We start from the raw sequence: 144,179 nt of genomic DNA on the forward strand, positions 1-144,179 counted from the left end.
ATTTTTGAGAACTACTCTATGTGAATATTCACCATGCCTTTCATTAAATGTCATTAAATGTATATCAATATAATTATAAGTTATTTGAATTTTAAAATTATGTGTTTGTATTTAGTTTCTTGATCACCCTCTTTCAGATCACAACTTATAAAATGGCATTAGCTAACTCATAAGCCAGCCTTCAACAGTGTGTGAACCAAGAACTTCAGATGTTCAAGCTGGATTTAGAAAAGGCAGAAGAACCAGAGATCAAATTGTCAACATCCATTGGATCATAGAAAAAGCATAGGAATTCCAGAAAAACATCTACTTGTGTTCCTAGACTATGCTAAAACCTTTGACTGTGTGGATCACAGCATACAGTGGAAATTTTAAAGAGATGGGAATACCAGACCACCTTACCTGCCTCCTGAGAAATCTGTATGCAGGTCAAGAGCCAACAGTTAGAACCAGATGTGAAACAACAGACTGGTTCCAAATTGGGAAGGGGTACATCAAGGTTGTATATGGTCACCCTGCTTATTTAACTTACATGCACAGTACATCATATGAAATGCTGGGCTGGATGAAGAACAAGCTAGAATCAAGATTGCCAGAAGAAATATCAATAACCTCAGATATGCAGATGATACCACCCTTATGGCAGAAAACAAAGAGGAACTAAAGAGCCTCTTGATGAAAGTGAAAGAGGAGAGTGAAAAATATGGCTTAAAACTTAACATTCAAAAAACAAAGTTCTAATGAGGTGGATGAAACTGGAGCCTATTATACAGAGTGAAGTAAGCCAGAAGGAAAAACACCAATACAGTATAATAACGCATATATATGGAATTTAGAAAGATGGTAACAATAACCCTGTGTACGAGACAGCAAAAGAGACACTGATGTATAGAACAGTCTTATTGACTCTATGGGAGAGGGAGAGGGTGGGAAGATTTGGGAGAGTGGCATTGAAACATGTAAAATATCATGTATGAAACGAGATTCCAGTCCAGGTTCGATGCACGATACTGGATGCTTGGGGCTAGTGCACTGGGACGACCCAGAGGGATGGTATGGGGAGGGAGGAGGGAGGAGGGTTCAGGATGGGGAACACGTGTATACCTGTGGCGGATTCATTTTGATATTTGGCAAAACTAATACAATTATGTAAAGTTTAAAAATAAAATAAAATTAAAAAAAACAAACAAACAAAAAAACAAAGATCATGGCATCCAGTCCCATCTCTTCATGGCAAATATATGGGGAAACAATGGAAACTATGAGAGGCTTTATTTTCTTGAGCTCCAAAATCACTACAGATGGTGACTGCAGCTCTGAAATTAAAAGACGCTTGCTCCTTGGAAGAAAAGTTATGACCAACCTAGACAGTCTCTGCTATTAAAAAGCAATGACATTGCTTTGCTGACAAAGGTCTGTCTAGTCAAAGCTATGATTTTTCCAGTAATCATGTATGGATGTGAGAGTTGGACCATAAAGAAAACTGAGTGCTGAAGAATTGATGCTTTTTAATTGTGGTGTTGGAGAAGATTCTTGAGAGTCCCTTGGACTGCAAGGAGATCCAACCAGTCAATCCTATAGGAAATCGGTCCTGAATATTCATTGGAACAACTGATGCTGAAGCTCCAATACTTTGGCCACCTGATGCAAAGAGCTGACTCATTGGAAAAGACCCCGATGCTGGGAAAGATTGAAGGCAGGAGAAGAAGGGGATGACAGAGGACAAGATGGCTGGATGGCATCACTGAGCTCCAGGAGATGGTGAAGAACATGAAAGCCTGACATGCTGCAGTCCATGGGGTCGCAAAGAGTGGGAGACGACTGAGCGACTGAACAACAACTTATAACAGATCCCCAATAAACATATTTTTGAAATATTTATGGTGTCAAAGAAGTTGACATCTTCAAAAAATTACAGCAAGTATACATTTCATGGGTCCCAAAATGGACACAAAAATTAAATATAATGACCTCATAGCAAGAATTATTGTAATAATATTGATAATCATTGATATTATAGCAATACCAATGAATACTTAAGATTATCTGCTTTGTAAAAGCACAGCTATAAATGTAATCAATTTTCTCAACAAATGTAAGAGATAACTTTTTCTTTCATCCATTTTTCTAGGTGAGGAAGACCGCAGCACACGGAGGTTAAATATCTTGCCCACAGTCACGTAGCTAGTAAGAAGAGATCCAGAATTTGAAGCTAGGAAGTGTTGTGATTTTTTTCAGAATCTGTGATTTTTTTTTTCCCCATGATGTTAAAATGCTAGACTTCATAAGCCAATCAACCATTATGGAGTACATAATGAGAATCTTTCCAGTCATTTTAAGATATAAATCTTTCATTTAAATTGCTAAATTATCAAGGGCAAAAATAATTCTGTCAGGAGAGAAGAAATAAGAGAATAGAAAATGTAACATTCCATATTATTTACAACAAAGTATATCTTAGTTGCATTTACTGGGTGAAAAAGCATACCAATATTAAAAATGAGTTAGAGATATAAAATTTTGCAAATCAGTTAATATTTTCTTAGAGATTATTGTTTTAAAAGTAAGTATTATAATATTAAGAAGATTTGATGTTGACTTCACATTTTCCGATTTTAACATTTTAATTTACTGTAAGCAATATGCTTACAGGGGACATACTACATGCAGAGCACTGTTAAGTATGCTTTACAAATGTGAACTTAGTTCTAAAGGATCTTTTTGAAAATCAGCTTACTGATGAAAAACTGAGATAAAATGACTTGCCTCATGTCATGGCTAGCAAGTTTAGAGGCAGGATTCAAAATCTTGGAAGGCTTTCTTAGTGTCCATACTTTATCTTCCATGTTCTTTAAATAAGGATCTTGTATATAATAACAAATAAATCATAAAAAATAAAAATATTGAGTTCCTGTTTCCAGGAACAGTGAAAATTCTATCATATCTTTCTTAAATAAATAGTGCCATGCTTCTTTATTGAATAGAATTTTATAGCATTTATATTCTATTTTTGAAGGCCTCATTTTACTCATTTTTTTGTTTTTTCCTATGTTGTATGAATATAGCAAGTGATTTGGATGCAAAGAGCTTATTTTGAGACATAAAATAATTCCAGTAACCAATTTTCTAACAATTCTCCTTAATCTGCCTCAGCTAATAAATATTTTAAAATATAAGAAATACAGTGCTTTTGATATAGATTTTGGAGACAGGCTGGAATATTTGCTATGCCAGTGTGTACCACAGTAAAAACAAAATGAAATGAACAAGTAAACAAACAGAATCTCTTCGATATGATGTGAAAACAGCCAAGGAAGACTGTTCGCTTTGGTTAAATCAATGCAGTGTGAAGTCTGTGTAAATTTGTTGTAAGCATTATGACAGATGGGAGAGAACTCATTTAAATTTCAAAAACTCTTGCCTTGCAAAGGAATTTTCTTAGGATAATTTGTATTCATATCTAAAAGCAGGAGCCTCAAGACTAAGCATTGCGATTGCCTTTTATAATACAGGTTACGGGAGCTCCTTTTCTTTATTTTTCTGAATCATCCTCTTCTTTGAACTATTATTCAGGAGACGGTGTTGCTTTTTGTCCTTTGTGGGATTTCTTCATTGGGCTGACGATAAAAAGTTGCCAATTCCTTTCATGCTCATTATCACGTTCATTGTTCTCCTTGTGTGTGCTTAGTCACTCAGTCATGTCTGACTCTTTGTGACTCCATGACTATAGCCCGCCAGGCTCCTCTGTCCATGGGGATTCTCCAGGCAAGAACCCTGGAGTGGGTTGCCATGCCCTCCTCCAGGGGATCTTCCCAACCCAGAGACTGAACCCAGGTCTCCCGTATTACAGGTGGATTCTCTACTGACTTGGATGCTTTTTGGATGATGTCCTGTCCTGTAGAGAGCTGCTAACTCTGTCAGATCTATTCAGGTATCTGAATTGTATAACAATGTTCTAATCTTGGACTGCAAGGAGATCCAACCAGTCCATTCTAAAGGAGATCAGTCCTGGGTGTTCATTGGAAGGACTGATGCTAAAGCTGAAACTCCAGTACTTTGGCCACCTGATGCTAAGAGTTGACTCATTGGAAAAGACTCTGTTGCTGGGAGAGATTGGGGGCAGGAGGAGAAGGGGACGACAGAGGATGAGATGGCTGGATGGCATCACCTACTTGATGGACATGAGTTTGAGTGAACTCCAGGAGTTGGTGATGGACAGGGAGGCCTGGCGTGCTGTGAGTCACGGGGTCTCAAAGAGTCGGACACGACTGAGCAACTGAACTGAATTGAACGATTGTTTTCATCATAGATGTGGTAAATTAGACCAGATGTAATGACAGAGACCCGAATTCAGTCCCTAGGTCAGGAAAATCCCCTGGAGGAGGAAATGGCAACCCACTCCAGTATTCTTGCCTGGAGAATTCCATGGACACAGGAGGCTGGCGGGCTATAGGCCATAGGGTTGCAAAGAGTCGGACACAACTGGGAGACTAACACACATGGTAAATTGAAGAGTTTACCTTTAAGTCACCAAGGCTTGAGTACATATTTTTAAATAGGTCATTGCTACAGATCACAAAGCCTGTCTTCTATTTGTGTTACATATCCCTAGAGGGGAGTGTGAGCACCAAGGGACAACCATGTAAAGAAGCAAGAGGGTAGCCATGTGCAAGTCAAGAAGAGAAGCTTCAGGAAAAACCAGACCTTCTGACACCCTGAGCTTGGGCTTCAGCCTCCAGAACTGTAAAAACTAAATTTCTGTTGTTTGAGCCACCCAGTCCATTCAGTGTGGTGTTTTAATATGGCAGCTCTAACAAACAGTCCTGAATCAGTTTTCTACTGCCTCACTAACACATTAACACAAATCCAGTGGCTTTAAAAGAATGCAAATGCATTTTTTTTTTTTACAGTTCTCTAGTTTCCACAGATCTTACTGTTCTAATTGTAAGTTGTCAATGAGCTGCCTTACTTTCTCAACAGTTTAAGGGAAAAATCTATGTTCTTGCCTTTCGCAGCCTCTAGAGGACACTCACAGAGTTTAGCCTATGGCCTTTTTTCCTTCATCATCAAAACCAGAAACTGTATCTCTTTGGCCTTTCTTCCATCATCACTTCCTCTGACCTTCTTCTGCCTCCCTCCTCTACTTTTGTGGATCCTGGTTATTACCTTGGACCCACTCAGATAAATCCAGAACAATCTCCTTATTTTGTCAGCTGATGATCAACCTTAAATCCATGTGCAGACTCAATTCTCCTTTGCCTTGAAACATAACATTCTTCTGGGAATTAGGATGTGGATAGCTTTCTGGGGGAGAGGATTTTCTGCCGACCGTAGTCTTATCACCGGGCCTTGTTTATTCTTAAAAAGTAGGGTTCTGGGTTTTTTTTTTGTTTTTTTACTATCACTGTTCTGGAAATGGGTATGACATTGAAACCTCCACAATAGTGAGGGTTAGGTTATTGCCTAGCAGACCCAGACATTTTCTGCTTATATAGGTCAAGTAGCCCTTTAAGAGGCTACTCAACATTCCCAGGTCATAAGTATTTACTTCATTTCTAGACATTTAGCATGAAGAACTAACTCTTTCCTTTCACAAATATCCTGCTGGGCTACCCATTTGTCACACCTTATCAGGAGCCTTCCCTGGTGGCTCAGGTGATAAAGTGTCTGCCTACAATGCAGAAGACCCAGGTTCGATCCCTGGGTCAGGAAGATGCTCTGGAGAAGGAAAAAGCAACCCACTCCAGTACTTTTGCCTGGAAAATCCCATGGATGGAGGAGCGTGGTGGGCTACAGTCCATGGGGTCGCAAAGAGTCAGACATGACTGAGCAACTTCACTTCACATCAGAAGCCAGAGATCAAGAGAGTTATGTGTTCCATAACTCTCAGTCCAAAAAGTAGAAGGGTAGAGAAAGTGGCGGAGAAGGCAATGGCACCCCACTCCAGTACTCTTGCCTGGAAAATCCCATGGACGGAGGAGCCTGGTAGGCTGTAGTCCATGGGGTCGCTAAGAGTCGGACACGACTGAGCAACTTCACTTTCACTTCTCACTTTCATGCATTGGAGAAGGAAATGGCAACCCACTCCAGTGTTCTTGCCTGGAGAATCCCAGGGACAGGGAAGCCTGGTGGGCTACCGTCTATGGGGTCGCACAGAGTCGGACACGACTGAAGCGACTTAGCAGCAGCAGCAGCAGAGAAAGTGGAGAGTGAATCTGGAGTAGTAAATAAGAAAATTTTAAGCTCACCAACTCTCACCATCAAATCCATCATCAATGCCCACTAAATTCGCCTTTTAATATCTCCCTACTTCTCCCCTTTACCACTGACACCCTCCAAGTCAGATGGTTTCATCAATTTTCCCTGACACCACTGTAATAATTTCCTAACCAGTCAACTTGTGGTCAACCACACTTCCCCACCTCCACATGACAGTCAACTTTTAAAATTGAAATATGTCTCATTCATCCCATTTCCAAAGCACTCATGTCTTTCTGCTGCTCTGAAGATAAACTCCTCAATCCGTGGCTTCCTACCTACAGCTCAGCTTTAGCTGAAACCTTGCTTCCCACATCTGAAATTTTTACCGTAGCCACATTGGCCTCACTCTGGTCGTTGATGTTCTCGTGTTCCTGTCTTTTTTCAGGCATTTGGATGCATTGTTTTCTCCACCCCCTCTGTTCTTTCTCCCTTTTCAGCAATTCAGTTTCCATTCCCTCTTTGGATGGTAAGTGTTCCTTTCTGAGTTGTCAGATTATGTAGACATCCACTATTGTTTTTTGCCTCCCTACACTCTTTACTGTCTTTTCTGTGTCCCTCGGAAGGTTCCAGGAACTACATTGCTCAGAATCACCTTTCCCGTGTGATTCTTGGTGAGAGTTGGCTAAGGAGTAGTGCTTTCAAGAGAGTTGGAAGTCAAAAGAGGGAGCTCTTTATTCTCTGAAATCGAATGCAGGGAGATCAAACAGCAAAGACAGAGCTTGGCTTTGATGCCTTTTGGAAACTATCAGTAGCTTCTGAAGACGTTATGGGAGAGAACGGAGATGTGTAGATGAGTAATTATGTGTGTTCATGGAAGCTAAGGGTCCAAGTGGAAAGAACATCATAGAATATAGGTTCTAGAACATACTCTGTCACTGACCAAGTGACCCTAGATAAATTTTTTGAAGAGTTTTTATTCTCTCATTTTCAAAGAGGTTTTTTTTTTCTTCTTAGCCATGAGTAGGAAAAACTACGGCACATGTGAAGTTGCTATAATGTGAGTGATACTCAGTTTACCTCAGTTCCCTTAGCTGTGGTAGAAGGGTCCATTCTGCTTTTGAGCCCCTAGGCTGACATCTCGTAATGATTCCAGGAGATTTCTGGATAAGAATTTGTTTAATGAGGTAATTGCCTAGTGGTCCAGTAGTTATGACTCTATGGTGTCACTGCTTAGGGTCTAGGTTTGATACCTGGTCTGGAACTGAATTCCTGCTTTATGAAGTTTGTTCAGGCTTACATAAATTGACGTTTTTACCACTTTAAAGCTTATTTAAACTAGATGAGTCTGTCACTCTAGTTTTGAAACCAAACTTCCCTAAACTCAGGGCATTCATGTTTTAAAAATATTACTTAAAAATGAGCTCACATTCATTTTTTTCTTAACTGGCGTTTTGTGTCTCCTTAATAAGACAGGAGTCATGAGGAAGGGGTGATTTGCTAATATTGCTTGAGGGTAACTGGTCACTAGGATTTTGTGCATACTTTATCCTCCGCACCCCCACTATCTACCACCTCCCTAACTATCCAAGGAATCCATGACTTTTAGGGCCTGGCACACACTTCGTTGATTTGTCGCATGTCTTTTGTTGAAAACTGGAGTTGGTCAAGACAGGTTTAGGAACTGAGGTAAATGGGCATATGGGTATGAAATTTTATGATTCCCTGGCTAGGAGTTGGGCTGTGTTTAATACTTGCTGGAGCTAAGCTGTCAGAGGCTAAAATTTCTTCCAGTGTCCTTGTTTTTTGTCTCCTCTAGTTTTGGGATTTCCCTACAAACTTCCCTGAAAAAAGAGAACTTTTCAGGGCCGGTCAGCTGTGAAAGTAAAAAAGTGACAGTGTTAGTCACTCAGTCGTGTCCGACTCTGTGAGACTCCATGTACTGTAGCCCACCAGGCTCCTCTGTCCTTGGGATTTCCCAGGCAAGGATACTGGGCTGCGTTGTTGTCATTCCCTTCTCGCTGGAAGCCACCAGGGAAGCCCTTTGCCCTGGAGAAGAAGCCTTTATTATGGAAAATGCTTGGGGGCATTCTAAAATGGTTTCTTTCCCCTCCCTCTGCCACAGGCACCAGGTGGTTTTTCTTGGCTCTTCCCTATGAGAACCTGGTGGGGTTCCTGAGCATAAAGCCCCCAAAGACTGCAGCCCCAGGAGTTTCACTCTCACATTGGCCCTCCCTCAGCTCTCCAGCCATTCGTTCAAATTACCATTTACAGGTTCTTGCCAGTTTCTGATTCTAGCGGCTTCTGCTCCAGGGAAGCTAAACCCAGCTGTGAGTTCTTTCGGTTCCCTCTCTAAAGTTTGTCCTGAGACCTCAAGGCTCTGCTGTCTGCAGGAAATGTCATTGATTTTCAGTTTATTCAGGTTATTTTTTTCTTATTGTAGGGACATCTGAGCTCTTTAGATATCTGCCCTTTCTTTTAAAAACTGTATGGTTTTTAAAACAGTATTGTAGAAGTGCATTGTGTCTCCAAGGGAAATAAGTATTTTAGTCCCTTTATCTCACTGAGTGTTGATATTTTATTATAATTATATGTTAAAACATAGAAACATAATTTTAGACCTAAATTCCATAGGTCTATAGGTCTATGGTTCTTAACCAATTTTTGGTTACAAATATATTTTATAGATATAATGCATTTGTAAATTACATTAAACCCTACAAAAATACTAAAACTTTAATCAGCTGTATCACTTTAGGATCATGTGATTGAACCAGAACAGTTTTGATAGGCTTCACAGAAGGAAGATATAGTTGGTTCTGATGCCGTACTTGTCTGTTTATGTATTTTAACTTCAATAATACTTCTGCAGAAAAGTTCTGTTCAATATAGACTTATATAAAATGATACAGTTACCATAAAAATTCTTCCTTTTTCCTATTGATGATCATCAAACAAAAGCTCTATTAGCATGTAATTTTTCAATATTGATTTTGATGAGGTTCTTTTGATAATTATTTAAGGCATTATATTCACATGGAGAGATGTGTCCAATGTAATGTTATTAAAACTTTTAATTATTAAAAGAATAAGTAGATAGTAAACATTACTATCTAATTATTATTTTGAGTCAAGAATAGGAAAAATGTTATCTTTGTGCAAATTTATCACATAAATATATGGTATCGTGTACCTTATAACTAATGACCTGTTACAGTATTAGACATTCAAATGTATCACTTTATGAATATAAAGTATGTCTTCCTTTGAATTCAGCTTGCATTCCTCTAACACAAAGAACTCTATGGGACTCAAGTAAGTTTTTTCAACCCATTTATTTAATTTTGAAACTTTATTTGAATATTAGGCATAATGTTATAATAGTCTTTGTGCTAGACATATATTCCATAAGCAACAAAAATGAAGTCAAAGAATCGCATGGCAGTAACTGATGAGAAGGCAGCTATTCTGATGATCTGGACTTTGTCCGTGTTTGTAGTTTGTTTTCAAAATAACATTTGTCATGAAGGTGACTGATAATGCATACACTGATCTCAGACTGAGATAAATGTATATTTTTGCTGAGTTTTGAAATCAGGTTAATTGGGTGTGACTACCAGCTCTGATGACTTTATATCTCTATGATCTTGACAAGTTTACTCAATGTCTAAGTTTCAGTGTCTTAACCAGGAAAATGACCTGACAAGGTTGCTGTGAATTCAAATGACTCAGTGGATGTAAAGATCCATTCCCTCCCCTCTTTTCTTTCAGTGAACCATTAGTTTGACCTAAACATTTTCTCCATGTTCCCTGGTAAGGTATCTTACATATACTGCTAAGTCACTTCAGTCGTGTCCGACACTGTGACCCTACAGACGGCAGCCCACCAGGCTCCCTCGTCCCTGTGATTCTCCAGGCGAGAACACTGGAGAGGGTTGCCATTTCCTTCTCCAATGCATGAAAGTGAAAAGTGAAAGTAAAATCGCTCAGTCGTATCCAATTCTTAGCGACCCCATGGACGCCATCTTACATATATTAAGCCCTAATAGATAATATCATGGAATATAATATATTATGTGATACCCTGTACACACTTGCAGAGATTTTTTTGTTTTAAATGAATGACTAGATTGACTGAAGAATGTGGAAATATCAAATAGAAAAGTGGTTACTATTGCTAAAGTAGAGATGTATACCAAACAATATTAATAGAGACATCCTAGAAATATAGCCCACTTTAAAATAAATGAATCTTATTAGGAAAAATTTTAGAAAGTTGGTGTCTTAGATTGTTTTTTACTGAGTCTGACTTCTCTGATCACATAGTACTGACAGGGGTATCCAAATTTAGCAATAGACTAAGGAATTCTTAAACTCTAGACTTTTTTTAAAGACCTCAAAAGGACCATAGTCTATAATAAGATGTATATAGAAGCAGTCCCTTCATGGGTCACAGCCTTGTGAATAAGGGGCTTACTCAATGAATCTATGAGCCATGTCACACAGGGCTGGACACTCAAGGCAAGTCTGGCTTTGTCTCTTGTGGGGCCACTTCTCCTTTCTCCTTGGTCCTGATGTGGACAGGGTTTGTTTGTTTCAAGTAGGGATAGGCTGACAAGATTGCCCTTCACCCCTCGGAGACACTCTGTCCCGATCCCTTACGTAGGAGTCTCATCTCACATTCTGGCACTCATCTCACAAGCTAGCAAAATAATGCTCGAAATTCTCCAAGTTAGGCTTCAGCAGTACGTGAACTGAGAACTTCCAGGTGTTCAAGCTGGATTTAGGAAAGACAGAGGAACCAGATATCAAATTGCCAACATCCATTGGATCATAGAAAAAGCAAGAGAATTCCAGAAGAACATCGGCATTATTGACTGTGCTAAGACCTTTGACTGTGTGGCTCACAACAGGGTGGAAAATTCTAGAAGAATTCTGTGTGGAAAATTCTTGAAGAGATGAAAATACCAGACCATCTTACCTACTTCCTGAGAAATCTGTATGTAGGTCAAGAAGCAACAGTCAGAACCAAACATGGAACAACAGACTAGTTCAAAATTGGGAAAGGAGTACATCAAGGCTGTGCATTGTCACCTTGCTTATTTAACTTAAATGTAGAGTACATTGTGCAAAATGCTGGACTGGATGAAGCACAAGCTGGAATCAAGAAAAATTATCAATAACCTCAGATATGCAGATGACACCACCCTTATGGCAGAAAGTGAAGAGGAACTAATGAGCCTCTTGATGAAAATGAAAGAGGAGAGTGAAAAAGTTGGCTTAAAACTCAACATTCAAAAAAAGTTCATGGCATCTGGTCCTATTACTTCATGGCAAATAGATGGAGAAATAAAGGAAACAGTGACAGAATTTATTTTCTTGGGCTCCAAAATCACTGTGGATGGTGACTTCAGCCATGAAATTAAAAGATGTTTGCTCCTTGAAGAAAAGCTATGACCAACCTAGACAGCAAGGTCCATCTAGTCAAAGCTATGGTTTTTCCAGTAGTCATGTATGGATGTGAGAGTCGGACCATAAAGAAACCTGAACACCAAAGAATTGATGGTTTTAGACTGTGGTGTTGGAGAAGACTCTTGAGAGTCCCTTTGATTGCAAGGAGATCAAATCAGTTGATCCTAAAGGAAGTCAGTCCTGAATATTCATTGGAAGGACTGATGCTGAAGCTAAAGCTCCAATACTTTGGCCACCTGATGTGAAGAACGGACTCATTGGAAAAGACCCAGATGCTGGGAAAGATTGAGGGCAGGAGGAGAACAGGATGAGAAGAGATGAGATAGTTGGATGGCATCACCGACTTGATGGACATGAGTTTGAGTAAGCTCCTGGAGTTGGTGATGGACAAGGAAGCCTGGTGTCATGCAGTCAATGGGGTCTCAAAGAGTTGGACATGACTAAGCGACTGAACTGACACAGGGCTACTTAAGATGATGGGTCCTGGTGAAGAGTCCTAACAAAACACGGTCCACAGAAGGACATGGCAACCCACTCCAGTATTCCCTAGAGAACCCAATGGATGAACAGTGTGAAAAGACACAAAGATATGACTACAGAAGATGAAGCACCCCGGTTAGAAGGTGTCCAATATGCTGCTGGGTAAGAGTGGAGGGCAATTATTGATAGCTTCAGATAGAATGAAGCAGCTTGGCCAAAGGAGAAATGACACTCAATTGTGAATGTTTCTAGTGGTGAAAGTAAAATCCCATGCTGTCAAGAACAGTATTGTATAAGAACCTGGAGTGTTAGGTCTTTGAATCAAGATAAATTTGATGTGGTCAAGCATGAGATGTCAATATTGAGCATTGGCATCGTAGGAATCAGTGAACTAAAATGGATGGAATGGATTAATTTAACTCAGATTACCATTATATCTACTACTGTGGACAAGAATTCCTTAGAAGAAATGGAGTAGTCCTCATAGTCTACAAGAGAGTCCAAAATTCAGTACTTGGGTGCAATCTCAAAAATGACAAAATGATTTTGGTTCATTTCCAAGGCAAACCATTCAACATACAGTAATCCAAGTCAATGCCCCAACCACTAATACCAAAGAAACTGAAGTTTACTGGTTCTTTGAAGATCTACAAGACCTTCTAGAACTAACACCAAGAAAAAATGTTCTTTTTCTCATAGAGATTAGAATGCAAAAGCAGGAAGTCAAGAGATACCTAGAATAACAGGCAAATTTGGCCTTTGAATACAAAATGAAACAGGGCAAAGGCTAACAGAGTTTTGTCAAGAGAACACACTGGTCATAGCAAACAGCCTTTTCCAGTGACACAAGAAATGACTCCATATATGGGCATCACCAAATGGTCAATACCAAAATCAGATTTATTATGTTCTTTGCAGCCAATTATGGATAAGCTCTATACAGTAAGCAGAAACAAGACCTGAAACTAACTGTGGCTCAGATAATCAGCTCCTTATTGCAAAATTCAGACTTGAAGAAAGTGGGAAAAACCACTAGGCTAGTCAGGTATGACATAAATCAAATCCCCTATGATTATACAGTGAAGGTGATGAATAGCTTTAAGAATTAGACCTGGTAGACAGAGTGCCTGAACAGAAGTTTGTAATATTGTGTAGGAGGCAGTGACCAAAACCATCCCAGGGAAAAGAAACGCAAGAAGACAAAGCTGTTGTCTGAGAAAGCTTTATAAATAGCTGAGGAAAGAAGAGAAGTGAAAAGCAAGAGAGAAAGAGAAAAATAAACCCAACTGAATGCTGAGTTCCAGAAAAATAGCAAGGAGAGATAAGTAGGCCTTCTTAAATGAACAATGCAAAGAAATAGAGGAAAACAATAGAATGAGAAAGACTTGGGAGCTCTTTAAAAAAAATTGGAGATACCAAGAGCATATTTCATGCAAAGAAGGACATGATGAAGGAGAGAAACAGTAAGGACCTAACAGAAAAAGAAGAGATTAAGAATAGGTAGCAAGAATACACAGAAGAAATAAGCAAAAAGTCTTAATGACCTGGATAACCACAATGGTGTTGTCACTAACCAGAGCCAGACATCCTGGAGTGTAAAGTCAAGTGGACCTTAGGAAGCATTACTATGAACAAAGCTGGTGAGAGTGATAGAATTCCAGCTGAGCTATTTCAAATCCTCAAAGATGATGCTGTTAAAGTACTGCTCTCAATATGCCAGCAACTTTGGAAACTCAGCAGTGGCCACAGGACTGGAAAAGATCAGTTTTCATTCTAATCCCAAAGAAGGGCAATGTCAAAGAATGTACAAACTACACTGCAGTTGTGCTCATTTCACATGCTAGCAAAGTTATGGTCAGAATCCTTCAAGCTAGGCTTCAGCAGTTTGTGAACTGAGAACTTCCAGACGTACAACCTGGATTTAGTAAAGGACAAAGAACCAGAGATCAAATTGCCAGCATCTGAAATTTATAGAGAGATTATAGAGAAAGCAAGAGAATTCTAGAAAAACATCTACTTCTGCTTCATTTACTGCACTAAACCTTTGGCTGTGTGGATCAGAACAAACTGTGATCTTAAAATTCTTAGAGATGGAAATACCAGACTACCTTACCTGTCTCCTAAGAAACCTGTATGCAGGGCAAGAAAGCAACAGTTAGAACTGGATATGGAACAACAGACTTGTTCAAAATTAGGAAAGGAGTATGTCAAGGCTGCATGTTGTCACCATGCATATTTAACATATTCTGTTTACATCATGTGAAATGCCAAGCTAGATGAATCACATGCTGGAATCAAGATTTCTGGGAGAAATATCAACAACTTCAGATACGCAGATAATACCACCCTTATGGCAGAAAGTGAAGAGGAACTAAAGAGCCTCTTGATGAGGATGAAAGAAGAGAGTGAAAAGGCTGACTTGAAACTCAGCATTCAAAAAACTAAGATCACGACATCCGGTCCTACTACTTCATGGAAGATAGAAAAGGAAAAGGTGGAAACATGACAGCTTTTATTTTCTTGGGCTCCAAAATCACTGTGGACAGTGACTGAAACCGTGAAATTAAAAGATGCTTGCTCCTTGGAAGGAAAGCTATGGCAAACTGAAACAACATACTAAAAACCAGAGACATCAGTTTGCCAACAAAGGTTTGTATAGTGAAAGCTATGGTTTTTCCAGTAGTCCTGTACAAACATGAGAGTTGGACCATAAAGAAAGCTGAGCACCAAAGAATTGATGCTTTCAAACTGTGGTGCTGGAGCAGACTCTTGAGAGTCATTGGACAGCAAGGAGATCCAACCAGTCCTTCCTAAAGGAAATCAACCCTGAATATTCGTTCTTCCTGATTGGAATATTCAGTTCTTCCTGATTGGAAGAACTAATGCTGAAGCTGAAACTCCAATACTTTGACTGAAACTCCAATATTTTCCAATGAGTTTGGAAAATACCCTGATGCTGGGAAAGATTGAAGACAAAAGGAGAAGGGGGTGGCAGAGGATGAGATGGTTAGATAGCATCACTGACTTAATGGGCATGAATTTGAGCAAACTCCAGGAGATAGTAGAGGAAAGAACAGCCTGGTTTGCTTCAGTCCATGGGATTGCAAAGAGTTGGACATGACTTAACGACTGGACAACAAAAACATGTAGAAGCAGATAAAAAGAAAATACAGTGAGTTCTGATGTTAGTATCCAGGTCTTCTCCTAGAATCTGGTGACCAAGTGTGGTCACAGAGTAGCCTTCATGTTGGTCTAGCCTGGGTTGACGTCTGCGATCCTATTCTTGGCTCAAGCTGCCTGGCCAGCATTTGTGCTTCCAGCTTCATTGCCTGTTACTATTGCTGTTACACTGCTACTTTCTTTTCTGCTTTCTTTTTTCAAGCACTGTGCACTATTCCTGGGTTCTCTCTACTAGGGGTTAGTGTTCTGTGGTGCCAGTGGGCATGGCAAGGACATTTGGACCATCTCTTGATAGAAAGTAGGATCCCTCCCTCTTTGAGCACCATGAAGTGCCCATGAAATATAAACTAAACACTTTTCCCCAAAAGATTCAAATCTAAAAATTAGCTCATTAGTATATTTTTTTACATGTCTTATTGGAACTGGAATGTGATTAAATAAATGAGATTAAAAAATATGTAAAACTCTGACAGGTATGGAAGATGAAAGTCATTCCTTTGTTCTGATCCCATGCCCGAGACCCCTTTCTTCTATTATACTTCTCAGGAAATAAATAACTTTTTAGATGCTCAAAGGGATCTACAGAAATTGCTAACATCACTATAGACAGAGCTGAAGTGAGCAGTAAGGGATTGCTGCTTTTACTTGGTGGGTATCCTTTCCTACTCTGCTTTGTGTTTGAAGCTAGAGATAAGGGATCTAGGGAAAAGGATTGAGAAAAACAAATCACTTAGACATAGAGTCTTCCCTCAAGGTTATACAGTATGAAAGATCATGAGTATTAGTGGAAGATATTGAGATTAATGGAAGATTAATAGGAATGAGAATATTATAGAAAGCAGACCTATCTTACAAAAAGGAAAAGATTAATCTTCCATATGTTATGCACGCTGTTACAATAACCCCAATTGTTTTTCATTTGACTTCTCTTTTTCTTCTGTAATGTCCTAGATGGAAAGAGGAATGAGTTATCTGACAAATTTAGATTCTGCAAACTTGTGCACTGAGAAGAGTACTATTGAAATACGCTGTTAAGAAAGATTTTCAACATACAAATGTGTCATTTCCTTTCTTCGTGTGCTGTGCTGAAATATTATGTGATAAAGGTTTTAGGTTTCAATTGTTACAAGAGGGAAGTAGATAAATCGGTGCTGCCGTCTTTAGGACATATGGTAAAAGTTTTACTTATGTTTTCTCCCAAATTGCTTCTGTTGAATATATGGGTCTACTCTGTATTTTTGTGTGTCTACATGTGTGTGTGTGTGTGATATGAGAGAGCTGTTCACATATGTGATCAGTAATTTTTGGTACAGTTTTTTATCCTATCACTAATAACTTGTTTTGATTGTTTCAATGATAAATAGAGATTTCTGCTAGGTTTTCTGTGGGTGAAAAAATGTATATATGTGCACAAGTATATATGAAATATATATATATATATATATATAATATATATTTTGTAAGTTGAACTAGCAAGAAATTTTGGGCATATAAATGTGCATGTTTTGTTGCAAATTATTGGCTTTACTCAGTGTGATTAAATATATTTTAGTCTAATCTTAGTTTTTACATAATACTTTTGACTTCAATCTAATACTTTTATTACCTCTGTTGCTCATATAACAAATATTGGTTGGGCATCTACTGTGTGAACTTTCTAGATGTAAGGAAGGGATATAAAAAATAAAAGTCTCTGTCTTCAGGAAAATCAAGATCTAAGGCAAATTGGCATAATATAATTTGAGCACCATAAAAGTGGTGTGCAAGTGCTATATGTAACTACTATGAGAATACAGGAGAGGCCTCTTCAAGAGGAGAAAGAAGAATCTTCGTGGAGCTGTTAGAATTTACATTCATCTCGAAGAATGGTTAAGAGTTACACAGCATAAAATGCAATTAGCATTCTCATTAGCCATGTGAAAATAGTGATAGAAAAGTCATAAAACTGAGATTATAAATGTTTTATACGGGAATTAGGAGCTGTTTTTCTGGTCGTACACTGCCTACCTTCAGGTCCCAACTTCCCCGTTCACTAGTTGTCTAACATTAACTGGATACTTAAATGTTTTAGGCCTTGGTTTCCCAGCTTGTAAAATTGAGAACATACCTCATGGTGCTGTTGTGAGGATGAAATAAGAAAACTTCATATTAAAAAAAAAAAAAGATGGTTTAAAATAATGGTGATTCATTTATCTGTGGTTGTCTATGTAGCAGACAATTTATAAAAATTATTTTTAATCCTCATAATAATTTTTAAATTCTTATTATAACCATATATGTCTGTGTGTATATAGATATATATCTGAAATATCATTTAGCTCTCACTAAAATCTAAGTGATTCTAAAATAAACATTGTTACTGAACAGTGGTGAATTTGGTTTAAAACATAAGTGACTCTCTGTAAATGTGTAAATCTTTTTAAAGAGAAGTCAGACAGTGGATACTAAGAAGTTTGAGATAGTATTCCTGTTATCTGATAGTTCATCATATAATGAATTAGCCTAAAGAAACATTTAGGCTAAAAAGAAGAAACCTAAGTTATGCAAATATTTCCAGCAGCAGCATCTGTATCAGTAAAACATTGCCCTTCAAAGAACAGGGAACATATCTTATTTTGAAGAATTATAAGAAAATGGCTGCATAAATAAGGTACATATAGTCAATGAATTATTATGTGGCCCATCATTTTAAACTTGAAAAAATAGTTTCAAGTATAGAGATACTGATATGAATTTAAGGGAAATACATAAAACCAGATGATAATGTACATTATAGTATCAATTTGTAATGTGGATACACTCAATTTTTTTCTTTATTGGGGTGATGAAATGATAGAAATTTTGTCCCAACTTGTCTTCAATAGTGTTACATTTTTATAATAAAAACAGGAATAAAGAAAAGTATGTTTCCAAACAGAATAATACTGAATTTCTTTCATTAAGGTTTTCCTGTTGTAGCTTCTATAAACTTTTCACCCTCTTCATGAAGAGCTGATACTGCAGAGAGCCGTTTCACTTCTCATGAGAACGTGATTTTAATAGATTACATACACTCAGAAGATTTCGCAGTTTTTTGTCAGTGCATTGACATTTGATAGGAAGCTGTAACATTATGTGAGGTTACTTTTTCTTTTAACTTTGGAAAAAGCAGTTTAAGGCTCATTTGTGTGAATTGTCCGCTGGCTTCTAACAAAGCCTCAGTGTATGTTTTCCAACATTCCTAAACAAACAGCACTGATAGAGTAAGGAACTGAAGGAAACCAGTAAGTCTAACAAATCCCTCGGAGGCAAAAGTGGGAACCTCGGGGGTGAGATTTTTTGTTTCAGTTTCCTGTTGACACAGGATTCAAAGAAAAACCTTTCATTTTCCAATAGATAGCAGTACAGGTTTTTACATTTCTGCATTTCACTAATGCAAACTTTCCTTGAAGCATTACTCCAGGTATAAAATCCAGTCATCTTGCAAACTATTTTGTCTTTCATTTATTTGTGGAATTTCTCCTAATGTTCTTATGTACATGATGAACACCTACTAAGTGACAGGAACTCTATTCATTGAACCAAAGAGATAAAAAACCCTGAATCACGACTCTAACTTGTGTAAGAAGAGACAAATAATAGACAAGATAAATAAGGGAAATGCATTTCATGTTGGATGGTGATAAGTTGGGGCTGGGGGGCAGATCAAGGCAAGAAGGAGAAGAGGAAGTGAAAGAGGTAGGTTGCCATTTCAGATCTGATGCTGGAGAAAAGTCTGTCTGAGTGAGTGAGATGGGAAGGTATTTATAGTATTTGAGCAGAGTGATACAGCCTGACTTACTTAAAAAAATTATTTATTTTAATTAGAGGTTAAATACTTTACAATATTGTAGTGGTTTTTGCCATACATTCATATGAATCAGGCATGGGTGTACATGTGTTCCCCATCCTGAACTCCCCTCCCACCTCCCTCCCCATCCCATCCCCCAGGGTCACCCCAGTGCACCAGCTCTAAGCGCCCTGCCTCATGCATTGAACCTGGACTGTCGATCTATTTCACATATGGTAATATACATGTTTCAATGCTATTCTCTCAAATCATCCCACCCTCACCTTCTACCACAGAGTCTGAAAGTCTATTCTTTACATCTGGTTCTCTTTTGCTATCTTGTATATAGGGTCATGATTACCATCTTTCTAAATTCCATATATATGCATTAATATACTGTATTGGTGTTTTTCTTTCTGACTTACTTCACTCTGTATAATAGGCTCCAGTTTCATCCACTTCATTAGAACTGATTCAAATGCATTCTTTTTAATGGCTGAGTAATATTCCATTGTGTATATGTACCACAGCTTTCTTATCCATTCGTCTGCCAATGGACATCTAGGTTGCTTCCATGTCCTAGTTATTGTAAACAGTGCTGGAATGAACATTGGGGTACACATGTCTCTTTAAATTCTGGTATCCTCAGTGTGTATGCCCAGCAGTGGGATTGCTGGGTCATATGGCAGTTCTATTTCCAGTTTTTTAAGGAATCTCCACACTGTTCTCCATAGTGGCTGAACTAGTTTCCATTCCCACCAACAGTGTAAGAGGGTTCCCTTTTCTCTATACCCTCTCCAGCATTTATTGTTTGTAGACTGTTTGATAGCAGCCATTCTGACTGGCATGAGATGATACCTCATTGTGGTTTTCATGTGCATTTTTCTGATAATGAGAGATGTTGAGTGTCTTTTCATGTGTTTGTTAGCATCTGTATGTCTTCTTTGGAGAAATGTCTGTTTAGTTCTTTGGCCCATTTTTTGATTAGTTTGTTTATTTTTCTGGAATTGAGCTGCATGAGCTGCTTGTATATTTTTGAGATTAATTCTTTGTCAGTTGCTTTGTTTGCTATTATTTTCTCCCATGCTGAAGGCTGTATTTTCACTTTGCTTGTAGTTTCCTTCACTGTGCAAAAACTTTTAAGTTTAATTAGGTCCCATTTGTTTATTTTTGCTTTTATTTCCATTACTCTGGGAGGTGGGTCATAGAGGATCCTGCTGTGATTTATGTCAGAGAGTGTTTTACTTATGTTTTCCCCTAGGAGTTTTATAGTTTCTGGTCTTACGTTTAGATCTTTAATCCATTTTGAGTTTATTTTTGTGTATGGTGTTAGAAAGTGTTCTAGTTTCATTCTTTTACAAGTGGTTGACCAGTTTTCCCAGTACCACTTGTTAAAGAGATTGTCTTTTCTCCATTGTATATTCTTGCCTCCTTTATCAGAGATAAGGTGTCCATGGGTGCATGGATTTATCTCTGGGCTTTCTATTTTGTTCCATTGATCTATATTTCTGTCTTTGTGCCAGGACCATACTGTCTTGATGACTGTACCTTTGTAGTATAGTCTGAAGTCAGGTTGATTCCTCCAGTTCCATTCTTCATTCTCAAGATTACTTTGGCTATTTGAGGTTTTTTTTTTTTTTATTGTATTTCTGTACAAATTGTAAAATTATTTGTTCTAGTTCTCTGAAAAATACTGTTGGTAGCTTGATAGGGATTGCATTGAATCTATAGATTGCTTTGGGTAGTATACTCATTTTCACTATATTGATTCTTCTGATCCATGAACATGGTATATTTCTCCATCTATATTTGTGTCATCTTTGATTTCTTTCATCAGTGTTTTATAGTTTTCTATAGTTTTCTTTTGTTTCTTTAGGTAGATTTATTCCTAAGTATTTTATTCTTTTCATTGCAATGGTGGATGGAATCATTTCCTTAATTTATCTTTCTGTTTTCTCATTGTTAGTGTATAGGATTGCAAGGGATTTCTGTGTGTTAATTTTATATCCTGCAACTTTACTATATTCATTGATTAGCTCTAGTAATTTTCTGGTGGAGTCTTTAGGGTTTTCTATGTAGAGGATCATGTCATCTGCAGACAATGAGAGTTTTACTTCTTCTTTTACAATCTGGATTCCTTTTATTTATTTTTCTCCTCCAAAACTATGTTGAATAGTAATGGTAAGAGTGGGCACCCTTGTCTTTTTCCTGACTTTAGGGGGAATGCTTTCAATTTTCCACCATTAAGGATGTTTGCTGTGAGTTTATCATATATGGCTTTTATTATGTTGAGGTATGTTCCTTCCATGCCTGCTTTCTGGAGGGTTTTTTTTTTTTTATCATAAATGGATGTTGAATTTTGTCAAAGGCTTTCTCTGCCTCTATTGAGATAATCATATGGTTTTTATTTTTCAATTTGTTAATGTGGTGTATCACATTGATTGATTTGCAAATATTGAAGAGTCCTTGCATCCCTGGGATAAAAGCCACTTGGTCATGATGTCAATCTGACTTACTTTTGAAGAGGACCATTCTAGAAGCTGTGTGGAAAGTAGAATGGAAAGATTAACATGAAGCTGAGAGACCTATGAAAAAGTGAAAGTGAAAGTCACTCAGTCGTGTCTGACTCTTTGCGACCCCATGGACTATACAGTCCATGGAATTCTCCAAGCCAGGATACTGGAATGGGTAGCCTTTCCCTTCTCCAGGGAATCTTCCCACCCAGGCATCAAACCCAGGTTTCCCACATTATAGGCAGATTCTTTACCAGTTGAGCCACCAGGGAAGCCCAAGAATACTGGATCTTCCCAACCTAGGAATTGAACTAGAGTCTCCTGTATTGCAGGTAGGATTCTTTACCAACTGAGCTATCAGGGAAGCCGGAGAGACCTATTGGGAGCTATTAAGGTAGCCCAGGATTGTAATAACAAACAGATGATATAAATGAGTGGCATGCCAACATCAGAAACCCTGGAAGAAGAAAAGTGCCATATTCTCCACTCAACAGACTTTAGTGTTCATCTCACTTTCAGCTCTCTGTACCTCTGTTGTCCCCATGTGGTCATTCAGTCTAACCCACTTGTAGGCATTTATTGGAGGCTTTTCTTTTTCAAAGATTTAAAATCTACCCAAAGAAACCATAGTTTGAAATCCAGTAATCTAAAAGATGTATATTATCATCTAAAGCCCATAAAAGATAGATCGAAGTGTAAAGGCCTAAAGAAAAACAAAACTGAACTTAGTCTCTGTAGTAGTGCCCAAATATTCAACAAGTATATATCAAGCATAGTCTATACTCCAGATTGCTTGAAGCTCTGGCAATGTAATATTGAACAAAACTAGACATGGTCCCACCTCTTCTGTAGCTCACAGTCTAGTGAGATTTATCAGATTTAAAATTTTCAAAATTTTGCAAAAATATTTTTTACAAAGAAATTCCCATCTAGAAGACTGAGTAATATAAGGATGTTTCCTTTGTATGTAAGTGAAAATGGAGTCATAATATCTCAGCTATTGGGACCAGAACCAGAGTCAAACACATTGAGAAGGGACCTGTGAGCAGACTGACAGGAATATATTTCTAGGTGCATAGCAGGGGTACCTAAAGGTATACTTGGCTGTCGAGTTGTTAAGACTCTGGGCTTCCAATGCAGGGAATGTAGGTTTGTTCCCTAGTCAGAGAGCTGAGATCCTGCATGCCATGGGATACAGCAAAAAAAAAAAAAAAAAGTAGACTTTGTGAGCCCATCCTTTATAAACTGAGTTCAAATGTTAAAAGCTTTGCCAGAGTCCCAATGCTTTGAACTGTAGTTTGTGTTTTTTTTTTAATTTGAAGATATTTTATTACACTCAAAGGTTTTCCATTCCTTTTATTTATAAACTCTTACTAGTCAAAAAGAAAATAAATAATAAAAATCTGTCTCTTCAGGAAACTTTTAACAACATAGTTTTGCTTTATATGCTTGTCAATTTTAAATTATTACAATTTAGATACATTCAGTCATTACATGATACCATGATACCAGGAAGGTCAGCCTTAAAGATATCAATAATGTCTATACTGGTAAGTAAAATAATGGTAAAAAATGGTATTTCAATTTCACCTAAAAAAAAAACCAAACAGATTCCAGTTTGTTATTGATGGGAATACAGACTTATCTTCTTAATCTTGGATATTAAATATTTGGACTTAAAAAAATAAATATTCCTGTTCTCTCAAATAGTGGCTGACATTGTCTTGGGAGCAGGCTGCAGTTTTAAAAAGAATTTAGCTGTTTCATTGTCATCTCATTTTTGAAAGTCATGTTTTTGATTTGTTTCCCATGGCAAGTAAAAAACTGTCATCCAAATCAAATAATAGAGTGAATTAAAATGGGGGGAAATGGCAGGAGAGTCTGGGTCTGAATTAATCAGTTTGGTTTCCTATAATAGTGTTCCCCGATAATTGTTTATTTAGTTTCACCTCTGCCTAAGAAAAGGGGATGTCGTTCTAACTTCCCCCTCTGCCAGCTTCCTCCACAGTGACTGAAGCATTTAAAGAATACACTCCTTGGTTAGATCGACTGGACTTATAAAAAACTAAAACCGATTTACAGAATGATGTATGTACAAACTACAAAATAAAATAACTCCTTGGAGATACATATTTTTTAATATATTGACAGGAGTTGCCACATCCTTATTTTCAGTACCTCTTCCCAAAGCAGGATGAACATTTGCATATGAATGATTGCCCATTTTCTGGAGGAGATAAGAGTTCAGTGTCCTGAAGTTGCCAGGGTACACAGTTGCAACTTCAGCTGTGTTAAATCCATAACTCAGCATTAGAGAAAATAAACAATGATCAGAAGATGTTGGCTTTATGCTAAACTTATCAATCAAATGAACTGAACTGTTTCCAAGAAAAAGTTATACAGCTTCTTTTGACAAATGTTCTTAAAGTTGTGGTCCTCAGACTGGCAGCAGCAGCATGACTAGAAAACTTGTCTGAATTGCAGATTGTGGTTGTTATTTAGTCTCTAAGTCATGTCCAACTCTTCTGCGACCCCATGGACTGTAACCTGCCAGGCTCCTCTTTCCATGGGATTTCCCAAGCAGTAATACTAGAGTGGGTTGCCATTTCCTTCTCCAGGGGACCTTCCCTGATTGGGGATTGAACCCCACGTCTCTTGCCTTGGCGGGCAGATTTTTACCGCTGAGCCACCAGTGAAGCCTGCAAGTTGTTAATCCCTACCCTAAATATCAGAAATTTTGCAGGTAGGGACCATCAATCTGTTTTAAAGTAAGCCTTTTAAATGATTCTGTGATGCCTCTTAAAGAGACATAGATATAAATTGGGTCATAAAATATGTGTGTGTATGCTCAGTCGTGACCAGCTCTTTGCAAATGTGTTTTAAAAGGCACAAGCACATATTTGAGGTGCTGGCAATGTATACAGTGAGGGAAGCCTTGATAGGAAAATATATAATAACTTTTTTTTTAAAAAAAGGGAAAGAAGGGAAAGGAAAGGAAAATAAAAACTAAGTTTGTCCTGTGGCTCCTTATCTTGTGCCCGGATTTTGTTTTCTGTTTCTAAAGGGATAAACAGATGCCTTGGCAGAAGAAAATTTGGCTGATAAAGCTCTGATAAAAGATCACGGGAAATATTTGTTTCAAATTTTCAGCTACTACTTGTTCTAAGGGAAATTCTTTTTAACTTTTTAGGTAAACAGTTGTTTTCTGCCAGTTGGGAATTTTTCCTTTTTTAGCTAAAGAGAGCAAAGTTACCTCTCACTCTAAAAAAAACCCACATACTTCAGACACAAGTGTACATTTGTACATGGAAAAACTTGTGAGTGGGTTGCATGTAAGTCTGTCTTTTAATGTTGAAATGAAATTAATGGGTAGTTATAATATGTTGGCATATATATGACAGAGATGTATGTAAATTTAATTAATTATACTTGTTCCCTGGCTAAAATTGGACTTTAACTGTAAATTTCAATGTGAAACATGATGCCAAAGGGCCCTAGCAATTCTGTGTGTAATTAACAGGTTTTTCCATGTGTTTGATAGAAGTATGGCACAGTGGGATGACTTTCCTGATCAGCAAGAGGACACTGACAGCTGTACAGAGTCTGTGAAGTTCGATGCTCGCTCAGTGACAGCTTTGCTTCCTCCCCGTAAGTAGAATAAGGGAGGGTGCTCATGGACATTGTCCTTGGAGTTAGTGAGATTGTGTAAAATTATGGTCATGAGACTTACTCTATCTTCCTGGTTGGATCCAATCTTAGTCACCTGACAGATGGAATATCCCATCTTGTTTGTATTGTGGTTGCTCCTTCTCTTTTTTCCTTCATTTTCCCCCTTTTCCTTATTTTTTTAATTTTCTTTACTTAATTTTTTCCTCCTTTTTCTGTTCAATTCCTCATAGAAGATTATTGAACAATACCTAAAATTTCATTTTAATTTGCAACCTGAAAACAAAGTTTCCTTCTTTTTTGCTAAACAACAAAAGCGATGGCCATAGGAAAGAATGTTTTAATAGATGTTTTATTCACTTAACCAGAGAAACATCTTCTTCTACTAGTAAGATCCCCTCTATATTGAGTTAACTTTTCTACAATTAGCATCTCAACATATGAATTGCTGGTTCATATAAAGAAATAATACTGAAATATTAGTATATTCTGAAATATCCGGAGGATGGGCTTTACTGATCCACTCCAACGTTTAATCAAAGTGTGAATTTTGTTATTTCTTTTTTTTCAACTTGTATTCAAATCACAAGAGGCATCCAAATACAAAACTATTGAGGTAGAATGAGAAAAGGAAATTTGCATAATTACCATCAAAAGTAATGTTTTTCTTATTCCACTTAAAATCTGAAAATATATATATAATTATTAATATATGGTTGCTTGAGGAGCTTTATTTTCATCCAGAATGTTCACATTCCCATGTGAAACAGAAGAATAAAATTTATGTTTGCGTGTGTGTTGGTATGGTATCAGTATTAAAATTTATCAATGAATGTATCCAATGAGACAAGTATGGCTTGGAGAAGATAGTAACTTTGTCCTGGATGTTTAGTTAGTGGATAGATCAAATGTCCACAGCAATTTCTGTATTGACTTCTCCTTTTGACTGTCCCTTTTACTTCCTGCTGAATAAATGAGAACCTATTTCTTGGTTCATTTTTTATTCCAGTAGGTTTGATACTAACCATATAATTGGAGATTTTAAAAAGTTTTAATTAAGTAAGATGAATAAGTTCTCTAACAGGAGATTGGACTTTTGTTTTTTAGATCCTAAAAATGGCCCAACTCTTCAAGAGAGGATGAAGTCTTATAAAACTGCACTGATCACCCTTTATCTCATTGTGTTTGTAGTTCTCGTGCCCATCATTGGCATAGTGGCAGGTACAGTACTCTAGTTCTGAAACTCATCTGGTAAATTATTTACTGCAGAAGCAGAAAGAAGCATTCAGTCTTTGGTATATGGCAAATTCGTAAGAATTTGAACTTCAGATCAAAAAATGTTCCTCAAATTTATTTCATTAAAAAAACAGATTCTGCAAAGTTATTGCATAAGAAACTTTAAATAAATAGCCTAGACAATGGAACTTTAAGATAAAAATATGACTATGTAAAGGTAAGATGGAAAGAATTGATCGTTTCAGCAATGTTATCATCTGAAGTCCTATGAAGTTTTGATGATGCATCATAAATTTCATGGTAAGCATTCTAGTTGCAAATGTGAAGATATAAACATGATTGTTTATATTAGCAATGCCTAAAATATAAAAACAAGACAGTTGTTCTGGAAAAATACTTTTATTCCTAGTATTGAGAGCAGAAAGAAATATCCCTACAAGTCTTCAGAGGGAATCTCAGAAACTAATGACCTATCCCTCAGCAGTATTTGTCCTTTATATGGTCACATATTTCATGAGGGTTTTATTTAAAACCTTTCTAAAAATGAACTGATAGCATTCTTTCAAACAAACAAACAACAACAAAAATAGAACACTTTGGTTGGGTCCTACATGATGTTTTTCAGGTGTATATTTGTTTTGAAGAGTTTGGCTTGAGTTGGGGATACATTTAAAGAGTTTATACAGGGATGGAAAGCTTGCATGTAACTTAAGCAAATTTATAAACATTATTTCCCTCAGGACCATTTTTGAGGGATTTGATTGACATTTGAATTTATTTGCCTTGTAGCTCCCTTTTTCTCTGAGAGTGACAAAATGTCTAGACACATGCTTGAACAAGAGATAGGCTGGGAGGAAGATGTGTTTTCATGCGCATGCTAATCAGCTTAACAAGGAAATGCTCCTGATATAAGGCCATACCTCCTCTGTCAAAAGGATATTCCAAGACAGAACCAAAATTTTACTAAGGAAGAAATGATAATGAAAGCAACAATGACTGTAATATCTTTGTAACATTTTTGAGCATTTACTATGTTCAGGCCCTGGGCTATACATTTTCCACAGATTATCTTAAGACACCTCACAGTTACCCTTGGAACAGACATATGCTTACCCTCATCATCCACAAAAGGAAACTGTTCAGTGATGGAATTGAAGTTCCTGCCATGACCCCTGACTCCTATCCTCTGTGGTCTACTATCTCCCAGTACAATCAGGTGTTTAGAACAAACTATGATTGGCCACTAAAAAATTAACTTGTTGTAACATCAGCCAGGAAAATATTTTCCGTATGTAAAAGCCAAATACCTTTTTGGATGTCAAAAACAAAAGCCAACCACAACCAATCAACCAATCAAACCAACCAGAGCCATTTAAATAAAAGAACCTGATGTGTCTGTCATTAAACAACAACTTCCTGATAACCGGGTTATCTATGTGTTGTTTATGTTTATGCTTATCAGTTTGAAGTGCTTAACTGAAAGATACATCATTGTCTGGGATCATTAGCTATCAGCCAGTTAGAATTTGCGTAATTTCATCACTTTTATGGGGCTTCCTTGGTGGTTCAGCTGGTAAAGTATCCGCCTGCAACAAAAGAAACCCTGGTTTGATTGCTGGGTTGGGAAGATCCATTGGAGAAGGAATAGGCTACCCACTCCAGTATTCTTGGGCTTCCCTGGTGGCTCAGCAGGTAAAGAATCTGCCTGCAGTGTGGAAGGCCTAGGTTCGATCCTGGGGTTGGGAAGATCCTCTGGAGAAGGGAATGACTACCCACTCCAGTATTCTGGCCTGGAGAATTCCATGGATTGTATCTAGTGCATGGGGTTGCAAAGAGTTGGGCACGACTGAGTGACTCACTTTCATTGCTTTTATGTAAACCGTGGCCTGCAGAACCAACCTCAGTGAATGCAACTTCTTTATACTTGGCCTATGCACAATGTGAACTGAAGTTTGAAAATATCAGGGTTCTAATCAGGTTCAAAATCTCCGGGCTGTTACCAAATGCTACCAAGTCAACACAGTTGTTCTAGGGTTGACAATGATTGACTTAAAGTAGTTTTGTTTCCTTAAACTGTAGCATGTACTATTAAGACTGACAAAAAGCTAAAAGTATTCAAATCTTGCAAGTTCACATGAGCACCCCAATTCACCAGAATTTAGATCTCCTGTGTTTATCATACTTGAATAATAAACAATTGATTATCCATTTACAGCTGTAAGTTTTAGAATTTTTCCAAAAGAAAGCTAAAATGCAATAAATTAACTCTACATAATAAAAAAATTAAAATGTAGATAAAATATATTCCTGTAATGATAGAAATTATTCTGTTTTGGCAAATATAAATCAGTAGATGAAATAAAATGTTGTGCATGAAAACTAAAGTGTCTTATGTACTGACAAATGTTTCTTAATTATAATCTTCTCCACAAGCTACCTTTTTTCCAAGAAGCTACTACATTTCTATTACAGTATAACAACATATAATAATGTCTCTGAGGAATAAGATAAGGTTAAGCCTAAGGTTAATATATATAAATTGCTGACAAACTGAAGATCCTTGAGCTCAAAATAATACAAATTTTTGGTAGAAGAAGGTATTGCCAACATGGAGGAGCATATGTGATCTGTAAGGTCAAATATAACCTTCTCCCTATTGTACAGGTCATAAAATTTGTCTCCTTTCAAATGTAAGATAGAAAAGTCACAAAATGCCATCTCTCTGATGATAATGAAAGAAATGAACATTTGAAAATATGAACTCTAGCATTCCATACCTAGATTTGCAGTACATGTATCTATATCATCTGTATTGCAATTAAATGTTTTTAAAGAAAGTAAGGATTAAATTAGGTTTCATTCAAGATTTAGGAAAACAAGCAATATTGCATTTTTAAATCTGTAAGCAAAATATAGCCTTTATTATCAGTTCATGTTGAACTTGATATTGAATAAAAATCTTTGGTCACATGACATTTTATCAAATCAAATCTTCCCTTTCTACACTGTGAAGAGGTTTTGCTTTATCCCTATGAAATAAAAAGCATTTCTAGTGAAAATAAGTATTATATGGTTGAATAATTAAATCAGTATGCCTATTAAAATAAAGTACAGATACTATCTTTCTCATGGAGCACCCAACTTCCTCCCAATTTTTTATATTACATAATATTAATTCCTGCTTGTATCAGTATTGGGCATGCAGATAATGAATCCAAAATATTAATAATAATTAAAAAAGGAAAAGTATCAAATGTATATTATGTGCCAGGGAAAGATCTGAGCACTTTACATATATCAGTTCATTTAATTATTTAAACACTGACTAGTAGTATCCCATTTATAAGGTAGTGAAATGATAGCCTGATTAATTTGCTCAAGGGCACAGTTTATGAAGGAAAGAGCCAGAATGGCTAATCCAGACAGTTCCCATCTAGAGCCTGTATTATTAACTGCTACCTGAAAAAGCAGTAATCATCATAAAATAAAAATTTTAAGGGCTAACTTAGAGATAATTTTTCAAATATTGTTAGTTAGGATTTCTGATTGTTAAAGTCAAATTCCATTCCCAGTCAGTTTTCTATTCCCAGAGTTGCTCGAGCAGTGCTTTATATACAGTAGGTACTCAATAAATAAATCATGGAACTGGCAAATGCGTAAATGAAGCTGTCAATCCAAAACTTGTTCTCTACACTTAATTTAATAAATGTTACAAGATCCAACTAAGAAATATACTATTTTGTCCAAAGTATTTATAAAATAATGTATACTCAATATGGCCTCTGTTGTGTATTGTATCAAAATATAGCCACATATTTTATTAAATCAAATAAGCTAATTTTGAAGAGAATATAACTAGGAACAAATAATATATATTTTTAAAAATTGTGATTTAATTGAATATGTAGTTTAATGCTTAATAAGAGCTACAATGACAGCCATCATCAAACACCTTCTTTAAGTGATAGTGGCGAAGACTCTGTAACTAAGATAATAACTTTCAAAGATAAGGCAGTTTAATTTGAGTAGTTTTCATATGTGCCATCTGTGTGCTATGGGATTTACATGCTTTATCTCATTCATTCTCAGCACCACTGTAAGACGGTTATTACTTTTAGGTCTTTGGGGAAGCCTAATTAAGAAGAAATATAACTTGCTCAGAGTAACCTAGTTAGTAACTAAGGAGTGGGACTAGATTCCAGAATTGGGCAGCTTGTTCCTATGTAAACACCAAGCTCTCATTTGTATAACAGGTACCCTGAGCTCAGGGTGGAATTCAGGGCTTTTCATGTGTTACTTCAGTTAAGTCTCAAAACCTGTAAAGCTAATAACTATTGTCATATCACTTTAAAGAAAATTGACAGGTCAGTTATTGCTGTTTATATAGATATACTTTTAAACCATATGAAGTTACTCTTTACTGCTCAATAATGGTCAAATATGTAAAGTCTTATATATTCAAATTAATATAGATAAGAGACTGATATATATGTAGATAAAAGGTATAAATCATATCGATATATATAGAGAGAGATGAAACAATAAAATCTTAACCATCATTAACTAGAAATAAAATGGTGCTTAACATTTTCTTCATGGTGTTTCAATTAATGTATTATTTTATCTGCAAAAGTAATATTTATACTTTTCATTTTTGAAACCATAAACATACTTCTCTAAATCCTTTCAGAAGGATAATTAGCTTGTTTAGAGAACATATGCCCATTTGGGAATATATATTAGCAGCTCTCTATGCCCCAAACACCATTTAATAGAATGTTTATATTCAGGAAATAATTGCTCATAAGATGGTTCCTCAAAGGGTTAAATATATTAGTAGAAATAGAAGCAAACTGAATATAGGGGTTTTGTTAAATCTGGCAGAACCACACATAGAATAATAATGTAGTTATTCAAATTACTTTTGTAAAACAATATTAAGTAATATGCAAGGGTCTTTATGATAGATGCAAATTGAAAGCTAGTTTCCAAATTATATATAAGCTCTTGATTGTATAATAATAATATGATAGTGGAATCAGAAATCTGATATGCATATACTAAAATGTTAGCACTTAATTCTGCACCATGAGATTAATGGTAAATTATTTTCATTACTCATATTTTCTAAATTTTCCTCTACAAGTATATATTTTATAATAAGTAAAGAGGAGTCTTGAAAGAACAGTATTTTTTAAAGTTAAAAAACTTTTTTATCCAATTTCCTTCTCTACCAACAATAAATTAGATCTGCAGAAACTGAAAGTGATAACTCTCTGGTAGCTTAGTGATAGCATAAGGAAGATGAGCCAACAATTTACTCATACAATGGATAACACTAATATTTCTACTTTTACTACATATTGTTTTTGTCACATCATCATTAATCTTCATAATAGCTAACATATTCAACATGTTTACTTCAGACGCTGTGTTAAGCATTATCTCATCTTATCCTAACAGCACACCTGAGGACAAGGATACAGTGTACTTCATAATGTGTAGCATTTACTCTTGCTCTCATAGCTAAATGCAGTGACCTAGAAGATTGATCTAAGCAGCAAGTCAGAAAGAATGACTTAACTGTGGAATAAATTTAATATAAAATGGGAAAAGGAGACTGTTTCCCTCTCAGCACTCTGCCTACCTTGGTTCATACTTGTATGTTTAAAATAAACACCTGATTTAGGATAGCATTCAGAATGCTAGAATGGGATGAAGTGATGTGGAATGGAACGGTGGGTGCATTTAAGGATACAGGGCATGACTCTGTTTATTTTTACTTAAATATGCAGCTCAGCTCCTGAAATGGGAAACGAAGAATTGCACGGTTGGCTCAGTTAATGCAGATATATCTCCAAGTCCGGAAGGCAAAGGAAATGGCAGTGAAGATGAAATGAGATTTCGAGAAGCTGTGATGGAACGCATGAGCAACATGGAAAGCAGAATCCAGTATCTTTCAGATAATGAAGCCAATCTCCTAGATGCTAAGAATTTCCAAAATTTCAGCATAACAACTGATCAAAGATTTAATGATGTTCTTTTCCAGCTAAATTCCTTACTTTCCTCCATCCAGGAACATGAGAATATCATAGGGGATATCTCCAAGTCATTAGTAGGTCTGAACACCACAGTACTTGATTTGCAGTTCAGTATTGAAACACTGAATGGCAGAGTCCAAGAGAATGCATTTAAACAACAAGAGGTAAGAGTTTTTGTACTGGAAAGTCGTATGCTGGGAGTGAATCCATCTGTAACCTTTCTCCTCAGATAGTCCAGGGCAGAGAAAAAGTTGCAAAACATGTTTGTTTGTTTTAACTTTACAATATTGTATTGGTTTTGCTATGGCAAAACCTGTTTTAACGTCATTCTACTTACCTGATTTCTCTTGCAGTCTCACCAGAAAGTTCCAAATGGATTTACCTACTGCCTCTTCCAAATTCCCAGCCGAAGGCGGAGTTTGTTTGTTTTTCATCAAATATAGACTCTCTTAGCATGTTTTAATTTTATAAATACTTTCAGAATGCCTCTTGAGATTCTCTAAACCAATTACAGTTGATAGATTATCTTAGCATATTTGGACAGATAGACACAGTTTTTGCAAATTTTAAAAGAAACCCAGAATATCATGAAAAGAATGAAAACCTTATTTACATGGGTAAATTATAAAATCTAAATTTTAAAATAGTTTGTCACTCACAAGAAGAATTGCTAAATTTTTATGTGTAGAGATAACTCTAAGTAAAGAATTAGAGTTTGAATAATGCATCAACATCTTTTTACCATCACACGATCAACACAAGAGAGCAAGACATCTTCTAGACCACTTGCCAGCCAAAGTTTTTTTGCAAAGGCCCAGATGTAACTCTTAGGAAATGTGATCCAATAAGTCTTTCTTTACAAAAATAGACTTGACCCATGGGTCATAATTTTTCTTAACTTTGCTCTAAACTACTCTGTGGACAACCCTCTGAGTTACTTTGTATTGAAGAGAAGGAAATTAAGAAGCAAGTTGTTTAGTTCAGAATTGGATTATTTTTTGTTGTTAGGTAGTTATAATTGTTCCATTTGTGAAAAAAACAAGCTCATGGATAAAGCTTTATTACTTGTGTGAAAAAAATTAATCTTCATATTACATGGTATCTAAGCCCTAAGATCATAATGTGAAATGTGTAAACTTTCCACCATTAGCTCAGTAAGGCTGCCATCTTCGTAGTATATTTTACTTGAATAGACCATGTCTTAATTAATGAGGTTGTTTTCTATATAGATACAGTGTTATGCAGTGGTGATTTTTGTAAGTAGATGTCCCTTATAGAGAGCAAAGAGAAGCCTCTAAAGTTTTAACATCACGTGAAAACCAATTAAATTATTGACTAGAGAATAGACTAAACAGGTTAAGAAAGCACATTTTAATATTTATTTATTGTAATATGCAATCACTGAGAAGACAATGACATTGCTGTTTAAATATAGAAACCATTGGTGAACCTCATCCCAATGTCAGCCTTGATAGTCAGTGTTGTATCCTTGTCACATCTTCCAAATACTGACTGTTACTCTGTCCCCCATGGTTAATAAGTATCTAAACATATACAAATGTTATTGGAATATCAATGACTCAGGCTATGGAGGGCTTAGAAAGAGTGCACAAAGAAGAAACTGTCCACAGGGCTGAGAACCTTGAGACAGAGGAAAATAAAATATCAGCTGTGGGAATAGAAACTGATTAAATATGAGGGAAAGAGGATAGGAGAAGAAATATTACTTTGTGTGAAAACAAGATTCACTACTCTAAAATCTGACTGTGTGGATCACAACAAACTGTGGAAAATTCTTAAAGAGATGGGAACACCAGACCACCTTACCTGCCTCCTGAGAAATCTGTATGCAGGTCAAGAAGCAACAGTTAGAATTGGACATGGAACAACAGACTGGTTCCAAATAGGGAAAGGAGTACGTCAAGGCTGTATATTGTCACCCTGCTTATTTAACTTATATGCAGAGTACATCATGAGACATGCTGGGCTGGATGAAGCACAAGCTGGAATTAAGATTGCTGGGAGAAATACCAATAACCACAAAATATGCAGATTACACCAGCCTTATGGCAGAAAGCTAAGAGGAACTAAAGAGCCTCTTGATGAAAGTGAAAGAGGAGAGTGAAAAAGTTGGCTTAAAACTCAACATTCAGAAAAGTAACATCATGGCATGTGGTCCCATCACTTCATGGCAAATAGATGGGTAAACAATGGAAACAGTGACAGACTTTATTTTCTTGGGTTCCAAAACCACTGTAGGTGGTGACTTCAGCCATGAAATTAAAAGACACTTGCTCCTTGGAAGAAAAGCTATGGCCAACCTAGAAAGCATATTAAAAAGCAGAGATATTACTTTGCCAACAAGGGTCCATCTAGTCAAAGCTATGATTTTTCCAGTAATCATATATGGATGTGAGAGTTGAACCATAAGGAAAGCTGAGAACTGAATAATTGTTGCTTTTGAACTGGTGGTGTTGGAGAAGACTCTTGAGAGTTCCTTGGACTGCAAGGAGATCCAACCAGTCCATTCTAAAGGAAATCAGTCCTGAATATTCATTGGAAGGACTGATGCTGAAACTGAAGCTCCAATACTTTGGCCACCTGATGTGAAGAGCCGACTCATTGGAAAAGACCCTGATGCTGGGAAAGATTGAAGGCAGGAGAAGGGGACAACAGTGGATGAGATGGTTGGATGGCGTTACTGACTCAGGAGTTGGTGATAGACAGGGAAGCCTGGCATGCTGCAGTTCATTGGGTCACAAGTAGTTGGATATGACTGAGCAACTGAACTAAACTGAAGATCAGAGGGGCAGTGAGACAGGGTGAGAAGAAAATGAAGACAGACACAATGAAAGAATAAGAATTTACTTGATATTGGTAATGTCCCCAAGTCCTCAGAGATTATAGATTATCTATGAACTGGCTCAACTGGTAAAGAATCCACCTGCAAAGTGGGAGACCTAGGTTTGATCCCTGGGTTGGGAATATCCCCTGGAGAAGGGAACGATTACCCACTCCAGTATTCTGGTCTGGAGAATTCAGTTCATGGGATCACAAAGAGTCGGACATGACTGAGCGACTTCCATTTTCATCACTTTCATGAACCCACATAAATGAAGAGTTAAAACCAAATTGGAAACCATTTGGAAGATAGTAGAAGTGCTGAACATGTTTGAAGTGATACCCGTGTGTGCATTTAGTTGCTCAGTCGTATCTGGCTCTTTGTGACCCCATGGACTGTAGCCCTCCAGGCTCCTCTCTCCATGGGGATTCTCCAGGCAAGAATACTGGAGTAGGTCACCATGCCCTTCTCCAGGGGATCTTCCCAACCCAGGGACTGAACCGAGGCCTCCCACATTGCAGGCAGATTCTTTACCCTCTGAGCCACCAGGGAGCCTGGAAATGATATATAATAGAAACATCTGGAATCTGGTAATAATCGACCATTGAGTTGGAATAGATTGCACTTTCGTTTTGGAAGCGGTCCCAGCATTAGAGATGGAGGTACAAGGGAAAGGAGGAACTTGCAAGGTTAATTTTTTTAAAGCTCTTTTTTTGTAAGACAGTAGTCATTTGTAGAGATTTGAAATCTAGGTAAGTGCTAGCGTGTATGTGTGTATGCATGTATGCTTGCTCACTGAAAATAGTATTTACAGTCTTGTTCCCATTGCTTAAAACAATTGGATTCATCTTTGAATCTTTAGCCCAATGCAGGAATAAGTAAATTAAATAAATGCCTCAATCAGTAATTGTTTGAATAAAAGGCTTATAAGTAATACCAGCATATGTTTACCAAGGACAGACAGGCATTAATTTAAAAGAAAGAAGAATACTGACTAAATAAAAGAGAGAGGTGGGATTTATCATCTCTGTTTTACATAGAAAGGACTGTAAGAATGCAAAATTAAATGCTTGTTTCTAGCAGAGCCGCTGGTGGTAGATGGGCAGTGTGTGCAGTTACTGTAGAGCAGCAATCCCCAGCCTTTTTGGCTCCAGGGACGGTTTCATGGAAAAACGATTTTCCCTCAGATGGGGGGTGGTGGGATTTGGTTTCAGGATGATTCTTTTATTGTGCACTTTACTTTTACTTTTATTGTGTACTTTATTTCTATTATTATTGCATCAGTTCCACCTCAGATCATCAGGCATTAGATCCTGTTAGCTGGAGAGCCTTGCTATACAGGACTTTTAAAGATATATCAAATGAACTTTCTCTCCTCCCAATAAAACCTGTTTTAAGTAAAGTGTGGTTAATATGAGCGCTATATAGAGTTTTCAAAGAAGGGGGGAAAAGGCAGCCTCAGCTTTAGGTATGAAAAACATGGGTGACTTCTAAGGTTTAGGGAGCAAAAATCACCAACTAGTCCCTTGACCTTTTCTCTGTGGATATCAGGAGCTGATAACAGGATATCAGGATATCACAGGATATCTGTGGATATCCTGACAGCTGGGGCAATCTGCAGCCACATCAATGATGTCAAGCATATTTATCATGTTCTTATGCTCTATAAAACATCCATGTTCATTATTTCGTGTATATATATATATACCATATTGTACAGAAAAGACTAAATGGGGAGGGAGGCAGCAGAGGGTAGAGACATCCTAATCTAAAACAAGGTTTTGGATGGGGGAAGGCACAGTCAGAGTGGTAAAAATTGACGTATCTCTATTTGAGTGCCGTGCTCTTGTACAGGCAAATCTGGGTACACTTGCATTTCTTTCCGAAGGTTTTAGTTGACACTTTGGACCCTCTCACTTCAACTTGTCCAGTCCAGTCAAGTGAGGTGAAATTTTCTTTTCATACCTGGATTAAGGAACAGTACACCACTGATTTATTTCTTTGTGCAATTGGGAAATGAGAATTTATCAGCAATTAAACATAGAAGTAATTAGAAAAGTATAAATCATACCAGGAACACAGAGGACACAAGGTAAGTAGAACAGAGAAATAGAAAATGTTACCAAGATAGATGACAAGGTTAGGTACCCTGGAAAGAGAAAGCCCAGCTCCCAAAGGAAAACCCAGGAAATGACTTGAAAGGAAAAGTAATAAAAAAATATATATATTGTCAAAAACTTTACAACTGGATACTTAACTTCATCACAATTTGAAAAGCAAATTGAACAAGATTTTATTATGTCTACTCTTACTCTGAAAAATTAAATGCATTGATGATACCCAGGGTTTGAGTGCAAAATGGCACCCCACTCCAGTACTCTTGCCTGGAAAATCCCATGGACAGAGGAGCCTGGTAGGCTACAGACCATGGGGTCGTGAAGAGTTGGACACGACTGAGCGACTTCACTTTCACTTTTCACTTTCATGCATTGGAGAAGGAAATGGCAACCCACTCCAGTGTTCTTCCCTGGAGAATCCCAGAGATGGGGGAGCCTGGTGCGCCGCCGTCTATGGGGTCGCACAGAGTCGGACACAACTGAAGCGACTTAGCAGCAGCAGCAGCAGATACATTAAGTAAGATTTTTTTTTAAATGGTCCTGTGTATTTATAAGGTGGTAGGGCAGTGAAGAACAAAAATATTTATATTTAGTGCCTTTGATCACGTCCACTTCCAGGAAACTGTCCTATAAAAGTGCTTGTATAAATATGCAGATACATATAAAATTGTGTTCATTGTAGCATTATTTATGTGCAGCTCAAAACTCTTTATCAATAGGAATCAAATTATGAAACATACAATATAATTCTACTAAATTATAGAAAATAAAGCAGTTTCTAAATATTTTAATAGGTAAATATTCTTAATATATTATTGAGTGAAAAATAAAGTCATAATCCAGAACATGATGCCATCCCTCTTGTTGGTAGTTTTCAGTTATGCGTGCATGTATATAAATGCCCACAATCTATATGTGCATTTGAAAACATAAAATAATGAAATCTCAAATACAGAGGCAAAAAACCTGAACATAAGATATTGTTAATATGCTAGTTGAGATTTTATCGAATCTGAAAAGCTATCCTTAATGGTCATTACCACTGAGAGTTGTGACATTAAGCTTTGCTATTGTACTAAAACAATTTAATATACAAATCTATTGAGTTGATAGAATTGGAATTACTCAAGTACAGTATAAAGAGCTTAACTTTAGATGAATTTAAAACCATATGCCAAGTTTCAAATTTGATTTTAGTTTTAGCATTTTGACATGTAGATATTTAGGAATAGAACCATGTCTAAGATATATATATATATATATATATTTAACCTTTTTTTTTTTTTCTGGCAGAGTGTAGAAATAAGCCATTCAGTTAAAAGAGGAAATGCTTCAAAACCAAAGAATTACTGTTTTAAAGTTATTCTCTAATTTCCATATTCTTATTCCATAATATTATTGTAATATTATCCATTTTTAAAAAATCTGACTCGTAGGGCTTCTTAAACTTATATATTTGATAATTGTGTATGTAACAGAAATTGCGGATGTTGGCTTGTGTTTCACAGGAGATGCGTAAATTAGAGGAGCGTATATACAATGCATCAGCAGAAATTAAGTCTCTAGATGAAAAACAAGTATATTTGGAACAGGAAATAAAAGGGGAAATGAAACTGTTGAATAATATCACTAATGATCTGAGGCTGAAGGATTGGGAACATTCTCAGACATTGAAAAATATCACTTTACTCCAAGGTAATGTATCTTCTCATTCCTCCAGAAAATGATATACTAAGATGTACTGATACATGTAGAAATTTGGTATTGGAAATTATATAGTTTTCAAACAGTTTTGGAGCATATATTTATTACAAATATCCAGAGGAAGGAGTCTTGAGATCTTTTCAAGATGTGTTAAGATAACTGTCCTCTGCTATATTTAAAATTGATAACCAATAGGGACCTACTTTATAGCACAGGGAACTCTGCTTAGTGTTATGTGGCAGCTTGGATGGAGGGGAGTTTGGGAGAGAATGTATACATGTATATGTGTGGCTGAGTACCCTCACTGAATCTATCACAACATTGTTAATCGGCTATCAGTTCAGTTCAGTTCAGTCTCTCAGTTGTGTCTGACTCTTTGCCACCCCATGGACTGCAGCACGCCAGGCTTCCCTGTCTATCACCAACTCCCTGAGCTTACTCAAACTCATGTCCATCAAGTCGGTGATGTCATCCAATCATCTCATCCTCTGTCATCCCCTTCTCCTTCCTTCAATCTTCCCCAGCATCAGGGTTTTTTCCAATGAGTGAGTTCTTCTCATCAGGTGGCCAAAGTGTTGGGAGTTTCAGCTTCAGCCTCAGTCCTTCCAAGGAATATTCAGGACTGATTTCCTTTAGGAGGGATTGGTTGGATCTCCTTGCAGTCCAAGAGCCCCTAAAGAGTCTTCTCCAACACCACAGTTCAAAAGCATCAATTCTTTGGTTCTCAGCCTTCTTTATAGTCCAACTCTCACATCCATACATGACTATTGGAAAAACCATAGCTTTGACTAGATGGGCCTTTGTTGGCATACTAATGTCTCTGCTTTTTAAAATGCTGTCTAGGTTGGTCATAGCTTTTCTTCCAAGGGGCAAGCGTCTTTTAATTTCATGGCTGCAGTCACTATCTGCAGTGATTTTTGGAGCCCAAGAAAATTAAGTCTGTCACTGTTTCCATTGTTTCCCATCTGTTTGCCATGAAGTGATGGGACTGGGTTCCATGATCTTAGTTTTTTGAATATTGATTTATTAAAGAAATGGTGAAAACTCTTAATCTCAGAGGCTGAGAGTCCACAGCTAGTTTGTGTCCCTTGTTTTTTGTCTCATGCTGTATAGTTTTTCCTGAAATGTCTATCTTGGTTTAGGGTCCTAATCACTGAATCAAAGTCTTTGCGTATGCACTCTTTTGTCAAAATTCACCCTGGAGTACTGTAGATTTGCTTCCCTTCAATTTGCTCAGCAAAATTCAAGCTGCAAATTGAGTCTTTCTGGCCTACTTTCCTGCTCTGTTGTCACTGTGCAGAGATGAATGACCTATAGCCATGTTCACAGTTGTGGGGTTAAAACCCCTTTGTTGGGAAGAAGTACTTGCTGCAGGAATAGGAGATGCATGGATTCCCACTGATATAGAACCATGACATCACTTGTGGACACCTAAGTATATGTTTCCAACATTAAGCTATAGCTTAGGAGAACTTGCTGGTTGTTACTACAGCTACTTAATGCCCAGTGGTATATAATTTACATGATGATTATATTTTTAAAAAAGCAAAGAGGCAAAAAAATATACAACATAAATAGAAAAGATAAATATTAGAGGTTATTCTCTTAAGATGATAGAATTATGAATTAGATTTTCCTCATTTTGTCTAGGCTTTCACCCTTCCTATAATATGTAGGGTTATTATTGTAATGAAAATGCAATAAAACATTATAGCCCAGTGGTGTATATGAAGGGAAATGGAAAATGTGCCATTGAAATGGCAAATGTGCCGTGGATATTTGGAAAATTAAGTTATCAGGGAAGGAAGGTCCTAAAACCCAATTTGGACCCTGCAAAATCAGAAACAGTTCAGGAAAATGGAGAAAAGCAGGGGCAAGTATTTCAAAAGAAGCAAAGAAAATGGACAGAATATACTTACTCATCACATTATCTCTATTTATGTAGTCCCTTCTTAGAATTTTTCAGGTCTTACATCTTCCCACCTGATTACAATTTGTAAACGAGCGCTGTTTAACCAGTGATGCCAACTATGACTGTGTATTGTCCTTGGGGTATGCGGCTGAACCATGGAAGTTGAAAATGCTTATTTTAAAACATTGCTATGTTTTAGAGATTAATACTTGTCCTGTGGCACTCTGTGAAGAAGAGGGACATAGTGCCATCTGTTTCTTGGACACAGAAAATTTAAGTGACTTAATCAGTGTTGATCAGACTCAGTACTGGGGGACACTGTGGTATTAATAATTGCCATGCCAAGTAGTCAAAATTTCCCCTGCAACATCCATCTTATTTTATAACATCTATATCCAACTTGGGATTCTACTTAATATTATACTCGAAAAGTTATTCCTTTACTCGGTTTCACTTTACTGTCTTTCCCCAATATCTCCCACTTATCCAGAAGTCTTTCTTCTCATTCTACCCATTCTTCAAAGTCCACTCCAATCCTACCTCCTCAGTCAAGTCTTTTCAACCACTGCTCCTCGTGCTGACGTGCATCTCTCTAACAAATACCCAAGGCTCTCATTTTCAACAATATGGTTTTGGTCATCTACTTTGTATGGACTTCTGTTTCCTTTGACGGTACCACATATGACTCTACTTGGACATTTTCCACAGAACATCTAACTTAATATAGTGAAATCTGCCTGGTGGTGAGGTAACAGGGAGATGTTCCCGGAAACTTAATCATCAACCTTCTGGTTCCTGTGAATCAGGAGTCTCCGTGTGCTAGTGGTCTGAACATAGTTTCCATCCTTCACCTCCATGAGCAGCTTGGTGTCTGCAGATCAACTCAGACATGTGTCAGATTGTTACATATATTGTTGGGGAAGAACTAGGACTCTGAACTTGAAGCTACCTTGCTGGACTACTGCTTTCTGTCTGCACCCCCTCACTTGTCTCATTGTTAACCGCTTGTGCCTGCTCATTGGAGCTCCAGGAAGGCCTAGGAAACTAAAGACTTTTCTCTACAAACAAGAAACAAGGGAACCTGGAGAGCCTTGGGCTGGGTAGGTCCCGAAGATCCTTCTTGATCCCCCTTTTCTTTGATGCTGCTCAATCCTGAGGGGAGCATGGGTAAGACAAGGGGAATAAAATATTGGATAGAGAGGTTAATCATAAACTCGGCAAGGAAACTCAGTTTTAGGGGCGCTGGGTTTCATTCCCAGTAGGTACACAGTACTAATGTGGACTTGTCCTGTCATTGACTCAGTGTCTCTCTCTGCCGCCAGGATCTGAGAATGCAGAACAGTGCTCAGCACACATAAGTACTTAATCTGTAATCAGGCTGTCTAGTTTAGGGCTATCTCTTTGTAGTACTCAGTAGCTGGCTACACCGCTTCCATCCAGGAAGGTCAGTCTCGTTCATTCTGTATAACTGTGCAACAAACAAAAGGCTTTGGATTTACCTATGTAACTGTCTTGACAGGTGAGAAATTTATTTTACCCTTGCTTTAAAACTATGATTAGTAATTGTCATTTATTTTTTTTAAAGGTCCTCCTGGACCTCCAGGTGAAAAAGGAGATAGAGGCCCTCCTGGACAAAATGGTATACCAGGCTTTCCAGGTCTAATAGGTATGGTAATAGTAACTACTCCACTATGTACCACAGAGCTGAGTAGTGTACAGCCATGTATGAGGAAGGAGGGTTGACATATTTGATTGGTTCTCTGTGGGGTGTGTGTTCGTGCGTGTGTGTGTATGTGTGTATTGAGGGCATATTAAGTGTTCAGGTAGCCTCATCACCTCTATGTTCAGAATGGTAAGCACTGATTCTTTATTTTTGAAGAATGTTAACAACATGAGGTTGTTCGTTAATTCTAGGGAAGGCTGTCTGTATCACTGACCGCAAACAGTATTTGGCAGAACTAGTTTGAAGTCACAGGTGAAGGAAAATATGAAAACTACCTTCACATTGATTATATTTACACGTTATCTGGTTTTAAAGATACAAAAAATAAATAAATAAAATGAGTCAAAGGCGAATTGGATCATATTCCTTATATAGTCCTTAACTGAACATACCTGCTTAAACCTCTGCTGCTGCTGCTGCTGCTGCTAAGTCGTGTCAGTCATGTCCGACTCTGTGTGACCCCATAGACGGCAGCCCATCAGGCTCCCCCGTCCTTGGGATTCTCCAGGCAAGAACACTGGAGTGGGGTGCCATTTCCTTCTCCAATGCATGAAAATGAAAAGTGAAAGTGAAGTAATTCAGTCTTGTCCGACTCTTAGCGACCCCATGGACTGCAGCCCACCAGGCTCCTCCGTCCATGGGATTTTGGCAAGAGTACTGGAGTGAGGTGCCATTGCCTTCTTCTAAACCTCTGCAGTTTCAATATAAATATTGACTAGAATACGGATGAATTTTACCTTTGCTGTCAGTTAGTCTCTGTATCTTACTCAGAGCAAAATGTTTCAAATTACTTTCTTCAGTCTATTTTGTAATCTTGAAAGCAATATTTTGAAAGAAGATAATAGAAGACAGAAAAAGAGAAAGATCATGAACTTTTTCTGCTCTCAAAAAATAAAGAAGATAATAACAAGAACATGATCACCATGTTATTCATGGTTCAAAATCAAATACCTATATGATTGCTGAAGGTGGGGAGTACATTGCACAGTCTAATTACAACTAAAATGGTTTGTTCTGCCCTCTCCCAAAATACCTAAATAGTAAGGATTTCATCTTATTTTTCTGTCTTTTGATTATATAAAATGTCCTTCTTTCTGATCAATGTATCGACCAGCCCAGCTTACATCAGAAAAACAGTTTTTAAAAATGAAAAGCACGAATTTGACACAAGCCTGCCCTTTATGTCATAGAGCTTAAACACACACACACAGAAGTCGCTCAGTTGTGTCCAACTCTTTGCGACACCATGGATTGTAGCCCACCAGACTCCTTGGTCCATGGGATTTTCCAGGCATGAATACTGGAGTGGGTTGCCATTTAAAGCCGGTATATAACATGTACATTTTTTTTTTTAATTTAAATTCCTTTAAAGAAAAAAAATATATAGAGATAGTGAATTGTTGCTGTGCCTTTGAAAGTAATACCAGGTAAGATCCTTTATTCAAAAAAGTCTTTCCACTTGACTAGCACCTGGCAGAGCTTAGCAATGGTGTGTTAATGTCATGAGCAGGGGAAGTAACCAGTGTTATATTATCTGCCAGAGTGGCTATTGTCAAAGGTCTGTCAGCTCCTCCGTTACAAATTGCAATTGTCAAAGCTTTATAACTCAACCATAAAAGTTCAGTCTGGGCTAAAACTTGCTGTCCAAAGCTTCATCTTGGGAACATCTTTTGTAGCTGTTTCGGAACTATGGATGTATGAAATAGAAAGGGGGATTTAAAAGTTTCCGTTTTTGTTAATACCATAAACAGATACTGTTGCAAAGCTGCTTTGATTCTTTACGGGAGGCTTTAGTCTGTGGCTATTGGTGCTGCTCCTGTATACAAACAAGCATTATCTGGCCCCACTAAAGAGAAGCAGATTTCCCTGTGGGAGTGATAAACTGACTCTTAGATTATTAGGTTGCCATTTGATTTGGTGCACTGCAGCAAAAATATTCAATTATAAGGCATCTCTCCTACCTAACTGCTGCATTCTGTTTTGCTCTTTCCCACATTGCCCATTTGCCTCATGTGTAGAACTGGCTGGAATCAGGAGCTTAAAAGTATATAATGGACTGTCTTGATAATTCTACTTTCTGATTTAAGCAGGTTTATTAAAACCCCACATACACATGCAGTTAAGCCCACTAAACTCAGCTTGACACTCAACCACGATATGAAAGTCTGAGAAAAATAAGTGTTTATCCTGATGTTCAGTTTCCAAGTTGTGTCCAACTCTTTGCAACTCTATGGACTGCAGCCCGCCAAGTGCCTCTATCTGTGGCATTTCCCAGGCAAGGATATTGGAGTCCATTATTTATGTTAGTACTTTTAAATAATCAATACAGCAAATATATTATAATTGTTACTTATATACTGTGGTGGATATTATGTTAAACTGTGCTTTATCTCAAATAATATAATACAAAATCATTTCAGTGTGCTGTTTCCTTGGCAGCATGTCAAGGAGAATGACCTATGACCTTTTACTTTAAAATTTATTTTACAAAGTTTTTACTGAATACTTTCCCTGTGCCTAGGAGACACACGCACAGACACAGTTACATTATTGTTTGGGATTACAATGGAGTAGGTATAAACAAGAGCATGCAAGATAAGAGTAATACATTCCTTTACTTGTACCTAGTTTTCTTTAATAAATATTCTTTGATATTTCCCATTGCTTGAGTTGGGATTTCTCTGGGACAAATCTTAAAAATCCAATTTTTAGCTTACATTTCCAAGTTATCACTTCAGCCACAGCAAAATCCTGCCATTTGAAGATACCTGATTAGACTACATAAACCTTCTAATTAAAACTTTAAGATTTGTTTCCTCATGTGTTTTTATTTCTATTAACAAGATGTTACCTGTTGAATATCTGCTGTGTATGCACTAATGTTTTTCCACTTACTGTTGATGTTATCTATCGATTTCTACACATGAAATTTTAGGAAAGACATTATTCCTCCACCTTGGAGATTCACCTCTTTCATATTCATTAGTGAAATTAGATTGCTTCATTATTTTCTCAAATTGTTATGAAAAATGAATTATTACTACTGTTTTTTTTTTCTCCCTTCATTTACCGTGTAGGTACTCCAGGTCTTAAAGGTGATCGGGGGATCTCTGGTTTACCTGGAATTCGAGGATTCCCAGGACCAATGGGGAAGACCGGGAAGCCAGGTATTCTGATAATGCATATTCTCTCTATAGAACATGAAAATAAACACCAGATCATTGATATTCCTTTCAACTTCTTAGATAACAAAAACAATGGTCATCATGTTATGAACAGTAGCAGTTACATGCAGTTTATTTTGTGATCTGAAACATATTGAAACTGATTTCTGTCCATGTGAGCAAGGTTTCTGTTTACTAAAGGAAAACAATTTAATATAAAACCACAACAGAGGATCTATCAGCTTCACACCACTGTAAATCGCCATCTATCATAGAATAAAGAGAGTGCGAGACTGGCAAAGAAAACGAAAAAGCAAAATACTAACCAAATAACCAATAATAATAAACAATATTAACCCCCCTTTAACCAAAACCCTTCAAATCCTCTTAAGTTATAATTAACAAAACACAGGTAGACCTGAAATCCTATCCTTTGTAAGATAATTTGCCTTCTACTGTATCAGTTCAGTTCAGTGGCTCAGTCGTGTCCAACTCTTGCGACCCCATGAACTGCAGCATGCCAGACCTCCCTGTCCATCACCAGCTCCCGGAGTTTACCCAAACCCATGTCCATCGAGTCAGTGATGCCATCCAACCATCTCATCCTCTGTCGTCCCCTTTTCCTCCTGCCTTCAATCTTTCTCAGCATCAGGGTCTTTTCAAATGAGTCAGCTCTTCGCATCAGGTGGCCAAATTATTGGAGTTTCAGCTTCAACATCAGTCCCTCCAATGAACACCCAGGACTGATCTCCTTTAGGGTGGACTGGTTGAATCTCCTTGAAGTCCAAGGGACTCTCAAGAGTCTTCTCCAACACCATAGTTCAAAAGCATCAATTCTTCTGTGTTCAGCTTTCTTTATAGTCAACTCTCTGCTGCTGCTGCTGCTAAGTCACTTCAGTCGTGTCCGACTCTGTGCAACCCCATAGACAGCAGCCCACCAAGCTCCTCTGTCCCTGGGATTCTCCAGGCAAGAACACTGGAGTGGGTTGCCATTTCCTTCTCCAATGCATGAAAGTGAAAAGTGAAAGTGAAGTCGCTCAGTGGTGTCTGACTCTTAGTGACCCCATGGACTGGAGCCTACCAGGCTCCTCTGTCCATGGGATTTTCCAGGCAAGAGTACTGGAGTGGGGTGCCATTGCCTTCTCCGATAGTCAACTCTCACATCCATACATGACCACTGGAAAAACCATAGCCTTGACTAGACAGACCTTTGTTGACAAAGTAATGTCTCTGCTTTTGAATATGCTGTCTAAGTTGGTCATAAGTTTCCTTCCAAAGGAGTAAGCATCTTTTAATTTCATGGCTGCAATCAACATCTGCAGTGATGTTGGAGCCCAGAAAAATAAAGTCTGACACTGTTTCCACTGTTTCCCCATCTATTTCCCATGAAGTGATGGGACTGGATGCCATGATCTTAGTTTTCTGAATGTTGAGCTTTAACCCAACTTTTTCTCTTTCCTCTTTCACTTTCATCAAGAGGCTCTTTAGTTCTTCACTTTCTGCCATAAGGGTGGTGTCATCTGCATATCTGAGGTTATTGATATTTCTTCTGGCAGTCTTGATTCCAGCTTGTGCTTCTTCCAGCCTCGCATTTCAGATGATGTACTTTGCACATAAGTTAAATAAGCAGGGTGACAATATACAGCCTTGACGTACTCCCTTTCCTATGTGGAACCAGTCTGTTGTTCCATGTCCAGTTCTAACTGTTGCTTCCTGACCTGCATACAGGTTTCTCAGGAGGCAGGTCAGGTGGTCTGGTATTCCCATCTCTCTCAGAATTTTCCACAGTTGATTGTGATCCACACAGTCAAAGGCTTTGGCATAGTCAATAAAGCAGAAATGATGTTTTTCTGGAACTCTCTTGCTTTTTTGATGATCCAGCAGATGTTGTTTTATTAGTACTTAATAATCGACATGCTTGGGCCCGTTATAATTTGCATACACGATGATACTATGTCTACTCCTTATGCCAGTAGCCTAAGCCTGAATTGTGAACTTTGCACAGAAATTTTAGAAGGGAGCAGGGGCAGAAAAATGCAGAAGCAATTAGCTATATTGCCAAGTGGTAAGTAATAAACATTTGTACAGTAGAATAGAAGTAATGGGAGCTGGATGCTGTGGAAGTAGGCTGCTGCTGCTGCTGCTAAATCGCTTCAGTCATGTCCGGCTCTGAGCAACCCCATAGACATCAGCCCACCAGGCTCTCCCGTCCCTGGGATTCTCCAGGCAAGAACACTGGAGTGGGTTGCCATTTCCTCCTCCAATGCATGAAAGTGAAAAGTGAAAGTGAAATCTCTCAGTCGTGTCTGACTCTTCGCAACCCCATGGACTGCAGCCCACCAGGCTCCTCCATCCATGGGATTTTCCAGGCAAGAGTACTGGAGTGGGGTGCCATTGCCTTCTCCGGTGGAAGTAGGCAGTGGAATGATTAATTCCATACAGCAGGACAAGGTGTTAAAGAAAGTCCTATGGGAGCTGGCCTAAAGATGCATAGTATACCATTTTTGTCTGTGGTTTTCAGGCTTCAGCAGGCATTGGAATCACCTGTAGGGCCCTGTTAAAACAACTTCCTGGGCTCCTGGGCACCAACTCCAGAGTTTATAATACAGTAGATTAAGAATTGGGTTCCCCCAAGAATGTTTACTCTTTGCAAGTTTCCAGGTAATAGTGATGATGCTGATCCAGGGATCAGAGTTTGAGAACCACATTTCCAGTAAAGAAATGTGGAGAAACAGTAACTCTGTACAGAGGTAATAAATCCCTTGACCGAAGATATTCTCAGGATATCCCTTCCTTATTAAAAGATTCAAATTTGCTGGAAATGTGAGCAGCAGTGCCTGGTACTAGTTTAGTTATACTTCAGATTAAAACAGTAAATGAGTCCTTCCATACAAAAGTCCAAATAAATAAATAAATAAATAAAATTAGAAATAAAATCTATGAATTGTCATCTTCTAAATAATGACAGCCTGGACTGTCTGAGTGATGTCAAAGCATTAACAGATTTCAAAGCAAAAAAGTTTTTTAAAAAGCAGTCCTATTTATTTTCTCCTATTTTCTCTCCTGCTCTCCTTTTCTTCCCAACCCTGCCCTCTTTCTTCCATGTGTATTAAGTACTCCCCACCCCATATATATAATACACAGACACACACACACACACAAGGGACAATGCTTGGTACAAGGGAATGAGAAGTAAAGAAGACACAGTCTTAACTGATAAAATATAAACATATAAGCAGAAAAAGGGAAGACTTTCTTCTTGATCCATCTCAGATTTATAGAGCATTTATTATCCCAACAGGTTTATTGAAGAGAGCTTGGAAGATTTAATTAATGTGTAACCTTACATATATTTAAAATCCCTAAAGGACTCTGAATAGAACCTGTTTAAATGAACTAGATTTTCCAGCAATGTAAATAATTTACTTCTCTTGGAATCCATTCAAAGTCTGATTCTAAGAATGAGTTATGGTCTTTCTTAGGAGTATCTAAAGCTATAGACCATAACAAATTCATTTATTTATTTGACAAACGATTATGAAACACTTTCTCTGTGCTATTCATGGAGATATTTATAGATAGTCGAATATATGGATTTGAAACTCAGAGGTGAAGCCAGATGTAAAAAGACAAAGTTGTAGTCAGTCTCATTTAAATGTTCACTGAGGTCAATGAATTTTAATAATCATTTATTTTAATAGTAGTTCTTGGGTAGGCAGTGAGAAGAGAAGGAGCCTAGGATAAAGGCTGAAGTGGTTCCGGAAGTACAGACAGAGCAGAAACAGCAAAGGAGCCCAAGTGAGGAGGAGAGCCCAGACAAGGTGAAGTGGAAAAGGCAGACAGTTGCACAAGTCGGTCAAGTAAGATGCAGCCCACAGAAAGCTCTTGGCATTTTTTGCTATGAGGACGTTGCCTTTATTGAGAGCAGTTTTTGTGGGGTTGGGTGGAAGCCAGATTAGGGAAGGCCCAGAGGTAGCTGGTGGCAGGGACTGTAGATGGGGGTAGAGAGGTCAGGCTCTTCCTAGGGAGAGGAGGAGCTCAGTTCTTTCTTTTGATTTTGTGTTTTCTTTGGAGGGTAATTTGAATACTATTTAAAGGCTGATGGCCAGATGAAATACAGGAGTTCCTGAAGATACAGAGGAAAGAAAGGTGAAACAGACTGTGACACGTTAGGAAGAGGGTGGAAGGGGAAGGATCTAGGAGACGGGAAGAAGCAGGAGGGGGCCGAGGAGGGAGGCTGTCACGTCTGAATCGACATGGAGAGACTGGCTGAGCTGAGTGTGCCTACGTGTGAAAACGGGAACCCAGAGCCTGGCTCGTGGCAGGGGCTCTGAAAATGCCCGGCGTCATAATGATATCGGTGAGAATAGCTCCTCTCATCTTAGAATTTAGAGTGGCAGTACGTTACATACCATCTACTTCTTATTTTTCAGTGATTGTCAGAAATATTAGTTCTTTATTTTTGATGAAAGAGTGACATATCTGACAAGAGGTGGTTAACTCCAGATTTTGACAACGTTGTTGGGCTCACTTTTACCCTAAGGCATTGCTTCATAAAGGAGAGAGGAGCCCCTGTTCTCTAGAAAAGATGTTTTTCATGTGTTCAGGTGTGAAAAAGACTTCCAAATGCTGTCTGTGAGGAAATCTCTGAAACATGCTAAAATGACATAAAACATTCGTTTTTATTTATAAGAAGAAAAGTGGGTCATTTGCTCAGATCTTTGGTTTAAACCGTTCTGTTGTTCAAATATTGAAGACAAATTGCAGTATGAAAAGACTTCCAAGAATCATCTTACAACTATTTTCTAATTGTGAAAATAGTGCTAGAATGATAAGATTGTTTATTATCTTCTCTGAAAAGAATTAGAACTGACCAGTTACACCGTTTTAAACCTCTATCCCCAATTTTTGTTTAATATCTTAGATTTTTTCTCTTGAGGAAGTCTAAAACTTTGTTATTATATCTCATAAAAGCCTACCATCCACCCCCCCAAAAAAGTAGAAATGGTCTTGGGTACTTTGTGCAAGATTAATGATTCTTGTCAATTTAATATTACCTGAAATGACTGAATCATTAGTAAAAAGTGAATTTAATGATGTACATTGTATTCATAGGTGTAAAACAATTAGAGACTTTCTCTTTATCATACTCTGATAAAGAATGGTTGGTATTTCATGAAATCTTCACAATAGAATTTTAATGAAATTTTAATTTTTAATAAAATCCACATTATTTTGTATTTTTTTAAATGTAGTAAGTTGGGGATCAAAAAAAAATCTTCTCAAAAAGTCAAATAAGGACAAGTGTTCAAAAACAAAGCATAGATGAAGCAAAGTAAACTAGAGGAAAAAACAGTTAAAAAAATAAAATCCAAAATAAAAAGTAAAACTGAAAAATAAAGTTTAAAATAAATGTACCATAAAAAGGTGAACTGAAATGAAAATATCCTCTCTGATTCACTGAGAATAAAATCATGGAGACCATTCTAGCTAAGTGATGTTGTACAACAAATAATGAGAGCTACCATCTCTCACATGCATCTCTTATGGGCAAGGCCTTTTATAAACATGGTTGCTAATTTCCCAGGCAACTCTACAATAGAAAGTATTGGTTTTTTTTCATTTGAAAGAAGAATAAACTTTAGCTCAGAAAGGTTTAAAGACCTGTTCTGAGCCACATACCTAATAAGTGGCCAAGCAAAATAATTCAACACAAGAGATTTTAAAATGATTGTTATTATTCCAAAGCTCATGAGTTTTTGAACTCTGCTTTCTGAGTTCTTGGATGAAAAGAGAGCAGTCCTTGGTGTTATTGGAGGAAATCAAGAATGTTAATAAAGATTTTGACTTAGAGCTGGATAGCACTGTGCTCAGTCATGCATTTTATACCAGGAAGGTTATTATTTGCAAGACAGCCAACTGAGGACCCTTGGAAGGAGAATCAATAAGCGAGAGCAGCACCCCTCTCATGGGACGGGATTGTCCCTCGTGAAGTCTCTTGTTGGTGCTAAGGACTGATCCTCTGGATCTACCTTTCTGAATGGAACCATGGGTTAAATAGCAATCCATTAGCAAAGAGCAGGGTCTTAGCAATGTTTCCATAAGTATCTGAAGCCCTAAACCTTATTAGAATACCTTTTGTACCACACCTCTAACTATGTGAATGAAATTTCACAAAGCCAAAATTTCTCAAAATTTCTTGAAGCCTAGAGGTTTAGACACCCCCTCAAACCTTCCCAGCTTTCCCCAGTACAGAGGTAGTCAGGATCTCAGTACTCCCAGTTCTTTTCACAGCTCAGTCTTTGAGAGGCTCCACACAAAAAAAGAAATAGAAAGTAAGATAGAAAAATTGTAAAGGAATGGAAAATCAAGGTTTGGGATGAGATGGTGGACACTAGACTTTCTGGGGAAGGGAGGAAGACAGAGAAAAAGGACAAAAAGGAGCATGCACACGCCCCAAACAAACTGCTTACTCCTCAGTTTTGCTTACTTTAGGAAAATGGAACACTTAATGCCCTGGTAAGGAATCTGAGATAATGTATGTAAAGGACCTACCCATAAAATGCCAAGTTCATAATAGCCTTCTAAAATGATAGCTATCGTCGTCACCATCATCATCATCAGCATTATTATGTCTGAGCATCTGTAGGTTGTTATACATTGATGTTCTGGATGACCTCACCATGCTCTGTCTCCTTTTAGGGCAAGCATTGTGAATTGCCTACATTAATTTTTTTCCCTTTTTTTTTTTTTTTAAGGACTTAATGGACAAAAAGGCCAGAAGGGAGAAAAAGGGAGTGGAAGCATGCAAAGTAAGTTTATAATTTCTTGTTTTTTTTTCCTCTGTGGCTCTGTAATAAACAAGCTTGTGACAGTGGTGGGCTACGCTTGAGGTAGAGGTTGAGAACTTCATTGTTGATCCATAGATGCTTTGAAAGTCAGCCACAGTTTTCTACAAGTAAACTGTGCTAATTGGAATAAAGCAAATAGATTAAATTACACAACTCTAAATCTCATTACCCATTTGTATTTAGTTTTTGTGATGAGCGTAATGTTCTAAAAATTTCACACAGAAAATTGCTCAATTTTCAAGCCAATTTCAATCTGCTGAAGGAAAATCAAGCTTATGAATAGAAACAATTACAGCCTCCTTACCTACTAACCAAAATAACTGAAATGTTACATATAGGAATTTGCACAATCTAAGAACCCTGACAGACTAATTCTGTGACAGCTGGGATTTTTTGTGTTTTGTTTTGTTAAAAACTTGACAAGTAATATTCAATATCCCAGACCTTCAAAACTGCAATAGCATAGATTTCACAACAGGACTCCCTGTGAATGGAACGGTGATTTTATATTCTAGTGTAGAGAATTTGTAAATTGGACCTTGAAAACTAAATATTAGATGACTTATCTTTATAAGTCAACACTTGTATGTCTAGTCTGAACCTACCAGATATAATGAAAAAATTTTGAAAGGGAATTCACATTTGACTTCTCAGAAACCAATGTGTTGCTCCTCTGCATCCGCGCTAGGCACTGCATGTAATGTGTATATGTGTGTGTGCTGTGAAAATAGGGGATACACACAGAGATGATCATGATCTGTACCCATCAGGAATCTGATTGAGACAGATTTTGGCAAATCCTTTCATGGAACCATAAAAATCTAGCAGTTCTCCATTGTAATTATTGTTTTAAAACTGCAGTACTAATTTTTCTGTCTTATTAAAATTAATTATTTTAACCTAATAGTGTGTGTGGATGACACATTTAGGCAACTTAGGATCACCACTGTGAATGCCAGCCATTTAAGTGTGGTATAACCACATGATGCTTTCTACAATCGTTTCCGTAATTGCTTCATTGTTGAACTGTGTGTGCCCTTAAATTGAACAATACTAAGTGTTGTTTATCCTCAAAGTGCTTTAGTGTGAGTCAGTGATTATTAGTGTTGTTGTTATTGTATTGAAGGCTTCTCAGGTGGCTCAGTGGTAAAGAATCTGCCTGCCAATGCAGGAGATTCAGGAGACGTGGGTTTGATCCCTGAATCAGGAAGTTTCCCTGGAGAAGGAAATGGCAACCCACTCCGGTATTCTTGCCAAGACAGTCCCATGGACAGAGGAGCCTGACAGGCTACAGTCCATGGATAGGAAAAAGTCTCCTTTGTGTCCATTTATTATTTGATGTGGTCACTTTGATCAGCTGTTTACTTTTTATTCCATTTCTTCCCCTTTCCCCCATCACCCACTTATTTTCATTGAGCTCCTGTGTAATTCTTCTCTATCTGCATGTTTATCTCAAAATTTATTTCTTCCTTTGGTGGTGGTTTAGTCACTAAGTCATGTCTGACTCTTGCGACCCCAAGAACTGTAGCCTGCCAGGTTCCTCTGTTCATGGGACTCTCCATCTTTGGTTCTTTATCTCCTTCTTGTCTTTTCTTAAGACATTCTCTGAGTTTCTTAACCTTGACTGTGGCCAAGCTTGGCAAATAAGGGAAACCTTTATTTTGCAGCCTGTTTAACCAAACACCCACCCTTTCTTTTGTTACCTGAGGCTTTCAAATGCTTTGAACATTTTTTGTTTTCAGATGTGTTCAGAAATGTTTTCAGTTATAGGTATTTTCATGGCTGTTTTGAAGTTTATGTGCTTGCTTTCTTTGAAGAAGTGTTAAGAGGAATTTCCATGTGTAAATGTGTGTGCATAGCCTCCAGATTCCTCTCCATGTATCCTCCCATAAAGAGTATGTAATTCCATACTGTTTCAAAAACACAGAAGGATCATATCCAGAAACGTCTACACAGAGTAGTCTGTCTTCTTCTTTAAGTTAGCATACCAATCATCTGCCATGGCAATACTTAGGGTACTTTTTTCTCTCTCAGTGGCTACACACTATTCCATTAATATAGTGCTGCCCTAATTGGCATAATATGTCATTCAATTCCCTAATGATGAACACTTGATTTTTGTTTGCTTTAGCTTGGCTTACCTGTGGCGGATTCATTTTGATATTTGGCAAAACTAATACAATTATGTAAAGTTTAAAAATAAAATAAAATTAAAAAAAAAAAAGAAACAATGCTACTTTCAGCACTCTCTTACATGATCTTTTGGGAATGTTTTTTAATAGAGAATTTGCTAGAAGTAGAATCAATAATTGAAAGGTGACATGCATTTTACAATTTGGTGGATTTTTGCAAATGGCTCCTAAAAGGTTGCACCAATTTATTCTGTACGAAAGTGCCTTATCCCCCACATCTTCAATTAATTCTGATATATGAAAATTGATGCTGAATTATTTTGCTGTAATTTTTAAAAATATTTTTCAAGTGTGATTTAAATATAATGAAAATAATCATTGACTTCCTATTTTGTTTTGGGGGGGGTTCAGCTTTTTTTTAATTAAGTTTTATTTGAATACAGTTGATTTGGTTTCCCAGGTGGCACTAATAGTAAAGAACCCACCTGCCAAAGTAGGACACATAAGAGACTCGGGCTCAGTCCCTAGATCGGGAAGATCCCCTGGAGGAGGGCATGGCAACCCACTCCAGTATTCTTGCCTGGAGAATCCCATGGACAGAGGAGCCTAGAGGGCTACGGTCTATAGGGTCGCAGAGTTGGACACAACTGAAGCGACTTAGTGCACACACATGTAGTCGATTTATAGTGTTGTGTTAGTTTTTGCTATACAGCAGAGTGAATCAGTTATACATATACATATATCCACTCTTTTTTAGATTCTATTCCTTTATAGATCATTACAGAGTGTTAAGTAGAATTCCTTGTGCTATACAGTAGGTCCTTGTTAGTTATCTATTTTACATATAGTGGAGTGTATATGAAAATCCCAGTCTCCCAAGTTATCCCTCCCCCCTTCCTCTTTGGTAACTGTTTTCTTTTTTTTAATATTTTTTTTCTTTTCTGTATCCGTGACTCTGTTTCCATTTTGCATATAGGTTCATTTGTATCATTCTTTTAGATTCCACATATAATCAGTGTCTTATGATATTTGTCTTTCTGTGTCTGACTCACTTAATTTAGTATGACAATTTCTAGCTCCAACCATGTTGCTGCAAACAACATTACTTTATTCTTTTTTATGGCTGAGTAATTTTCCACACCACCTCTTCTTTATCCATTCCTCTGTTGATAGACATTTAGGTTGCTTCCATGTCCTGGGTATTGTAAATAGTCCTGCAATGAGCACTGTGGTACATGTGTCTTTTCCAATTATGGCTTTCTCTGGATATATGCCCAGGAGTGGGAATGCTGAATCATATGGTAGTTCTATTTTTAGTTTTTTAAGGAACCTCCATACTGTTCTTAGTAATGGCTATACCAATTTAGATTCTCACCAACAGTGTAGGAGGGTTCTCTTTTCTTCACACCCTTGCAAGCATTTATCATTTGTAGATTTTTAAATGATGGCCATTCTGATCTGTGTGAGGTGATACCTCATTGTAGTTTTGATTTGCATTACTCTGGTAATTCCCTGGTGGCTCAAACTTCTCTGGTGGCTCAGATGTTAAAGCTTCTGCTTACAATGCAGAAGACCCGGGTTCAGTCCCTAGGTTGGGAAGATCTCCTGGAGAAGGAAATGGCAACCCACTCCAGTATTCTTGCTTGGAAAATCCCATGGACGGAGGAGCCTGTGGGCTACAGTCCATGGGGTCGCAAAGAGTCGGACACGACTGAGCAACTTCACTTTCTTTCTTTCACTCGGGTAATTAGTGATGTTGAGCATCTTTTCATGTGCCTCTTGGCCATGTGTGTATCTTCTTTAAAGAAATGTTTATTTAGATCTTCTGCCCATTTATTGATTGGGCTGTTTGTTTCCTTGGTATTGAGCCCCTTGAGCTGTTTGTATATTTTGGAAATGAATCCCTTGTCGGTCACTTTGCAAATATTTTCTCCCATTATGTGGGTTGTTTTTTCATTTTGTTTATGATTTTCTTTGCTATGCCAAAGCTTATACGTTTACTTAGGTCCTATTTGCTTATTTTTGTTTTTATTCTCATTACTCTAGGAGGTAGGTCAAAAAAGATCTTGCTATGATATTTGTCAGAGAGTGTTCTATGTTTTCCTCTAAGATTTTGATAGTACCTGGTTTTACATTTAGGCCTTTAATCCATTTTGCATTTGTTTTTGTGTATGGTGCTGAAGCATGTTCTAATTTCATTCTTATTTCCTCTTTCATATATGTGTCAGGACCAGGATAACTCCCTGATCGTATTAGGGCAGGCCCCTTTGAAGATCAGGTGGGTTGGGCGGGACACCCCGTGCTACCATCTCATTAAAAGGCCCTTCATCTCTGGACAAGTCATCAGCACATCTGACTCCAGGATTCCCTTGTGGCTCCTCCAAACAACCTTGGTTCCCACATGGTATCAGCTTCCACATGCCTTCCTCTCCTGGTTTTTTGGTGCTGTTGGGGCCTCTGCTCCCCTGCTCATACCTGTCCGCTCTCCAGCACCTCTCCATGACCACTGTCCCTGAGCTGGGATGCCTCCATGGATTGACTTGCAGACTGCTTTCTCCTACCCTTCTCAGAGCCAGGCCAGGATCACTCTGCCACTCACTCATCTAGTGTCTCCCGAATCCATTGGCTCCCAGGAGAAATTTCATGGTAACAGATTATATGTGAGTTCTTTACCCTCAAACATATCAGTCTCAGCCAGAGATAGTGATGCCATAAAGGAATCCATTTGTTTGTTCAGCATATGTTTACCATATACCTCCTGGAGCTAGACTTAACAGCTAATAAGATAGCTGTTGTCTCTGGCCTTCCAGAACTAATTGTCCCTGAAAAACATAGCCATGGACACAAGCAGTTATGCATTAGAGCAGGGCTAGATGGGGGAGGGAACTGGGCTCCGTGGGTGTTCAGAGGGGATCAAGAGTCTTCAATTCCTCTTCGTTTACTTTGTCTTCTTATTCTCCAGTTTATGGCATATGTTTTTCAAGTTTTGTCATGAAGTCAAGTGGAGCTGGGGCAGTTCCTTCAAAATTTTTTAGCCAAAAAAAAAAAAATCAAAATTTGTTGCCTTAAATTACCAGGCTCTTTCAAGCAAGAATATTTTGATCATAAAAAAATAATGCTGAAACTATTTTATTCTATAAAGCTCTTTTCACCAGCCTGCTTCATTTAATATCCTTGGTAAACGCACATGTAAAAACAAAGTTTCGAAGTGTGTTAGTTATGTTACTCAATAAAAACTATAAAGAAAACCATTTTTTAAGCAATTCTTTGTGCTTTAAATATTCTGTTTAGATCCTGGAGAAAAAGAAATATTTCAGCAGAACTGGAGATATTTTTTGTAGGTAAAAAAGCTGAAAATGAGAAAGGAGAAAAAGTAGGAAAAGACAAACTACAAAAAAAGAAAGCTATGGGATTCCTTGTTCATTTTGAATGTCTATCTCTCTCTATTAATCAAAAGATGGAATTTCCTCACCTCTCCTTCCCTTCAAGTTTTAACACATACAGTCCCAGGATTCAGGATATTAAAGTTCTAGGAGAATTCTCAGTAGCATCCCTGTGTGTCTGCCCACTTTCATTCCCTCGCCTGTGAAATGGGCATTGTATCACTCACCTCACAGTGTTGTCGTGAGAGTCACATAAGATACTCCATGTATGTAGATGGCTCTGTAAAATCATGACGTGCTTAACACTCATAAGGCATAGTTCCCGGTGGGTCTCTCTAACCTGGAGCTATTCTTTCTCACTGGTCTAATGCAGACATTTAAATCCACAATCAGAACATGAGTGTGTGCCAAATGAAAATGCAAGAAGCCAAATAAATGCCATGGACAAAAAAGAGATGCTGGAGACTCGGATAAGATTTTACATTAGATAGAGCAACGCAAGTGTGACCAGATCACAAATCAATGAGTTTGTCTGAGCCGAGGAAAAGAGCGTTAAGTTATAAATAAAAGGAGTGATTAAACAGAGTGCCCACCAGAGGCCAGAAGCTGTCAACACAGGTCAGAACAAAATGTCAGGCTAATAAAACAGGAGTTCCAGGCTCTGAGGAACGAAGGATGAGCCCATGACGCTGCTGATGAGAAAGCTCCAGGAAAGGTTGAAACAGATTAGAGTTGTCAGTGGTACTCTGGGTTTGTGCCGGCTCAACACTAATGTCTCCAGGAGAAGAGGGACAGGGAGCAATCAGACCACCCATCCTCAGTGCTAGCAAACTAGCAATGTTGAGGAGCCAATTATTGCAGATGTCTGAAGATGAGTCGGATCTCTTGGCCTGTGGTTTCATTGGATGTCCTACCTTTTTCTGTGCTGGGGGCCAGGCGACAGCTGAGAGCCATCTTTCCTTCCAACAGGACTTGGTCTACGTTGGCCTCAGGATGACCCTGAACCCAGACACCCTGGGACACCATGCTAGGGGATTCAGTTCACAAGCTATCTGGCTCCCCAGACTACAAAGAACTTCTTTACATGTGTGAAATACTAACCTGAACTTTCCACATTAGGGCAGAAGGGCTTTTTCTCTAGACAAAAGTAGATGCTGAATGCCCAGTTCAAATGCACACATGGCACCCAATTTAATAACATATAGTAAAAAGAAAATAAGTCTGCATCAAGTTCTAACGCTTGTCCTAATAGTCTGCTGTGTTCTCACCCTAACTTCGAAGCATATGTGTTTCAGGCAAATGAATTCCTGCTGTACAATTAAATACTTTGTGTGATGCTCTGTCCTAAAGATACCAAGTACTAATGTCCGTGTTTTCTACTGTGCTTTTTACCCAATAAGACTACATACAATGAAACTCATAGCACGATATGAAATATCAGTATGTCTTTCATTTGATTACTGCTGAGGACTCAGCACACCCTTGAATGAATCCCTGTCTTTCTCAAAGCAATCAGCTGACCAAAGTCAAGGCTGCTTCTCCAACCATAAAATAATTATAATAATGAGTGTTTGGAGAACATTTGCTCAGCACCAGGGGCTTTAATGCATTATCTCATCTGATCTTCAGAAGAGCCTTTGAGGTAAGTCTTATCATCATTCCCATTTTATAGATTAGAAACTGAAGCTCACCTGTAATAAGTGGTAGAACAGAAACGCAAAACCTGATGTGTTGATCTGCAACGTTCCTATTTGTTTCTATGACTCCATCCAACACTCCTACACTAGTTTTCTATATTTTTATATATAAATACCACAAATATATGGAGGGTGCGGAGAGAGGGAGAAGGAAGGGAGAGAAAGAGATTTGTAATGAGCAATTTGATTATCTAGGATGGCTATAATCATTTGAAGACCTTAAGGAAGAAAAAGTTCTTAGAACATGAATTCCACTAGGTCAGATTCCAAGAAAGCATTCTCGTTTAATCTCTGTTGATGTTTCTTCCATCATATCCTGTTCCAGCCACTGCCTCCAGTCTCTCCCTAAAGAATATTAACTCAGAAACATAGTCTTTCTGGAATGCTCACCAAGCTTCCATTACTTTGCTGAGAGCTACTCGTGTGTGCCAGGGGAAGATGCTACCTGTTAATATTCTATCTTTATTTCAGTAACTGGCTCAATTTGAACACATTTTTTTCCCAATTTTGTTGCTGCTTGGATGTCCCATTTCTTTCGTCATGTTTCTTGTTTTACTGCTCACTATCCTTTCCTCAGTGGCCCAGCTGGGCTTCAGCAGAGCAGTGTCCCCTGAGCAGTGATGGCTCCATGTAACTTACATAAACACTGATCATTCTCAACAGTTATGTGGTGTTTTCAGCTTTATGTGATTCCACAAATGGTTGCTAAAAACACATAGTGTTCCATTAAGAAGCAATAGATGTATTCCTTAATAGTGTGTATATCTAATATGTCTTGTAAATTGAACTAGAGATTTAAATCAGTAATGAGCCTAGGGCTTAGCACTGGTCCTGTTTAGGACCTATCCCAGCTGTCTCACAGCTTGACTCTCAGCAGAGATAATGAGAAGGGAAAAAAAAAAAAATCAATACAGTTCCAGCCAGGTCTTTTGCATCAGCAAAGTTTGTAATTCACCCAGGTATGTGCTAGAGTTCAGATGGAGCAGAGAGACCCAACACGCCATTTCCCATGTCTCCACGAGCTTGGAGGTCCAAATGACTTTCCTTCCTTCTTCAGAGAACCGGGTCCTGGCTTCCTGTTCTGCAGTAAACATCATCTTACACTAATACAAGATTGTTTCTTTTATGAACACACAGAGTCCTAACCACTGGACCACCAGGGAATTCCCAGGTCACAACGGATCATTTGCCCCCTTAACCTGGTTCTCTGGCTACTGTGCTCCCTACAATGCGAATCTCAAGGTCAGATTCCTTAGAACAGCCAGCGGAGTTACTTGCTCGCACATGAAGTGTCCCAGAAATATCTCCCACTGTGGCTTACCCTGCAGGACCCTTCCTGGACGCTCTGGTTACCCTCACCCCCTGATTCTGCTGTGTTCTCACTCACATCCTGCTTAATCCACTGCAAAGTAAGAACTTTTAAGTTGTAACGTATTTACTCAGTATCATCTAGGTTTACTAACATTTATTTTGATGTAACACATTCTCAATCTTTTGGTTATTGAACTATGGGTGTTCACTGTCATCATTGTTAATTTTGCTAAGTTTCTAATTTCCAGTGCAACCACATGTCTGCTACCCAGCTATTCCGCAGTCCTGAAATCTGGGGCATGGTGGGGGGGGGGGAGCAGTCAGTCCTTTAATCCTGAAATAAAATTGTAATAAATTGAGCACCACCCTCATATTCTAAGGCAATTCCAGTACCTCCTGGAATTGTGCCTGCTTTAGAAAGCAGTTTGATGAAAATATGAAAAAATTATATTCCCTTCATCTCCTCTTTCAAATCCCCGTGACAACTGTGATAGTGGGTTTAATAGGGTTTCTAGCAATTCCTTTTCTCCTGAAACCTCAGAACGTGCCTTTATTAGGAAGTAGGGTCTTTGCAGGTGTAGTTAAGCTAAGATGAGGTCATACTGGATTCTGGTGGGCCCTGAAGCCAGCGATGGACATCTTGATAAGAAGAGAATGCCATAGAGACACAGTGAAGACCACGTGGAGACAGAGACAAGGATTAGAGTGATCTGGTTACAAGCCAAACAATACTAAGACTTGCTGAAGCCATGAGAAACTTAAGACAAAGAAGGATAGATTCTCCCCAGAGGCTTCAAAGAAAACAAGGCTCTGCCACCATCTTGATTTCAGACTTCTGCCCTCCAGTACTGCAAGAATAAAGTTCTGTTGTTTTAAGCTGCACAGTTTGTGACCATTTACTATTGTTCAGTTCAGTTCAGTCTCTCAGTCGTGTCCGACTCTTGGCAACCCCATGAACCACAACACGCCAGGCCTCCCTGTCTATCAGTAACTCCCGGAGTCTACCCAAACCTATGTCCATCAAGTTGGTGATGCCATCCAGCCATCTCATCCTCTGTTGTCCCCTTCTCCTCCTGCCCTAAATCTTTCCCAGCATCAGGGTCTTTTCCAATGAGTCAGCTCTTCACATCAGGTGGCCAAATATTGGAGTTTCAGCTTCAACACCCGTCCTTCCAATGAATACCCAGGACTGATTTCCTTTAGGATGGATTGGTTGGATCTCCTTGCAGTCCAAGGGACTCTCAAAAATCTTCTCCAACACCAAAGTTCAAAAGCATCAATTCTTTGGCACTCAGCTTTCTTTATAGTCCAACTCTCACATCCATACATGACCACTGGAAAAACCATAGCCTTGACTAGACGGAACTTTGTTGGCAAGGTAATGTCTCTGCTTTTGAATATGCTGTCTGGGTTGGTCATTGACTATAGTAGCCTGAGGAAACTCACACACCCACGCATCTTTGTTGTTGCTTCCCGCCCCCCCCCCCCCCGACATCTCTCATTCCAACAATGACCACCACATGTCTCCCTTCATTTGAGAATGTTCCCTAATTCTACCTGGGGATGTAAGAGAATTTTACTGAAGAATCATGCCTAACAGGAAATGTGAGCAGAAAAGTCTACAACTTCAAGCTGAGCCTTGAACTTGACTCTGTTGAAAACCAACTAGATTAGACACCAAATTTTCCTCACTGGCCGCTATCCTCAGATTCTACCCTCCAGCCAAAAAACTTTGCACACCCCTGCTCAGCTGGGATCTTCTCCCTCCTGTTTCTCCTCTTTACTTTGTTTTGGGATTTCCAGAATACTTGTTTCCTTCAACTTCCAGATCAAGATTCAAAATCTGTTAAAGTATTTTTCCAAGAAATTCAACATATTTCTGCAGACATCTGATATCCATTGTAAAAGAAAAATTAATCTGTCAATTGAAGGAAGAAATGGAAAATTTCATTTGAGCCAAATTTGAGGATGATAGCTTGGGAAGAGCATCTCAGAGAGCTCCATTAGAAGTCAAGGCCCAGTTGTGTAAGTTTTTGAGACAGAGGGATGTATATCAAATGATGTTATTATTGATAGTTTACATAATCCAAATCTTCAGGTCATCGTGCTAGGTCATGTGACCCCTTACAAGCTCTAGAGGGAATGTTATATTTAAGGAATTGTCTTGATGCTAGGACACTGTTGCTGTTTATTGTTGAGCAGGTCTTTCTGCTGATGGTTGAGATCTGGTTGATACATAATGCAGATATACAGTGAACATTAGGGGCAGAAGAGGCCAAAGGGCAGAAAAAATTTTATGTTTAAATGTTTTGATCTTGCCATAAAGTATGAATTTTATTTCACACCAGATTGTGCCTTTCATAGTTAAGTACTTCACTAGACTAATTATCTTAAAAAAAAATCAGGTCCCTTTCCAGAGGAATTTTGTTATATTACAAGGACTTCTGGGTCAACTTGCAACTAGACTTTTACAAAAAACTTTTGCTACATTTGGAGCTCAGATACAATAATTACCATTGGGTAATAAATTTAACCCTAAATTGTAATTCCACTAAATAATTTAAAGTAAAGAAAGCATGACAATAAGGCAAGCAATATCATAATATTTGAAATGAAATAACTACACTCCTCAAGTCATTTTAACCTCCATTCTTTTCTTCCACTCAAGTAGCAGTGCCGGATACATGCAGGGATGCCTCAGAATTCACATTCTTCTCGACTTTTCTTTTCAAATTACAATTTTGAAAGCTGGAGCTTGTTGCAGGAAAGGAAGTGGGGTGCAAGAGGATGGTCACATCTGGGGTCTCAGGCGAGTCCCTGGGATGGTGCCTAGTGTGGGTTCTTGGCTTCCCTCAGGAAAGAATTCAAGAGTCACAAGTAAAAGATGGCTAATTCAGGAAGATACACACTCCATCTCAGAAGGTAAGAGGCCCTAAAATACAGGGTGGTTAGTTTTTATAGGCTAATGAGTGGGAGTATTATTCCAACTATTTTGGGGATGGAGTGGAGATTTCCAGGAATTGGGGCACTGCCCACTTTAGCCTTTTTATGGCTGGGCTTAGAACTGTCCTGGTGTCTGTAGGTGAGTTTAGCTTTCTGATGTATTATAATGAGTGCATAATGAGGCTGAAGGTCTAGTGGAAGTTCACTTGTGCACCATTTTGGACCTAGTTGGTGCTAACCAGTTCATGCTGTGTCCTCAACATCTCTGTCATTCTTTTAAAGGTTGTGCCCTGCTGCCTTCCTGTTCTATGCTATGCAGATTCATAATATTTTTTCCTAACTTTCAAGAAAAGACTTACATATGAAGCATTTCTATAATTTATTTTGGGCTTATGGATGGCTCCATCAGTAGCCCTGTGAACATGAGACTTAAAATAGACTTCTTTAAATAAAATAGATTTCAAATATAAAGACAGGAAGAAAGAACATTTACAACAAATAGCTGATACGTAATCATGTATATACCACCTGCATTTTAGAGGTGTTGTCTTTCTACCATACTGACTACACATATTTTTTTTTTTTAAGAAGTATGCTAACTTGCACAGCTGAAGTTCCATTTATGCTTGCCTGTCTTGTTTTCTAGGTTAAATTTCCATCATGGAGTTACATGTTTATTTCCATTCATGCTTCTGTATATTTGCTACATATGTATGTTTGCATAAATGGGAGATGGTATTATTTTCTGTTTTATATAAAAAACACTATACAAGATCTCTCATTCTAAGCTTGTTCTTTTCCTCAGTTTTATGAATTTTGGCTTTATTTGAGTAATAGACCCTTTAAAACAGTAAGGACATTAGTGAATATCTGGCCACCACTTATTTTAATTAATCCTAATTTTAAAAATATTATAATTTCAGAAAATAAGAAAAAGATTTTATATTCAACCCCTGTCCCCTATACAAAATTACTGTCAATATTCTTGGATACTTCCTTCTAGTCTTTTTAAATATCAACTTTTTGGCATAGTAAAATAAAATATTAATATCACTTAATTTTATATTACCATTTTTTTCATTTTCTACATTATTCCTTTGACAGTTATGTTTAATGCCTCTAAAACTATCCATCTAATGTATATACTATAATTAATTTAGCTATTCCTTTATTCCAGATATTTAATTTAGTTGTTTTACTTCTTCCTTTAAAAATAAGCCTTCAATAAACAAACAGACAAAAAAAAAAACAACAACAATGGCCACTGAACTGGTTAACTTGCACTAATTTGAAATTATTTTCTCAGATTAAAAAATCTTCTTCTGTAAATTACTTGCTCATTATTTTTTGTTTGACACCTTATGATTATAGACCTATGAATGAGCTATTTGTAAAATAAGTATTTCACATATTGTTTTTATCTTTCTTACAGACTTTTAAAAATATATAAAAATTATCAGTAGTCTACTCTTCCTTCCAACCCTAGGAAATAAGTATAATAAGACTGCCTTTAGAAAATTAAACCACAGTGGATCAGAGCAGAGATATGTAAAATCCCCTAACCTGATGAAATATATTAACATATAGAAAGAAAAATGTGTTAAGCAAAAGAGCATGGGCCAATCCCAGAGGCAAAATCTCACTGCTATGCCTCATTGTAAATTAATAAATTAATTAAACGAATAATTCACTGATTGTGATTTGACTTCTTGCACAGATTGCCCACAGAGAGAAAATGGCCTTGTCAAGTAGTTAAAAATATTTCTGATTTTTGAAGCAATTACATTTCTGGTTGTAAATTGAATTGCCATTTAGTCCCAAGATTCTGTTTAACATTAGTCTGCCGCCAAGAGATAAATCCGCTAAACCTACAAAATCAGGCTTTGGAATTTGTGAGGCTTCTGATCAAACCCTCCCACCAGACCATTCCACATTAGAGGGCTCTTAGTGGACGACCATGTGGTTTTTTTCCTGTAATAGGACTCTTTTTAAATCAACCTTCCCTGTGCAATTTCCTTTACTGCTCTGCACATAGAAACAACATTCTCTCTAGAGATGGATGACATACTAAATTCTATTCCTTTCAGTGTTTGGTATTTTAAACATTTGCCAATTTAATCCACTCAGGTAATAGAGATCACCTATCAAGAGGAGCTCAAAATTAATTCATTCATTTATACCATCACGCTTCATCAAGTGATATTTGGTCAGGGATTGAAAAGATAACTGGAAGGATGTCAGTTCGGGGGTGAAAATAAACCAGTTTTCAGTGCTTTGTAGGTCAGTAGTGCTGTGCTTGCAGGTAGCTCAAACAGTAAAGACTCTGCCCGCAATGTGAGAGACCTGGGTTCAATCCGTGGGTGGGGAAGACCCCATGGAGAGGGAAATGGCAACCCATTCCAGTGTTCTTGCCTGGAGAATCCCACGGACAGAGGAGCCTAGTGAGCTACAGTCCATGGGTGGCAAAGAGTCAGATAAGATGAGCGACTAACACTTTCAGTGCTGTGCGAGCTTGAGAAGGGTACCTATCAAAACTGGGTGCTGGGGGTGAAGAAATGGGAGGTGTTGGTGGGGGCTGGGAGGAGGAGAGGGTGTGGGGGAATCGAGGCACCAAAGCCCCAGGAATAAAGGAGGGAAGGCTTATTTGGAAATGTGAGTAATTATGTAACTGAAGTTAAAGAAGCAAGAAAGGAGGGGCAAAGAGGTTTCCAAAGCATTAAACTGGAAAAGTAAGTGGAGATTAATTATAGCTTTATTGGTTCCAGGGGTCACGTGGCAGGTTTTTCCCTACTGAAATCCGCTATCATACTAGTCTTGTGTTTTCAATTATACCAGGGGGTTGCCAAGCTTTTTCAGAAAAGAACCAGCTAGTAAATATTTTTGGTTTGAATGCCAGAAAGTCTCTGTTAGACTATTTAACTCTGCTGTGTAGTCTGAAAGCAAACCTACATCATATGTAAACAAACAGGCATGGATGCATTCCACTAAAGCTTTCAGTTGAGTTCAGTTAGGTCACACAGTCATGTTTGATTCTGTGCAGCCCCATGGACTGCAGCACACCAGGCTTCCCTGTCCATCACCAACTCACTGAACTTGCTCAAAGTCCTGTCCATCGAGTCAGTGATGCCATCCCAACCAACTCATCCTCTGTCATCCCCTTCCCCTCCTACATTCAATCTTTCCTAGCATCAGGGTCTTTTCCAATGAATCAGCTCTTCTCAGATGGCCAAAGTATTGCAGTTTCAGCTTTAGAATCAGTCTTTCCAATGCATATTCAGGACAGATTTCATTTAGGATGGACTGCTTGGATCTCCTTGGAGTCCAAAGTGCTCTCAAGAGTCTTCTCCAGCACCACAGTTCAAACGCATCAATTCTTCAGTGCTCAGCTTTCTTTATAGTCCAACTCTCACATCCATACATGACTACTGGAAAAACCATACCTTTGAATAGATGGACTGTTGTTGGCAAAGTAATATCTCTGCTTTTTAATATGCTGTCTAGGTTGGTCATACCTTTGCTTCCAAGGTGCAATTGTCTTTTAATTATAGGGCTGCAGTCACAATCCACAGTGATTTTGGAGCCCAAGAAAATAAAGTCTCTCACTGTTTCCATTGCTTCCCCATCTATTTGCCATGAAGTGATGGGACCGGATGCTATGATCTTCGTTTTCTAAATGTTGAGTTTTAAGCCAACTTGTTAACTCTCCTCTTTCACTTTCATCAAGAGGCTCTTTTGTTCTTCTTTGCTTTCTGCCATATGGGTGGTGTCATCTGCATCTCTGAAGTTATTGATATTTCTCCTGGCCATCTTGATTCCACGTTGTGCTTCTTCCAGCCCAGCATTTCACATGATGTTCTCTGCATAGAAGTTAAATAAGCAGGGTGACAATATACAGCCTTGACATACTCCTTTCCCAATTTGGAACCAGTCTGTTTTTCCATGTCTGGTTCTAACTGTTGGCTCTTGACCTGCATACCAATTTCTCAGAAGGCAGGTAAGGTGGTCTGGTATTCCAGTCTCTGGAATTTTCCACAGTTTGTTGTGATCCACACAGTCAAAGGCTTTAGCGTAGTCAATAAAACAGAAGTAGATATTTCTCTGGAACTCTCTCCTTTTTCTATTATCCAATGGATGTTGGCAATTTGATCTCTGGTCCCTCTGCCTTTTCTAAATCCAGCTTGAACACCTGGAAGTTCTTGGTTCACATATTGTTGAAGCCTTGCTTGGAGAATTTTGAGGTTTATTTAGTAAATAAACTAAAGCTTTATTTACAAAATAAACAGAAAACTAAGATTGGCTTAAGGGCCATATTTTACTCATTACTGGTCTCCATGAGCCTCTTCAAGATCCATCATGCTTGGAAATAACAAAAGTCAAATATATTCCTTCTGAAACCATAGGGTAAGCTTTGTCTGTCTACAAAAATTCTACCTATTGGGCTGAAAGCTCCTCTTTGAGAAGGTTAAGTATTAAATAAGAAAGTAGTTAAAAAATTAATAAGTAAGGTGTTTAATAGTATGATAATATATTCAAGTACTCTCACCTTAAAATGTAAATCTCAAAATTTTCAAAACTTGTAAAAATAAAAACTTTAGATTTATATTTCATTTTGAAGAATAAACTCAAACTGTGTACCTCATATTGGAACTTGAACCCATGTGCTGGAATTTGAACCCTGCCAAAACCCACAGTACCTGGTTTCAGGACCTAATGAAGCTCAGGTTCTTGATGTATCATTGTAAAAAGAATTTAGTGAGTGACAAAGTGATAGGTAAGAAGTGGATTTACTCAGATTCAGAGATCCACACCACAGAGAGCGTGTGGGCCATCACAGAGGGCAAATTCCTATATGAAATGTGGCGTGTTTAGTTTTTATAGGCTGGGCAATTTCATATGCTAATGAGTGGGAAGATTAGTTGATGGTCTCTGAGCAGAAAAATCCATTGCAATCATTTGGGTCTTTTGCATATTTTCCTGGGTATGTTCAGCCTTTTTGGCCATATCCGTATTTTAAAAAACTGAATAAGCCAATTGGAGCAAATGATTCACTGGAGTCTGAGGCCCAGAAGGTGCTTTCTGAATTTTGTGCCTGATGTCTGGGGCAGACTGGGCTATGAAATACATAGCCAAGGGTCTTGTCCCTCAGGGGAGGAGGGATCCATATTTGTATACTTCCTAAAAGTCTCCAATACTTTGGCCACCTGATGCAAAGAACTGACTCATTGGAAAAGACCCTGATGCTTGGAAATATTGAAGGCAGGAGAAGGGGATGACAGAGGATGAGATGGTTGGATGGCATCACCAACTCAATGGACTTGAGTTTGAGGAAGCTTCAGGAGCTGGTGATGGACAGGGAAGCCTGGTGTGCTACAGTCCAAGGGGTCACAAACAGTTGGACACAACTGAGCGACTGAACTGAGCTGAATTGAACTAAAAGTCTCCTAAAAGTGGAGAGTTCTGACAAGACGTGGTCCACTGGAGAAGGGAATGGCAAACCACTTTGGTATTTTTGCCTTGAGAACCCCATAAACAGTATGATAGGGGGAAAAAAAAGGATACTGAAAGATGGACTCCCCAGGTTGGTAGGTGCACAGTATGCTACTGGAGAATAGTGGAAAAATAACTCCAGAAAGAATGACGAGAGCGAGCCAAAGAAAAAACAACACCCAGCAGTAGGTGTGACTGGCGATGGACGTAAGTCCCATGTGGTAAAGAGCAAACTGCCTAGGAACCTGGAATGGCAGGTCCATGAATCAAAGTAAATTGGAAGTGAGCAAACAGGAGATGGCAAGAGTGAACATCGACATTTTAGGAATCAGTGAACTAATATGGACAGGAATGGGTGAATTTAACTCAGATGACCATTATATCTACTACTGTGGGCAGGAATCCCTTAGAAGAAATGGAGTAGCCTTCATAGTCAACAAAAAAGTCTGAAATGCAGTTATTGGATGCAATCTCAAACATGACAGAATGATCTCTGTTCATTTCCAAAGCAAGCCACAGGAATCCAAGTCCATGCCCCGAACAGTAATGCTGAAGAAGCTAAGTTCTATGAACACCTACAAGACCTTCTAGAACTAACACTCAAAAAAGATGTCCTTTTCATATAGGGGACTGGATTGCAAAAGTACGAAGTAAAGAGATACCTGGAGTAACGGGCAAATTTGGCCTTGGAGTAAAAATGAAGCAGGGCAAAGGCTAATCAAGTTTTTCCAAGAGAACACACTGGTCATAGTAAATACACTCTTCCAACAACACAAGAGAAGCCTCTACACATGGAGATCACCCGATGGTCAATACCAAAATCAGATTGACTATATTCTTTGCAGTCAAAGATGGAGAAGCTCCTTAAAGTCAGCAAAAACAAGACCAGGAGCTGACTGTGGCTCAGATCATGAACTCTTTATTGCCAAAATCAGAGATAAATTGAAGTAGGGAAAATGACTAGACCATTCAGGTATGACCTAAATCAAATCCCTTATGATTATTCACTGGAAGTGACAAATAGATTCAAGGGATTAGATCCGATAAAGTGCCTGAAGAACTATGGACAGAGGTTCATGATACTGTGCAGGGGCACTGATCAACACCATCCCCAGAAAAAGAAAAGCAAAAAGGCAAAATTGTTGTCTGAGGAAGCCTTACAAATAACTGAGAAAAGAAGAGAAGGGAAAGGCAAAGGAGAAAAGGAAAGATATACCCATCTGAATGCAGAGTTCCAAAGAATAGCAAGGAGAGATAAGAAAGCCTTGCTCAGCATTCAATGCAAAGAAATAGAGGAAAACAACAGAATGGGAAAGACTAGAGATCTCTTCAGGAAAATTAGAGATACTAATGGAATGTTTCATGCAAAGATGGGCTCCATAAAAGACAGAAACAGTATGGACCTAACAGAAGCAGAAGATACTAAGAGGTGGCAAGAATACACAGAAGAACTGTACAAAAAAGATCTTCATGACTCAGATAACCACGATGGTGTGATCACTCACCTACAGCCAGACGTCCTGGAATGTGAAGTCAAGTGGGCCTGAGGAATCATCACTATGGTCAAAGTGAGTGGAGGTGATGGAATTCCAGTCGAGCTATTTCAAATCCTAAAAGATGATGCTGTGAAAGTGATGCACTCACTATGTCAGCAAATTGGAAAACTCAGCAGTGACCACAGGACTGGAAAAGGTCAGTTTTCATTCCAATCTCAAAGAAGGCAATGCCAAAGAATGTTCAAACGACCACACAATTGCACTCATCTCACACACTAGCAGAGTAATGCTTAAAATTCTCCAAGTCAGGCTTCAACAATACATGAACCGTAAACTTCCAGATATTCAACCTGGATTTAGAAAAGGCAGAGGGACCAGAGACCAAATTGCAAACATCTGTTGGATCAACAAAAAGGCAAGAGAGTTCCAGAAAAACATCTACTTCTGCTTTATTGACAATGCCAAAGCCTTTGACTCTGGATCACAACAAACTGTGGAATATTCTGAAAGAGATGGTAATACCAGACCACCTGACCTGCCTCTTGAGAAACATGTATGCAGGTCAGGAAGCAACAGTTAGAATTGAACATGGGATAATAGACTGGTTCCAAATAGGAAAAGGAGTACATCAAGGCTGTATATTGTCACCCTGCTTATTTAACTTATATGCAGAGTACATCATGAGAAATGCTGGGCTGGAGGAAGGACAAGCTGGAATCAAGATTGCCAGGAGATATATCAATAACCTTAGACATGCAGATGACACAACATTTATGGCAGAATGTGAAGGGGAACTAAAGAGCCTCTTGATAAAAGTGAAAGAGGAGAGTGAAAAAGTTGGCTTAAAGCTCAACATTCAGAAACCTAAGATCATGGCATCCGGTCCCATCACTTCATGGCAAGAAGATGTGGAAACAGTGTCAGACTTTATTTTGGGGGGCTCCAAAATCACTGCAGATGGTGACTGCAGCCATGAAATTAAAAGACACTTACTCCTTGGAAGGAAAGTTATGACCAACCTAGACAGCATATTAAAAAGTGGAGATATTACTTTGCCTATAAAAGTCCATCTCATCAAGGCTATGGTTTTTCCAGTAGTCATTTATGATGTGAGAGTTGGACTATAAAGAAAGCCGAGCACCAAAGAATTGATGCTTTTGAACTGTAGTGTTGGAGAAGACTCTTGAGAGTCCCTTGGACTTCAAGAAGATCCAACCAGTCCATCCTAAAGGAGATCAGGCCTGGGTGTTCGTTGGAAGGACTGATGTTGAAGCTGAAACTCCAATACTTTGACCACCTGATGTGAAGAGCTGACTCTTGAAAAGACCCTGATGCTGGGAAAGATTGAGGGCAGGAGGAGAAGGGGACAACAGAGGTGAGATGGTTGGATGGTATCACCGACTCAATGGACATGAGTTTGGGTAAACTCCAGGAGATGGTGATGTACAGGGAGGCCTGGCATGCTGTGGTTTGTGGGGTCACAAAGATTCAGACACGACTGATTGACTGAACTGAACTGAACTGCTTCTTGGAAGAAAAGCTATGAGCAACCTAGACAGCATATTAGAAAGCAGAGACATTACTTTGCTAGCAAAGATCCATCTAGTCAAAGCTATGGTTTTCCAGTAGTCATGTATGGATGTGAGACTTGGACTGTAAAGAAAGCTGAGGGCTGAAGAATTGATACTTTTGAACTGTGTTGTTGGAGAAGACTCTTTAAGAGTCCCTTGGACTGCAAGGAGATCCAACCAGTCCATTCTAAATGAAATCTATCCTGAATATTGATTGGAAGGACTGATTCTGAAGCTGAAACAGAAATACTTTGGCCACCTGATGTGAAGAGCTGACTCTTTTGAAAAGACCCTGATGCTGGGAAAGATTGAAGGTGGGAGGAGAAGGGGACAACAGAGGATGAGATGGTTGGATGGCATCCCTGACTCAATGGACATGAGTTTGTGTAAGTTCCGGGAGTTTGTGATGGACAGGGAAGCCTGACATGCTGCAGTCCACAGGGTTGTAAAGAGTTGGACATGACTGAGTGACTGAACTGAACTGAAAAGTCTCCACTTATCTCCTTTGGAATACTGCAGGATTTTCTGCACAAATGTGGCATGGTTTGTTTTATAGGCTTGGTAATTTCATATGCTAATGAGTGGGAAAATTATTCCAACTATTTTTTGGAAATGGTAGAGATTTCCAAGAAATCAGCCACCACCCACTCCTTAGTCTTTTGACAGTGCCTTGGAACTGTCATGGTGCCTCTGGGTGTGACATTTAGCTTGCTGATTGATGATCAAGGTCTAATTAAAGCCGACTTTGTCTGCCATCTTGAAGCCATTTGATACTAATCGGTTTATATTGTGTCCTTGGTCTATGTCCAATAGCTAAGTTGGTAAAGAATCCTCCTGCAGTGCAGGAAACCCCAGTTTAATTCCTGGGTCAGGAGGATCTGCTGGAGAAGGGCTAGTCTACCAACTCCAGTATCCTTGGGCTCCCCTTGTGGCCCGGCTAGTAAAGAATCCTCCTGCAAGGGGGGAGACCTGAGTTCAATCCCTGGGTTGGGAAGATCCCCTGGAGAAGGAAAAGGCTACTCACTCTAGTATTCTGGGCTGGAGAATTCCATGGACTGCATAGTCCATGGGGCCACAAAGAGTCAGACACAACTGCATGAGTTTTACTGGGCTATGTCATTCTTTCCAAAGTTGTGCCCTGCCCCTTTCCCTCCTGTTACAAAACCAAGCTTCATAATAACCTCAAAAATACTTGAGTCTTGAGGACAGGATATATGCTTTATTCAAATAATTCATAGAACCAAAGAAAATGCCTGGCACAAAGAAGTTGTGTTTAGATGTGTTTAAGTAAAAGAGAAAATATCATGTACTCTTTCTTAACAGTTGGAGAATTTGGTACTGGAGGTTAAACTGTCTAATAGTTCACATGAACAGAGTCAGAGGAAGAGGCAGAATCCAGATTATCTAACTCTTGCATTTTTAATTTCATTTATACTCTACAGTCAGGGATATGAAAAAGAACACAAGGCTAAACATACAGTACAATTAGTGATCATAAATACACCAAGGTTATTAAAATGTTTTATGAACTGGGCTTACTGTCTTTGCTCAAAACTCACCTTCCACAGGAAATGCCCCTCTCCTTCCCCCATTCCAAGAATGCCACGTGAACACAACTGACCATGTCTTTGGCCAAAGCTGTTGAGTCCATAGATGGGAATCTCATCCAAACTAGGCCATCAGAGGACTTTGTATTTTAGAACTGTCTGTAAGAAAGAGAATGTAAAATATAAATTTAAGAGTTGATAACAGACATGTTCACTGAAGAACAAAGATATCCAGCTGGCAATTAAAGAAAAGAATGAAGCAACATAACAGAGACTCTTGGATAACAGTTGGAGAGAGTCCTGAGCAGGTTCACGTCTTGATTTAGCTGGTCCAGATGCCTGACTACTCTCGCATCACTGAGTTCTGAGAGAATCCTGTGGTCTTTGACATGGGGAATTCTTCCCATTTTGATTTGTGTTTCTGTTTTTAGCCAATTACAAAGTAATAACTAATACAGAGGGTCATGAAGTGGGCACATAGTGTTTATCTGTGTTTCTGTGATTTGACTCTAGAAAAAATATCTACATTTAATAAAGTTAAGAAGGGAATTAAGATAGTGACCCAGAAAAAAAAATCATAAAAATTACTCTTCTGAAATCTTAAGTACAAGGCAAAAGTTTCCCAATTAGGGAAAAAAAAAAAAAAAAAACTGACTAATTATATTAGTGTGATGCTAAGGCATTATTTCAGAGAAGGCAATGGCATACCACTCCAGTACTCTTGCCTGGAAAATCCCATGGATGGAGGAGCCTGGTGTGCTGCAGTCTATAGGGTCGCTAAGAGTTGGAGATGACTGAGCATCTTCACTTTCACTTTTCACTTTCATGTATTGGAGAAGGAAATGGCAACCCACTCCAGTGTTCTTGCCTGGAGAATCCCAGGGACAGGGGAGCCTGGTGGGCTGCCGTCTATGGGGTCGCACAGAGTCAGACACGACTGAAGTGACTTAGCAGTAGCAGCAGCAAGACATTATTTACATCCACATTCATAGAAAATTCTGATCTACCATCTTATAGAGAAACATGCTGTGATTGAGGCACTTCAAAATGATAAAATGAACTTTTTTCCAAAACAGAGTAGTTGCATGTGTGATACTGACACTTGAATGAATCTGTTGACCTGCTTCTTTTCATTCTATTAGTTCAGAGATGATCAGGGATCATCAAAGTGTGATCAGCTATCAGCAATTGATTTATAACTCAAAATATTTAAGTGAGAGATAAGCATAGGCATATCCAAACGTATTTGGCAGTAAGGAATTAAACCTCCCTTAAACACCTACAAGCACAGGGAATTTGGAAGAAATATACAAGCCATTCTTTTTGAAATAAATGAGGTCAAAGGATTGAATACAAGCATCAATAGTTGTTTCTTATATAACGTGCTTTCTCTTTAAAATGTATAACATGAACTTTAGGTTAGTGTTTCTCGAAGTATGGAACCTAATAGCATCAGCATCACTTGGGAACTTGTGTTGTTGTTTTTTTTTAATTTTTTTTATGTGGACCACTTGTTAAAGACTTTATTGCATTGTTACAATATTACTTCTGTATTATGGTTTTGTTTTGTTTGGTTTGTTTTTTTGGACTGCAAGGTATGTGGGATCTGAGCTCCCCAACCACAGATCGAACCCACACCCACTGCACGGGAAAAGGAAGTCTTAACCACTGGACCACTGGGGAAGTCCCTGGGAATTTGTGAAAAGCACAGATTGTTGGGTTCTACTAAAAACCTACTGCATCAGAAACTCTGGGTGTGAGACCAACAGTCTTTGAGCCCCCCTCCTCATATTTATACACTGAAACCCTAAGGGGATGGTATTTGAAGGTAGACTTTTAAGGAGCTAATTAGGTTTAAGTGAGGTCAGGAGTAGGGTCGCTGTCATGGGATTCAGTTCAGTTCAGTTGCTCAGTCATGTCAGACTCTGCAGTTCCATGGACTGTAGCACGCCAGGCTTCCCTGTCTATCACCAACTCCCAGAGTTTGCTCAAACTTGAGTTGGTGATACCAACAACCATCTCATCCTCTGTCATCCCCTTCTCCCAACTTCAATCTTTACCAGCATCAAGGCCTTTTCTAATGAGTCAGTTCTGCATATCAGATGGCCAAAGTATTGGAGCTTCAGCTTCAGCATCAGTCCTTCCAATGAATATTCAGGATTGAGCTCCTTTAGGATTGACTGGTTGGATCTCCTTGCAGTCTAAGGGACTCTCAAGAGTCTTCTCCAAACCACAGTTGAAAAGCATCAGTTATTTGGCTCTCAGCTTTCTTTATGGTTCAACTCTCACATTCATACATGACTACTGGAAAAACCATAGCTTTGACTAGATGGACCTTTGTTGGCAAAGTAATGTCCCTGCTTTTTAGTATGCTGTCAGGTTTGTCATAGTCTTTCTTTCAAGGAACAAGCTGCTTTTAATTTCATTGCTGCAGTCACCATCCACAGTGATTTTGGAGCCCAAGAAAATAGTCTCTCACTATTTCCATTGCTTCCCCATCTTTTTGCCATGAAGTGATGGGACTGGATGCCATGATCTTAGTTTTCTGAATGTTGAGTTTTAAGCCAGCTTTTTAATTCTCCTCTTTCACTTTCATCAAGAGGCTCTTTAGTTACTCTTTGCTTTCTGCCGTACAGGTGGTATCATCTGCATATCTGAGGTTATTGATATTTCTCTTGGCAGTCTTGATTCCAGCTTGTGCTTCATCCAGCCTGGCATTTTGCATGATGTACTCTGCATATAAGTTAAATAAACAGGGTGACAATATATAGCCTTGATATACTCCTTTCCCAATTTGGAACCAGTCCCTTCTTCCATGTCTGGTTCTAACTGTTGCTTCTTGACCTGCATACTGGTTTTTCCAGAGGCAGGTTAGGTAGTCTGGCATTCCTGTCTCTTGAAGAATTTTCCACAGTTTGTTGTGATCCACCCAGTCAAAGGCTTTAGCATAGCGAAGCAGAAGTAGATTTTTTTCTGGAACTCTGCTTTTTCAATGATCCAACAGATGTTGGCAATTTGATCTCTGGTTCTTCTGCCTTTTCTAAATCCAGCTTGAACATCTGGAAGTTCTTGGTTCATGTACAGTTGAAGCCTGGCTTGGAGAATTTTGAGCATTACTTTGCTAGTGTGTGAGATGAGTGCAGTTGGTGGTAGTTTGAACCTTCTTTGGCATTGCCCTTCACTGTGACTGGAATGAAAACTGACCTTTTACAGTCCTGTGGCCACTGCTGAGTTTTCCAAATTTGCTAGCATACTGAGTGCAGCACTTTCACAGCATCATCTTTTAGGGTTTGACATAGCTCAACTGGAATTCCATCACCTCCACTAGCTTTGTTCATAGTGATGCTTCCTAAGGCTCACTTGACTTTGCACACTAGGGTATCTGGCTCTAGGTGAGTGATCACACCATCATGATTATCTGAGTCATTAAGATCTTTTTAGTGTAGTTTTCCCTGTATTCTTGCCACCTCTTCTTAATATCTTCTGCTTCTGTTAGGTCCATACCATTTCTGTCCTTTATTGAGCCCATCTTTGCATGAAATGTTCCCTTGGTATCTCTAATTTTCCTGAAGAAATTTTCCTGGTATCTCTAGTCTTTCCCATTCTACTGTTTTCCTCTATTAGTAGTATTACAAGAAGAGACCAGAGACCTATTCTCTACTTCTTTTTTTACATACACTGAGGAAAGGCCACTTGAGCACAGCAGACAAGAGGCAGCTGGCTGCAAGAAGCTGGCTAAACCCAATCCTGAATCTGCCATCACCTTGTTTTTTGGACTTTCCAGCTTCCAGAACTGTGAGAAATTAATATTGCTTAACCCATCAGTCCATGGTATATTTGTTGTAGCAGCCTGAGCTAAGACAAACTAAAGTTTGAGACCCACTGATCCAGGACAAGCCAGGTTCCTTAATGGCATTTTCAGAGATGTAAGGAGAAAAGTGATGTATGGATGTGAGAGTTGGACTATAAAAAAGGCTGAGCACAGAATTGATGCTTTTGAACTGTGGTGTTGGAGAAGACTCTTGAAGAGTCCCTTGGACTGCAAGGAGATCCAACCAGTCCATTCTGAAGGAGATCAGCCCTGGGTGTTCATTGGAAGGACTGATGTGAAGCTGAAACTGCAATACTTTGGTCACCTGATGCGAAGAGCTGACTCATTTGAAAAGACCCTGATGCTGGGAAAGATTGAGGGCAGGAGGAGAAGGGGACAACAGAGGATGAGTTGGTTGGATGGCATCACCGACTCAATGGACATGGGTTTGGGTGGACTCCGGGAGTTGGTGATGGACAGGGAGGCCTGGCGTGCTGCCTTTCATGGGGTTGCAGAGTTGCACACGACTGAGCAACTGAACTGAACTGAAGGGGGTAAGAACCCACAATGAGAACACTTCTGTACACTTATTTGGGCAGTAAGGCAAGCTCATAAAATCACGTGTTTGAATGTGACATCTGTTTTTTCATAGAATCATGGTAAACATGTTGTGTTTAGGTATTTCTGACTTGTGTAAAATTTAAACACTTGGGAGTGGCACTAGTTACTATTACATGACTCTAGCATTTTAAAACTTTACACAATCTGCTGCTGGATCAGTTCCTATTTCTTAGGCATTTACAGTGAACAATTGGGTTACTAAGTAATTGGAAGTTTGAATACTGCAATAGCAAGCTATTTTCCTTTTAAAAAATGTTAATGCTTATAATTCACATTTATTGAGTGAAAAAGGGCTTATGCACCTGGGCATTATTGCATAAATTCATTATTTAGCACTGAATAACATTTTGGAAGAATCAAGAAAATAATTGTAATACTACATTTAATTTGTTTGCTTTTCCTGTTTCTGAGTGGCTCAGTCAGGCTTGTAGGAAACGGCTTATTTTCCTTTACACATTGTTGGATTACTGTTCCAACAAAATTTACTGAAATTAAAAAAAAAAAGTTACTCTTTCTTTAGGTAACTGAGTTCTGAAAACCCATAACCTAAAATTCCATTTTCACATTACAGAGATACTTTTGTTGTAACAGTTACATTGTGCTTTTTTATAATATGATGTCCTTCAAACTTGTATTTGAAAAGATATATTTAAGTAGAATTGTGTTTAATTCATTGGCTTTTTTAATTATTAGAGAATATTGTTATTTTTATTTAGCACTAAATATATTTTAAAAGTTATTTTCTGTCTTTTCTGTTTCCTCATTTTTAGCCAAATATTCTTAAGCAAAAACTTACTAGAATAGTATAGGTTATTTAAAGAAATTTTCTAACTCTAACTGAAACTTTTTATAATACTAATTACCCACTTTATTTGCCTGTTCTTGGGTTTGAAATGTATATGTTGCTTTTAAAGAAGGCAAAAAGAGACACTTTAATTGCTGCACATGATCAAGATTTTATAAAAGTTTACAGCATGTATGGCAATTTTAATTACTTAGGCATTGCAGAGCAAAATTACTTTTACTATTATAGACATGGTATGTTTCTTCCCAAAGTGTACTTCTTTAGCAATTTCTCAAAATAAAAATTATCTGATCCTGGTCTCATTAATGCTTTTACAAAACAAGATAAACACTTTGGGATAAAATCCAGGGACCTTGTAACAAGGAAGAGTCTTGCTGTTTCTAGATCAGTGTTGTCACTATAGTTATTTTGTTCATCTTGGTGAAGAATGGAATATTTGGCCTATTTTATGTTTATGATATTATAAAATATCATAAAATCTCTATAACATTAACAGACTTGTGGCTGTTAAATTTTAAAGTTACTGGAAGAGATTCACAAGAAAGAAGAGCTTTCTTCTTCAGATTTGACTGCCAGTACAGTGTTTGCAATTAAAGTCTTTACCAATAGGTGGGGCTAGAAAATTTAATACTTATTCCAATAATTGAACTTACTGGAAAAAATGTGCTTTTTTTCTTTTAAGAAAAAGCATTATAAAGCAGTATGTGCATATATAAAAAATTAAACCCTGTTTATTTCTGTTACAGGACAATCTAATACAGTCCGACTGGTGGGTGGCAGCGGCCCTCACGAAGGCAGAGTGGAGATTTTTCACGAAGGCCAGTGGGGTACGGTGTGTGACGACCGCTGGGAACTGCGTGGAGGACTGGTCGTCTGCAGGAGCTTGGGATACAAAGGTGTTCAAAGTGTGCATAAGCGAGCTTATTTTGGAAAAGGTAATTTTTTTTTTTTTTTAATGAAATGTAAGCATTCTCCCGGAGAAGGCAATGGCACCCCACTCCAGTACTCTTGCCTGGAAAATCCCATGGATGGAGGAGCCTGATTGGCTGCATGCAGTCCATGGGGTTGCTAAGAGTCGGACGCGACTGAGCGACTTCACTTTCACTTTTCACTTTCATGCATTGGAGAAGGAAATGGCAACCCACTCCAGTGTTCTTGCCTGGAGAATCCCAGGGACTGGGGAGCCTGGTGGGCTGCCGTCTATGCGGTAGCACAGAGTCGGACATAACTGAAGCGACTTAGCAGCAGCAGCAGCAGCAAGCATTCTCCAATACGTATAATCAAGTCGAGACAGGAACATATAGAAAAGGAAGTAGAATTTTTTTTTACAGGCCTTTCCTAGAAAGTAGGAATGAAAAGAGATTTAAGGAAAAGACATATGCTCTTAGACACCTTTTAATGTCTACATATCCTTTAGACTGAATTGGTTAGTGGAAAATGTAACAGAGGAAATGCGGGAAATGATCGGCAAAGCAGACCAGAAAGCAGTCAGTTACAGAGAAGGCCTGACTTCCTGGGACACTCACTGACCTCTCTGGGTCTTGTGGGCAATGCCTTGTGTTCCCCTATTCTCTCTTCTGTGGAACTGAGGCGGGGCGGGGTACCGGTTTCTGCGTTTACCCCCTAGCCACCACGCCCTGCAAGTCGCTTCAGTCCTGTCCGACTCTCTGCGAACCCATGGACTGTAGCCCGCCAGGCTCCTCTGTCCATGGAATTCTCCAGGTAAGAATACTGAAGTGGGTTTCCATTTCCTTCTCCAGAAAGGGCAGTAGAAACTCTAAAAGAAAAAGGAGCAATTATACGAGCTCTCTATGCCTGCCAGTTATGACTTCTCCTCTAAGGACTGTGATGGGAAATAGGGAATGGAAAGGTTACTTTCCCCTCTATGTGAGGTTGAATTGCGTAGTTCTTTTGCTACATGTAAATTTGTGTATTTTCATCTGATGATTTGGTAACATGTTTTATGAATGTATTGAAAGACCTTGGGAGAAAATTTGCAGGGGGTAAAACATTTGAACGTTTACCCATGGTATTTTTACTACCTCATTTTTTCCCCCTACACTGGCATCTTATATTAGGTTTTATGTATAATTAAACATATATAAGTTCTGAAGGACAGGTTAGAAGAAAGTAGCCATATATAAATAAACTAGAATTTTAAAGTCAGTGTTTCCTCTTTATTTATTCTTCTGTCCATATGTGATAAGTAGTGTCTCTGAAGTTGGTGGTGACCAAAAAAGAGAGAAAGATCTGACCACCTTCTTCTTGCATTAGTTGTTCTTCTAGGGAGGTACTGGCAATAGAGATTGTATGCAGAATTATAGACATAACATAACAGCATTACCAGGTATGTAATACACGGATGCCTGGTGTGCTGCAGGCCATGGGTCATAAAGAGCAGGACATGACTGGGCGACTGAACAATTACCAGGTAATCTTATGTGTAATAATAAAATAGTGGAGTATGTCAAATTATTACATCAAAAGACTAAACAAGATAGACTTCTTAAATTCATGAATTATATTAATGAAACATATTGTTAATCCTCTGTCCATGGGAGTCTCCAGGCAAGAAAACTGGAGTGGGTGGCCATTTCCTCCTCCAGGAGATCTTCCTGACCCAGGGTGTGAACCCACATCTCTTACGTCTCCCACACTGGCAGGCAGGTCCTTTGAGCACTGGCGTCACCTGGGAAGCCTGTGTTTAGCACTATTATGCTACAATTTACTGAGCAATAACTCTCTGTCATGCATTGTGCTAAACACATAAGCAGTATTAATAATAGATCACAATTATATCCTTTATTCTTTTACCTAAATGAATTTATTATATCAGATTTAAGAGATGAATTTTAGAAGGAATCTAGATTCCAAAGTCTTTAAAGACCAGAAGGATAATTTAACTTCATAAAGAGGCTAAAGACCAGACAGAAAGAAAGTGGTGAAAGTTTCTGTTCTGTTTTGTTCAAGCCCCTGGCCACCAGTTTTTAATTTGTGTGTTAAAGCTCTGAATAGAAGAAACAAAGGAAAGAGAAAATATCCATAAGTTGCCACCACCAAACAGATTTTTGGAATTTCCAAATTTTTCCATTTACACTACACTTTCAGAACTTCCTCAGCTTGAAAATTGTCAGACCAAAATCATTCATGTACCTGTAAAATTTACCTCCACGTGAAATGTTTTAAACATTGATAAGATAGATTTATTTTTTACCCCCAGAGAAGGGAAAAAGACAAAAATCCCCAACTCTTCATCACTAGAAAATCAAATGAATCAGTTAATTGTTCAGGAAGACTAATCTGCCCATTTGAGTTTCTATAATGTTTTTTTCAGAGAGATTCCATTTCTATGTAACTAGGATCTATAGCATGAAAGACCATTTATTTAAAATACATAATTGTATAAAAAACATTTCAAATATAAACTGTAGGAGGAAAAAGAATAAGACATTATACCCAGGCTCTATTCCTTTTCTGAATATGGAGCCTTGCTATAGATTTCAAAGTTGTTTTCCCATTAAGGTTCAAGCCTGTACAGTCAATGCACAACTGGAGACTATTATCTTAAGATTCCATTAACTTGAAGGCCTAGTTTCACAAGTAAAATACTCTTTCCCCCCAGATTTTATTCATTCTTACTTATACCTCTGGGGATTTCTAGTCTAAAGCACTAGGAATTTCTAGTCTAAAACACCGGTAAGAAAGGAATAAAATAAATATTCTGAAATACTAGCCAAACAAAAAAACAGAAGCTTATTATTTAAATAGAGTTTAGTCTCAAGTGAAATGATTCATTTGGCTATATGGAAACAATCATCTCAAGATTTTTCCGAGATGACTACTTCTCTAAAATGAGCGTCCATTTTCAGTGAGGCTATGTATTTACATTAAAATTAAAAGATGCTTGCTCCTTGGAAGAAAAGCTATGACAAACTTAGACAGCATATTAAAAAGCAGAGACATTACTTTGCCAACAAAAGTCCATCTAGTCAAAGCTATGGAGAAGGCAATGGCACCCCACTCCAGTATTCTTGACTGGAAAATCCCATGGACGGAGGACCCTGGTGGGCCGCAGTCCATGGGGTTGCTAAGAGTCGGACACGACTGAGCAACTTTACTTTCACTTTTCACTTTTATGCATTGGAGAAGGAAATGGCAGCCCACTTCAGTGTTCTTGCCTGGAGAATCCCAGGGATGGGGGAGGCTGGTGGGCTGCCGTCTATGCAGTCGCACAGAGTCGGACACAACTGAAGTGACTTAGCAGTCAAAGCTATGGATTTTCCAGTGGTCATGTATGGGTGTGAGAGTTGAACTATAAAGAAAGCTGAGCGCCAAAGAATTGATGCTTTTAAACTGTGGTGTTGGAGAAGACTCTTGGCAGTCCCTTGGACTACAAGGAGATCCAACCAGTCCATCCTAGAGGAAATCAGTCCTGAATATACATTGGAAGGACTGATGCTGAAGCTGAAACTCCAGCACTTTGGCCACCTGATGAAAAGAACTGACTCATTGGAAAAGACCCTGATGCTGGGAAAGATTGAAGGTGGGAGGAGAAGGGGATGACAGAGGATGAGATGGTTGGGCAGCATCACTGACTCGACGGACATAAGTTTGAGCAAATTCCAGGAGATGGTAAAAGGACAGAGGAGCCCAAAGTGCTGCCATCCACGGCGTTGCAAAGAGTCGAACATGATGGAGCAACTGAACAGCAAATATCTGTTTTGAATCTGAAAAGAAGTGGCATCTATAAAGTGCCCAGTTTGAAGCCAGACGCACAGCATTGCTCACGAGTGACAAAATCACAGGGAGCAGGACCACTAACTGTATAATTACATATTTACCATCCTCTTTGAAAGGTGAAAGTCACTAAGTCATGTCCAACTCTTTGCGACCCCGTGGACTGTAGCCTGCCAGGCTCCTCTGTCCATGGAATTCTCCAGGCAAGAATATTGGAGTGGGTAGCTGTTCCCTTTTCCAAGGGATCTTCCCAACCCAGGGATCAAACCCAGGTTCCCTGCATTGCAGGCAGATTCTTTACTGTCTGAGCCACCGGGGAAGCTGAAAGTTGAAAGGTAGAGAAGTCAGATTGGTGTTACATTGTGGAGTGACATTCATGATGTTCCAAGGGTGGGAAAGTTGAATGTGGTTTTCTGCAGTTTGGAGGTGTGACTTTAGAACATTCTGTGTAACATTCTCTAGTAAGGTCCCCGCTCTGCTGCACACACACACCCAGCTCTCTGGAGATTTCAGCCCCAAACAACTGAAGAATGATGATAAGAATTTTAAAATAGTAAAGCAAGGTGGGCTGGGAGAAAAATAGAACTGAGGTGATTTGTTCTGAAGAAAAAGAATCTGAAAAATGAACTTCATGATCTGCTTCAGTGTACATTGTATTTTAAGAAACAGGCTTACAACATAAACTGATTCTGGATTAGTCATGGCAAACCATCATTTCATGTGAAGCTGTTTAAACTCTTCCTTTTTCCATTTTAAATTTACAGTTTTACTCAGGAGGTAAACAAGAAAGCAATTTGACTGCAAAAGAGAAGCAGGCAAGGAAATTTAGAAGTGTGAGTGGGGAAGTGTAGAGCAGAGAAGAGGAGGAAGGTGCATTAAAGTTTTAATTACATGTCATTCCCATAGGAAAGTAAGAAGAATCAGATTAATGCTATATGGTACAACATTATCAAAATTGAAACAAGAAGATGAAAGTTTAAATTTATCTCCTTTGTATAATTCTCCTGTTAAAGACAGAATACCATTTTCTGGACACAGTCTCCCCCTCTCCTTTTTTTTTTTCCCCTTCTCATTTTAAAATAGCAAACCTGGCTTGTTAGAGATAATCCTTATTAGCTTTTTAAGAACAATTAGTGTTGCAAGTAAAATGATTCATAGGAACAAAGCTTAAAGCTCACGCCTCTAAATGGGTTCTTTCATCTGGATGCACCTTTTGCATCAAATGGAATGTTCTTTCTTTTTCCTAAGGAGACAAAAAGGTTAAATTAAAGAAGCGCTGAGAAGCTTCTGGTGCTTGCTGTTGCATGGAGCAAGGAGGAGGCAGGGAGCCTCTTCTCTCCCAGTGGGCTCCCTGTAGCAAACTCGGATGAGCTTTATCGGGGGACGGTGGTAGTCCGAGAGTTTGTTCCAGGCATGTCTGAGCCTCTAGGCTAATGAACAAACTAAGAACTGGCTCTGGAGCAGCCATCTCATCTTTTCCTAAATTTAAAGGAGTTGGTGCTGAAGCTCCAAATGTAAAAGCAGAAACAGAAGAAAATTCTAAACATAAATGCTATCTTTTGTACATTACCCCTTTCACGTTCCATATTCAATTTTCTGAGTGGAATTTTAAGAATTACAAAGCTAAACTGAAGATCAAAAATAAAACTCTGTGTCTCTGAACTATCCCTTAGTGATTGGGAGTGAAAACAATCTCAAAGATAAATTAAATATATCAATAGATCAGAACTGCCAATTCTTACATTCTGATCCCTGCACATTGAAAGTTTTCAAATGTAAATGTTTATGTGTTAGATATTATGTAAGAAGGCAATGGCACCCCACTCTAGTACTCTTGCCTGGAAAATCCCATGGACGGAGGAGCCTGCTAGGCTGCAGTCCATGAGGTCGCTAAGAGTTGGACACGACTGAGCGACTTCACTTTCACTTTTCGCTTTCATGCATTGGAGAAGGAAATGGCAACCCACTCCAGTGTTCTTACCTGGAGAATCCCAGGGACGGGGAGCCTGGTGGGCTGCTGTCTATGGGGTCGCACAGTCGGACACGACTGAAGCGACTTAGCAGCAGTAGCAGCAAGCTGGTATAGAAGCAGGTCTTCCCTGGTGGCTCAGATGGTAAAGAATCCGCCTGCAATGCAGGAGACTTGGGTTCGATCCCTAGGTCAGGAAGAGCCTCTGGAGAAAGGGAATGGCTGCCCACTCCAGAATTCTTGCCTGAAGAATTCTATGGACAGAGGAGCCTGGCAGATTCAACTGAGCTACTAACACAATCACTTTCACTTTCATAGAGCCTAACAGTTCGTAACATGTCTGTTCTATTGCTTATCTAACAAAGAAATACTAAGTATGAAATAATATTGTTTATCAAGTGTTTACTATGCAATCTCATTTAGTGCTCACAGTGCTTATGAGAAAGGTGGTATAGCCCCATTCTCCCTAGAAAACTAAGGAAATTTGACAGAACTGTCACAAAACACCCACATTTCCATAGCTGTTATCGTGATTGTGAGGCATGGGTCAACCTTCATGCCTTACCTTGTCTCTCCACTGGACAGAAAGTCCTTCTAAGTTCTTTAACCTTAAAAACCTCATTTCTAAAGAGCTTGCTTCTTCAGAATCTTAGAATTGTAAAAGTAAATGAAATCTTAGAGCTATTTCAGCCCCACTCCTCTATTCTGCATATATAATAAAACAGAGAAAATAAGTGGCTTCTCCAGAACCAAAAAACTAGAATCTAGAACTATAATCTAAGTTTACCCATTCTCTAGTCTGATTCCCACTTCATTTTTAACATTGGCCCCCGACTCTCTAAAAAAAAAAAAAGCATAATGCTTTTCTCAAAGAAGAAGCTGTTGACAAAGCACTTCCCAACTAGAAGTCTAAAAAGTGATATAAATGCATGTCACCCAGCCTTGACTGGATGTAATTAAAATTCACTCAGAGGCTTTAACCATTAGTGATTTTTTGCTTCTTCACTTATCTTATTCAGCAGCTAATTTCAAATCTCATCATGTCACTGTGTATCTGGCTACTCTTTGAAATATGATTACTTTTTAAAAATAAAAGCAGTGGTTACGAAAGATTAAAGAAACTCAAGTCCCTCAAAGAAATATCAATATTTGTCTTGTTTTAAAGAGGTATTAAGAGGGAATCGGAGGAGGCAATGGCACCCCACTCCAGTACTCTTGCCTGGAAAATCCCATGGATGGAGGAGCCTAGTAGGCTGCAGTCCATGGGGTCGCTGAGGGTCGGACACAACTGAGCGACTTCACTTTCACTTTTCACTTTCATGCATTGGAGAAGGAAATGGCAACCCACTCCAGTGTTCTTGCCTGGAGAATCCCAGGGACGGGGGAGCCTGGTGGGCTGCCGTCTCTGGGGTCGCACAGAGTCGGACACGACTGAAGTGACTTAGCAGTAAGAGGAAATGGTATCATCTGTCAAGCACACTGTTAAGCATCACAAACCAAGTCATAAAACTCCAGAAGCCATGGATGACAGTTTTTGTTGTCTGCTTTTGGAAACACAAAATCAGTTTTTCCTTCCTCTACAGCTTTCACATTGTAAAGGAAATTGTAGCTATATAGATGTTTAGGTAGATAGAGAAATAGACGATAAACAGGTAGGATTAGAGAATAAAATCATCCCTAAAATACAGATATCAATTTTTCATGGTTTCCACTAGTAGAAAGGATTGCTCAGAGGCAAAAAATAACAAGGACAGCAGCAACGACAAAAGTCCTTCGGTAACTGTCGTTACCTACAGAAATAAAAACGGATCTGTTTTTTAATCTTTGAAGTGCATATGAAGATAAAATTTTATGATTTTATTCTACCTTGGCATTAATTTTTAATGTAGAAAACAATTTGGAAGAAGATGGGAAGTAAGTATTAAATAAAATTTTCCTTAGTGTTGATAGTCCTGAATATATTAATATAAAAATAAAATAGCAAATACTTGAAAATAATTTTTTTAACTCTATTTGGACTTCTCTATAGTCAGTGAATAGCACCAAGTTTTAAATGTCATCATGTTCTGTTGCTTGCCCCTATTTTCTCTGTTATTTTGAGAAAATCATACATCCTTTCTGAGTCTCAATTTATTTATCAGTGAAATGGAAATAATTGCCAATATTTCACAAAGTTATTGGAAGTAAATATGTAAAATTATATATGAAAAGACTCAGTATGTTCACTGTGCCTGAGTCTTCTGTATAGTGTAACACCAGAGTTACTAAATTACATAATGTATTTATCACATCTATGTGTTCTCAGTGGGAAAAGCATTGTAATATGAGCTAAGCGGGAGCTTCCCAGGTGATGCTAGTGGTAAAGAACCTGGCTGCCACTGCAGGAGACTTAAGAGACATGGGTTTGATCCCTGGGTCAGGAGGATCCCCTGGAGGAGGGCATGGCAACCCACTCCAGCATTCTTGCCTGGAGAATCCCATGGACAGAGGAGCCTGAGAGACTATGGTCCACGGGGTTACACAGAGTCAGACAGGACTGAAGCAACTTATCATGCATGCATGAGTTAAGCGTTCTAAATACAGGAATCAGCTTTGCCACTAATTATCTCTGTGACCTCAGTTGTTGCATTCACCTAAAACAAAGGTCTTCACTAGAAAGTCAGTCCAAGACAGGATGGATTCTGATTTTTGTTCACTCATATAGGTATTGCAAGGAGACTTGTTAAATGATGGAATCTAATAATGCAAGGGAGATTTCCCAGGTGGTGCAGTGGTAAAGAATCCACCTGCCAGTACAGGAGACATAAGAGATGTGAGTTTGATCCCCAGGTAGGGAAGATCCCCTGGAGGAGGGCATGGCAACCCACTCTAGTATTCTTGTCCGGGGAATCCCATGGTCAGAGAAGCCTGGAGGGCCACAGTCCATGGGGCTGCAAAGAGTCAGGCACGACTGAGCACACAAACACATCACAGTGATGCAAGGGATTGCAGTAAATCTCTGATGAAAGGCCTGGCACTAGGCAGACCCAGGGTGGGAATACTGGCTCCATCACGCACTAGCTATGTGACCTAGGGCAAAGGGGCTTCTTCTCTCTGACCTTCACTTTCCATAACAGTATCATGACCCCAAAATAGCATTTATTAACTTTTTAAGATGGAGAACTTAGTAAGGTAACAGCTCAAAAGTACTTTGACTATTTTCTGCCACACAGTGAATCCTTAAAACAGTGGGCTTACATGTTCATTTTTATTTTTTACTGCACCTTTGTCATTCTAATATTCATGAATTTCACCACTATGGTTTCTAGAAACTTAGACTCACATGGCAGCACAATGACTGAATAATATCTGTCTTGAGTTGCCCCTGTGGGGATGGCCCTTCTGGGCGCTTCAGCTATTGAGAGGATCCTCATACTAAATTCTCTTTTCGTGGATTGTAAAAATTCTGCACTGCTGAGATATAAATCTGGTGACAAGATCTACAAATTGTAGAATGAAAGCCCCACAGTCCCCAGGGTGCAGAGGCCATGGAACCATGCTGTTCTCGTGCTCTCAAAGACTACAAAACCAAAAGTGTCACTCATGCTTATTTATATAAGTTATAATAAACAACAACCCTTTCAAAAAAGATCTTCACAACCCAGATAATCACGATGGTATGATCACTCACCTAGAGCCAGACATGCTGGAATGTGAAGTCAAGTGGGCCTTAGAAAGCATCACACGAACAAAGCAAGTGGAGATGATAGAATTCCAACTGAGCTATTTCAAATCCTAAAAGATGATGCCATGAAAGTGCTGCACTCAATATGCCAGCAAATTTGGAAAGCTTGGCAGTGGCCACAGGATTAAAAAAGGTCCGTTTTCATTCCAATCCCAAAGAAAAGCAATGCCAAAGAACACTCAAACTACTGCACAATTGCACTCATCTCACATGCTAGTAAAGTAATGCTCAAAATTCTCCAAGCCAGGCTTCAACAGTCTGTGAACCATGAACTTCCAGATGTTCAAGCTGGATTTAGAAAAGGCAGAGGAACCAGAGATCAAATTACCAACATTGGTTGGATCATGGAAAAAGCAAGAGAGTTCCAGAAAAACATCTATTTCTCCTTTATTAACTGTGCCAACTATGTGGATTATGATAAACTCCAGAAAATCCTTAAAGAGATGGGAATACCAAACCACCTGACCTGCCTCTTGAGAAGTCTGTATGCAGGTCAATAAGCAATAATTAGAACTGGACATGGAACAACAGACTGGTTCCAAATTGGGAAAGGAGTACGTCAAGGCTATATATTGTCACCCTGCTCCTTAACTTATATGCAGAGTACATCATGAGAAACAGTGGGCTGGATGAAGCACAAGCTGGAATCAAGATTACCGGGAGAAATATCAATAACCTCAGATAGGCAGATGACACCACCCTTATGGCAGAAAGCGAAGAACTAAAGAGCCTCTTGATGAAAGTGAAAGAAGAGAGTGAAAAAGTTGGCTTAAAGCTCAATGTTCAGAATACTAAGATCATGGCATCCAGTCCCATTCCTTCATGGCAAATAGGTGGGGAAACAATGGTAACAGTGACAGACTTTAATTTTTTGGGCTCCAAAATCACTGTGGATGGTGACTGCAGCCATGAAATTAAAAGATGCTTGCTCCTTGGAAGTAAAGTTATGACCAACCTAGATAGCATATTTGGAGAAGGCAATGGCAACACACTCCAGTACTCTTGCCTGGAAAATCCCATGGATGGAGGAGCCTGGTGGGCTGCAGTCCATGGGGTTGCTAAGAGTTGGAGACAACTGAGCAACTTCACTTCCACTTTTCACTTTCATGCATTGGAGAAGGAAATGGCAACCCACTCCAGTGTTCTTGCCTGGAGAATCGCAGGGACAGGGGAGCCTGGTGGGCTGCCGTCTATGGGGTTGCACAGAGTCAGACACGACTGAAGTGACTTAGCAGCATCAGCAGCAGACAGCATATTAAAAAGCAGAGACATTACTTTGTCATCAAAGCTGTGGTTTTTCCAGTAGTCGTGTATGGAAGTGAGAGTTGGACTATAAAGAAAGCTGAGCACCAAAGAATTAATGCTTTTGAACTATGGTGTTGGAGAAGACCCTTGAGAGTCCCTTGACCTGCAAGGAAATCCAACCAGTCCATCCTAAAAGAAATCAGTCCTGAGTATTCTTTGGAAGGACTGATGGTGAAGCTGAAACTCCAATACTTTGGCCACCTGATGTGAAGAACTGACTCATTGGAAAAGACCCTGATGCTGGGAAAGATTGAAGGTGGGAGGAGAAGTGGATGACAGGGGATGAGATGGTTGGATGGCATTACTGACTCAGTGGATGTGAGTTTGAGTAAACTCTGGGAGTTGGTGATGAACAGGGAGGCCAGGCATGCTGCAGTCCATAGGGTTGCAAAAAGTCAGACAGTACTGAGTGACTGAACTAAACTGAACTGAAGTGTAATAAATAGGATTTATAAATGCCCCACTGTTTTGGCTCCCTTCCACGTTAGCAGGGAAATAGCTTTATTATTTGTCCAGTTTTTGTTATTTGCTTATCTTGTTGCGTAGCTCTTTGGGTCAGTTTCGCAAAAATTTAGATAGACCTTATATATTTAAAATAAATGCACACACACACAAACATGCTCACACACACAATTACTCACAAACACAAAACGGAGCACAACATACCTAGTAAGAGCAATTTGAAAACCAAAGAGTATTACTGGCCAGGCTTCTGATTTTAAGATCATATTCCTCTAATCTTTTTTCCTTTTTATCTGCCTTAAAAATTCAAATTGAAAAGGCTTATTACTCTTATAAACACTTCATAAAATAATTGAGCTCTCCAAGTTGCTACTCATAATTGATCAGCCCAGGAAAACCTTTGCTTGTCTAATAGAGACATTATTTGGATTCTAATGATTTAATTACTATTGTGTGAAATGAAAAATATACTATTCCCAGTTACTTTGATAATGTAAACCTAAATATTATTAATATTTGTCTTTATTTGGATATTTCTAGTGAAGGCACAAATTATTCAAAAATTAAGTAAGTGCACCTATTTATTTTATATATGGAACTTACAATTTCCTAATTCCAAAAGTAAATAAAAAACATGTCTTTACAGAAAATGTCTATGTAAACATCCTATTAAGTGCTCCTTTAGCTTATAGATTTTTTTTTCTTTTTCAATCCATCTTCCACATTTCTGACAGACTTACAATTCTAAAATATAGTTCTGATGATGTTATTATTTTTTTTGGTGACTTATAATATACAATCCAAAAATGTTTATAGCATGGTCGTAGCTTCCTGTCCAACCTTTCCAAGGAGCCCACCTCCCTCCATTAATGGACTCAGTTACAGATGACAGAAGTTCATTCAATGTTTTAATAGATCATACATTTCATGATGCCCCCACTATATGGAATTACATCTTTTCAATATATGGAAAAACCTTCATTCATTTTTAAGCTTTGGTCAAATATTATCCATATCACAATTACAAAATTTCCAGTATCTGCTAATTTAGTTGTATATTATAGGCACATCAGTTCAGTCAGTTCAGTCGCTCAGTCGTGTCCAACTCTTTGCAACCCCATGAACTGCAGCACGCCAGGCCTCCCTGTCCACTACTATATAATTATGCACGCTAGTCGTGCACATATTGTTAACTTTTATTTAACTCACAGATTATTTGAAAAATCAGTTAAGAGTAATGGAATTATATGTGCCATTATATATTCCTCTGTAAAAAACAAATCTTCATTTAGCTTTTAGAGCTACACAGAGGTATGTTTCTAGGTTTTGAATTTGCTTCTAAACATGCTTTATATAGTTCTTGTGACTGAAAGAGAACCCTTTAACATCATATTGATCCAAATGGAAAAAGTGCATTATTGATTATACTTAGAGTATTAAGATATTTATTTACCATTCACAGTTTTGCAAAGGTGTTTATTGGAATTTCACTGCTAAATCATCAGTTTCTTGATGACATGAACTATTCTTGAAAATTCATCAGGAGGTTTCAATATTATATGTTTATTTTTTTTGTTTGTTTTTTTCTTTCTTTTCTTTTCTTTTTTAACTTTACAATATTGTATTGGTTTTGCCATATATCAACGGAATCATTCATTTATAAGTTTTTCAAAGAGTCTGTTCCCAAGTGTCTTAAGTATGAAAGAAAAAACTGTTATATCTGATACACTTAAAAAAATCTTTAGAGAATATCAGAAAAACATTGCCAAACATTCATTTTAAAGTTATCTTTTCTTGCCATGAATTCCTTAAAAAAAAAAGAAGTTGTTTTCTTATTCACTGATAAAATAATGTTCTTATCTTGAAAGTGGCAGTTAAGTTTGTTTAGTTAGTTATCTCCTAGGTAGCCTGTGCTGACAGCCTCTTTTTCCTTCTAATGTGTCTGAGGAAGATTTCAGACAAAGAGTATAAGTGTTACCTCTGCCATTTTCTTGTTTGCTTGGGTTTGCAATTAATAATCTGTAGTCTTCTTGCAGGATAGTTTGTAAGCCCTTTGCTGATGTGTTAGTTTTGGTTTAATTAAAAATAGATAATATACCTGGTAAACCAGACACATGCAAACTGCAACACACAGGAAGCTAAGAAAAGAACTGCAGGGTCGCTAATGTTCTAGATAAACCTCCTACCAGATACGTTTAGATCATTAAGTTATAGCATATATCCATTGTTAGTAAAGCTTATTTCCTTCCTTATTTTTAAAAATAAAATTTTTATTAAATCCTTGGAGAAAACCAATATTTCATTAATCTATGATTTCATAAAAGTCTGTATGAAGAGCTGAACTTCATGGCAGCTTTTATTACTTAGTATTTTTGTCATTTACACACTGATGGAAAATAAAATTTTCTGGGGCAGGGAGTTAACTTTTGAATCTTAATACAGAGTGCAGAGCTTGCGTGTGGATAATGAGCAACACATTTTTTGTTAAATTAGTGAATAAATTAATGACTCTGTTCCATGCAAACATAAACATTAAATTATACTTATTAATACAGTTGTATCTGATTTTTGCAGGTACAGGTCCAATATGGCTGAATGAAGTATTTTGTTTCGGGAAAGAGTCATCCATTGAAGAGTGCAGAATTAGACAGTGGGGTGTGAGAGCCTGTTCGCACGACGAAGATGCTGGGGTCACTTGCACTACATAATGCATCATATTTTCATTCACATTTTTTAAACTGTTACAAAGTGATTTTTTTCCTTTGCTTCACTAAAATCAGCTTAATTAATATTTAAGAAACTAAGAATTTTGTCCACAGAAAAGGAATATTTAAAAATCACTGGATAAACATATAAAATAGCTTCATATTTGCTTCAAATACCAGAACCATTTCAACTTCTCTAGGTTTTTAAGTGGCATTTTATAATATAATGACTTATATATTGAATTGCATATATTGAAGTTTAAGGCTTCTGGATTACAAATGCCAGTGATAATGGAAACACATCCCAATCACTGGCTACAATTTGTATCTTCATTACAAGACACAATTTTTGCCTTCTTTGTAATCTATTTAGTTGATTTTAATGTGATTACTTTTTGAATAATGAGAGGGTTGGAAAGTTTTCTTTTGTACCAAGTTGGCAAAATCTCCAACCCATACACATTTCTAAAGGAAGAATCTTAGTTCAAGATTTCTGTGCAGTAACTAGAAGTTAGATAGTAATGTTCATGATATGTTTTGGCCATGATGAAAAACTCAACAGGTTTTACCTGCTCAAATATTGACAAAGTCATTACTAACATGACTAACCACATGGTCATTAATAATAACATGATTATTTGACGTGGTCAAGTGTTGACAGTTTTGTTGTTTTTATTTTTTTCTTTTACACTGGACCATTAAGTTAGCTGAAAGCAAGACATATGAGAAAAAGCAAAGGCCCACCATCACTGTATGTGTCCATATAATTAGCAGGTCAAAAATGTCATTTTATAACATAGAGCTCAGCTTGCTATACATTTTGAACTAAGATGAGTAATTACTTTGTTATGATTCTAGGACTGTGTTTAAAAGGTAAGTATATCTACTTACTCAGTTTTAATTAACAGCATGCAATGTCCTGCCTGCAGAAGGAAGTTTCAATGACCCATCTCTATAGTCTTTCATTAAGAGAGTCAATATTTACAACCCAGAGAGAGAGAGGTAATCTTCACCCCTAAAGGGTTGATGGGAGAAGGCAGTGGCACCCCACTCCAGTACTCTTGCCTGGAAAATCCCATGGACAGAGGAGCCTGGTGGGCTGCAGTCCATGGGGTCGCTAAGAGTCGGGCACGACTGAGCGACTTCACTTTCACTTTTCACTTTCATGCATTGGAGAAGGAAATGGCAACCCACTCCAGTGTTCTTGCCTGGAGAATCCCAGGGACGGGGAAGCCTGGTGGGCTGCTGTCTATGGGGTCGCACAGAGTCGGACACGACTGAAGCAACTTAGCAGCAGCAGCAGCAAAGGGTTGATGACCCTGAGAAGCCAGAATAGTACCAAGTTCATCCAATAACTCAGTGACTGTGCCCTGCTGTCTAGATGTATGGGTAGAAAGACTAGCAATTTCTGTTGAAATTCAGCTTAATCTCAGCCCTGAGAAACATACTTTTCAAGTTTCATAAGCCCAACTCAGAGAAACATGTGATTAAAAAGCCACTAGTACAGGATGGCCCTACTATACTTTCTTTAATGATGATAAACAAAAGCATGGTCTTAAGCATTTGTTCATATCCTGAAGTCTTCACAAAGATAGCCAGATAATAGACTCAGTGCCCTTTTACTCGCAAAGGCAAAAATGTTATGTTGGAATTGGAACTACTGGAAATGGCCTACTGAAAATGCACTTCATCACAGTACACTCTTCTAATTGTTATACATAGGTGATTTACTCCAGCAGTGTAGTTTTGTAATTAAGTGCTGAAGGAGCCCCTCAGCATAGAACCAGTCTGCAGATACTGAAAGAGGTGGGTTTTGCTATTATTATTGCTTTTCTTTGGGTATGTTTGGGCTTTTTTTGGTAGAGGTTTGTTTGTTGTTTTAGCTCCTAGCATTCAAAAACACTAGCTGAACAGAGGCTAAGGAACAGAAGCTTTAGTGACTACCCACAAGAAACAGGTTTTGCAAAACTGTTCAGGGAAGTAACAAGAAAGATAGACTTCTACAGCCTTAAACAAACAAACAAACCAGCAAATCACTGGGAAGGGGGAGAATCTACTTTTCAGAGGTACCACATTATAATATTCAAATGTCCAGTGTTCAACAACAACAGCAAAAAAAATTACAAGGTGTATAAAGAAACAGAAAAGTATGATTTAGTGAAAGGAACAGTATGACCTTTGACAGAAAAGTCACTGAGGAAGTTCAATGTTGTGATATTTGACAAAAACTTTAAAACAACTGTTTATGCTAAAAAAAAAAAAAGACAAAGAATTAAAGAAAACTGAAAACAGTGTATTAACAAAATCAGAATATCAGTAAAAAGTTTTAAAAAAGGACAGAAATTGTGGATTTGAAAAGTACAACTATTAAAGTGAAAAATTCACTCAAGGGATTTAATAGTACATTTAAACGAAATGAAGAATTAGCTAAAGAAAAGTAAAAGTATGGTGTAGGGTGCATGTAAGTACATGGAGGGTGCCCAAAACATGCATTATGAGAGTCTCAGAAATAGCAGAGAATGAGGGAGAGAGAGAGAGAGAAAGGGAGGAAAGGAGAAAGAAAAGAAGAAAATGTCTGAAGAAATAATGTGCAAAAGCTCTCAGATTTGATGGAAGAGATGGACATAAGGAACTCAACAGTATCCAAACAGGATGGATTCAAAGATACCCACGCAAAGCCACATCATAATAAACTGTCGGAAGATAAAAGAGAATCCTGAAAGCAGCAAGGGGGTAGCAACTTGTCATATACAAAGGATCTTCAATAAGATTAACAGACAGTTTCTCATCAGAAACCATGAGGTCAGAAGACATGGTTTAAACTGCTGGGGGGAAAAAAACAACAACAACAACAACTGTTAACCAAGAATTCTCATCTAGCAAAACTGTCTCTTCAAAAAATGGGGGAGAAAGGAAGACATTCCCAGATAAACAAAAACAAAGGTAGTTTCTTACTATTGGACCTGCCCTATAAGAAATACTGCAGAGGAGTCCTTCAGATTGAAATGAAAGAATACTAGAAATTAACTCAAAGCCGTAAGAGTAAAGAAAACAGCAGGGGTAGGAAAGTAGTTTCTTCTTTAAAAAAAGAAAAAGAAAAAAAAAAAGGAGAAATTCTACTAATCACTGACAGTTATATTACAAACTTTGAATTTCTTACAATAAACATGCATTATTAATATAGCCAGATTTTTTAAAATTGAAAAATAATAATATTAGAAATTATCTAGAAGGCAATGGCACCCCACTCCAGTACTCTTGCCTGGAAAATCCCATGGACGGAGGAGCCTGGAAGGCTGCAGTCCATGGGGTCGCTGAGGGTCAGACACAACTGAGCGACTTCACTTTCACTTTTCACTTTCATGCACTGGAGAAGGAAATGGCAACCCACTTCAGTGTTCTTGCCTGGAGAATCCCAGGGACGGGGGAGCCTGGTGGGCTGCCGTCTACGGGGTCGCACGACTGAACTGACTTAGCAGCAGCAGCAGTGCATTTCTTTCGTTTTTTTCCCAGATAATTGCAGAACAGTAATAGAGAGTATTTGTCACAGATTACCAAGCTCTTTAGAGAGAAGTCACACCAAGTGAGTCAGCTAGATGTATACATGCATCCTCTCTTTGTTGGATTTCCTTCCCCTTTAGGTCACCATAGAGCTCTGAGTTTAGCGTTCCCTTTGCTAGTATACAGTAGGTTCTCATTAGTTATCTATTTTATACATTCTAGTGTATATATGTCAATCCCAATCTCCCAATTCACCCCACCCCCTCATTCCCTCCTTGGTATCCATACATTTGTTCTCTATTTCTGAGTCTCTCTTCCTGCTTTGCAAATAAGTTAATCTATATCATTTTTCTAGATTTCACATATATGAGTTAATATATGATATTTTGGAGAAGGAAATGGCAACCCACTCCAGTGTTCTTGCCTGGAGAATCCCAGGGATGGCTGAGCCTGGCAGGCTGCCGTCTATGGGGTCACACAGAGTCGGACACAACTGAAGCGACTTAGCAGCAGCAGCAGCATATGATATTTGTTTTTCTCTTTCTGATTTACTTTGCTCTATATGACAGTCTCTGGATCCATCCATGTCTCTACAAATGGCACAATTTTGTCCCTTTTCATGGCTGAGTAATATTTCACTATATATATGTACCACATCTTTATCCAATCTCTGTTGATGGGCGTTAAGGTTGCTTCCATGGCCTGACTATTGTAAATAGTGCTGTAACGAACATTGGGGTGCATGTTATCTTTTTGAATTATAATTTTCTCCAGGTATATGCCCAGGAATGGATTGCTGGGTCATATGGTAGATCTATTTTTAGTTTATAAGGTGTCTTCATACTGTTCTCCAGGAGAAGGCAATGGCACCCCACTCCAGTACTCTTGCCTGGAAAATACTATGGATGGAGGAGCCTGGTAGGCTGCAGTCCATGGGGTCGCTAGGAGTCGGACACGACTGAGCGACTTCACTTTCACTTTTCACTTTCATGCATTGGAGAAGGAAATGGCAACCCACTCCAGTGTTCTTGCCTGGAGAATCCCAGGGATGGGGGAGCCTGGTGGGCTGCCGTCTATGGGGTCGCACAGAGTCAGACACGACTGAAGCAACTTAGCAGCAGCAGCAGCATACTGTTCTCCATAATGATTGTACCAAGTTACATTCCCACCAATAGTATAAGAGGGTTCCCCTTTCTCCACACCCTCTCCAGCATGTATTATTTGTAGATTTTTTGATGTTGTCTGTTCTGACTGGTATGAGGTGATACCTCATTATAGTTTTGATTTGCATTTCTCTAAAAATTGGAGATGCTGAGAATCTTTCATGTGTTTGTTGGCCATCTGTATGTTTTGGGGGAAATGCCTGCTTGTTTAGATCTTTCACCCATTTTTTTTTTTTTAATTGAGCTGCACGAGCCGTTTGTATGTTTTGGAGATTAATCCCTTGTCAGTTGCTTCACTTGCAAATATTTTCTCCCATTCTAAGGGTTGTCTTTCTCTCGTGTTTATGGTTTCCTTTGCTGTGTACCAAGGGCATTTTTGCATGGCGTTGAGAAACTGAGAGTTCAGCAGCAGCGTGGTCCTTTTTATGCTCAGAAAGTTGCAGAGGGGGCAGCAGGGCCCTGACAAAGCTCCACGGATGGTCTACCTTGCTGCTGGCGGGCCAGGTTTGCAGGACAGTGGAGCCAGGAGCTCCTGTGCTTTCCCTGGAGCCTTGCTCATTTTCTCTTCTGCTTGAGCCAGGTACACATTGAGCTCTGTGTTGAATTTACCACTTTGTCCTGCACACCACCTGGCTTATCAGAGCTGGAGGAGAGAAATGAATGCAGGTTCCAGCTCATCTCTGTGAGTTCCCTTTTGTCCTCGCTCACTCTGTCTCCCAGGTCATGTCCATCCTCTCTCCTAAAGAGCCCCCTCCTGACTTCAGACCCAGGACCAGACAGGAACACAACAGACTTGCCTGGAAAACTTAGCAGCCACAGTCCACAGTTACGTGATACTGAATCTCCTGAAGGGTACAGAGGAACAGTTACTCTGGATTTAGAGACTGTGGCCTTATGCAGAAAAGGGAACAGAAAAATAGAGGACATTGAATAATTGCAGCTGTGGGCTCCATATTTAGATTCTCTTCTAGTTTATAAAGCTTACAGGTAAAACAAGGAATTATTTTGAACTGCTTTGGCTGTGGAACATGTTTTCTGAAGACAATACGATTTTGAGCCTGAAACTCATGGTCCAGGTTTTAAAAGTGTTACATAATTTATGAAACTATTGTGCCATAGGTTTTTCTACAGAAATGTCAAGTACACAGAGAATTGTTAAAAGGGAAATTACTATTTTTAATAACTCTAGAATTGACTGTAACCCGAAAGCTCTTTGGGGTTCCCTGAATGAAAAACTTTAGAGTTACATGCCTAGGGTAATTTTAGGGAGAAAAGAAAAAAAAAAAGATTGAAATACATTTGTGAATCATCCATTAAGAACCTCCCTAGGGCCAAGTAAGTTCAATCAAACCTACTGGAGAACATTTCAATTTTTTTCAAAAAATGTCTTTGATGTTTCATGCTTACATCATTTCCCTGAAAAGACTGATAAAATTAATGAGACAAATTGCTCATATATTTTCTTTTACTTAATTGCATAAAATTGTCCTCCTCTAAAAGTTCAGCAGCAGAAAACAGTGAAAACACAGCTGTTCTGAATTAGGGCCTATTAAAGAAGTCTAGGCCTGCTGACTGCAAGAACTAATAAGACCTATCCAAGTCAGCTGCCAGGGTGACTATGGGGTCAAAGGAATAAGCTGAGAGCTAAGTGTAAAAAGAAAGGGAGCCCAGAAGGGAGGGGGCTGGGTGGATGGATGGGTGGGTAGAAGGAAGAGAAGAAGGAAAGAAGAGAGACCTCAGGAAGCAAGTCTGCTCATCACGGCTTCATTATACACCGAACCTTCTGAGTTAGAAGGTAAGTTGCTTTATGATATTTTTACATATTGTGCCCTGAAGAAATGAGGTAGCAATAATTATTTTTTATCTCCATATTCAGATTCTAAAGTCAACTTGCTACCTAAAAACAGAGCTTCACTCCGCATTGCAAGTAGTAAGGAAATCAAGAAATTCAAGGGAACATTATTCCGTATCAGACCTCCCCACCAGTGGCTGTGCACTCCAGTTACACGGCGGGGAGCGGGGCAATCAGCTGCCAACTTGGGTTCATGGCATGACGACAAAACAAGCGCTTCCTATGCTAGAACACCATTTGTTGTCGTTTTCATTTTTAAAATAGCATTACAGTATATCATCTTTCACTCCTTAACATTGAGAAACCGTATCTCATTAAGATGAAGGACAAATGAATAACATTCTCTGTGGATTATGCGCTTCTCATAGCGATGAAAAACTTGAGCAATTCATTATTATTTATCACGTGCTTTCTCCTCCAACAAGGCCTTTCATTTTCTCGGTTTCATGAAAAGGCTAGTGTGCACCAGGAAGCCTTGTGATGTGGTCACGGGCCTGGAAGGGAAAGCCTCAGTTTCTCCTCTCACTCTGCCCCCTGCAGGCTGCACGTCTTTAGGAAATTCGTTTAACCTCTAAATCTTCAAACCCCAGCATGGAAAATGGGAGTGATTGCACGTGATTTTTCTAAGACTCAGGGTGTGCTTGTGAGTTGATGTGAACATAAATTATGGAAAGAAGTGATCTAGGTACGGTGAATAGTTACCAGCCCTCGCTTGTTTGATGGTGTTAATACTAGTAAAGAGCTGGAACGATTTTGAAGTTGCTCTTGTGTTTTTAGACTGTGGCTTTTGTCCTTTCATTTGGACATGACCCTGAGACCCTCGCACATCACAGCGTCATTGGGGTTCATAATGTGACAGTGCTCGGTAAATTCAAATAGAAAGTTGACTGTGTATCTAGAACTTTGAATTTACTCAGATCTTTCAGGAGAAATGCTGTGGGAATGAGTTGAGTCTAACTTGGAAAAAGAATTATCTGAAAAACTGAAAAACATAAATAATAAGGGGTACATTTGCAAGGCTTGCCCCATGTAGAAGCTGCTCTAGGCCTGCATAGGAATCCAGAGAAAGATGAGAGACAAAGAAATTTTCAGAGACTGGTCTGGAGCCACAGCAGAAATCTCAGCTGAAGCCAGAACACTCCCCAGGTGAATCTCCTTCCTTCTGCCTTCCAAAATGCCAGTCCCTTCACTGAGTGGTTTGCTTTTTTGACATCAGTTTTCACTTATCTCCACCGTTTCTTTCCTTTCTTCTCTCACCCTTGAAAAGGCCTGGGGCTTCATTGAAAAGCTGTTAGATGAACACCGGCCTGTCCTAGAGAAGGCCTGCCAAGGTCTTAATCCAAACCACTTACTCATTAAATGAGTCAGCCAGCATCTGACACAGCACAGAACCATCTGAGTCAGGATATGGAAAGTTACAGAGATGGAGGAAAACAGGAAAGAAAGGAGGAAGAAACTCGGGCCCTTCTTGGAAAGTGGCTATATTCTAAAGAAGGAAATGTGGTTTGGCACAGAGGAGGTTCTTATAAGCAGGGTCATAAACAGGTTAGAACTTTAACAACCTCAGTAGAATGCAAAGAACCGAAAACAAACAAGTTCCTAGAGGAACTCCAACTCAGGAGTCTAATTGGATTTAAGAGGCATGTGGGACCCACTGTAAAACTGTAGAAAGGCAACCTGTCCTATTGAATGATGATGGTGGCTAGAGAGAAGCTGGTTGTCTGTAGGCCTGATGTGCTGATGATGCAAAATACCAAGCATCTGTTTAGCTCGATAATGGGCTCCTTCAAACTGAAAGCAACGCTGCTCTCTGCTACTCCAAGCCAGAGAGTAGCTCCCAAAATCTGGACTGGAGTTGCAGGAAACCTCTGGCAAGTAGTATGAAATTAAACTGAGCAATGACACTTTTTATGCTTAACATTCATTCATCTTTAAGCTGTGTACACCTCAATTCCTACTTTATAGAGCCACTGTTGTAATAATATTAGACTCTGATATGAAAATCTAGATATGCTGTGTAAATGTTTTAATAACATTTAAATCAGCATTTTTACTATTGCTGTCTAGGGAGAGAAGGTAAGAGAGGCAGAGAAAAGTTGTTTCTATTTTATTCCTGGGGATTGATTTCGGCTTGGTATAACTCTGAGTATAGAATTATACATGTGTATAGGGTGAATATTTAATATACGATGTAAGTTTCTTAGTAGTTCAGGCGTTTTGGCATAATTGCCTTGCTTCATTGTATAACTTACGTTATGACGTTGCCAGGTGCCATCACCATTAGTAATAGAGATTCTGCTTTAATTTCCGTATTTGTTTCATAAATGCCTTAAGCAAGACCTACCTTTGGCGCATAAAAGGCACAGTGCTGTGTGGCAAGTTTTAGGGAAAGAAGTTTTGGCACAGACCTTGATGGCTGGGTTCCTACCTCACTTGTAAATCCCTCCTGTTCCTTAGGTTTGATGATCAAATGTGAGTTTGGAGCTGGTTCCCACATGCAAGTTTAAACTCTGCAAACATCAATCCATGGCTGTTGATTTTCTCATGTGTGTATGGAGACAATGAAAGTATTTACATGCTTGTGTTAAAACCGTTAAAATAATATGAGAAGCAACTGAGAGTAGTTTTAAAAGATGGATATTATATGGGTCATTATAAAAGAAGGATTTCTCAATGTCAGAAGATAGAACTGAAGGGGGCTTTATTAAAAGCTTGAATAACAGGGACAAGGGACAGAGTTCCATATATCTACTGTCGTTCTTGGGTGTCGAAATTCTAGCTTCCCACCCCTAGAGTCTCAGACTTTTAGGATGTGAAAGTAAACAGTAAGATGCAAATTTGAAAAATTCATTATTTTGAAGGATTATAATTAGTATATGTTAATAGTATCAGAAGCTCTTTTAGATTAAAATATATGTATTTTCTGGATATATGTATTTCTAAATGCCAAATGCATAATTACAAACTAGGAGGATAAGATGACTAGAGAATTTCCTTTTGCTTTTGTTGTCTGAAACTGAAAACTCCAGTAAAATTAAATCCAAAGGTTAAACAAATTGATTTCCCTCCCCAGCAGCAGAGGGAAGAGATGGGTCCCTCCCATGTTTATTAGAGGGAACCAATCAAAACTGATACCTGGTCCACCTGGAATTCCCGTTTTTTGCTTCTTCTGAGTTAAATTTAGGGTTCATTTAGTGTTTCAGGGGTACATTTCTTTTAAAATATTTATTTATTTGTATTTGGCTGAGCACGTGGGTTCTTCTATCTTCATTGCTGCAGGAGAACTCTTAGTTGTGGCATATGGGATCTAGTCCCCTGACCGGGGATCAAACCCGGGACCCCTGCATTGGGAGTGCAGAGTCTTAGCCACTGGACCAGCGGGGAAGTCCCAAGAGTATGTTTCTTTTTCTGCATTGCCTCATCATGGACACCATTCTAATTCTTTTATGCCCAAAATAACGGAAAAGGCCTGAGGATTCAACGAAGCAGATACAATTTCCAATACTATTAACAATTCAGAACCAAATAAGTTAAGTGCCTCTGTTGTGAAACCGCCACCATTGAGAACATCTCATTGGACAGTGTTACTTCCTCTTTGTTCTTCAGAAACGTACCTCTTTCCTCTACTCTCTCTCATTCTTCTTAGTCTCTAACCCAGCACCTAATGCCCATTACTTGCTTGTGCATCACAGATCTTCATTTTACTTTTTTTTTTTAATATGTATGTCCCTGACTAAAGCATCTCACTTTTACTCCCATAGATCTACCTACAAACATTGACCTAGCAGAGCTATCCTTCTCTCTAAGAAGACATTTTACATATTACTAAAACAATTATTTCCCATCATCCTTCAGGTCAGTTTCAAAGCGAGAATACCACTACACATTTTCTAAGAACTCAAACTAGGCAAGCATTTATCTAGGTACCACGGGGCAAAGTGAATAAAATACAGTCGATAAATAAGAAGTGGACAGGAAGAATCACCACAGTTATAGATGAATCGAGCTTATTGTTTATAATCTGTGGAAGGCTTCAGCAAACAAACTGCCTGTTACATAATGACTCAGCCTGACTGCCTATTAAAATAAGACCCAACACATTAGAAACCCAGTTCCCACCAGCTGGTGTGATATCAAATAACAAGCATAGCCACAATCCTGGTATCCACCTTGTTTCCTGAGAATGCTGGGTGTCCTTGTGCTTCTAATAAGAGGCTTTTTTTGTTGCTTCTGTTATCAATACATAAGCTGGCCAAATGACTGGATGTCTTCCTCAGTGTCCAGTTATCACAGGGGTTCCCTGGGAGCCTGGAGGACTAAGGGGACCCTGCCCTGCTTGGACCCCTGTGGTCTTACCATCCCATTTGGTCTATGTCAGCTGACTCCCTTTCAGTCCAGCCTGGTCTTCTAGTTCATTAAATTCTATTGTATCCCTACTTATATCAATATAATTAATATAAGAGAGTCCAAGAAAATTACAACCCCATCCATCCTCATTTCTGATTCTGTGACTTACTATTTGGACCCAACCAAAATATCAGCCGCTACATATCCTAGTTGGCATTCAGAAAAGACAGAGCTCACCACCCATTCCCTGTCTCTTATATAACAAACTCATTGATCCTTAGTATCTCTCCAGCTATCATTTGAAAACAACTCAACTCTTGTATCACTTTATTCTACTGGCAACGTCATTCATAATATCACAGTCCAGTGCTTCTCAACAATGCTCCATTTAGAAGCTAATGGGAGTAACTACTAGTTCAAGCACAGAATTCTTAATAGACCATAAAAAGATATTTATTCATGTAAAGTATCACTCATTGCTTTCCCATCATATTCTTTATGTAAGCACTGTGTTGATGTCTCTGTGCAGTAATAATTTCATTTTTGAACTTTGAAATAAGCCTTTAAATGACTTAAGCATCTCCTTAGCTGAGGCATAGCCTTCCCAGAGTGTTGATGCCAGCACATATTCAACATTTTCTGACTTCTCACAGCTTATTTTCATAAATTAAAGCTAACAGAAAGCAATTTACAACCTAAATAGCAGACAGAAAATGTAATAAATTAGATTAAACATTTTCTATAGCTGAGTATTCTCTCAGCTAGATTCTTTACTGTCTGAGTCACCAGGAAAGCCAGCTATATTTATTATTTAATAATAAATCTGGCATCTCAGTGGTAAAGCATCCACCTGTCAGTGCAGGAGACACAGGAGGCATGGGTTGGATCTTTGTGTCGGGAAGATCCCCTGGAGGAGGAAATGGAAACCCACTCCAGTATTCTTGCCTGGAGAATTCCTTGGACAGAGGAGCCTGGCGGGCTACAGTCCAAGAGGTCACAAAGACTCAAACACAACTGACCGACTGAGCACACATTATTTAATAATAAATCTGGCATCTCAGAATCAGCAGATTCTGTAGAATGGAACTAGAAGAAATTAGAAATAAAGAGAAATGTTATCATAGAAAAAAACCACACACGATTTCTTGGCCTTTGTAATTTCTGAGGATTTACCTGTAGAGCACAGTCGTAGATGAAGAGGGGTAGCATCCCACTCTCCCCAGGATATAGTGAGACCAAGGGGAGCCTGACTCAGAGTTGTCAAGGTTTAGTTACACATTGTGCATGGAGGCATCTACAAAGATGCAGTAAGATGACCCAGCTTGGAGGTGGAGCAGAGAAAGGGTACTGAAGTGCCTAGCAGGTAGGTGAAAATGCACCATGGAAAAGGTACAGAGTCTGAAGTCCCAGAAACCAGGGTTCAAATCCTAACTACATTTTACAAGTTGACGAGTGTGTAACTTTAGGCAAAGCACTCAATCTTCTTAGACTCAATGTCTTATCTCTGTCATGAGAATTATAAAGAACTACAGTCATCTTTTAGCTCAATGGAAGTTGCACTGAATGTTATGCACTATAGTCTGATTTAGGCTTTGGAAGAGCAGACCAACAATTTGCTCCTAAATAATAGGACTGAGGATTCCAGCCCAAAGGGGAAGTAGGGAGGAGACGAGAAAAGGATTGTTGAAACTCAACCTGATATTAACAATAGAATGAAAACAGAGGACTCTGGGGCTCCCAGAAGCCTGCAAAGTTGGAGCAGAATCCAAGTGGGATGAGCTTAAACACCCCAAGGAGGGCACACGATTTGCGGTCTTAGCATTCAGCCCCAGGACACGATGAGCCACTGAGCTCTGCAGCCAGGGGCACTGGAATCACGGTGCTCACAGCAGCCAAGAGTTGGCACTGCTGTGTCCCAGCTGCAACTCATAGAGGAGCAACTGAATTCTAAGAGACTTTTCTATTCTGCCTGGAGGTGGTTTCAGAACATCCTGCCTCAAGGTTGGATTGGTTCTCAAGCTAATGGCTGTTTTGTCCGCAGAAAGAAGAGATGACTCATTCTTGCCTTCCCTCCTAGCTTTAGAAATACACTCGTCCACTCTTTCTCCACCAAGCCCTTACTTAGCAAATGGTTTTCATTACTGAAGGGCCAGTTGTTAGGAGTGTCTCCTGGGCCATGTTTCTGGCAATGGTTTCTTGTCTAGGTAGCTGTGTATTGTTGAAGTATCATCTCCCTCCCAAGTCTGAGATGAAGCCATAGGACCCATCTCACTGTAACAGCAGCCCCAGAGACTGAGAGGCTGAGAAGCCCAGGCTGGATCTAGAACTCTGTTTTTTCAGTTCTGGGTGTGAAGAACCAGGTTTGTGTGTCATCCCTGAGCTCAGCTGCTTTGCGATTCCACTCACCTTGTCCCTTAGTCTCTTTCTGCAGTCAGGGGTCAGAAAGCCTCCTATTTTTCCCTTTATTATCCCTGCAGCCTCAGTCTTAGCTATAAGAGGGTGGTAGGAGATGGTCAATGTGGTTCCATAGGAAGTTGAGCATGGTTATAAAGGCACTCTTTCTGCTGCTTCTCCTACATCCTTTAGATAAGAAATAGCATGAATTAGGCAAGTCCTCAAAGATATATGCCTGTCCCTATGTGCAGTGTCTCTACCACAATTGCAATCAAAAAGTATGATTCTAAAATCTTAACTGTTCATTTAAAGTCTCATAAATGTCTGGAAATAACTTTGGAAGAGAATTATAAAATTATTTGAAAGTCACTGAGTGTGGTGACTTTGGGTGCTCTAAGAGGCAGGTACTAATGTGTAACTGTCAATAAAAATAAATTTATTAGGGAAAACATCTGGAGGATAAAAGGGAAAGAGAGTAGGAGAGCCTTAGACTGTGATGAAGATTTGATACTTGGGTGAGAAATGAGAGAAGGAAGGAGCGCTGGGCAGGACAGTCTAAGACCACAGAGCAGTTCTGCCAAGCCAACGGGGAGGCCCCGAGTCAGAGGAAATGTGCATTAAGCAGGACTGGGCCTGTATTAGTACCCTGTCTGCTCCATCATCAGCTGGGAGCAACCTTGAACAAGTTCACCCTGCCTGAACTGGGTGGCAGATCCAGAGAGAGGGCAACCAGGACCTTCATCCATACACTGTGCTGTCTCCAGTAAGGGATGGAAGTGCCCTTCCCAGGTCGCTACAACATGAAGAAAGTTGCAAAGAAGGAGTAAAAGATTCTGTCTTCGTGCATATGAAGTTTGAATGTTATTAAAATATCCCAATTCTTCCCCAATTGGCTGAGAGTCAACACAACTCCAACTAAAATGGCAAGGGGTTTTAAGATTTGTTGGTTGTTTTTCAGTAGAACTTGACAGGAAAATTACATGGAGGAAACAACGTGGAGGAAGAGACACCCTTGGAGAAAAAAGAACTGGGAAATTTTGCTTCTCCACGTCTCAGATATCCTCCTAGTACACTAAGAAATGATGGTGTTGGTTCTGGAAGAGACAAAATAGCACAATGGGGTAGAATCTAGAGCCCAGAGTACACTAACATGTATATGGAAGTGTGATATGTGCTATAAAGTTGGAAAAGATATTCTCTATTACACTCTGAAAACTAGTCATCCATGTACAGAAAAAAATGAAATTCATTTCTGACTTACACCAACTACAAAAATTAATTTCCAGTTAACTAAGGATCTAAATGTTTAGTCATTAATGACTTCCTAGAAGGGAAATAGCTCTTAAATGGACAAAAAATATAGGCTATAATAAAAAGATTGATAAATCTTACTACATTAAAAAAAACGTTATAGATATCTAAATATATAAAACAAAGAAAAGCCAAAAACTGAGATAAAATATTTGCAATGCACATAGTCATAAAAATGGTTTCCATGAAACTTTAGAGCATCTGAAATCAAATTTAGAAAAATATACACTCAGTAGAAAAGTGGAACAAAAATAGAAATAGCAACTAACAAAGCAAAGTGAACCATGATAAGATATCATTTAACTTTGGGGAAAATTTTAGAAGCTGAACAGTTGCAAGTACTGGTCAGAGTGCAGACAAAGAATTCTCATAAGGTTCTAATGGGAATTGAAGTTATAACAGTCTATTTGTAGAGCAAATTTTCATTGTCTAGTAAATTTTAGAATATGCGTTCCTTATAATCATCTATTACACTTTAGGTTTTTAAATATTAATAAAGGTATTACAGCATTATTCATAGTAACATTGAAAACAGTTGATACAGAAAATGTTTTTTTTTTAAATTGTGGGCAGAATTTAAACACAATTCCATGATTCTGTGTTAAACAATCCTTTCCTGCCCCAGAGTTAAATAAAACTGAGCCATGTAACCATGGTCCTATGTTAAGCAATACTGAGAAAAAAGCAAAATAAATTAGCTTGCTGCAAGAAATACTTGCTCCTGGAGATAAGCCTATGAACCATCTGAAATAACCTTCATTACAAACTAATAATTCTCCTAACAGCTCAAGACTATCAGATTCACCAAGATTCTCTTCAAAACCCTTGCTCCAAAGATAATGCCATATATCCTGCTCAATCTCAAACTGTTTCCTTTCTTGTAAGGCCCACCTTAAAATCACCCAGCCCAATTCCTAAAACTCCATAAATATTCTCCCTGGCTTTCTCACTTCTGAAACACTTTTAAAATTGTCAATATTGTTTCTGCTTTACTGCAGTAAGTCTAATAAACTTTACTTGATCAGCAAGTTTTTCTGGTGATCTTTTGGGCTGTCAACAGTAGTAGATTTAAACAATGAATATACTATAAAAAGAAAGAGATCTATAACTATACATATACATATATATACATAACTATACATACCAGTATGAATAAATCTCACAAACATTGAACTTAAAAACAGTAACAATAAAATAAAAACCTACAGATATAGTTTTTAGCTCTGTCTAAACAAAATTTAAATAAGTGCAAATCAAGTTAAATTATTTAAGGATACCTACAAATGTGATCAAAGTTGAGAATTATAGACAACATGAACCAAGTTCAGAGTGTGGAGAATGGAGAGAGAGATAGGCTTGCAGTCTGAAAATGTTTGAACAGTATTTGTTATGTTTTAGCTCATTTGAATTAAAGTGGTGGCCTCATAGGTATTCATTATGGTGTCATTTAAACTTTTTTGCAATTTTCATTATTTCACTATTTTAAAGGAAAAACAATTGTAGGGCATAATACTTCATGGTCATTGTTTTCAGGAAGAGGGAATGGTAGCATCAAATGCTGCAGAGTATTCAAGTTGCAGAAAATTAACAAGTGTCCTCTGGATTCAAGGACCTGGCAAATTCTCATTCACTCAGGGTCAGGAGAGTGGGTGGTAGCAACGGAGATTGAGAAGAGGTAGGAAATTGTGGAGGTAGAGACCGGGTAAATGGACAACATTTATGAAAGAGATCCTGACTCCAGCTGAACTGGTGTCAGATGGTCTGTTGTTTTTTTGTGTGTTTTATATAGTCACTAAGTCATGTCTGACTCCTTGCGACCCCACAGACTGCAGCACACCAGACTTCCCTGTCCTTGACTTCCTCCCAGAGTTTGCTCAAAGTCATGTTCATCGAGTCAGTGATGCTATCCAAAATCTCATCCTATGCTACTTCTGGCAGCTTTTGCTTTCAATCTTTCCCAGCATCAGACTGTTTTCCAATGGTTTGGCTCTTCACATCAGGTGGCCAAAGTTTTGGAACTTCAGCTTCAGCCTCAGTCCTTCCAATGAATATTCAGGGTTGATTTCCTTTAGGATTGACTGTTTTGATCTCTTTGAAGTCCAAGGGACTCTCAAGAATCTTCTCCAGTACCACAGTTGGAAAGCATGAATTGTTCAGTGCTCAACCTTCTTTATGGTCTAACTCTCACTTTCGTACACGAGTACTGGAAAAACCATAGCTTTGACTATACGGACATTTGTCAGCAAAGTTACATCTCTGCCTTTTAATAAACTGTCTAGGTTTGTCATAACTTTTCTTCCAAAAAGCAAATTACTTTTAATTTCATGGCTGCAGTCACCACCTGCAGTGATTTTGGAACCCCAGAAAATAACTGTCACAGAAAACTGTTTTCCACTTTTCCCCCTTATATTCACCATGAAGTGATGGGACCAGATGCCATGATGTTAGATTTTTGAATTTGAGTTTTGAGCCAGCTTAAGAAGGTCTGGACACAGTTAAAAAGCGAACCTATTATGAAGGAGTTAATCGTGTGCTTTTCCCTGTGTTCATCCATGTCACACTTGAAACCAACACACACTGTAATTAGGCCTCTGCTAAGAAGTAGCAAAAGCATAGCAAGTATTTATAGTCATGCATTTTGCACTTTTAGAGACCTCAGTTGCTTTGAGTATAGGTCACTTTCCAAATGAAAAAGAGCCAGAAAAGGTCAACAGGGTGGGTTCCGTGGAGTAAATTTACCTAAGAGTTTCCAATTGTTGGTTCAGCTGTAGGGGAAGAGGAGGCCGAGGAGAGCTGGAGGCATAGATCCAGGAGTCAGAGAAGAGACAAGAGAAAAACTGGAGCAATAAACTAGCATGAGGAGTGAGGATTAGGGAAAGCCTCCCTCAATTTGCAATTACTGACCCATGAGAATGCAGTTAATACTTCCTTTGCCTCCAATAAAAACGTTCACAATTAAAAACGCATTATCTGTGCATAACACATTGTAAAACTATGCACTCACTTCTTGAAGCAGCCAAGCTCGAGTATTTAACTAAACGCTCACAAAAATGTTAATCCGGTGGCAATGACGTCCAGAAAATTCTGTATACCAAGTGAAGTCAGAAACAAATGATTGCAAATGAAGGTTAAACCAGAACACCATACTCCAGTATAAAGAATACTCTGTGATCTGTATCTCAGAGGAGTGGTTAGAATCTAGACTTACAGAGCATCTTAATGAAGGAACAATACATTTGTAAACAAGCAAGAAGGCAAAGGAAAAGGACTTTGCCTTTTAAGAATAGAAGATATTTTAATACATTGGATTTTTCTAAAACTTTCCTTATTTTATTATTGTGCTTGAAAATTTCTATTTCCTTAAACATGTCCTTAGAAAATAAACTATGTATAGTTTGATTTTACTAAGTACAACCATTAATAAACTCTTTCTTAGGACAAATAGCTTTCTTCTGATAAATAGCATTCTATTCTTTTCCAAATAAGTTAGATATCCATATTATTGCTTATGTTTAAGTATGATGGTTTCAGTCTTCCCAGTATTACCAGAAGTTAAAACTTTGCATGAGACAAACATGAGACTTAAGTGTATACCTTTGCAAATCAAAATTATAAAGTAAGATGCTAAACACATACACTCACACATGTATTTTAGATACAGCCATAAATTCATCACTGTAGAAAGTCTAAGCTGACGGTAAAGAAAGGAATGCATTTAAATAGTTACAAATAAGGTAAAGAGTGAAACAGTGACAAGAGAAAAAAATTACATTGAGTACTATGGGGGAGCCATTTGTCACCTGTAGGGCTGAGCATCCTGAGAAGATGGGTAGGAATATCCCTCCAGGAGATGGGGAAGCAAGGATGATCTGACAGCTGGGACTGATGGGCCAGGCTTCTCGCATTCATTTCTTTTGTCACAGCCACACTCAAGTGAATGAGGAGAACTTTCATCAGGCCACACAGGATAAATGGGTCTCTTAGACCACCTGCCCCTCAGAATTTCCCGAGGAGACCACACACTATCTTTTATCTGCCTGCACATCAGGAAAATGCTTGGACCTAAGTACAATCCATATAAGAGCACATCTCTTGTCACCCACGAGCAATCAAAAAGCCTGCCACCCCCCCACCTTCCCTTATCATTACCTTTTTGTTCTCCAGGTAAAACTTGGTGAGAAGATAGGGGGAAAGAGTGATATTTTTGTAGAAGTCCTCTGCTTTGAGTTACAATGATTCTTAGGAAAATGTGTGCACAAGATTATCTTTTGTTGACAGGCAATTTAATAGAAGATTCAAACACCAAACTTGATAAACGGCAACCAAAAAAGGACTTTTTTTGAGCTTCAGAATTAGATTAAGAGAAAAAAAAAAAAAAAAAAACAGGTCAAAGCCTAGGCTACCTGCTTTTTAAAATGTGGAAGCATGAAGCACAGTGAAAAGGGCCCTTCTCTGCAGACTTCATCTTAACATGCAGTGCCCCTTCAAATTGCCTCCAAGGAGCACACAACCCTCTGAGGGGATAGAAGCTGCCTTGAGTGGCTGCTGCAGTGTGGACTCTGCTGATTCTGCTTGGTAGAACAAAAACGAGAATCCTACTCAAGTGGCTTGGCCATCTCTGCTCTGGATGCAAAGTAGGACCCACGGGGAAAGAGAAAACCATTCCTGTTGTGCCAAAAGTAAAAAAGAACAAGGAGTAGCCTAACATGGCAACTTCACAGAGCTTTCCTGTACCAAGTGCTTTCTCAGGAGAACAACCCTCCCCAGGAGAGGGGATTAGTTTTTTCCATCACATTGCCAGTTATTTTCTTCCAGGAGGCAATTTATGGTTTAAAACTTTGAAGTTGTCAATACTTTCTTTTTACTATTTATAAATTTTTACTGATATGTAATTGACATGAAACATAATATTGTTTTCAGATAAACAGCATAGTGATTTGGTATCTGCGTGTGTATTTAAATAAGTCACCAGAAGTCTGGTTACCATACATAGTCACAGATTTTTTTCCTGTGATGGACGCTTTTAAGATCTAGTCTTGGCAACTTTCAAATATACACGAGTATTATTAATTGGGATCACCATGCTCTACATTATGTTCCTGTGACTTATTCTATAACTGTAACTCTGTACCTTTCGACTTCCTTTACCCGTTTTGCCCAACCTTCACCCCATACCCCTGGCAACACCAATCTATTGTCTGAATCTGTGACTTGTTTCTTTTTTTTCCCTTCAGATTCCACATGTAGGTGAGACCATATGGTATTTTTTTTTCCTCTGTCTGACATATTTTACTTAACATAATGCCCTAAATGTGAAACTGTGTTGTCATAAATGACAAGGTTTCTTTTTCATGGCTGAATGGTATTCTTGTATATATTTATACTGTATCTTCTTTATTTATTCATCCATTGATGGACATATAGGTTGCTTACATATCTTGGCTATGTAAATAATGCTACACTGGACATTAGGGTGCAGATACCTATCTTTTCAACATATTCAACTTTGAATATGTACCCAGAAGTTGAATTTCTGGACTGTATGGTAGTACTATTTTTAATTTTTTGTGGAAATGAAAAGTAAATTGGTACTTTCCTACCAGCAGTGCATTAGGGTTCCCTGTTCTCCACATTTTCTCCAACACTTGTTAACCCTTCTCTTTTTGATAATAGTGTGAGGTGATATCTCATTGTGGTTTTGGTTCGCATTTCCCTGATGATTGGTGATGTTGAGCATCTTTTCATGTGTTTGTTGGTTGTTAGTATGTCGTCTTTGAAAAAATGCCTATTCAGATCTAATGCCCATTTTTAAATTGACGTTTTGCTTTTTTCCTTGAGTTGTTTAATATTTTAGTTATTAACCCCTTATAGGATATACGATTTGCAAATATTTTCTCCCATTCAGTGGGTTGCCTTTTCACTTTATTGATGATAAAGTGAATCTTTTGCTATGCAGAGTTTTTTAGTGTACTGTATTTCCGCTTGCTTATTTTGCTGTTGATAGATTTAATTGACTTGTCTCTATATATCACATTTTTAATTGAGAAATTATCTCTCTAGGGACAAATTCTGCTGGACAGAAAATACTCAATTCTATTTTTTGCATTAAAATATATAAATGCTTTTAGTTCAGTTCAGTCGCTCAGTCGTATCCTACTCTTTGTGACCCCATGAACTGCAGCTTGCCAGGCCTCCCTGTCCATCACCAACTCCCGGAGTTCACTCAAACCCATGTCCATTGAGTCAGTGATGCCATCCAACCATCTCATCCTCTGTCATCCCCTTCTCCTCCTGCTCTTAATCTTTCCTAGCATCAGGGTCTTTTCAAATGAGTCAGCTCTTCACATAAATGCTTTAGCTAAAATATTTTCACATGTACTTTTTTTGCTTCTTTCAGAGTACCTTTCTACTATAAACATTAAAAATAGTTTCTATTTGATACTTTTTACAATATTCTATGTACTTTAGATGATGTCAAATCATAGAACTTCTCATTTCATACCAGTACAGAAATAAATACACATGTATCCGATTATTTAAAAAGAAAAGCACTTTCAAAATATTCTTCCCACATGTTAAGATATTCCTAAGCATATATATGGGAGAAGGCAATGGCACCCCACTCCAGTACTCTTGCCTAGAAAATCCCATGGACGGAGGAGCCTGGTAGGCTGCAGTCCTTGGGGTCGCTAAGAGTTGGACACGACTGGGCGACTTCACTTTCACTTTTCACTTTCATGCATTGGAGGAGGAAATGGCAACCCACTCCAGTGTTCTTGCCTGGAGAATCCCAGGGATGGGGGAGCCTGGTGGGCTGCCATCTCTGGGGTCGCACAGAGTCGGACACGACTGAAGTGACTTAGCAGCAGCAGCAAGCATATATATAGTTTCAAAATTATATCTTTTGCACTGTTTACATCAATTAATTTGTTCTGTTCCAGCCTTTCTCTTGCTGAGATAACATATAACATTTACTATTTGCAGCCATTGTCTTCAAGACATTTTAGTGTTTGTTAATATTTTTATCCAACTTACTCTTTCAACCTCAAATCATCTTTCACATTTCACCTACTTGTCTGATTCCCAACCCCAACTGTAGAGATTAGATAATTCTCCTAACAGTCCTGGTTATCAGGAAATTTAGCCTAAAACTGCAGGATTGAACACACAGGAAAAGAAGTGAACTTTTTTTTTTTACTTTTGGCCAGGTCACGTGGCTTACAGACTCTCAGTTTCCTAACCAAGGACTCACCTTGGGTCCTAGCAGTGAAAGCCCTGAGTCCTAACCACTAGACCACCAGGGAATTCCCAGAGCATGCATTTTTAATGGGGGAAAAAAAGACTTAGGAGTCACTGATACTGGATAGGAAAACTTCTATTCTTGTGAACTTTAGCAAATTATGTTTTGAAGAGACAGTTAGCTTGGATTCATGATAATGTAAAAGTTAGAAGAAGATATATGTAGGGATAACTAAGAGAAAGAAAAATGATTGGGTGTTCTACATGAATTGAGCCCATGAATAGTTTATAAGAATTTGATGGGGAGAAAAAAAATGTTAGGACATAGGCATTCCACTTATATCCCACCCACTGTGACAACCAGAGATTCCGTTTGGCCAGAGTCCCTTGGGAGCAAAATTTAGCTCAAAGGTTTTATCATGTTTGTGTCTGTACTAAAGGGAGAGTCTGGACCAATGTCAGCCTGGCTTCTCTCCCTCACTCCTGATAGCCCATGTGGGTGTGAGTATCCCTAATCCACAATATAAATAATGTTTCCTCAGCACTCGAGAAGAATATTAAACACCACAGGCTCAGTGAAATCTTAAAGCTTCACCTTGCCATAAACTCTCTATATCTAAGTCAGTTAGTAACAATATTGGCTGCTGTGCCAGATATAAGAAATGGTGGTGTTCAATATTTGGTTTATAAGTAGTTTTGCCTACTTAAAATCTCTTTGTCTTCTTAGCATGTTGATTTGTACATGGGACGACTTGACACATCTTTGGAAATTAAATGGAAGACGTGAGTGAATTACTTCTGGAATTCAATTTTTATCACAAATCAATTCATATGGGTTTAAAATTGTGGATTAGAATTGGATATCTTTCCTTTGCTGACAGTTTCTTTAATTCTGGAAGCCTATTGCTCTTTTAAATGCTGTTTTGTTCCTGCAATATTTAATTTTTACTCCCTTTAGATTTGCAAATATATAAGCTGGGAATAAGGTCCTGAGCAATGGACCCTGTCCTGGAAATATTGCACAATTTGAGAATACAATCTTTTTCTTCAAAGGACTTATTGAAGGAGCTGACGTTTACCTGACTGGTTTGAATAGTACTGAATTATTTTCCTCCTTGTATATATTGAAAAGCATATTTTCTTTATTCCTATAGATAAAAAATATTGTCATTATTTAAAAATATCTTTTTTGTTGTTGTTTTGACTTTTCTCTCAGGGATAACATCGGCTCATTTTCAATATACATTTTGTTTCACCTGTGTAGTTTTCTTATTTCTCCAGTGTCTCTGACTGATTTATAAGGCATTATTTATAATTTATGAGTTCTAGTTTTGTAGCTTTAGGGTTAAGGTGATGATTTTTTCCTTACTATGACTAGTTCCCTCAGAAAGAACATTTTGTTGGCATCTACTCTCTAAATGATCAAAGATCACCTTTCAATTTCCTCAAGTCTGTTTTTATACTTAACTCTTTTTCCTAAAAAAGTCAGTCTCAAACTCTTTCAGGTTTCTTGCCAGAATGAACTGTTTTCTTTTGTCTCTTTTATTCTTTGTAGGCTCTTCTGCTCTGTTTTAAAGAATAGCCTCTCTCACTTACCTGTGTTTCTATTTTTCTTTTTTATGTTTTATTTATTTGAAAAATCTTTATTGGAGTGTAGTTGATTTACAATGTTGTGTTAGCAAAGTGTATCAGTTATACATATATCTACTTTTTTTTAAAGATTCTTTTCCTATATCGGCCTTTACAGAGTACTGATCAGAGTTTCCTGTGATATACAGTAGGTCCTTATTGGTTATCTACTTTATATATAGTAGTGTGTCTATGTCAATCCCAATCTCCCAGTTTATTCCTTTTCCTTACCCTCTGATATCTATGTTTGTTCTCTACATCTGTGACACTCCTCAGTCCTTGGGATTCTGCAGGCAAGAATACTGGAGTGGGTTGCTATTTCCTTCTCCAGTAAATAAGTTCTTTGTACTCTTTTTTAAGATTCCACATATAAGTGATATCATATAATATTTGTCTTTCTCTGTCCAGCTTCATTCAATGTCACAGTCTCTTAAGTCCATCATGTTGTTGCAAGTTCTGGCTGTTTTTCTTCATTGCATTATATCAGTTATTTAAAATATGTTATAGGTAACTTTGGGGCTTCCCTGGTAGCTCAGTGGGCCAAGAATCCAAGTGCAGTGCAGGAGATGCAGTTTTGATCCCCAGGTCAAGAAGATCCCTTAGAGGAGTGCATGGCAATGCACTCCATTATTCTTTTCTGGAGAATCCCATGGACTGAAGAGCCTGGTGGGCTTTAGTCCATAGGGTCACAAAGAGTCAGACATGATTGAGCGATGGAGCATACACACATAGGTAACTTTAATGCAGATGACTGCCATTTATGACTTGAAAAATATAATTTATATCTCAGTCTACTTTCCCATTATTTGGGGAAGTAATTGGGCTCCTCTTGTTTCATGTAAAGTTGAAAATTCTCAAAGCAAATGAGAATATGAACTCCAAAAGAAAGGTAGTAAGCAAATCTACTTTTCTGAGTTGTATGTTAAAGATACTAAAAGAATAGAGGCAAATTTCTCATCAAAATATTTAATCCTGGTGGAATTTTAAAAGTATTAATAGAATATGCTGAGAAGCATATGAGGTTTTCTGGGCATTTGGGAAGCTAGAAATGAATGGTATACATTTCATGCTTTCTGGGAGCTTATAGTTTACTTGGGGTCAGAAAACTTACTACACAATAATTTGGATAGGTAGACAAGGAAATAAGAGGTAATGTAAGGTCATACTTGATTAAGAGACAAGTTAGGCAAGCAATTACAATTCTAAGTCCAGAGACTAGAAGGGGGTTTTATTATAAGAATCAGAGCCTTGATCCTATTGCATTATTACTTTTCAGTCAGTTCGGTTCAGTTGCTCAGTCGTGTCTGACTCTTTGCGACCCCATGAATCACAGCACAGAGAAGGCAATGGCACCCCACTCCAGTACTCTTGCCTGGAAAATCCCATGGACGGAGGAGCCTGGTGGGCTGCAGTCCATGGGGTTGCTAAGAGTCAGACATGACTTAGCGACTTCACTTTCACTTTTCACTTTCATGCATTGGAGAAGGAAATGGCAACCCACTCCAGTGTTCTTGCCTGGAGAATCCCAGGGATGGGGGAGCCTGGTGGGCTGCCGTCTATGGGGTCGCACAGAGTTGGACACGACTGAAGCGATTTAGCAGCAGCAGCAGCAGCAGCAGAATCGCAGAAAGCCAGGCCTCCCTGTCCATCACCAACTAAAATCTCTCAAATAATAATCTCTCAGATCTTTCCTATAGGTCAAAAAGGGATTTTTAATACAGATATTGAAGCCAACAGTTCATACATACTATATACACACATGTATATAGTGTATACACATATAAGCATGTATATATGTGTATAAAATGGTAGTCTGTAATAAGTGCTCATCCCCATTTAGAGCTAACACCTGAGTATGTAACTGCCCAGGTGCCTGGTGCTCAGGAGTGAGTGAGTGCTCACTGCTGGGATGTCAGATGCAGGAGGTGAGGAAGTGTCAACACAAGGAAGAAAATGGAAAGTGAAATTTAAACTAGTAGCTAACATCACAGATTAAATAAATGATAAAATAGCAGGGTTTGAGATAGAGGTTGTCAGTAAGTGTAAACCATTTTAACTGCATTTTTTGTTTTTACAATTTTCTGCAATTTTCCATTTTTTGTGCTAAAGCTGTCAAAGAAGATGACCACAATTTTGTATGAAGTGTTCCACAATTTTCTTGCAGCGTTCATTAGCACTCCATGGCAAATATTTTGAGCTGCCCACATGTGCACTGGAAAATGGATCACAATCACAACAAAATAACCGAACTCAAGAAGCAAAGCCATTTTGGGTGTTAGGAAGAATGCACTGAATGAATACCTTTATTCTGACATTACGTTGGATCCCGTCTACCCCTGACATTTTAGATTTTGATAAATAGGATGCATTCAAAATACATGCTAAAGGGACTGGACTTGGGCTTTGAGAAACTCCTAGATAGAGATTCCAGGAAAGCTGTGAGCAAATCGGCACAGACCAGGCATCTCCTGCTTGAGCAGAGCAGGGTCCCACAACCCTCCTGGGGAGGGTCCAGGGAAACCATTAGCAGTATTCCAGCAAAAGATGCTCCTGGGTTCACAGTTACAAGCTATTTGCTTGTAAAATTACTTGGAAAATGATAAATTTTTTGCTTGTTTATCAATTTCTTTGAAGAGTCTATAATCCAGTCATATGAAAAAGTGATTATTTTTTATAGAGTAAGTCACTCTATTTACTACTTTGAAAATCCTTAAAGGAGTGAATTGCCTACAAGATGAAATTCTCAGAGCCTATCATGGAATTTAAAAAGATGTGGTATATACACACAAAGGAATAAAATGAAATAAAACAAATATTAAATAAAAATAAATTTATTTTTTATAAATACATGAAATGAAATAATGCCCTTTGCAGCAACATGGATAGATCTACAGATTATCATACTAAGTGAAATAAGTCAGACAGACAAAGAGAAATATCATATGATATTGCTTACATGTGAAGCTTAAAAAATGACATAAATGAGCTTGTTTACAAAACAGAACAGACTCATAGACACAGAAAACAAACACGATTACCAGAGGGAGAAGGTGGGGAGGGGTGAATTACTTTAGGATTAAAACATACACACTACATATAAGAGAAAACCAAGCAGGACCTGCTGTATAGTACAGGGGACTATAGTTAAATGTCTTGTAATAACCTATAGTGGAAAAGAATCTGAAAAAGATATACGTACAGCTGAATCACTTTGCTGTATACTTGAAACTATCACATTATAAATGATATTTCAATTAAAAAATTTCAAAACAGAAAAAATAACCTCTAGCTTCACAGCTAATGCTTCCCCCACTACACACACTGCCACTTCCTTTCTGGCATGAATTTGTCTTCGCTTCTCATGGTTCTGCCAACATTGCATGCACGTTTATATGTTTATACATGTCTTTATTTTTCCCTCTGCTTAGAATGGCCTCCTCATTTCTTTGATAGACTTAAAAAGTTAGAAACTGAAAACCTCTTCAGTTCTTTCATCCTACCCTTTGCCCCTTCAAGGAACTGCCTTTGTTTCTGTGGGTTTCTCAGTACCTGGTACATGGTCTACTGTTGCAGGGTTGTTAGTTTGAGCTCCTCAGGGATGAAACTGTGCTTATATCACTAGGACCTAAACAAGTATAGTGACAGGCACAACGTGAAAAGTCATCACATAATTATAGAAACAATGAAAAGGAAAGAATAATAGAAGGATGGGAAAGAGAGAAGAGAAGAGATAGGGAACCAAGGAAAGGAGGGAAGAAAGAGAGGGAGGGGGCATAAAGCTAAAGAAAAGGAAGAAAAACTAGATGATTGAAACACGGAATAATTAGAAAGTAAGTCTCCAACCATCAGAGGAAAATAAACATGTCACTGCTCATGAAAAATCAAAACTCAGAATGTGTTAATTTATGAAATATAGAACTATAGTGAGAATCCTTATTAGAAATATCAGGTGACACCTAGTCAATAAACACAAGAATGAGTCTATGAAATTTTATTCTAAATTGTTTGGTACTTGAAGGGACAAGACAGCATATTAAAAAGACAGAAACATTAGACAGCATAGACATCCTAGACAGCATATTAAAAAGCAGAGACATTACTTTGCCAACAAAGGTCTGTCTAGTCAAAGCTATGGCTTTTCCAGTGGTTGTGTATGGATGTGAGAGTTGGACCATAAAGAAGGCTGAGCACAAAAGAATTGATGCTTTTCAACCGTGGTGTTGGAGAAGACTCTTGAGAGTTCCTTGGACTGCAAGGAGATCAAGCCAGTCAATCCTAAAGGAAATCAGTCCTGAATATTCATTGGAAGGACTGATGCTGAAGCTGAAACTCCAATACTTTGACCACCTGATGTGACTGGATTGGAAAAGACCCTGATGCTGGGAAAGATTGAAGGCAGGAGGACAGGGGACGACAGAAGATGAGATGGTTGGATTGCATCACCAACTTGATGGACATGAGTTTGAGTAAGCTCCAGGAGTTGGTGATGGACAGGGAAGCCTGGCGTGCTGCCATCCATGGGGTCACAAAGAGTCAGACATGACTGAGCAACTGAACTGAACTGAAGGGACTAGTTAAGATTTGGTCAACACTGACCTATTTTTATTGGAACAGGAAATGAAAATCAGTCAACTGTCATCACCTAGAAGTAAAGAGAAAAGGTAAATTTATCTGATCCTGAAAGAAACTTCCTTGAGAAACATCTTAAGAACATGTATCTGTGGCCATCATGGAAGGACTAAGACATTTATTCTAAGCTAGCTATTTTACTGACAAGCACAGAATGATGATGATGGAAATAATAGGGCATGGAAAAGAGAGGGAGAGGAGAAAAAAAAGCAAAGGTATTTTACCCTAACATATCCACTTCTACATGTTAAATTGAAAGTCCCTTAGTCATGTCCAACTCTTTGCAAACCCATGGGCTATAGCCTGCCAGGCTCCTCTGTCCATGGAATTCTCTAGGCAAGAATACTGGAGTGGGTAGCCATTCTCTTCTCAAGGGGATCTTCCCAATGCAGGGCTTGAACCCATGTTTCCCGCATTGCAGGCGAGTTCTTTACTGTCTGAGCCACCAGGGAAGCCCTCTACATGTTAAGTCTATTTAAAATACTTTTCATAACAAACATGCATTGGCCCATCAGGAATGAAAAATAAGTCAGTTGCAACACCCATTTGGAGAGATGCAAACGATTTGGGGTGGTGTCATAGATCCCAGAGTTCTCTTGTATTTCAGTATTTTTTATTACTCATTTTATTTTAGTTGCCTTGGTGGGGACATTTTTGTGTCACCTTGAGGAAATCTATTTCTATCAATACAGATGGTTATTTACAGATTACTTTTGTTAAACTGGCTTTAATTCTTATCTCTTTCTAACCTGGAGCCCCCTTCTCAGTATTTACCTACTATATAATGGAGACATATTTCATAAATCTTGATTTTTCCAGACTGTGCACTTTTTAATTTAACCTTCTATCTGTGATTAATGGAGTAGCTTAGTCCTGCCTCCTGTAATGGGTCTAGTCCTGTTTGCCCACTACATCAAAGTGTAATACATTTTGTTCAACTGAGATGAGACTTAAGAGGGGGAAAAAAATGAAAGCAGAGTTACGTGCTTATTTTCTTTCCATTGTTCATCTCTTTCTTAGTCTTTCAGTCAATTGGGTTGAGAACAGTAAAGACAGAGCCAGTGGATAGAAGAAGAGAAGCTTGACAGGCAATCTGAAATTATAGGAAGGCAGGGAATTACTTTGAAAACACCTTGCTGCAATTTTCTGCTTGGCCAATGCAAACTTCTTGTTTCTTTTTTTTAAAATTTTATTTTATTTAACTTTACAATATTGTATTGGTTTTGCCATATATCAAAATGAATCTGCCACAGGTATACATGTGTTCCCCATCCTGAACCCTCCTCCCTCCTCCCTTCCCATACCATCCCTCTGGGTCGTCCCAGTGCACCAGCCCCAAGCATCCAGTATCGTGCATCGAACCTGGACTGGCGACTCGTTTAGTACATTTAGGGAACCACGTTTTCTTTCTAACATTTTCAAATAGCTGTCTTCTTTAAAGATGCCAATAGTTAACGTCTGGTTCTGTAAACTGTAATCGCTTATGACTGTCATTGGAATCACTGTTAGTTCAGCATTGGCAGAAGGTTGCAGACAATTCCCAGAGATCAAACAAAAGCATTAGCTCCAGTATTTTTTTTTTTATTAAGCTTCTATGGATGTCTCTAAATTCAATTGTCTCTTCTTTATGACAGAGGTGCCAACTATCTATCAAATTATACCGTGAAAAACTTGCTCCACACTGGCAAGGTCTCTATGGGAATTCATTATCTTAACAACAAACTCATTTTGAAAGTTATGATCTGAAATGAACTTGCAGGCTCTTTCATTAGAATCCAGTTATATGCAGTGTGCACTTAAAATTATTTTAATTTCTTCCTTCCTTTTTGATAAAAAAAAAATCTACTCATTTAATCCTGATGATAGTTACTCTATTCTTTTCCCAACTTAAACAAAAATATGACTGAGCTGGACTTAGTCCTCAGATCAACTGCAAGTCTAGTATTTCCAGAATTTCTGCTTTGTCAGTATCCACTCTCTGCCCCATTAACTTAAAGCAAACAAACAAATAACAATCTTTACATGAAGACAATTCTGTATGTTGGAGAAGGTTTTATAATTTTTAATATAAAAGAAAAAGAGAAGCCAAGGCAAATCAATGTGTGGCAGTGAGAAAGCTCCAAATTTATTATGGTGGGGAGGGGAGAGGGAAAGTTAGGCTGACTAGTTTATCTCATCAAATAATCCAAGCTTCTCATTTTGTCAGTGCCAACTGCCTCCTCAAACAAATAGAAATTGATGGACTTGAATTCCTTCTTGTTCATTTCCACATCCTCTCCTTCACCATGCTAGCATCCCTTGAAATGGTCCGAAGGAGCACAGAGGTAGTACAGAGGGCAGAGTGTTACCAAACCATAAAACTAGATCATTAGACCCAGAATTAATGGGCTTTCTGGCTTCCCGTGGAGGTCTTAAAACCCCCCGGAGTTGAATTGAAGGGGTTCATTGCATATATTTTCTTGCCTATAGCACAGTTAAAGGCAGGAAGAAAAATAATTCCTTCTGATACAGCACTAACAGTAAGAGGACCTAGTGGAGTGGGGGGTGCTTAGGGGAAAACCTTGTTTCTTGTTAAGTAGTGACTGACTTATTAGGGACTCGAAATGAGGGGTAAATGAATAAATTAATGGCTGAGGCAGTGAGTGGGAAAAAGAATTGTATTTCTTCTTTGCACAGCCTCTTACTAGCTGTGAATGTGAACACGCCATTTCACTCTTGAAAGTTTACTCATTGATGAAGTAGTAACAGAGGAGTTATGGCTGTTTAACCTTTATTCTGAGCTTCACATGACAGAATGAATGTGAAAGCACTTTGTAATTTAACCTGTTACTACCAAAACTTAAAAAACGATGCACCATTTTCCTAAAGACGTGTTTACATGATTTATATGTAGTCTTCCCTTCATGATCCTTACATTTATCTTGAGCCCTCCAGCCAAGCTGTATTGGTTTGGTCCTTAATGGACCCACATTAAAGCTCTAGTAGAGACTGCTCCTAATTTGCATATAGGTCTGTTAGACTTTGCTTGAGGCACCAATTTCTCAGAATGTTGATGTACCTGTCTCATCTCCCACTGCTCTGTTTCAAAGCCTGCACATTAAATGGGCTCTAAACTCTTTGCAAATTTTTGACAAATAGATTTTGGGTCCTGCTAAGTACAGATCTTTGCTGCATCCTTGCCCTCAACTCTGATTCAAGTCTCAGACTTCTTTTCATAATATAATCTTGCACTACTGCATTAATGACCACAAATGCAGCCCTGGGATATCAAGTCTCTCCGTGTCAATCCTATAGCAAAAGAGAACATCAAATCACAGATCCAGCCCCACTTTGACCTGGGGTGGCTGACTTGGAAAGCCTTAGACTTCTGTTTCCTTTTTTAAAATATTTTTAAAATATGTATCTATAAAGTTTAAAATATGCACAAAAATGTACACAAAATAGCTAATTGTATACCTTACTTCCCCTAATATTTTTATTTATGTCTGTACTCTTCCACTGTTTCTTTTCAAATAGGCACAAATAAAAAGCTAGACACATGTAATTTGTCCAGATTTTCACATGAGAGTCACATATTACACACTTATCTTCCCCGTAAGTTATTACTCAGCAAGATATACCTACTAGTTTATAACCAGTATATAGGTTATATATAACTAGTTATAGGTTACTATATAACTAGTACATAGGTAGCCTCCAAAATAGTTTCAACTGCTTGACCTGCAGCTTCTGAAAAATGTAAGTTAAAATCTCAAAGTATGTTTTGATGCATTTATATCCCCCTGATATCTTTCAGATGTTGTCTTTCTTTAATTAAAAAATTTTTTTAATTTATTAGAGAATGGTTGCTTTACAATATTGCATTGGTTTCTACTGTACAGCAAAGCGAATCAGCAGCATATATATACATATATCCCCCTTTTTTGGATTTCCTTCCCTTTTGCTGCTGCTGCTGCTAAGTCGCATCAGTCGTGTCCGACTCTGTGCTACCCCATAGATGGCAGCCCACCAGGCTCCCCCGTCCCTGGGATTCTCCAGGCAAGAACACTGGAGTGGGTTGCCATTTCCTTCTCCAATGCATGAAAGTGAAAAGTGAAAGTGAAGTCGCTCAGTCGTGTCTGACTCTAGCGACCCCATGGACTACAGCCTACCAGGCTCCTCCGTCCATGGGATTTTCCAGGCAAGAGTACTGGAGGGGGGTGCCATTGCCTTCTCTGTTCCTTCCCTTTTAGGTCACCACAGAACATCAAGTAGAGTTTCTGTGCTATGCAGCTGTTGTTGTTCAGTCACTCAGTCATGTCTGACTCTTTGCGACCCCATGGACTGTAGCATGCCAGTCTTCCCCGTCCTTCACCAACTCCTGGAGTTTGCTCAAACTCGTGTTCATTGAGTTGGTGATGCCATCCAACCATCTCATCCTCTGTCATCCCCTTTTCCTGCCTTCAATCTTTTCCAGCATCAGGGTCTTTTCCAATGAGTTCGCTCTTCGCATCAGGTGGCCAAAGTATCAGAACTTCAGCATCAGTCCTTTCAATAAATATTCAGGATGGATTTCCTTTAGGATTGACTGGTTTGATCTCCTTGCAGTCCAAGGGACTCTCAAGAGTCTTATCCAACACCACAATTCAAAAGCATCAATTCTTCTGTGCTCAGACTTCTATATGGTCCAACTCTCACATTCATACATGACCACTGGAAAAACCATAGCTTTGACTATACAGATTTTTGTTGGCAAAGTAACGTCTTTGCTATTTTAATACACTGTCTAGGTTTATCATTGCTTTTCTTCAAAGGAGCAAGTGTCTTTTAATTTCATGGCTCCATTCACCATTCACAGTAATTTTGGAGCCCAAGAAAATAAGGGCTATCACAGTTTCCATTTTTTCTCCATCTATTGGTCATGTAATATTGGAACTGGATGCCATGATCTTAGTTTTTTGAATATTGAGTTTTAAGCCAAACTTTTCACTCTCCTCTTTCACCTTCATCAAGAGGCTCTTTAGATCCTCTTCATTTTCTGCCATAAGGATAGTGTTAGTACTTATATTTCTCCTGGAAATCTTGATTCCAGCTTGTGTTTCATCCAGTCAGGCATTTTGCAGGATGTACTCTGCATATAAGTTAAACAAGTACGGTGACAATATATAGCCTTGATGTACTCCTATCTCAATTTTGAACCAATCTGTGCTATGCAGTAAGTTCTCATTAATTATCTATTTTGTACACAATATCAATAGTGCAGGTGTTGCCTTTTATGACTATATTTTTTTCTGGCCCAGTTGTTTTTGATCAATTCTTTTCTTGATGGAATATTACTTTTATCCTATATAACTTCCTCTTTCTCATGACTTTCTCCTGACTTTTCCACTTAATTCTGTTTTATTGGCTATTTAATTAGCTGCTGTAGCTGCTGCTTGTTTCCATGTTTGTCTTTCAGGTAAACATTCGCTTACACTTACATAGTGAAAGTGAAAGTTGCTCAGTCGTGTCCAACTCTCTGCAACCCCATGAACTATACAGTCCATGGAATTCTCTAGGGCAGAATACTGGAGTGGGTAGCCTTTCCCTTCTCCAGGGGATCTTCCCAACGCAGGGATCGAACCCAGGTCTCCCGCATTGCAGGTGGATTCTTTACCAGCTGAGCTACAAGGGAAGCCTACACTTACATAAGCCTGAAGGAATTAGGACAAACACCAGTCCTAGTCCTAGGACAGGGTCCTGAGTGTCCTTTCTGTCAGGACATCCAGGAGCTCCTGAGGAAGAGAACGGAATGGTCAAAGTAGTAGGGATGTGTGATTTCTCTTTTTAAAATTTGTTTTTAGATAATGTATTCATCATTTAAAGTCATTCTTCTATGGTACTTAATGTTTCTCAGGTACTTAAATATTTAGTCCCTTTAACGCACATTCTCTTGGAAGAATCGGCTAATATATTGTTGGGGGAGGGATGAAAGTGAAAGAAAGTCGCTCAGTCATGTCGGACTCTTTGTGACCCCATGGACTGTAGCCTACCAGGGTCTTCCGTCCATGGGATTTTCCAGGCAAGAATACCGGAGTGGGTTAATTCCAGGTCCTTGCATTTGCCTGTTCTCTTTGGAGATTGTGGTGGAATTTGCTTTAGGGCAGAGTTTATGACATTCAGTAAGGTTCTAACACTTCCCCATTACACTTTCCCTCCCATCAACCAATCTGATCTTTCAGGGAATCTCTTAGTATCTCAACTATAGGTCCTGCTGTTTTCCAGAACAACCCTGGGTGGGTTCACCCTCACATGGTGGATAAGAAAGAATCCATCAGAGCCAACTTATTCAGAGAACATAGAGCTTTTATAATCCCCTCATTAGTCAGCAGGTCCTCCATGCTACTCCAGTCAGCACTGAACTTCTCTTGATGCTTTTCTACCACCAAATAGAGCTGGAACAATCAATGCCTCAAGCAGGGCACAGTCAGAAGAGCTGCCAAGGGGATCTATTGGGTATCCCTTCCTTTCTACCTGGACTATTATTTCCTGAACTTATATTAGGACCCAGTCACCAACCGGCTGGTAGAATATTTAAATATTGGGTTCTGGGATAGATCAGATGTTCTCTTGCTTTTATGTATCTGCAGGATCATTTTAGGGGGTGAAAATCAACAGCTATTGCTTCACCATCTTACCATGAAGTAGACCTTGCAACCCTCCTCCCATCCTGCCCAGTAAGTGTGTACTGCACAATTTAGAATTAAGTTCAGAGTATCTGTCCTGAAATAGATGTAGAACTTTTTTTTTTTAATTCTCTAAGTTTTTAGTACATCTGTTTTACAAATATTTCAAATACTTTGACATCTTGAAAATTGAGACATATGATTGATTATTGTATTTTTCCAATTATCTGCCAAAGTGCTTTGAGCATAATAAGTGCACCATAAAAGTTATCTAATTTAATGGACATCTTCAACATAACTGAAATTCAGAAGGATAATTTTCCTTCAAGGATAAAATGTATGGAAATTCATGCCATCTAGGAGGTTTTTTTGGCTATGAGAAAAGTATTCTCTATCATGCAGTTTCTGAATGAAATGTTTCCATGGATATTATAGCTTGAATTATATTCATTTCATTAGTTTTAAAAACCCTCTGCAGAAATCCATTGTAAACATCCTTCACTGCAGTGTTGGAGAGCTATACTCTGATTCCTTTATAATCTCAAACAACCTCACCACATATTGAGCCCAGAAAACGCAGCCATAAGCTCAATTTTTGGAGAAAAGGTAGTATTATCTAGTGTTCAGGGTTTTAAAACTTGGTTGTTTTGCAATTGTATTTTCCTTTAAGAAAAACCAGCAGGGGATTTTCAAGATGTTAACCCAAGATAATAAAGGGAAAAATAGGATATGAGAGAAAAAAGCAGAGTCTAGGATAATTCAAAATTATCCTAGACCATTTGGGGCCATTTGTATTGAATAAAATTACATTGAAAAAGAAATTAATGATCACCCATGTGCTTGGTAGAAAACCTCCAGATTTTATATAATACTGTATAAAATCAACTGTATGTATTTTTGTTGCTAGTATCTAAGTAGCTAAATACAGCTAGAGACAATTATACAAGATAAATGTTACCCTCATTAATGTACAATTATTGACTCAGAAAACTGCTTACTATATTTCTTTAGTTAAATCAGTTTTATGTTTCCTACTATGACAATTAGAAGTTTCTGTAATTTCTTTTTCCTACTGGGCTACCATCATCTCTTGCCAAAACTACAACATCCTAACGATTTTCCCAATTTACTCTTGCTTCTCTCAAATAAACTCTTCATGTATAGCTACAGTGAGATTTTATTTTTTTAACTTTTTATTAAAGTATACCATACATGCATGCACAAAAGTTCACATATTATATGCCACTTCATAAATTTTCATGAACCAGAAACACCCACATGGTCATTATCAAGTCAAGAAAGAATATTCTGGCCCACAGAGTCTTGCCCTGTTCGCTCTTCCAGTCAGAAGCCAGCCCTCAGAAGCCAATACTTTTGTGACATCAACCAGCATATTTACTTTTGTCTGTTTGTGCTTTATATAAATGGGTTAATAAAGAAGTATTCTTTGTTCTTTGAGCCCCCTTTTTTTGGGGGGGGTGGCAGCAAGAATACTGCAGGGGGTTGCCATTCCCTTCTCCAGAAGATCTTCCTGACCCAGGGATTGACTCATTGGAAAAGACTCTGATGCTGGGAGGTATTGGGGGCAGGAGGAGAAGGGGACGACAGAGGATGAGATGGCTGGATGGCATCCCCGACTCGATGGACATGAGTTTGGGTGAACTCCGGGAGTTGGTGATGGACAGGAAGGCCTGGCGTGCTACGATTCATGTGGTTGAAAAGAGTTGGACACAAATGAGCAACTGAACTGAACTGAACTGATTCTTTGTTCACTAGGAATTTTTCCTTTTTTCACTGAGAATTATGGTTGTAAAATTAACCCATGCTTTTGTTTTTATTATTGTGTGAGTATACTCTTACATACATATCAACCCATAAATCCTCATTAATATAGTGGACATTTGGTTAGTTTCCAATTTAAGTCTATCACACAATTGTGTTGCCATCTACATTTCTCTTTGGGATTCCCAGGTGGCACTAGTGGTAAAGAATCTGCTTGCCAATATAGAAGACACAAGAAATGCCAGTTCAATCCCTCAGTCAGGAAGATCTCCTGGAGCAGGAAATGACAACCCACTCCAGTATTCTTGCCTGGAAAACTCCATGGGCAGAGGAGCCTGATGGGCTATACTCCATGAGGTCACGAAGAATTGCACACGACTGAGCACGCACACAATATTTGATGAACATGTGTATGCCTTGCTATTGCACAGTAGCTAAAAGTGAACTAGATAATGCATTTATTCAATTTTACTATATACTTAGAAATAATTTACCATCGTTTTGTACCAATTTACACTAACAATGAGCTTCCCTTTTGGTTCAGCAGTAAAGAATCTGTCTGCAGTATTGGAGACTGGGTTTCACTCGCTAGGTCAGGAAGATCCTCTGGAGAAGGAAATGCAACCCACTCCAGTATTCTTGCCTGGGAAATCCCATAGACAGAGGAGCCTGGTGGACTACTGTCCATGGGGTCACAAAAGAGTTGGATACAACTTAACAACAACAATACTAACAGCATATAAATGAGAGCTCCAGTTAAGTATTTATCAGCACTTGATATTGTCAATCTTTTTTTAAAACCTTTAAAAAAAATTTCTTGAGAATATATAGTTGCATCTCATTGTGATTTCAGTTCGCATTTCCCTAAAAACTAAAAGAAGTTGAGCACATATTCCTGTTTATTGGACATCTGAATATCTTATTTTATGAACTTTCATTTTTCTAGTGGGCGGACTGGCTTTCCTTATTGATTAGGAGATATTCTTTATACATTGTGGGTATGCCTTCTTTATCAGATATCTGTATTGCAAATATCTGCTCCCACTCTGAGCACTGCCTTTTCAATCTCTTTAAATTCTAATATAGCCCAGTGTACCCTTTTAAAAAATTTTATTGTGAATATTTTGTACATTTTTTTTAAAGTACTATTCCTCAGGAATTTCTTATGTATTCTGAAGTTTGATCTCTGGCTTAGTACTTGGACAGGGGAAAGCATATCCACTTAAAAATGGGGGTGGTTACTAATATTAGACATGGAGGAAAGAGGGTGCCTTATTTGGAAGGTAAAGAAATGTGCTTTCTGAGCTTTCTTTTTTGAAATCCCTTAGGTGATTCCTTTGATCTTTTATTGATGAACACTGGGTCATAAGGAACCTAATATGAGTGATAGCAATATACCTAACCTATGTAGGATCTCAGAGAGGTATATCACGTGCCAGAAAGAAAACAGACCTTAGATTAATGAGAAAAACTCTGCACTGGTAACCCCTACTCTGCCAGTCTTACAGGGTTATTATCAGAATCAAATGAAAAAAACAGTGAATAAATGTTGTTTATACTGCAGATGGGAAAATCAACCATAGATGAATAGAATATAAAAATCCAACTTCTCTTGAAGCCATTGGAGAGCTGAGATTGCAGAACAGCCTAATGGTCTGCAATGTAAGGAAAGACAGACAACTTCAAGGAGGTCAAATGAGGACCAGCCTCAGAAATGGAAGGAAATGGCATACATTTATAGGCTTTTCTCCATGGACCTAATAAGGCACCAGTAGGAAGGACCAGGGGCTTCCCTGGTGGCTCAATGGTTAAAGAATCTGCCTGCCAATGCAGGAGACACAGGTTTGATCCCTGGGTCAAGAAGATCCCCTAGAGGAAGAAATGGCAGCCCTCTCCAGTATTCTTGCCTGGGAAATCCCCGGGACAGAGGATCCTGGTGGATTACAGTCCATGGAGTTGCAAAAAGTCAGATATGACTGAGCATACATGCACACAGACAGGTAACACCAGGGCAGAGAGGGAGAGAGGAAAGTGTCTCCCTCCTACTGTGCATCTAGAGCACAGTCTCTAGACCTTGGACCCTTCCTACCTACCTGTCTCTACAGAGGCAGAGATGCCAACGGGCTCAGTTTAGATCAGCTCACCTCTTGCTGGCAGGGCTCTGTGGCTGGGGAGGTGATTTTAGTGTTATGTCTGTGATATAATTAAAAAAAAATGTATTTGATCTTTGTCCCTGGTTCCTGGCACCGAGCTACAAAAGCCATTGAAATTTCTTAAGTGATAGAAGTATGTATGTTGTTATTCATTATAAGCCCCTTTTAACCACATTTCAGAAGGCAGGAGGAGAAGAGGATGTCAGAGGACGAGATGGTTAGATGGCATCACCAACTCAGTGGACATGCGTTTGAGCAAGCTCCAGTAGATGGTGAAAGACAGGGAAGCCTGCATGCTGCAGTCCATGAGGTTGCAAAGAGTGGGACATGACTGAGCAATTGAACAACAGCAGCAACCACATCTCAGTTTATGCTAACAAGGTGACTCATGTTGTTTAGTCGATGAGCCCTTGGTGTCTGACTCTTTGTGACCCTATGGACTGCAGCCTGCCAAGCTCCTCTGTCCATGGGATTTCCCAGGCAAAGAATACTGGAGTGGGTTGCTATTTCCTTCTCCAGGAGATCTTCCAGGGATTGAACTCTCATCTTCTGTGTTGCTGGCAGATTCTTTACTACTCGGCCTCCTGGGAAGCCCTGGTGGGCCCCAGGATAGCTCCAGGATGGGGGTAGATACTACAAAAGCAAGCCACATGATTAGAGAATTGAAAGTCTCAGCCTTCCAATGGACAGTAATTTAAGCAAGTGCACCCACGTCATAAAGCCCCATATAAAACTCCACATCAAGGCTGGGTGGAGCTTCCTGGTTGGTAAACACACTGATGTGCTAGAGGGTGGCATGCGGATTCCGCAAGAAGACAGCATGGAAACCCCTCTCCACAGTCCCTGCCCTCGGTGTTTCTTCCACTTGGTTTTTCCCAAGTTGCTATCTTGATAACAAAGCTATAATTGTAAGGATAGCTCTTTCAGTAACTCTGAGTTTTTCTAGTGGATTATTGAACTTGAATGAGGGTCCTGGGAACCCTGAATTTGTAGCCAGTTTGGACAGAAGTGTAGGTAACCTGGCATTTGTACCCCCACCTCAATTCATATGTTGAGGCCCTAATCCCAATGTGATGGCATCTGGAGATGGGGCCTTTGGGAGATGATCAGGTTTAGGTAAGGTTATGAGGATGATGTCCTCATGATGGGATTAGTGCCTTTATAAGGACACCAGAGAGCGAGTCTGCTCTCTTTCTCTGCGTTTCTTTCTCCAGCCACCATGTGTGCACATAGCGAGAAGGTGGCCAGAAAGATAACTCTTAATAGCAACCAAATCAGCGGTCACCTTTATCTCTGACTTTCCAGCCTCTAGAACTGGGAGAAAATAAGTTTCAAATATAAATTGTTACGGTCATTTAGTCTATGTTTTTTTACAGCAGTCCTAGCTGACTGGGACGCCTGGGGACCCCAGTTGCCTCTGGTGTCTGAAGTAGGAACAGTCTTGTGACAGATTATTCTATTGACCTGTGAGGTTTTAGTTCTTTCCAGATAGTGTCAGAATTTAATTGAGCTGTTGGACATTCAATTGATATCAGAGAATTAGAATAGAGTATCAAAGATACAAAATCTTTAATTTCTTTTCTCTGTTTCTTAGGTACAAAACAAGACAACCAATGGCATATGTTCTCTGAACATCTCATCTGCTTAAAATATAAATATCTACAAACAGACCTCAGAGATACTGTGCTTTTAATTGCAGACCACCTTACTAAAGTAAAAATCTCTATAAAGTGAGTCATATGAATTTTTTTGTCATCGGTGCTATAAAGGTTGTGTTTACACTACCTCTATTCTATTAAGTGTGCAACATTATGTCTAAATAATAATTATCACAATTAGAAATACTGCTAAAAAATGCTAACTGTTTTCTAATCCTTCAGCAAGTCATACTCTTTCTGTTACTTTTGCACTGAGAAACCAAAACATTTACATTGCTTGCTTTATTGAAAAATTTGCTTTATTGTCACGGTGTGAAATTGACCCTGCACCATCTCTGAGTTCCATCATGTAACATCAAAGGTTACTGATGACAGATGACCCCAACAAATATAATAATAATGAAAATGTTTGAAATATTGGGAGAGTACCAAAGTATGACACAGACACGAAGGGAACACGTACGGTTGGAAGCATAGTGCCAACAGGCTTGCTGGACAATAGGTTGTGAAAAAGCTTCATTTGTAACAACAACAAATACAATATCTGTGAAGCACAATAAAGTGCAAAAAAAAATGAGGTCTGCCTATATAAATTTTAAATTGATTTCATTTCCATTGTCTACATCCTCAGCTATATTCATAGCACAATACTGCCATATAAATACTTGTATTTAAATAAATACACATACAAATACACAATATGGCTCAATAAATACTTGTAGAATCAATGAATAAATGACCCAATAGTCTAGTTTTCAGAAAACTGTTGTGCACGTGCCATCCTAATTTTAAAAATTATTTTTCCTAGAACATTTTCTGCTATAGATTATATACTTGCTAGTTAGACTTAATCCAGATGATAAAGGTTCTTCTCAATTCATTAAATGCTGTAGGAATGTCTTAACCCCCCAGTTTCCCAGCATGGTAAAGCTCTAAAATCTTCCTTCCAAAAATAGTGCTAATTTATATAAACTGTATGTTTCAATGATTCTTGACTTGCTTTCCGTGTTTTCTCATCCTGACCCTTAGATAAAGCTGATTCCCATGTATAACTATGCTCCCTCCCCGCATACCAAACATTCTGTAAACTTATTAACTTTGCAACAGATTGGATAGATAAAGCTCATGGGGCTGTCGCAGGACACAGCAGGTCATCCTTTTCCTTGTGCTGTTCCTCTACCACATCCTTCCACCTCTGATGTCCTGATGCCAGACCCTACCCATCCCTGCAGACTCATCTGCCCAAGTGGTCTAATCAAGGCATTTTCCAAACAAAGTCAGCTTGATCCCGAAGTCTCTTCTACAAGTGCCAAGAACTATTTTCTCCCTCATTACATCCTCCAATGAGCAACATGGGAGTGAGAGGTTCTCACAAATTTATTTCCTAAATTCTCTCCTTGAACCTTAGGTGAGGAAAAGGAAATGAGCACACTGGCAAACCGGTCCATTCCCTTGGCCCAGCCTCTCTCCTACCTTTCTTATTGCTTTCTTATTAATTTGTATTGCCATATAGTTACTTTACAATGTTAAGTTAGTCTCCACTCTACAGTAAAGTGAAGCAGCTATACAAATACATATATTCCCTCTTTTTTGGATTTTTCTTCCCATGTAGGTCACCACAGAGCATTGAGTAGAGATCTCTGTGCTGTACAGTAGCTTCTCTCATTAGTTATCTATTATGTACTTAGCATCTGTGCTGTGCTTAGTCGTTCAGGTGTGTCTGACTCTTTGCAAACCCATGGACTGTAGCCCGCCAGGTTCCTCTGTCCATGGGGATTCTCCAGGCAATACTGGAGTTGCCATTCCCTTCTCCAGGGGATCTTCTCAACCCAGGGATAGAATTCAGGTCTCCCTCATTGCGGGCGGATTCTTTACCAGCTGAGCTACCAGGGAAGCACAGTATCTATAGTGTATATATGTCAATCCCAGTCTCCCAGTTACCCCCACTCTCCCTTTTTCCTCCTTGGTGTTGTCCACTAAAATAATGGACACAAACCTAAAAGTTGCGAGTTAGGTTTTATTCGGTGGGAATGTCAGGACTTGAGCCCAGGAGACAGTATCTCAGGTGACCCTGAGACAGCTGACTCCAAGGAGGCAGGGGAGGAGCATGGCTATATACAAGCTTGCAGTGAGCCACAGGTCGTCTCAATATTAAACGTTTACTGTTAATTAAGAGAAAACTAAATCTCTCACATGAAGAGAATTAGTGATCTTCTATGTATGGGATGAGGCAAGGCTGGCTAAAATCATTTCTTTCATAAATGCATCTAGTAATATGGAGCCAAGGCTGCTTTCTTTATTGTTCACATGTTAATTCCCTGTTTACCTTAAGTAGTGTATCACATTCCCCCAGCTCCTAAGTGCTAATGGGAGGAGGGGATTGGGAGTGCGGGGGTTTGGGGGGATAGGCGGTGGAAGTAGCTGATGGCTTCAAAATATCTGGCTTTGTTTCACTTGGGCTTAGAAGTTTCCATTTGGAAAGGCTTGTTTACCGGTAGAGCATAGAGCAGAAAACATTTCGTTCCACAGCGTCCATATATTTGTTCTCTAATCTAAGGCTCTTCTTGAAGGTCTAAGAGGGGTATTGCTTGCAGAATTTCCCGTGTTGTTGACTAATTTCCCTTTGGGAGCATTAATCACCCCTACACACCTCCTCTGCACTTACACCCAGTAACAAGCTCCCTTCGTCCCTGCAACAGCCAAGTGTTCAGTAGGCCACGAGGGTGGCCTATAGTGGCAGTGCTGCTGCTGCTGCTAAGTCACTTCAGTCGGATCCGACTCTGTGTGACCCCATGGATGCCAGCCCACCAGGCTCCCCCATCCCCGGGATTCTCCAGGCAAGAACACTGGAGTGGGGTGCCATTGCCGTCTCAGTATAGTGGCGCAAGTATATTTAATTGAAACAAAAGAGCCTTTAGCTTGTTTAGGTGCCCTTTTAGGTACAAGAAGAAATTTTAGCACACTGTGAGAAAGAACACAGTTAAAAAGTAAGATAACTTATAAATTGAGTATCTTCAATATGGACTGAGGGAACGCCTATATATTTGTAAGAAACGTTTTCTCGGAAAAGTTTGTCCCAGAGCTTGTTTTCTTTTTATGGGTGTAGAGCGGAGTATCAGAAAACCTGACGGATTCACTGACAGATTTCATTTCATTTCACAACTAAACCATCTACAGATACTCACTGCAAACCACTGGCAGAATTTTGTGATACTTGTTTTAATAAATACAGAAATCAGATTTCAGGAAGCAAGTCTTTTCTGGACTGAAAAAAAAAAAAAGATTCAAGGGAAAGATGATTTTCCAAAGCTATAGTCACCAGAGAAATCCCCTTTTTGCAGACCCTACGCAGTGAAATCTTGGAGAATCTAAGCATTGAAAGAATAGGCTGCCTGTGATCTGAGTTTTGGATCCACAAAAATATTAATGTTGCAGAAAGGCGGACCCCTTCCAGGGCCTGAAACTGGGCTCTTGTCTAACACTCAGAAATGAATTGTCCGAGGAGACACATGTGCTGACAAAGCAAGAGATTTTATTGGGAAAGGGCACCCGGGTGGAGAGCAGTAGGGTAAGGGAACCCAGGAGACCTGTTCTTCAGCATGGCTCACAGTCTCGGGTTTTATGGTGATGGGATTTGTTTCCGGGTGGTCTTTGGCCAATCATTCTAATTCAGAGTCTTTCCTGGTGGCGCACGCATATCTCAGCCAAGATGGATGCTAGCGAGAGGGATTCTGAGAAGTGGACGGACACACGGTGTCTCCTTTTGACCTTTTCCGAACTCTTCCTGTTGGTGGTGGCTTATTAGTTCTGTATTCCTTATCAGGATCTCCTGTCATAAAACAACTCATGCAAATGCTTACTATAGTGCCTGGCCAGGGTGGGCGGTTTCAATCAGTGTGCTTCCCCTAACAGTAACATCATAAACAGTTGGACAGACACTGAAGAATAGCTTACCAGTCACTTCAGAGATCGTGTGTCTTGCTGTCATTGACAGAGATGAGTACATTTTTCAATGTGGACAATGTAATATCTGTGTGCGTGTGTGTGTGTGTGTGTGTGTGCTGCTCTCATTAGACTAGAGGTAGATAGTAAACAAACACAGGAAAGAGCATGATTGAAATAAGAGCTATTATTATATATTATATATATTTAGAAAACATAAAGTACAAATTCTTATTTACATAGGTTTCTAGACTATACATTTTTGGAAAAATGAGAAGTCTATTATATGATGACATATGTAGAAGAATATTTTTGTAACATCATACATACCAGCAGTCCCCAGCTTTTTGTTACCAGGGGTCAGTTTTGTGGAAGACAATTTTTACATGGACTGGGGTCAGGGCGATGGTTTCAGGATGAGTCAAGGGCATTACATTCATTGTACACATTGTTTCTAATCTAATGTCAGCAATGATCTGACAGTAGGTAGTGGTCAGTAACTGGAGGTTGGGGACCACTGATATACACAAATATTCCCCCAAATATTTCTATTTTTCTCTATTAAAGAGAGATAATGAAGATCAATTATATATTAATGTTTTAAACTTGCACAAGGGAAGGAGAAATAATGTTTAAACCTGACTTTATTTTAGGAAAGTTTTATAATTCCCTAAGAATTTGGTTTGTTCTTCTCTTCCAAATTGAGGCCTGTGTAACAAGTTAGGTTTTGTTTTTTGTAATAATGTTGAAGAAACTCAGAGTCAAATTGAAAATTCTCAAATATCATGGCTGGCATTTGTATGTTCATTTTCCTTTGTTCTGACTTTTCTGTTTCTATTGCATTGTTGGGCTTCCCTGGTGGCTCAGACAATAAAGAATCTGCCTGCAATGCAGGAGACCCAAGTTTGATCTGTGGGTCAGGAAATCTCCTGGAGAAGGGAATGGTTACCCACTCCAGTATTCTTGCCTGGGGAATTCCATGGACAGAGGAGACTGGAGGACTGCATTATTACTTGTATTTATCCTATATTACAAGCAATTTAAGAAAACATGATAAGAGAAGAACTGGAATATATAAATAACATTAAAGAATTGAAAAAATCTATAATTATGTGAATACATCTCTACATAGATCTTAAAAATGAAATGTCAATGATCTGTATATTTCTTAACCACCTATTATGGAAATTACCCTATGAATACAAAGATTATTTTAAAAAATCTATGATAACCATCCATCCCTTCTCTTTATCATTATACTCAAAGATATAAGCATTTAAACTAGCAAAATGTATTGTTTTTTCAATAAATTTTTCTGAAAATGCTACATGATTTTTACAAAACATTTAAAAAATATTTCACGTTATAATGATATATCTCATTTGGCCAAAATTCTAGTATAAGTTCAGTTCAGTTCATTTCAGTCACTCAGTCGCATCTGACTCTTTGCAACCCCATGAATCGCAGCACGCCAGGCCTCCCTGTCCATCACCAACTCCGAGTTCACTGAGACTCACATCCATCGAGTCAGTGATGCCATTCAGCCATCTCATCCTCTGTCGTCCCCTTCTCCTCCTGCCCCCAATCCCTCCCAGCATCAGAGTCTTTTCCAATGAGTCAACTCTTCGCATGAAGTAGCCAAAGTACTGGAGTTTTAGCTTTAGCATCATTCCTTCCAAAGGAATCCCAGGGCTGATCACCTTCAGAATGGACTGGTTGGATCTCCTTGCAGTCCAAGGGACTCTCAAGAGTCTTCTCCAAAACCACAGTTCAAAAGCATCAATTTTTCGGCACTCAGCCTTCTTCACAGTCCAACTCTCACATCCATACATGACCACTGGAAAAACCATAGCCTTGACTAGACAGACCTTTGTTGGCAAAATAATGTCTCTGCTTTTCAATATGCTATCTAGGTTGGTCATAACTTTCCTTCCAAGGAATAAGCGTCTTTTAATTTCATGGCTGCAGTCACCATCTGCAGTGATTTTGGAGCCCCCCAAAATAAAGTCTGACACTGTTTTCACTGTTTCCCCATCTATTTCCCTTGAAGTGATGGGACCGGATGCCATGATCTTCGTTTTCTGAATGTTGAGCTTTAAGCCAACTTTTTCACTCTCCACTTCCACTTTCATCAAGAGGCTTTTTAGTTCCTCTTCACTTTCTGCCATAAGGGTGGTGTCATCTGCCTATCTGAGGTTATTGATATTTCTCCGGGCATGCTAGCAAAGTAATGCTAAAAATTCTCCAAGCTAGGCTTCAACAGTATGTGAACAGAAAACTTCCAGATGTTCAAACTGGATTTAGAAAAGGCGGAGAGAGGAACTAGAGATCAAATTGCCAACATGCACTGGATCGTAAAAAAAAAAAAAACAAAAAAAAGTAAGAGAATTCCAGAAAAAACATCTACTTCTGCTTCATTGACTATACCAAAGCCTTTGACTGTGAATCACAACAAATGGTGGAAAATTCTTAAAGAGATGGGAGTACCAGAACACCTTACCTGCCTCCTGAGAAACCTGTATACAGGTCAAGAAGCAACAGTTAAATAGAACCAGACATGGAACTGGTTCCACGAGCTGGTTCCAGATTGGGAAAGGAGTACCTCAAGGTTGTTATTCTTGTGATTATTTGTTTAATATGTGCTTCTATTCTAATGGAAGCAGGAACTTTATCTTGTTAATCAATTTTCACAGTCCTCTAGAGCAAGGGGTCAGTAGATTTTTTTTTTTTTTTTAATAGGGCCAGATGAGAAATATTTTAGGCTTTGCTGACCATGAGATTTCTTGCAACAACTCAGTTCTGGTGTTCTAGTGTGAAAATAGCCATGGACAATAACTCAATGAATGGTTGTGACTCATCTCAAATAAAATTTAATTTGTAAACACTAGTGACTAGCCATAGTTTGCTAGTCTCTGCTGTAGAGTTAATTGACATGCAGTATATTTGAAACTGAATGAATGGGAATCTTAAATTCAACATAAGATCTGGAGAAAGGATAGATTTCATATTTAATTGCACCAGTGGTGGAACAGTTGTTTGTTCCTTTTTTTTTTTTAACCACATATTGCTCCCGAGTTGAAAATGATATTAAATATTCTAAAGGAAATGAGGACCACAGTTAATATGCTCTCCTTTGGCCAACTCTGGATGGTAATATAATCTAAAGAAATATTATTTTTGTTGTTTGCAATATAATTTCAGTGATTTGTCATGATGTTTTTCCCTAAAAGGAAAGAAATTTGTGATCCGTAAATATTTCAAATCTTCAAAATGTCGATTTAGTTTTGTTTTTAATTATCCTCTCAAACTATAAACATTAGATTAAAAGCACAGATTTAGTAAGCTTTAAATAATTGGTACTTAGATTATTTATGGCAAAATCTATAGTTGCAGCAGTATAGAAAAATAAATAAGAGTAAAATTGTCATCCCAATAATTTAACCCAAAACAGCACCAGCCATTTTGTTATTTTGCAATGTAATTAGTCAGTAATGACTATCTTCTTTCTACAATATTCAGAGAAAATTAGAATAACCACCCACTAACAAATTTAAAGTATATGCATATTGATGTATTTGATGAGTATCATTATGTCAAGAAATCACTATAGTTGAATGAATTTAAACTGTAATAGCTTCTTGAAGTACTTGCCCACTGAGCTGTGTTTTTGAAGGGAAAGAAGTGGATTGCCTGGAAGCAAAGGAGAGGACTTTTCAGACCAAGCATAGTGGATAACGGATGCGTGGTAGGACAAGCCTTAATTTTCCACTCAACTTTGCTAACTTAGGCCTCCCCTAAATAAAGAAGTATTAGATGAATGCCTCCAAGTCATTTAGCTCTGAAAAGTGAGGCTAATTTGCCCTTGGACACAGCTTTCCAATAGTTTGCATCAAAGTAGTTTCTGCCGCTTCTCACACAGGCTATAACATGCTATTGATTTTTGTAAGCTTTGTAATTTTTATTTTTTCTGTCTACCATCTCTTTCATGCTCTGCTTTAGAACTTATCTCACCAGCTGGGCATTCTGCTGGTGGAAACATTTAATCTGAACTTGAGTCATTTTCTATCTGGGCATCAAAGAAGAAAATAATTTTTTATTTTGGTTCATTTATTTACTAGGAAAAAAAATAAGACACATTGCAAAAAAATTTAACTCAAATTATGTGGAAATAGCAAAATAGATCTTAATAGGTACCTACCGTGATTTAATATGCTTATGGTCTGTGTGCTCAAATTGGTTCCTTTGCAAATAGGCCTATAGGACTTAGAAAGTAAAGAAAAAAACATTAAGGTTTTGGGGACTAAAAAAATTAAGAAAAATTTTATGAAACTAGGAAATAACTGAAAAACTGTCAAAGAAAATCAGAAAATGAACTGAAATATTGGGATGGGAAGCAACAGTGGAAAGAATCACCTAAAATTTTTACATATAAAAGAAAACAGACTGGGAAATATGTTTGTAGATAATAGAAGAGTGAATGCTTTTGTCTTATTCTATGAAATCCTCTCTATAAAGAGAACCTGGTAAGCGACCAATATATAAATTAAGAAAAAAAATAGTGTACAAAAGACAAAGAGGACTTGATAGAAATATAAGGACACATTTCAACACTTGTAAATAAAAATTGCCTTGCAGCAACATTTTGGTCAAATTCATTGATTCATTTTAAGAGCACTCTCAAACGCTGGTTAAGATGCAGTGAAGTTGGTTGGGATTAAACATGGTGGTGGCATGAAACCATTTTGAGAAGCAATAAGATGGTAATTTTTGCCAAGAGGAGAAAATAATGTAAACACTTGGGTAAGTCATCCTTCTTCAGGGCAATCATGCTGGAGAAATAATCTCAATGAAGAAATGTATCTATCTAAAAATTTTATAGCATTTAAAAATAAATATATATAAAAACCTCAATACTAGCAATGATGATGCATGCAGACACTTAAAATAGCAGTTGTGAATACCATATACTGCAAGACAAAATGCTTCTAGAGTATTAAGTTAAAATCTGAATACAAAATTATATGTACATAACTATATACACACACATATATATAAACAGTGGTTAGTAGAGATGGGAATATGACTATCTTAAGCTTTTTTCATTCTATTAATTGATAGAAGAATACTACAAATATTACTTTCATGCTACAAGTGCAATCTTCAATATAATTAATAGAATTTAATTAAATTATATTTAATTAAAATATAAAGATTATTAAATAGCATTTTAAAGATCTCACATTTTTTATTTAGAGAAAAAAATTGTTTTTCTTAGTGGCACAATTGCTTTTACTTCTCAATAATTTCCTTGAAACTGGCTCA

General features: G+C 38.5%; 1 protein-coding gene across 2 annotated transcripts; it reads left to right on the forward strand.

Moving 5' to 3' along the window:
- Window positions 1-16,390: 16,390 nt before the first annotated feature.
- On the forward strand, window positions 16,391-95,264 carry MSR1 (macrophage scavenger receptor 1). 2 transcript variants are annotated; one of them, XM_061404335.1, is made up of 10 exons: window positions 16,391-16,502; window positions 25,193-25,299; window positions 26,425-26,538; window positions 32,349-32,758; window positions 39,062-39,248; window positions 42,755-42,835; window positions 45,970-46,059; window positions 52,815-52,868; window positions 80,458-80,646; window positions 94,483-95,264. In XM_061404335.1, exons 2-10 carry the CDS (start codon window positions 25,197-25,199, stop codon window positions 94,614-94,616), a joined length of 1,362 nt encoding a protein of 453 aa, XP_061260319.1. In that variant the 5' UTR covers window positions 16,391-16,502; window positions 25,193-25,196; the 3' UTR covers window positions 94,617-95,264. The 2 variants fall into 2 exon arrangements, with proteins under 2 accessions (XP_061260319.1, XP_061260320.1); XM_061404336.1 differs by lacking the exons at window positions 80,458-80,646; window positions 94,483-95,264 and adding an exon at window positions 57,268-58,290.
- Window positions 95,265-144,179: the final 48,915 nt, after the last annotated feature.

Source organism: Bos javanicus, chromosome 27 (genome assembly GCF_032452875.1).
Source record: "Bos javanicus breed banteng chromosome 27, ARS-OSU_banteng_1.0, whole genome shotgun sequence".
Lineage (NCBI taxonomy): Eukaryota > Metazoa > Chordata > Mammalia > Artiodactyla > Bovidae > Bos > Bos javanicus.

What these genes read in the sequence shown, in the direction of transcription:
- MSR1 (XM_061404335.1), top strand. Translation starts at nt 25,197, where the DNA reads ATGGCACAGTGGGATGACTTTCCTGATCAGCAAGAGGACACTGACAGC. An exon ending in GACAGCTTTGCTTCCTCCCC is followed by an intron (nt 25,300 to 26,424) that starts GTAAGTAGAATA and finishes TTTGTTTTTTAG; the next exon opens with ATCCTAAAAATGGCCCAACT. An exon ending in GCGAGCTTATTTTGGAAAAG is followed by an intron (nt 80,647 to 94,482) that starts GTAATTTTTTTT and finishes TGATTTTTGCAG; the next exon opens with GTACAGGTCCAATATGGCTG.